At 43.4% G+C, this 126,517-nt stretch overlaps 1 protein-coding gene and 1 pseudogene across 1 annotated transcript; one reads left to right on the plus strand and one right to left on the minus strand.

The window, feature by feature from the left end:
- Nucleotides 1-34,610: 34,610 nt before the first annotated feature.
- LOC149468508 (beta-1,4-galactosyltransferase 1-like) lies at nucleotides 34,611-118,180 on the minus strand (the record flags this gene model as incomplete). The annotated part of the gene is made up of 5 exons (XM_089670131.1): nucleotides 34,611-35,354; nucleotides 40,110-40,214; nucleotides 49,365-49,487; nucleotides 56,369-56,556; nucleotides 117,929-118,180. Coding segments are annotated over 5 exons (813 nt in total), but the record flags the coding sequence as incomplete, so codon positions are not given.
- LOC149468509 (U2 spliceosomal RNA) lies at nucleotides 63,676-63,793 on the plus strand (annotated as a pseudogene).
- Nucleotides 118,181-126,517: the final 8,337 nt, after the last annotated feature.

Here is a 126,517-nt window from a genome sequence, read left to right on the forward strand (position 1 = left end):
TCAGTAGCAATATGTAATCGTAACTGTAGGGACATTCCATTGTCATTAAGGATGTATATTCTGTAGGGACATTCCATTGTCATTAAGGATGTATATTCACTCAGAGGTACTCAGACACAGAGGCATCAATTAGGCTGAAAAGCCCGATTTCCGGGATGTGACACCTTTGTGTTAATAAGGTTGTCACCTTCTGGTGAAACCAGTTTAAAGGAAGTGGCTCCAGACATTCCGGCTTCATGACAGCAGGGAGCTAAAGGTATATCCATCCATCAAAAGGGGTATGTTTAATCTCTCATAAAAGTTAAATATTAGTTGCAGAGAGATGAACATACTCCCTTCTATTTGGGCACTCTGTAGGCTACATCTGCATATAAAAACCATATTTGTGACTTAGGTAGAATGCCAGGAAAATGCAGGGAATAGTTAGGCGCTGGATTGCGACAGTCAAATGGTGTTTGGTACGGTCACGATCGGACTGATGCGCTGGTGTCGGAAATCCAATCCCTGACTTGGAGTTTCAAGCCGGTCTTAGTCCGATTGAACTTGGGCATTTTAGCAGAACATCCTGTGGGCAGGTACAGGAGCAGCCCCCCATGGTCAATTGGCTGAGGACTAATGTCCTGCCCACGTCCATATCCCCATAAAAGGAGTATCTGGGCATTGGGACATTTGTGATTCGTATGGAGCCAGTTCGATTTGACTAACGGATTGCTGACGCGCTGACTTGCTCCAGTCGCAGGATAGATCTTGGTAAAAGTTTTATTCTGTTTTATTCCCTTTTTATTTTATAGTGAATAGTCATTTGTGTGTCTTCTTGTATTTTTTGTATTTCTGTAACTTTTTTATATTTTGTACATATTTTATGCACTGCCCACTTTCGGGAAATTAAAGCTTAAAATGAATTAGTGACTTCTGTGTATTTAAGCACGTGCTCATATCTTCGGAGAGATTAGATTGGAGAGATTAGATTGGATTAAATTAGATTGTATCGTATTTTAGTGCCTATAAACGCTCGGTCAAGCTCATTGCCAATCTGTATGCAATTGCACTGTGTGTGGGCAGATTGTATGCAGATTGCAAAGGTACCAGATCTGCCAAACGGAGATCTGTGTGTGTGTGGTGTCTCAACAGACCGTTCTGCGGATAATCTGTTGGGTGGTGGCAGGCTACCTTTTGTGGTGTGTCTGGTGCGGGGGGGTGTGTGGACAGTTGAAGAGTGATTAACACCAGGGTTCAAGCTGTAAGTAGCTGGAGGGACCTTAGAAGGGTGTGTAATTACTAAGCTGGTACTCAACTCTAATCAGTGCATCAGATTGTATATAAGATTTGTATCTGCCAATGTGTGGTCGACCAGCTGGATTGGAATGGAGTCTCCATCTGGTGGTGGCCAAAGGTAGTGCGGGCTGTGAAAGGATATCATGGCTGATCTTTTATATGGTTATATATATTCAAAGTTGAGTCCCCTTTTTTCCCTCGTACCTCCAAGTTATGGCCACATGTGCGCGCCTCGGTTAGCTAGTCTCTGTGGGCGTGGCGTGTGGGTGGATCTGTGACACAGGGCATCACTGAGCTCCTGGATAGTCTGAGGTGCAACCTGGCGGCGTCGGATAGACCGAAACATAATATCCCAGAGGTGTTCTATTGGATTTAGGTCAGGCGAGTGTGGGGGCCATTCAATGGTATCAATTCCTTCTGCCTACATACTATCACCACATGAGGCTGGGCATTGTCGTGCACGAGGAGGAATCAGCATAGGGTCTCAAAATAGGTCCAAGGATTTCATCCCGATACCTAATGGCAGTCAGTCTGTGCTTCCCTTCATGGATATGCCTCCCCAGACCATCACTGACCCAGCACCAAAATGGTCATGTTGAATGATGTTACAGGCAGCACAATGTTCTTCATGGCTTCTCCAGACCCTTTCACGTCTGTCGCATGTGTTCAGGGTGAACCTGCTCTCATCTGAAAAAGCACAGGGCGGCAGTGGTGGACCTGCTAATTCTGGTGTTCAATGGCAAAAGCCAGTTGAGCGCTATGGTGCCGTGAGTGAGCACAAGGCCCACTAGAGGACATCGGGCCCTCAAGCCACCCTCATGAAGTCTGTTTCTGATTGGTCAGAGACATTCACACCAGTGGCCTGCTGGAGGTCATTTTGCAGGTCTCTGGCAGTGCTCATTCTGTTCTTCCTTGCACAAAGGAACAGATACTGGTCCTGCTGATGGGTTAAGGATCAGCTACGTCCCTGTCCAGCTCTCCTAGAGTAACTGCCTGTCTCCTGGAATCTCCTCCATGCTCTTGAGACTGTGCTGGGAGACACAGCAAACCTTCTGGCAATGGCATGTATTGATATGCCATCCTAGAGGAGTTGGACTGTTTGTGCAACTGCTGTAGGGTCCAGGTATCGCTTGATGCTACCAGTAGTGACACTGTCCCTAGCCAAATGCAAAATGAGTGAAAAACAGTCAGAAATGATGAGTAGGGAAATAAATGTCAGTTGTCTCCACCTATAAAACCATTCTTGTTTTGTTGGTTGTCTCATTGTTGCCCATCTAGTGCACCTGTTGTTAATTTCATTAACACCAAAGCAACTGAAATTGATTAACAACCGCCTCTGCTACTTAACTGACCTGATCAATATCCCAGGAGTTTAATTGACTTGATACTATACTCTGATTGAAAAGTGTTCCTTTAATTTTTTGAGCAGTGTAGAAAGTATGCTACAGATTAGTTTCACGTAGTTCTCTGTGCTCCGTGTGGATGTGTTTTTTATTGTGGCAGCCTAACAACATGCTGTTAGGTTAATGGCTGCACTGGCCCTATTGTGAATTACCAGTACTGCCATAAAAAAGGAGAGAGAGCTAAACACACAGCTAGACAATTTCTAAACTCTGTTAGGTCACATATCACTTAGGCCCAATTCAAACCTGAGCATTTTTTAGGTAAAAGCTCCAAAATGCTCAGTGGGAAAAAAGTCAATATTACTCTATGGGGATGGTTCACATCTCCACTCCAAGTTGCCTGAAGCAGAACACCTGAAGCTCAAAAAAGTTTTGTAGCTCAAATTGGGCAGATTTGCGTGTTTTCCGCACATTTTAACGTGCGTTTTGCACGATTTTCTGCTCAAATGAAAATCTTTAAAAAAAATTGTAATAATATATGAATAAATAAATGTTACATAAATACACATATAAATAAAAAATCATGATAAATAAATAATAAATTAATAAACTCCTAACCTGATGGGCACTGAGAAGGGGCACTGATGAGGCTCCACTGATAACGTGGCAATGATGGGCACTGATAGGCGGCACTGATGGGACACAGCTGATCACATGGTAAAGGACTGCCGTGATTGGCCCTTTACCTTGATCTGTGATCAGCTGTTTCTAAAGGACACAGCAATCACAGAGTGTGCCCCTAGGGCGTGCAGGGAGGCATGGTTCTGGAAGTATGTCTATAGACACCTCCCAGAATTAGATGATGGTCGGCTATGGTTCGGTCAGGAAGTGGTTAATGCCTAACTCCAGGTTTCCTTTAATTTTAACCGCTTAAAATGGAGCTCCACCCAAAAGTGAAAGTTCCATTTACCGTATTTTTCGCTCCATAAGACGCACTTTTTTTCACCCCAAAAAAGGGGGGAAAATGTCAGTGCGTCTTATGGAGCGAATATAGAGCGGCCAGTCCGGTATTTCCACCGCCGCCGTGTCAGAATACCGGGCCGGCCGCTCAGCTCTGCAGTGGGACCTTACCTGTCCCTCTATCCAGCGGCGCGCTGTCTTCCCGGCTTCTGTAGTGTGCGTGACAGCCGGGTCCCAAGTGCGCATGCGGAAGAAGCAGTGCTCTTTGTGAATGGTAAGGCGGTACCTGGGACACATGACAGATCCCAGAAGCTGCCGGACCAATCACAATGCGCAGCGCTTCTCGCGCATGCGCACTGGGCATCCGGCTGTCCAACGAGCACCCACACTACAGAAAGCCGGGAAGACAGTGCGCGGCTGGATAGAGGAACAGGTAAGATTAAAAAAAAAACTCTGCGGAAGTAAGAGCGGGTACCTGTCAAATTCATCCCCTGTGCGTAGGATCACGTATATATACGTGATTCTGCATTTCAGGGTAGGGGGCACGTGCGCCCTACCCACGCCGCCGGCCGGTGCCCAGTGATTACCAGCAATCACCGACAGGAGGAGGGCTGCATTGTTTACCAACAGCCCTCCTCCCTGTCAGTTTGGGGACATTGCTCTGGATGGCTGAGCAGAGCCATCCCAATCAGTGTACTTTACAGTGAAGCACACACTCTCCCGCCCCCTACTAAAACACTCCCATCACACAGTTAACCCTTTGATTGCCCCTCATGTTAACCCATTCCTGCCCAGTGCAATTAGTAGTGTCAGTGCATTCCTGCCCAGTGCCATTAGCACAGTGTCAGTGCTTATTTTTAACACTGATCACTGTATTAGTGTGACTGGGGATATCAGTGACACCAAGTCAGTTACCCCCAGTGTCAGAATGCCCGCCGCAGTTCCGCTATAAGTCGCTGATTGCCGCCATTATTAGTATTTAAAAAAAATTCCAGTATCTGTTCCGCCATTTGAAAACGCTATAACTGTCACGTAAACCAATTAATTTATACATATTGGGATTTTTTTTAAGACATGTAGCAGAATACATTTTACCCTAAATCTCTGAAGAATTTTGTATTTTTAAAAAAAAATTTAACTGATGTTTTATTACAGAAAGAGAAAATATTTTTTTCAAAGTTTTTTCAGTAGTGGTGCACCGGAATGAAAATTCTAGTACCGAAAATTAAAAATACACTTGGTCGAAAACCAAAACTGAAAAAAATGAATATATATTTTTGGGAAAAAAAATACACTTTGATTAAAAAAAACCCAACATACACCCCAATTATTTTATAAAATATGAAAGAATACATTTTGGCCTAAATTTATGATGAAATTTGCTTTTTACCTTTTTTTTACTGGACATGTTTTATAGCAAAAAGTCCAAAATACTGTTTTTTTTTCTCAAAATTGTCGGTCTTTTTTTTTTATAGCACATAGCTCAAAAAATAAAACCACACAGGCAATAAAATACCACCGAAAGAAAGCTCAATTCGTGGGAAAAAAAAGAACATAAATTTAATTTGGGTGCAGCGTTGCATGACGTTGCAATTGTCAGTTAAAATAACGCAGGGCCATAACGCAAACCGGTTCTTTAACCGCTTCCTGACCGCTCTATAGCAGAAATACTGCTACAGGGCAGCACAGGTGTGCAAAATCACGTATCTATACATGAGTCGCGCTCCCGTGGTTTTCACGCCCCTCCCAGATAGCGTCAGATTGCCCATCAGTACACCAGTAATCACATTAAACCCCTTGATTACCAGGAACATGTTCATACACAATGAACCTCCATTGCTAGTATAGTGTCTGAACGAATCAATATCTTTGATCAGATCAGTACTATACCAGCGTTCACATTAGTATAGTGTCCCCAAAACCACAGCATTAGTGGGATCAGCCCCGGCACCTGCCAGCACCTGTGTTTAGCCCCTATGCTTACCCCCCCTCTTCTCCCCCAGCAAGTGCAGTGTCAGTAGGTCACTGTCACTTGATACATTGCACACAAAACCGTTGTTCGTAGATTCAGGCCTGATCTCTGTTAGCACTTGCCAGTAAATGTTGATGACTCTCATATGCAGCAAAGTACCAGTACTAGTGCCGCTCTACCTTCTGGTGAACTGATGAGCACCAGTGGCCTAGTACATCCTGGTCTTTCACATACCAGTACTGCAGTATCACTTGGTGACGTGGCGAGTCCCATAAGTGCAGTACAAGCTGGTGCGGTGGCTAGCACAAGTATTGTCCCACAGCCACCAAGAATTCGCACACAGGCCCGTAGAGCCCCTAGTATCCTTCCGGATGTACAGTGAAGAAAATAAGTATTTGATCCTCTGCTGATTTTGAATGTTTTCCCACTCACAAAGAAATGATCAGTCCAAAAATCGAATGGTAGGTGTATTGTAACACTAAGAGACAGAATAGCAACATAAAATTCAACAGAAATGCATGTCTAATAAATTATGCACTGATTTGCATGTTCATGAGAGAAATAAGTATTTGATCCCCTATCAATCAGCAGGATTTCTGGCTACCAGGTGTTTTTCATACAGGTAACAAGCTGAGATTAGAAGCATTCCCTTAAAGGGAGTGCAGCTAATCTCATTGTGTTACCTGCATAAAAGACACCTGCCCACAGGAGCAATCAAACAATCAGATTCCAAACTCTCCACCATGGCAAAGAACAAAGAGCTGTTCAAGGATATCAAGGACAAAATTGTAGACCTACACAAGGCTGGACTGGGCTACCAAACTATCGCCAAGCAGCTTGGTGAGAAGGTGACAACAGTTGGTGCAATCATTCGCAAATGGAAGAAACACAAAACTGTCAGTCTCCCTAGGTCTGGTGCACCATGCATTGTGTCAATGATCATAAGAACAGTGAGGAATCATCCCAGAACTACACATGAGGATCTTGTCAATGATCTCCAGGCAGCTGAGACCACAGTCACCAAGAAAACAACTGATAACACACTACGTCGACAAGGATTGAAATCCTGCAGTACCCGCAAGGTCCCTCTGCTCAAGAAAGCACATGTCCAGGCCCATCTGAAGTTTACCACTGAACATCTGAATGATGCAGAGGAGGACTGATGGAAAGTGTTGTGGTCAGATTAGACCAAAATCAAGCTCTTTGGCACCAACTCAACTCACCGTGTTTGGAGGAGGAGGAATGTTGCCTATGACCCCAAGAACATCATCCCAACTGTCAAACATGGTGGTGGCAGGGGTGGACTGACAAATCATGGGGCCCCTGTGTCCTTACCCAAACTCAAAAAAGCCTATGAAACAGGTTTCAGGGGCATCTCATGGGGCCCCCTACTGACCCCGGGCCCTCGGGCAGTGCCCGAGTTTCCAAATGGTCAGTCCGCCCTGGGTGGTGGAAACATTCTGCTTTGGGGGTGTTTTTCTGCTAAGGGGACAGGACAACTGCACCCCATCAAAGGGTCGATGGACGTGGCAATGTACCATCAAATCTTGGGTGAGAACCTTCTTCCCTCAGTCAGGGTGTTGAAAATGGGTCGTAGATGGGTGTTCCAGCATGACAATGACTCAAAACACATGGCCAAGGCAACAAAGGAGTGGCTCAAGAAGAAGCACATTAAGGTCCTGGAGTGGCCTAACTAGTCTCCAGACCTTAATCCTATTGAAAATCTGTGGAGGGAGTTGCCAAACATCAGCCAACAAACCTTAATGACTTGGAGAAGATCTGCCAAGAGTTGTGGGCCAAAATCCCTTCTGAGATGTGTGCAAACCTGGTGGCCAATTACAGGAAACATCTGACCTCTGTGATAGCCAACAAGGAATTTGCAAGTACTAAGTCATGTTTTGTGAAGGGGATCTAATACTTATTTCCCTCATGAACATACAAAGCAGTGCATAATGTGTTAGACATGCATTTCTTTTTAATTTTTTGTTGCTATTCTGTCTCTCAGTGTTACAATACACCTACCATTTGATTTTTAGACTGATTATTTCTTTGTGAGTGGGCAAACATTCAAAATCAACAGGGGATCAAATACTTATTTCCTTCACTGTACTTGCAAATCCCGATTGGCAGCCCACAAATACTGCATCACCCGTACTTCCCCCATTCACTGCCCAACCCGGAATTCAGGTGAAAACAGCAAATTTAACTACTCCCCTTGATTTTTTGGAGCTGTTTTTCATGGAAGAGCTGTATGCATTGATTGTGGATCAAAGCAATTTATATGCACAACAATTTATGGCCGCCAACCCAAATTCAAACCTTGCCAGACCATGCACATGGAAACCCATTACTGTTTCCGAATTTAAATTTTTGGGGGCCCAACCCTCAACATGGACAATATTTAAAAAAATGAATTGCGGTTGTATTGGTCCACAGACCCGATTCATCATATGCCCGTGTTCTCTGCTGCCATGGCCAGGCATAGATATGAGAATGTAATGCGTTTTATGCATACGACAATACACTCTGTCATTCTCGGGGTGACCCTGAATTTGACCGGCTCCACAGCATTCAGCCCCTTGTAAATCATCTTAACTAAAAATTAGCAGATGTCTATATTCCCCAGCAAAAAATCTGTGTTGATGAGTCCCTTATTAATTTTTCTGGCCGCATTGCATTCAAACAATTTCTCCACTGCAAGCGTGCCAGATATGGGGTCAAGATGTACAAGACCTGTGAGAGGGCAACAGGCTATGCATATAAGTTTCGGATTTACGAGGGTAAAGATAGTCACATGGAGCCCCCTGGATACCCAGACTACATGGGGAGTAGTGGCAAGATAGTTTGGGAATTTTCCATATGGGGTACCACTTATACGTGGATAATTTTTATTCAAGCGTTCCACTATTTAGACATTTGTACAATCTTGGAATTGGTGCATGTGGCATGTGTGCCACCATTAGAAGTGGGTGGATGCAGGGCGGTATATTCTAATGGTGGGCATACCACACACTTTTTCTAGCAGAGTTCTTCTCTTTTTTTCATTCAGTCCACAGGCTGCATACAAAAAAAAAGAGAACATAGCATATGTACCCAAAAAGGACCAGTGACGTACTGGAACATCACTGGACTTTGAATGGTTATACCAGGAAGATGCCTACAGCTGCAGGCATCATCCTAGTATCATTTTTTTTTCAGCCAACGATTGGCTTTCATGTAAAAGCAATCCTAGTGACTATAAAACACAAACAAGAAAGCAAGCGCTAAAACAAAAAGCTGCTAAAGCACCAAAAAGGCAACCAAAAAACCTCCAAAATCACTGTAATATATAATAGGTGCAGCGCTATAAAGAACTTATACCACTGGTGAAATGCTGGTATTAATCAAGAAAATGTGTAATAAAGTGCAAAATATAGTGCTGATATAATAAAGTGCTGATAATAATGCAATCATCAATAAATAAAGAAATAATAGATCAATGTCCCAATAAAGTGACAAATAATGCTATCAGATAATGCAATCATTGGATTCTCAGAAGGATCCTCCGGAGTGTGAGAGAAGCCGCACTGACCACCAGTCTGATCCCATCAGCATCTTTACCAGCATCTGCACGGAGCCCATCCCCGGACAGGAGCTTACAAACCCACAGAGCCCATCAAGGAGGACGGCTGAGGTACTGCAGATGACCCAGAAGGAGGGGATTCCAGACCAGGCTGTATGCATCCTTAAAGGGACCTCACTGTAAATCTATACATGCGTATTACTATTACGCATCGGGTGAGTGCGTAATCTTACTACATACCTGGCACATCACCAAATTATTGTGTAAAGGACCGCCCGGCGGTACCACTAGCACTCCACTGAATAGGCGCCCCCAGCGCACGGAATCTAAGTCCCAGAGTGCTTGTTCACTAGGGCCCTGATGGTGGGGATGGACTTGGAGCACCCCGAGACCAGGTCGTGGCTACTGGGTACGTCCGTCAGTGGTAGTGGTATGCGCCGAGTCACACGCCAGGTCAGCAACAGCAGGTCAGATCCGATAGGGGGCATCCAGGAGAGAGGTCAGACAAAGCAAGGGTCAGGACAGGAGAATATGGCAAGGTCAGGTACAATCCGGGTCAATAACTGACAGGGCACAGGTTTGCAGATACAGGAATGCAGGTAAGACCAGAAGGCACTGAATGACAGCTCAGGGCTGTTTAAATATCGCACCCTGCGCTGCCATTGGTGCCCAGCGGGCGGCCGCGGCTTCTACTGCACATGCGCGAACTCGAACGCCACGGCCGGCCCGGACCTAGTGCCCGCGTCCCTGCACAGGGCGGCGCACTGCGCCTGCGCCGGGACCATCGCTGCGGGGATCGTGGAGATCCCTGACATATTGATTCTAGCACGTGGAACACCGATTTGAGATCATACTTACCTGGATCTCCACTTTGTCACCTTATGGACATTGAATTGTCACTTCCGTGCAATCGATAGTCGTTTATTATTGTCACTTTACTTATTAGCACTATTAATCCTATAAGAAAATGCAATCATCAATAAAATAATGTCCCAATAAAGTGACTATTTGTCACTTTATTGGGACATTGATCTATTATTTCTTTATTTATTGATGATTGCATTATTATCAGCACTTTAATATATCAGCACTATATTTTGCACTTTATTACACATTTTCTTGATTAATACCAGCATTTCACCAGTGGTTTAAGTTCTTTATAGTGCTGCACCTATTATATATTACAATCCTAGTGACTAATTAGCTGCAGGATTGCTTTTACAAGCAGTGGGAGACAATGCCCCTCCTCCCCCGCTGTCTTCCACGGCCTTCCTGGGCAGTCCCGTGCCATCAGTGGAAACTGAGAATGCAGCTGGTGTTTCTACCAGCTGACCATAGAGCTGATTGGAGACCAGAATGGTGCCAATCATCTCTATAGTCTAAGAAATCGGAAGCTACGAGCATTTCAACACTTCAGTTTCGCAGGATATAAACAGCGCCACTTGAAAATTGGGAAAGCATCTGATCACACCGATCTTGGTGAGATTAGATAATGTAAGGGCAGAGGAGATATCTAGAGTCTGATAGACCCGAGATTTCTCAAAAAAGAATACATGACAATGCCCATTGAAGTTATAGGGGATATTTACATTCCATGTGATAGCATTAAAAGTGATGAAAAAAAAATGAAAGGGACAGTGTAAAAATAATTTAAAAAAATCAAATTAACTTAAAAAAAAAAAACACCCTCGCCCGCAACCCCCCCCCCCCCACACGCGAGCATTGACCCTGTGTCAGTATGTAAACAGCAGTTGCACCATGCATGTGAGGTATCGCCACGAACATGAGATCAATGGCAGTAATTCTAGCACTAGACCTTCTCTGTAAATTTAAAATGGTAGCTTGTAAAGGATTTTAAAGCGTTACCTATGGATATTAAAGATTATTGCAGTGTGTCGCCATTGCACGGGGACATGCGCAGTTTTGAAGCCAATTGGCCAATATATTGTGGTTTTGTGCATTAAAAGTAAAAAAAGTGTATTTTTTTTTTTTAAATTTGCGTTTGAAAAATCGCTGCATGAGTAGTATGTGACATAAAAAATTGTAGTACCCACCGTTTTATTCACTAGGGTGTCTGCTTTAAAAAAAAATATAATGTTTGGGGGTTCAAAGTAATTTCCTAGCAAAAAATACTGATTTTTCTTTCATGTGAACAAAAAGTGTCAGAAAAAGCTTGGTATTCAGGTGGTTAGAAGAGTGAGTGATGTGTGGCATAAACTTGTAATGCTGGGCATAAAATGCCCCCAGCCCCCAAAACGACCCCTTTTTGGAAAGTAGACACCCCAAAATATTTGCTAAGAGGCATGTTGTTGAGGCAATAGAGGAATTTATTATTTTACCACAAGTTTTTGGAAAATGACAAAAAAAATTATTTTTTTTATTTTTTACACAAAATTGTCACTTAAATGATTTATTGCTCACACATGCCATTGGTATATGTGGAATTACTCCCCAAAATACATTCTTCTACATCTCCCGAGTATGGGGGTACCACATGAGAGACTTTTTGGCAATCTAGCCAAGTACAGGACCCAAATATCCAATAAGCACCTTCAGGCTTTTAAAGGGCTTTATTTCCTCATTACACTTCCTGACTACCTGTCACAGTTTCGGAGGCCCTGAAATGCCAGGATAGCACCAAACCCCCCCAAATGACCCCTTTTTGAAAAGTAGACACCCAAAGGAATTTGATAAGAAGAATGGTAAGTATTTTGCAGATCTTATTTGTTGTCACAAGTTTTTGGAAAATGAAGAAAGAAAACAAAAACATATTTTTTCTTTTCTTTTTTTATATTTCAAAACCTTGTGAAAAAAAATTACAGTAGATCTGCAAAATACTCACCATGCCTCTTTTTAAATTTCCTGGCGTGTCTACTTTCCAAAAATGGGTCATTTGGGGGGGTTTGGTGCTATCCTGACATTTCAGGGCCTCCGAAACTGTGATAGGTAGTGAGGAAGTGAAATGAGGAAGTTTTGCACCTTCAGGCTTTCAAAGTGGTCATTGGATTTCAGGCTCCTGTATGTAGCTAGCTCCCAAAAAGTCTCACACATGTGGTATCCTCATACTCGGTAGAAGTAGCAGAATGTATTTTGGGGTGTAATTTCACATATACCCATGGCTTGTGTGAGAATATATAATTTAAATGACAACTTTGTGTAAAAAAAAAAAATGTTTTTGTCATTTTCGAAAAACTTGTGGAAAAAAATAAATCTTCCATGGCCTCAATTTGCCTCTCAACAGATAGCTTAGGGTGCCTATTTTCCAAAAAGGGGTAATTTGGGGGTGTTTGTACTGTCCTGGTATTTTAGCATGTCAAGAAATGTGATATTTTTTTATGAGAGAAATGAGAAAATATTTTTTTTTCCAGATTGTTGTTTCCAAACATTTTTGTTTATAGCACCAAAAATAAAAAGCGCACAGATGATCAAATACCACTGAAAAAGCTCTATTTGTGTGAAAAAAAGGACGTAAATTTAATTTATGTATCGTATTGCATGACTGCGCAATTCTCAGTTAAACTAGTGCAGCTGTCAGGAGCCGCCACGATCCACGGCTCGGCGCAGGCGCACTGGGACCGTTCACGCTAGTGTATGGGCACTAGGTCCTGGCCAGCCGCGGCGAAGACAGAACCTGCGCATGCGCACTCGGAGCCGCGGGTGCGCGCCTGGCACCAATGACAGCGCAGGGCGCGATATTTAAATCGCCCTGTGCTGACAGGTGGTGCCGTTTAGTCTCCCTGTGTTCCTGATCCTGTTCCTGTGATTCCTGCTGACTCTAATTGTTCTTGACCTGGCTGTTCTCTCCTGCTCTGAACCCAGACCTCCCTTCTGGATGTCCCCTGGATCTGATCTTCTGTTGCTGACCTGGCGTGTGACCCGACCATTCTCTGCCTGCTGCTTTGTACCGCACTGCTCCCACGGCTACCAACTCGGCTTGTCTGACCATGCTCTTGCTCATCCATCTATCCACCTTTCCCTGGCATATCCGCCTCTTCACATCAGGCTCTCACCCTGTAGGAACCTCTGGCGGACTCCTCTACCACGGGTGGGTGTACTCAGGAGCCGCGACCTGGTCTCGGTTCGCTCCAAGTCCATCCCCACCATCAGGGGCCCTGGTGAACAAGCGGACCGGGACTTAGACTCCGCGCTCTGGGGAAACCTGACCAGTGGGCTGCTAGAGGTACCGCCAGGTGGTTCCTTACAGCAGCGCTGTATAGCAAAAAAAAGGGCGTAAATTGCAGTATCTATACCATAGTTTGTAGACGCTATAACTTTCACACAAAGCAATCAATATACACTTATTGGGATTTTTTTTACCAAAGACATGTAGCAGAATACATTTTGGCCTAAGTTTATGACTAACTTTGGGTTTACTATATATTTTTTTATAGCCGAAAGTAAAACATATAATTTTTTTCAAACTTTTCGGTCTTTTTTTGTTTATAGTGCAAAAAATAAAAAGCGCACAGGTGATCAAATACCACCAAAAGAAAGCTCTATTTGTGTGAAAAAAAGGACATAAATTTTGTTTGGGTACAGCATTGCATGACCACGCAATTATCAGTTGAAATAGTACAGCACCTAATACCAAAAAGAGGCCTGGTCATTAATCACTTGAGCTCCTGAGGATTTCCCCCCTTAATGACCAGGCCTCTTTTTGCTACTCGGCGCTGCACTAATTCAACTGATAATTGCGCGGTCATGTAATGCTGCACCTAAACGAAATTTACGTCCTTTTTTTCACACAAATAGAGCTTTCTTTCGGTGGTATTTGATCACCTGTGCGCTTTTTATTTTTCACGCTATAAACAAAAAAAGACCTAATATTTTGAAGAAAAACGATTTTTACTTTCAGCTATAAAAAATATATAGTAAACTCAAAGTTAGTTATAAATTTAGGCCAAAATGTATTCTGCTACATGTTTTTGGTAAAACAAATCCCAATAAGTTTATATTGATTGCTTTGTGTGAAAGTTATAGCGTCTACAAACTATGGTATAGATACTGCAATTTACGACATTTTTTTGCTATACAGCGCTGCGCTAGTTTAACGGACAATTGCGCGGTCATGCAATACGGTACATAAATGAAATTTATGTCCTTTTTTTTAACACAAATGGAGCATTCTTCTGGTGGTATTTGATCACCTGTGCACTTTTTATTTTTGGCGCTATAACCAGAAAAATTTTAGAAGAAAAAAAGGTTTTTTGAAAAAAACAATATTTTCTCATTTTTTATCTAAAAAAACAAAAATTTCATCACAAATTTAGGCCAAACTGTATTCTGCTACATGTTTTTGGTTAAAAAAATTCCAATAAGTGTATATTGATTGCTTTTTGTGAAAGTTATAGCGTCTACAAACTATGGTATAGATAATGGAATTTACATAGCTTTTACTTTCTGACTGCCCATCACATTTCTTGAGGTGCTAAAATACCAGAATAGTACAAACACCCTCAAATGATCCCTTTTCGGAAATTAGACACCCTAAGCTATCTGCTGAGAGGCATATTGAGTCCATGGAAGATTTATTTTTTTTCCACAAGTTTCTGGAAAATGACACAAACCTTTTTTTTTTTTTTTTACACAAAGTTGTCATTTAAATGATTTATTTCTCGCACAAGCCATGGGTATATATGGAATTACACCCCAAAATACATTCTGCTACTTCTACTGAGTATGGGGATACCACATGTGTGAGACTTTTTGGGAGCCTAGCCACATACAGGAGCCTGAAATCCAATGACCACTTTGAAAGCCTGAAGGTGCGTAACTTCCTCATTACACTTCCTCACTACCTATCACAGTTTCGAAGGCCCTGACATGCCAGGATAGCCCCAAACCCCCCCAAATGACCCCTTTCTGGAAAGTAGATACCCCAAGGAATTTAAAAAGAGGCATGGTGAGTATTTTGCAGATCTCATTTTTTTCTCACAAGGGTTTGAAATATAAAAAAAATAAAAAAATATGTTTTTGTTTTTTTTCTTCATTTTCCAAAAACTTGTGGCAACAAATGAGATCTGCAAAATACTTACCGTGCTTTTTATCAAATTCCTTAGGGCGTCTACTTTCCAAAAAGGGGTAATTTGGGGGGGTTAGGTGCTATCCTGGCATTTCATGGCCTCCGAAACTGTGATAGGTAGTCTGGAAGTGCAATGAGGAAATAAAGCCCTTTAAAAGCCTGAAGGTGCTTATTGGATTTTGGGGTCCTGTACTTGGTTAGACTGCCAAAAAGTCTCTCACATGTGGTACAGGGGCGGACTGACAACTCATGGGGCCCCCGGGCAATAGCGGATCATGGGGCCCCTGTGTCCTTGCCCAAACTCAAAAAAGCCTATGAAAAAGGTACCAGGGACATCTCATGGGGCCCCCTACTGACCCTGGGCCCTCGGGCAGTGCCTGAGTTTCCAAATGGTCAGTCCGCCCCTGATGTGGTACCCCCATACTCGGGAGAAGTAGCAAAATGTATTTTGAGGAGTAATTCCACATATAACCATGGGCATGTGTGAGCAGTAATTCATTAAAGTGACAATTTTGTGTAAAAAAAAAAAAAATATTTATTTTTGTCATTTTCCAAAAACTTGTAAAAAAATAAATACGTCTATTGATTCAACATTCCTCTCAGCAAATAGTTTGGGGTGACTACTTTCCAAAAAGGGGTCATTTTGGGGGGTGGGGGCATTTTATGCCCAGCATTAGAAGTTTATGCCACACATCATTCACTCTTCTAACCACCTGAAGACCAAGCCTTTTTGTTCACATGAAAAAAATCAGTATTTTTTGCTAGGAAATTAATTGAAACCCCCAAACATTATATATTTTTTTAAAGCAGACACCCTAGTGAATAAAATGGTGGTTACTACAATTTTTTATGGCACATAGTACTTGCGCAGCGATTTTTCAAAAGCAATTTTTAAAAAAAAAATACACTTTTTTTACTTTTAATGCACAAAAACACAATATATTGGCCAATTGTTTGGTAAAATATAAAAGATAATGGTATGCCGAGTAAATAGATACCAAACATGACATGCTTTAAAACTGCGCATGCCCCGTTCAATGGTGACAAACTGCAAACATTTTTAATATCCATAGGCAGCACTTTAAAAGCCTTTAAAAGCCACCATTTGAGATCTACAGAGGAGGCCTAGTGTTAGAATGACTGCCCTTGATCTGACGTTCACGGCAATACCTCACATGCATGGTGCAACCGCTGTTTACATAACGGCACAGGGTCAAGGCTTGTGCACACAGGTGTGCGCGCATGGGAGGGGCAATTTTTTTTTTTTTTTTAGTTATTTTGATTTTTTTATTATTTTTAAATTGTACCTTTCATTTTTTTTTTTTATCACTTTTAATGCTATAACAGGGAATGCAAATAACCCCTATAACTTCAATGGGCATTGTCATATATTCTTTTTTGAGAAATCTGGGGTCTATCAGACTCTAGATATCTCCTCTGCCCTTACATTATCTAATCAAACCAAAATCGGTGTGATCAGATGCTTTCCCAATTTACAAATGGCGCTGTTTATATCCTGCGAAACTGAAGTGATGAAATGCTTGTAGCTTCCGAATTCTTAGACTATAGAGATGATTGGCACCATTATGGTCTCCAATCAGCTCTATGGTCAGCTGGCAGAAACACCGTCTGCATTCTCAGGTTCCCCTGATGGCACGGGACTGTCCGAGAAGGCCGTGGAAGGCAGGGGGGGAGGGGGGACATCATCTTCCACTGCTTGCAAAAGCAATCTTGCAGCTAATTAGCCACTAGGATTGCTTTTACATGAAAGCCGATCACCTGCTGAAAAAAACGATACCAGGATGATGCCTGCAGCTGTAGGCATCATCCTGGTATAACCATTCAAATCCAGTGATGTACCAGTACATCGCTGGTCCTTGTTGGTTATATATGCTATGTTCTTTTTTTTTTGTATGCAGCCAGTGGACTGAATGAAAAAATGAGAAGAAATTTCTGCCAGAAAAAGTGTGTGGTATGCCCACCATTAGAATATACCACCCTGCATCCACCCACTTCTAATGGTGGGCACACATTAGGTCACACTTTGCCACATGTGCCAGTTCCAAGATTGAATAAATGTCTAAATAGTGGCACGCTTGAATAAAAATTGTCCATGTTAAGTGGTACCACATATGGAGAAATTATGACACCAAGTCCCAAACTATCTTGCCACTGCTTCCTATGTAGTCTGGGCATCCAGGCGGGCTCCACGTGACTATCTTTTCCCTCGTAAATCCAAAACTTATAAGTATAGCCTGTTGTCCTCTCACAGGTCTTCTACATCTTGACCCTATATCTGGCACACTTGCAGGGGAGAAATTGTTTGAATGCAAGGCGGCCAGAAAAATTTATAAGGGACTCATCAACGCAGATGTTTTGCTGGGGAGTATAGACATCTGCAAATTTTAGGTTAAGGTGATTTGCGAGGGGCTGAATTTTGTGGAGCCGGTCAAATTCAGGGTTACCCCGAGGATGACAGAGTGTACTGTCGCTGAAATGCATAAAACACATTATACTCTCATATCTATGCCTGGCCATGGCAGCAGAGAACACGGCATATGATGAATCTGGTCTGCGGACCAATACAACCGCAATTCATTTCTTTTAGTAATGCAAAAAAATGTAAATTTGAAAACCGTAATGAGTTTCCATGCGAATGGTCTGGCAAAGTTTGAATTTGGGTTGGCGGCAATAAATTGTTGTGCATATAAACTGCTTTGATCCACAATCAATGCATACAGATATTCTGTGAAAAACAGCTCCAAAAATCAAGGAGGTATGTGAAAGACCAGGATGTACTAGACCGCTGGTACTTGACAGTTCACCAAAAGGTAGAGCGGCACTAGTACTGGCACTCTGCTGCATATGAGGGTCATCAAAATTTACTGGCAAGTGCTAACAGAGATCAGGCCTGATTCTGCGAACACTGCGGTTTTGTTTGCAATGTATCAAGTGACAGTGACCTACTGACACTGCACTTGCTGGGGGAAAAGGGGGGTAAGCGTAGGGGCTAAACGCAGGTGTTGGCAGGTGCAGGGGCTGATCCCGCTAACGCTGCGTTTTTGGGGACACTATACTAATGTGAACGCTGGTATAGTGCTGACCTGATCAAAGATATTGACCCATTCAGACACTATACTAGCAATGGAGGTTTATTGTACATGAGCATGCTCCTGGCAATCAAGGGGTTAAATGTGATGACTGGTGTACTGACGGGCAATCTGATGCTATCTGGGAGGGGCGTGAAAACCACGGGAGCGCAAATCACATATATATATATTTATATATATATATATATATATATATATAATATATGTATGTGATTTTGCGTACCCATGCCGCCCTGTAGCAGTATTTCTGCTAAAGGGTGGTCAGGAAGCGGTTACAGAAGAGGTTTGCATTACGGCGCTGTGTTACTCTAACTGAAAATTGCGCGGTCATGCATCACTGCACCCAAATTAAATTTACATCCTTTTTTTCCCCACAAATTGAGCTTTCTTTTGGTGGTATTTGATCGCCTGTGTGTTTTTAATTTTTTGCGCTATAAAAAAAAAGGCTCACAGTTTTGAGAAAAAACAATATTTTGGACTTTTTGCTATAAAACATGTCCTGTAAAAAAAATTAAAAAATCAAATTTTGTCACAAATTTCATCCAAAATGCATTCTGTGACATGTCTTTGCTAAAAAATCCCAATATGTGTAAATTAATTGGTTTACATGAAAGTTATAGCGTTTCCAAATGGCGGGAAAGATACTGGGATTTTTAATTTTTATTTATACTAATAATGGCGGCGATCAGCGACATATGGCGGCGATCAGCGACATATGGCGGCGATCAGCGACTTATGGCAGGACTGCGGCGGACATTTTGACACTGGGGGGAACTGACTTGGGGTCACTGACATCCCCAGTGACATCAATACAGTGATCAGTGAAAAAAAAAAAACACTGACACTGTACTAATGGCACTGGGGAGGAAGGGGTTAACATTTTTAGGGTTTACTGTGTGAGGGGAGTGTTTTACTAGGGGGCGGGGGTGTGTGCTGGACGGGGGCAGGCTGATCGAGAGAGAGAAACACTTCTCTCCCTCTTCAGCTTGTAACGAGCTGTCAGGGAACTGACACAGAGCAGGGCTGTGTGTAAACAATGCAGCCCTGCTCTCTGTCAACGATCACCGTGAATCATCGGCCGTGACCCAGCGGCTGACATCCGTGGGACAGGTAGGGCGGCGCGCTCCCCCTGCCTGTTTTGCAAAACTACGTTTTAAAACGTGGTTTTACCCAGCCATGCCGCCCTGCAACCGTTTTAATGCGGTGGCTGGGCGGCAAGTGGTTAAGGGGGGTAAATCCTCAGGATGGCAAGTGGTTAAAGTGTTAGTTCATTGCTCACTGCTGTACATACAATCCCTTCCCCTCTCGGCGCGCCTGCATATTATCACAGCTCACTGCACCACAGCTTCAGGCTGCATTGCTGTGTGAACAGGATACATAGAAAAATTGTTTTTCTGCATGTCCTAGCGGTAACTGGCATTCTTTCAGTGCAGTAAAATGCAGGTGCACACAATATGTGTGATCAGAACCTTAGAGAAAAAATTAATGAATGACAATGGTAAATAACACATGGCTCTCTACAAACAGTAGCAATGTGCCATTTTTTTTCCTCCCTGCATAGCAGGGAGTAAAAACGGCAAATTGCTTAGAAAAACAGCACACAGTGCACACAATAAACATTGTAGTTGCACAGTTAACCTTTTGATTGCCCCTAAATGTTAACCCCTTTCCAACTAGTGTCATTAGTACAGTGACAGTGTATATTATTGGCATTGATCACTGTATTAAAGCGGAGCTCCACCCAAAAGGGGAAGTTCTGCATTAATGCATTGTCCCCTGCTCCCTGTTAAGGATTGGCACCTTTAGTGAGTGGATACCTGTCAAATTCGGGTACCCGCTCCCCGCTAAGGCGATCGGAAGCAGAAGTTGTCCCAGAAGACTACAGGACCATTCACAAAAGCGCAGCGCTACTCGTGCATGTGCATTGGGCACCTGGCTGTGAAGCCGCAAGTTGTCATAGCCGGGTGCCCACACGGAAGATGACGGCGCCAGGGAGAGAAGACGGCTGGTGAAACCAGCCTTGGTGAAGACACTGCTGGATCGTGGGACAAGTAAGTAACTGTATTTTAAAAGTCAGCAGCTACAATTTTTGTAGCTGCTGACTTTTATTTTTTTTAAATCAACTGGAACTCCGCTTTAATATCACTGGAGATGTCAGTGTCAGTTAGTCAGTTCCCCCCCAGCATCAGTCAGTGTCAGATTGCTGCATCACTATCACAGTCCCACTGTAAGTTGTTGATCACCACCATTACTAGTATAAAATAAATAAATAGAAATTCCAGTATACAGTATATCCCATGGTTTGTAAACACTATAACTTTCACTCAAACCAATTAATATCTGCTTATTGGGGGGGCGGGGTTCTACTGAAAGACATGTAGCAGACTACATTTTGGCCAAAATGTATGAAGAAATGCGATTTCTATATTTTTTTTATTGGATATGTTTTATAACAAAAAGTAAAAAAAATTGTTTTTTTCAAAAATGTTGGTCTTTTTTTTTCATTTATATCACAAAAAGTAAAAAACCCAGTGGTGATCAAATACCACAAAAGAAAGCTCTATATGTGTGAAAAAAAGGATATACATATATATATATATTTGTTTGTGTACAGTGTTGAATAACCATGCAGTTGCCAGTTACAGTAATGCGGTGCTAAATAACAAAAAATGGTCTGGTTTTTAAGAGGGTAAAACCTTCCAGAGCTCAAGTGGTTAATTAGTGAGCAATTGTGTGAATTCATCTGTGCAGGAATATGCTATCAAATACTATCCAATACTACAATGTGTTTAGGAATTTGGAGTGTGTATTTTTCAAGGAGCTGATAAGGCTTTCCATTACAGTGATGTCTTCCACACACAGTTATCTATTTTGATATTGTTCTGTGCTAGGAGCTAGGTTTCCTACAGACACCGCTGAACAATTATTTTCTATGTGCCTTAGTGATGCTGGAACTGGATGGCACCTCATATGCCTGCACAGCAGTGCAACACACCATGCTGCCGTGCAGTGGCATGACACCCTATTACACCACGGACCATTATGACATTATAACAACCTGATACACTATGACATCACGGTCTATTATGACATCACATTCCATTATGACATCCCGATCCATTCTGACATCCTGATCCATTACGACATCCCTACCTATTATGACATCACGGTTCATTATGACATTATTACATCCTGATCCATTATGACATCATTGTCCATTATGACATAATTATTATTTTATTATATAGGATTTATATAGCACCAACAGTTTGTGCAGTGCTTTAAAAATGGGGTAGGGAGTTCTATAGGATGGGAGAATCTCGGAAGAAGTTCTGGTTCTAGGAAGAAGAGGAATAGTAGCCAGATTGTGTGGATTGCGGCCGCTGTTAGAGGATAGGGGGTGCTGGGTGTGTTTGTTAAAAGAAAAAGTTAGCTGCTCAGGATTTAGGAGAAGCAGAAAGGAGAGAGAGGTAATATGAGAGTGTGACTTATATGGAGGGACAGGTCCCAGTGTCCTTCAGTTTTAGCAGGAGTTGATGAGTACAGTAATAAGGTGAAGACAGGAGTGAAGCTGATTTATATAAGCTGTGGGGTGGGGAAGAGGAGTGAGAGAGAGTTTGAAGAGGATACAACTGTGAGAAGGAGGAGTAGAGAGTGCATGTTACAGAGTAGTGAGATTAAGAAGCAGATTAGGTAAGAGCTGAAAAAAACAGGTCACTTGTAGTCTGTTTAGTATTTGCATTTGCCTGCTTTTCGATTTGTGCATTCGCTGAAGTGCAGAACCAATGTGCAATGCTCAAATTTTAATCCAAGATCAATACTTTATCCAAGGTAATAGTTGCCAATGCAACCCCTGGCTGTTCTGCCCCTATGACATTATGATATTTTGATCCATTATGACCTCCCGATCCATTATGACATAACGGTCCATTATGACACCACGGTCCATTTTGACATTGTATCAACCTGATCCATTATGACATCATGGACCATGATGACATCCTGATCCATTATGACATCCCAATCTATTATAACATCACGGTCCATTATGACATTATTATTATTATCATTATTATACAGTATTTATATACAATACAATTTGGTACAAGAGGAAACAGAGGGCCCTGCTCGTTAGAGCTTACAATCTAGGAGGAAGGGTTGAGTGATACAAAAGGTAATAGCTGTGGGGGATGAGCTGATGGAGGAAAGGCAGTTTACTAATTAGAAACAGGCTTCTTTAAAAAAAAAAGTTTTCAGGGATCATCTAAAAGTAGATAATTAGGAGATAGCCAGACAGATTGGGGTAGGGAGTTCCATAGGAAGGGGAAGCTTGGGAGAAGTCCTGATTCTAGGATGAAGATGAATAGTAACCAGATTGTGTGGATTGTGGCCGCTGTTAGAGACTAGGAGGTGTTGGGTGTTTTGGTCAAAGGAAAAAAGATGGCGGCCCAAGATTTGGGGAAATGTCTCCAGATGTTAGGAGAGGCAGAAGGGTGAGAGAGGTAATATGGGAGTATGACTTATATGGAGGGACAGGTCCCAGTGTCCTGGAGGTTTTATTAGTATGTGGGTTCAGATTTAGCAGGAGTTGATGAGTACAGTGTACAGAGTACAGTAATAAGGTGAAGACAGGAATGAGGCTGATATATATATAAGCTTTGGGGTGGGGAAGAGGAGTGAAGGAGAGAGAGAGTTTGAAGAGGATACAACTGTGAGAAGGAGGAGTAGGTTGTGCATGTTACAGAGTGGTGAGATGAAGAAGCAGACTGGGTAAGAGCTGAAAGAACTGGATGAGGAAACAGGTCACCTGTAGTCTGTTTAGTATTTGAAGTTGCCTGCTTCTTGCTTTGTGCATTTGCTTCTAAGTTTGCAATAAGATACAAGTCAGATTTTAGGCATTTGTTGCAATAGGAATTTCAATTTTGATGAGATACTCTCCAGCTGATTATAATGAACCAATCCTCCATACTCCGAATCACTTTGCAAAGGCCATGGTGAAATAAACAGCTATTTTTTCAAAGCCGCAAAAGGTAGGAATCTGCTACAAAATTTGTTAAAATCCCTGCAATGTACATTGATCACCCTGAGGGGATTGTCTTCTTAAAAAAAAGTGGAGTTACACTTTAAAGCAAATGTCATATCAGTAGGCATTTCCTATCTCCCATGAAGCCTGACCCAAAGTTTACATGACTACATCATGGCTTATTTCTAGGACACTGCAGGTGTTAGTTACATGTGAGGCTTGAAACTGCCTCATTCAATCCTCACCTACTTGGTGATTGTGTAGGCTTTCACACTGCATGTGCAGAGAGAAGTTCAAGTGTAATATATAAATAAGGCATAGGATGGTAATAATATATATTAGTCTTTTCAAAGTTTTGGTAATAGTGCTGGATGAATCCAGCACATCCCCACTGACAGGACAGAGCTCTGCCTTGTTTACATAGGCAGAGCTCTGTTCTGTCTTTCTCTTCGTTGATCAGTGGGTGTCATCATCCATTGGTCAGTGCCTGTTGATCGGCTTGTGCTTTGTCTAATCAAAGCACGTCCGGGTTGCCAGCGGCACATTCCCCCTACCTGGGAGTGCCGGATCACGTTCTAGGTACACGATCCAGCGCAGGAGTGCCACTCTGCAGCTGTATAACTAGATTATGCGGGTGGCAAGTGGTTAATTTTAAGCTTGAGGTAATTAAGATATTACATATTCAACAAGCCTTCACCCGCTACAAATCTGCCTTCCACACCTACACCTCCTCCCTCCACGCAGCCAAACAAGCCTACTTCCTGACCCTCATCAAGACCCTCTCCTCCAATCCTCGCCGACTCTTCTCCACCTTCAACTCTCTGCTCTCTCCAACCCCTCCTCCACCCAGCACCTCACTCACCGCCCTTGAGATTGCCAATCAGTTCAAAAACAAGATTGACACAATTCGCAAGGACATTGCCACAACTCACATGCCCTCTCAACCCGTCCCCTCTCACACAGCTACCCCCTCATCCCCCCTCCCCCTCGACATAACCTGCAGGGACTTTGCCACTGCTCAAACTCCCTCCAACCCCGTTCCCCCTCACTCAGCTACCCCCTCATCACCCCTCTCCCACGGCCCCACCACTGCTCTGACCTCCACTTCCACGCCACCCTACATTCTTCATACTGAAGCTCTCCCAACACTCTGCACCTTTGACCTTACTACCATCGAGGAAGTCTCCAAAATCCTCTCTGATGCCCGCCTCACCACCTGCCCCCTCGACCCTATCCCCTCACAACTCCTACGACCTCCCTCCCCCTCCATCCTATGCTCCCTCACCTACATCTTCAATCTCTCCCTCTCCTGAGGCACTTTCCCCTCCCCTCTTAAACATGCACACATCACCCCCATACTTAAAAAGCCCTCCCTGGACCCCAATGACCCGAACAACCTCAGACCCATATCCCTGCTCCCATTTACATCTAAACTCCTCGAGCATCTCGTCTACACCCGCCTATGCTCTCACCTCAACGACAACCACCTCCTCGACCCCCTACAGTCTGGCTTCCGTCCCCTACACTCCACCGAAAACCGCCTTACTCAAACTCTCCAACAACCTTCTAACCGCCAAAGCCAATGGCCACTATTCAGTGCTCCTACTTCTTGACCCTTCTGCGGCCTTCGACACAGTCGATCACCCCCTCCTCCTCAAAAAACTACACTCCCTCGGCCTCAGAGATTCTGCTCTCTCCTGGCTCTCATCCTACCTGTCACAACGCTCCTTCAGCGTTACCTATAATGCTACCACCTCCCCCTCATTCCCCCTCTCTGTTGGGGTCCCTCAAGGCTCTGTCCTTGGGCCCCTTCTCTTCTCCATCTATACCTCCTCCCTTGGCCAACTCATACACTCTCACGGCTTCAACTACCACCTCTATGCTGACGACACACAAATCTATCTCTCAACCCCCCACCTCACCCCCTCAGTCTCCGCCCGAATCACACACCTACTGAGTGACATAACAGACTGGATGTCGCTCCACTTCCGTAAACTGAACTTCTCCAAAACCGAGTTTCTTGTCTTCCCCCCAGCCCGGACACCAACCCCCATTGACTTCTCCATCACATCCAACAACACCACCATCAAACCCGCCCTGCAGGCCAGAGTACTTGGTGTCATTCTGGACTCCAACCTATCCTTCCAGCCCCAAGTCCAATCTTTAACAAATTCGTGCAGACTCCACCTGCGCAACATCGCCAAAATACGCACGTTCCTAACCCCAGAAAACACTAAACAGCTCATCCACTCCCTCATCATATCACGACTCGACTACTGCAACTCCCTCCTCACTGGCCTGCCTCGCCGCTGGCTATCCCCGCTTTAGTCAATCCTGAATACGGCTGCCAGACTCATTCACCTTTCCAACCGCTCCGTTTCCGCCACCCCCCTCTGCCAATCCCTCCACTGGCTTCCGATTGCGCAACGGATCAAATTCAAAATCCTAACGCTGACGTACAAAGCTGTCCACCATACTGCCCCGAACTACATCATTGACCTAATATCCAAGTACCACCCAGCACGTACACTCCGCTCCTCACAAGACCTCCTTATCTCTAGTTCCCTGGTCTCCTCCTCCCATGCCCGCCTCCAGGACTTCTCCAGGGTGTCACCCATTCTCTGGAACTCCCTGCCCCAACCCATCAGATTATCACCTACTCTCCTCTCCTTTAGGCGCATCGTGAAAACCCATCTCTTCAGGGAAGCCTACCCCACCCCCTGCTAACTTGCCGACCTCCTCCACTCTTCCTACCACTCCATCCCCCACAGCTATCTCCTCCCGTACCACTATCCCCTCCCTCCTAGATTGTAAACTCGAAAGAGCAGGGCCCTCAATCCCCTCATGTTTTGCATTGTATTGGTATTGTTCTGTCACATATTCTGTCCCCCTTTGTAATGTACAGCGTTGAGCGAACTATTGGAGCTTTATAAATACTGTATAATAATAATAATAATAATAATAATATTGGCAACTGCTGACAGTTCGTTCAAAAGCTATTTTTTTCATTCTTTCATCATTCATTTCATCATCATTCTTTCATCATTTGAGAGTAAAAAAAAAGGGTGCAAGAACAGTGTGCACCAAAGCTACATCACATTACTTCACTCACATTTACCACAGCCCTATAGATAGAAAAGTTAGGCATGATTAGGTCTATTATCCTTGATTTTGTTGGTGGCCAGTTTTACACTGCTGTGTCCTATGGAGTATCTTCATTCTTTTCTTTTTAATTTTGAAACTGTTTTTGCTATTACTAACAGCTACCGGTAAATGAAAATCATCAGTATGACTTCACAGAACAGGATAGAAAATGATAGAAATATTTATAAATGGTTCACATTACCTTATGCTTCTCAGTGGTGCCTAAATACACTTAGGACTAAGGTCTCATGTACGAGAACATTCTCCCATTGTCAGGAATGGACTCAGCACTGGTGGTGGGACTCACCTGCTGTATGTGCTGCAGTACCAGGGCTGACCAGCGGGTACTCTCAGCAGCCAGAAGCTCACTTCTGCAATCAGACAAACCTGGGGCTGATTGCAGAAAGGGTCATTTAAGACATGACCAGGCCTGTGATCTGGGCCTTGGTGTATGTTTTCCCATGAGCCTCTGTACCTGGTATCTTGTGTTCCTGCTTCGTTGCTGACCCGGCTTGATCCTGACCTCTGCTGACCGTCTCCTGTTGAACCCCTGGCTTGCCTGACCATCCTTCTGCCTGATCCCCTGTACCGCGCTGCCCGTGAGTTACTGAACCCGGCTTGTGACCTTGACCATTCTCTGCCTGCTCCTTTCGTACCTTGCTGCCCGCACGTTGCTGACTTGGCCCGTCTGACCACGCTACTACTCTGCCATCCATCCATCCTGCACGGATCCAGCCGTACCTGCACATACCTCTGGCGGATCCCTCTACCACTAGCAGGTGTACTCAGGGGCCGCGACCTGGTTCCTGTCTGCTCCAAGTCCATCCCCACCATCAGGGGCCCTGGTGAATAAGCAGACTGGGATTTAGACTCCGCGCCCTGGGGAATCCTGTCCTGGGGACCACTAGAGGTACCACCAAACGGTCATTACAGAACCCTACGGCCGGCCTGACCGTTCCACCTCTCCAGCCCTTACTACGCCTGTGTTCCTGCACCTACTAAGATTAGTGGAAGGTTGGTTTGTTCACTGTGCGTTTATATATATATATATATATATATATATATATATATGGGTGGCTAGTAATAAACTGTATTATTATACTATACCTGAAACCTGCGTTTCCCTGTGTCAGTCCACACCTTTCTGGTCATTCCTAGATTCCTGACACCCATACAGCTTAAAGCAGTATTAAACCCATAAGAAAATATGTATTATATTGCAGCTTACCAATTATTAGATGTGATGACTGCACTATTTATTTTTTGGCTTTCTTTCCATTTTTTTTTCTGGTAATCCTGCCATTAAGTCTGTTGTTTTTCAACAGAACAAGCTGTCCTGCAAATGTAACAGATAAAGGGATGAGACAAACCATTTGCCACTGACTTACAATGATCAGCTTTTATTTCTGTAAATTCTTTATCTCAAAAGGAAAAAAACTGTTGTTATAACTGCCTCTAGAGTATTAGCTGGAGCTTGGCTTCAATTTATTAGTGTATCTAAATCTGCTAGTACAGCTAACACTCCACTCCTGGAGTGGAGCCACTCTAATATAGGAGGTGTGTTACTGGCCAGATCATCAGGTGAAAACAGAAGGGTAAATGCCTAAAAAAAAGAAAACGAATGCAGCCATCACATATAAGGATTGGTAAGCTGCAATATATTAAATTTTTGGCTTTGAGTTAAATACCGCTGTAAACAAATGGGTGTATTTTAGTGCCCGAGAGTCCCTGGTGCTGTGTTCCAAATGCACCAAGTCTACATAAATAGTTTTTTTTTCTGCCATAAGCATCGGAATTTTTAAGCAAATTCAATTTTCATTACACTTTTAATCTTTGCTAGGCAAGGGAGTAATATGTGCTTTGATAATCAGAAAATGTTCTGCTTGGTCTCCATGCAATCATCACAACAAAGTGATATCCATAGTCTATGTGGCCATATTTGGTCAGTGATGTAACACTATCCCTGCCCTTTTGTTTACATGGCTGGAGGTTCCCCATCCCTTCCTTAGCAACCGCTGACAAATAAACTGCCATATATAGTAGCCGTAGAAATACCGCTATGATGTTTGATATTCTACTACAGCTGAACAGGCTGAAAGTCCAACATTTGGACAAATACCCGAACATCCAAAGTGTAGTCCAAAGTTGTGTTCAAACCGAACTTTCAGCTCATCCCTACTTGCACGGTCTTCTCCAGTATGCAGGTTGGGGTCCACTATCCTATCCACTGAGGGTTTGCTATCCATTTTTCTTGCCAATCTGGTTCCCTCGAATTAGAGACATTTCTCTCTCTAATTTCAACTGCAAGGTAGTATTGCATGGCACTGCACCGTTTCATACGAGTGTCTCAGATGGTGGTCTTACCTTGCAAGAAACCCTTTTTACTTTTTTCCTAGGGACAAGGTGGCATTCAGGCTTAGATCTTCCTTCTTGCCTAAGAAGAGTGTCTAGTCTGTATTGCTGTCCCTGCCTGGTAAAGCAAACACTTACATTACATATGCAAAAAAAAACAGTTTAAAAAATGTTTAAATTAAAATAATAATAATAAAAAAAAATCTGTACATACTGTTTAACTTCTTACCGACTGCTTAATGCATATATGTGGCAGCAATCAAAGGTAAGCTTTAATGCCAAACTACTGCACATGTGCGTCGACGGCAGCTGATCACTCACTGCATGCTCCCAGCACACTGTCCAGGCTGTCACCATGAGCTCTGGTCAAGGCTTCTGATCTGGAGCCAGCAGGAAGGGGTCCCAATCATGTGACTGCTGTGTGCCAATAATGAAGCTGCGCCTCCTCCTGGGCATTAAAGCACACTTAAAGGGGCAACAGGAGGTGCTGTTACGGGGGTTAAAAAAATAAAAAAAAATAAACATGCAGAGCTTATATCTTTCACTTTAGCTGCACAATTTTTTAATACCTACTGAGACCCCTTGACTGCATAGACTATTTTATTCTAAAAGTGAACTTAGCCTTTATGTTCTGCCCACAGACAGCAATAGCCATATCATTGAACCACACCATGTACTCTGCATGTATCCTCCTCTGAGAATGTGCAGTAGCAGAAATGGCCCAAAGACTGCCCAAACTCTGTAGTCACATTGTGCACTACAACAAATGCTCAAAAGGCTGCAGGATTCAGGGAGAGCTCAGAGAGAGAATTGCCACCATTGACAAACTACCCCATCATTCTGCCTTCCAGACACCAAGTGCACATCATTAAAGCACCTGCAAATAGCTCAGCGCAGTAGGAAAGAGCCTGAACCAAAGCTGTAGGAAGGGGGGGGGGAGTTATTTTGACAGCTTGCCACTGATCCCCAATACCAGGGGGGTGTTAACAATATTACCAAACTACCACTGACCACAGATGAAGGGGTCAAATACACCAGTGTTGGAGGTTATTATTGCTGTCAATGAGATCTGTGCTTGGGGGTTACTATTTCTGCCAATGACATCAACACAGTTTTAATTAAACTCTACGCTACAGGCCATACATGCTGTAGTGACAACCACTTTATTGGCCATGCCTCCAGGTCTTTATCTGCATTTATCTTTGATACTTTTAGGTCATCCTTCCTAACTATTTTCAAATGTTGGTAACTATTTAGGGGATGAAATTTTTGAGCTTCTGCACATCAGCCAGATTGATATCTAAGTTCATTACCTCTGCCTATAATTACATACGTTTGATGTAAGGCAGGGGGTGTTAAAAAAATGATCCACTTCGGGTGCCAGATATGCTAGATATGCCATTTCATATTAGCTTCATGATCAATTTTCAGGAGTCACCCCTCATAGACTTTAATGGGGTTTGGTTTTAAGGTTTCAGGTTTTAGACTTCACAATGGGTTCATGAATGCCCCATGAGCTGAACCCAGACACATTCACTCTTCCTTAGGTAATGAGATTGCTAACATATAATTTGTGCTATTAGATCCTCACATTCACACTTCTATCGGTCCTTTTATTGTCACATTACAGCAGTTGCCAGAAAGACAATGTACTGCCCCAAGTATTTGCATCATTTTGGTCTTAGTAATGCAGTTATCCTGAGCTACATTCAGCTCACATACCAAATATATTATGGTCTTTCCTTCCTATAGGTCACAAGAATTCAACATAAGCTAAAATTTCCCCAATCTTTTGGACAGGTTAGTGTTCCACATGCGCAATGAATCCAATGCATATTATTAACGTGACAGACCCAACCGGAACAGGGGCTTTTGAAGGGGACTAGGGGCTAGCCTTCTACCCTACTTACTATGGCCCTGGTGTTTGAGGGGGGCTCTATTCCTTGGGAGGTGTGTGCATAGGGGACCTTTTGGAGTAGTTTTACTTCGGATTCAAGTCTATGTCTCTCTGAAAAACACAGATTCTAAGAACTAGAGGACCAGGATACAGATTTGAGGCCTCTGTGCCCAAACCAACATGAACTGCTTCAACCACCTCCTAAACTCAGAGACTCTAAGCAAAAGATTATAATCAGCTCAAAACAGCCTGATGCTGAGGTCTCCTGCTTGTTATGTGTAATCTGTTTATTAAGGTGTTTTGTGTTTACTGTTAAGCCTCTTTCTCCCATTGTTAATTGAGTTGCTTATTGTTTCTGTCTGTTGGCTAGTGTTCCTGGAGGTTCCCACATGATAGGATTAGTCATGTGTCAACTTTACCTCGTTACCTAATTATCGTGGGATGTTAATCCCAATGTGTAATAATTGTTTTTATTGTTCATGTGGGGACTGCCCCTCTTTCTGAAGTGTATAAAAACCTGTATTTCTGTTCAATAAAGTGATTCCTTTGGTTTTTACCTCAACATCTTGTCGGTGTACGATTCTTGGGGTGAAGGGCTGGCATTAGCTCTCGGTCTGCTGGAAGAGTTTTAAGGGCTGGAGGCACTGTTTGCCGGATGCACCCAGGCGGGGTGCCAGGCGGTCCATCACAATCATATTTTAGTGCACAAAGAATGAACTGACCATATTCCTTCATAAGACATTTTTGAAAAAGTTTACCCTACAGCCATCTCATATATGGCTTTTTAACAATATTCATCATAGCTATCTGTTTTCAATAAATTATTCAATTTCTTGAAATAAATAAATTAATCTATCACCAATCTGCCTTCTTGTTTTGAAACGGTGACATCCTAGTAATTATTAAAAGAACATTCAGTAATAAACTTAAGTGGCACAAAGTCTATTGGCCGAACTTATCAGCTCATGGAACAGTTTCTTCTAAACACGCCTTTTAATAAGCAACAGCCTGTAATGTATTGCTTACACTTAAAATTTTCTTCTTTATCATTATTATTTACCAGACAACTTTCCAATTAAGACAAAGTCTATATGAGGTTACCTCTAACACAATACATATTATACTCTGATGTTTCTAAACTCTTACACTAGAAAAAGGTATAGGGCACAAATAATTTTTGCAAAGCTTCAATACAAATGCAAGTGTGTGTTAGTTTTGCTCCTTGTCTTTTTTTTTTTTTTGGGGGTTTTTTTGCATTATAATATATATTCAAGAAGGTCTCTTGTAAGCGTGACTCAGGCTTTTAGTTAATATATCAGAACTGTCTGTTTCCCACAGGGGTCAATTTGTATCAACAGATCATACCAGTACTATATTGTTCATCTGCATTTTACAAGTCATAGAGTTTTTAGTTTTGTACATACTGCACCATTTCTTTATTTACTGCAGCAAGATTACCAAGAAAGTAAACATAACTTGAGCTAGTAGCAGTCACCAAAAGGTGTCTATACATGAATTTAGGCTGGCCACAGATTAATCAAAAACCTGCCAGTTCAGCAAGGACCAGCCAAATTTTGATCCATCTATGGTTGTTCTCATTCAAGAGAAGGCAATCTAAACATCAGAGTCTCTCAAATGGGAATGCTGGAAATTTTTCATTCAATCAGTGCATGCAGCCAACCAGCTGCAGCGCTGATCAGCGTATTCTAACAGCGCAGGCGTCCCCACTATCAGAATACAATAGTACAGCAGGGAAGATTCCCCTATCCACCATGCTTGAGGGTTTTTTTTTTTTGATCTGCCAAAAAAAGATCCATTTATGGCCATCCTTAGCTTATGAAAGGAAGATCCATCCTGCTGCATCAGCACTAGAACCCAGGAAACATGCTCTATAGTTTTTGTCTCAGCTGGTGCATAAAGCAAATGAGAAAAATATTGATGCTGCAATTTCTGGTTTTCTTTGAAAATACTAGCTGCCTGCTTACTACTATGATTCCTTTGCTTCGGTACTTTTTGAGTCACCCACAAAAGACAGACATAAAATCATCTGACTTTCATTTGCTGCATGTTCCAGGTCCATACCTTGGAATGCCAGAGATAGCTATGCAACTATCACATATTTCTCATGAAGAGGGTTCTTTAAAGTGGACTATGAAGAAAAATGGCAGTTTCCCTCATTAGATCAGGGTCCCCCCTGCCACATACTTACCTGACCCTTGTGTTCCACATTGCAGAGCATGTCTCTATCCCCCCCCCTCCCATTGGCAACAAGCGCTGATTGGATGTGGGTCGTAAACTGGCTTTCCAGAATGCCATCGTGAGATGGGATTCTGTAGAACAGACAGCTGTACAAATGGGCCGAAAGTCAGACATTCCTGTTGAACCAGCTGGTTTCGGCACGGGTGTACAAGGCTTATGGTAAGTATAGCTTTTTTTATAAACACTTACATTCTGGCCCTTATAAATTGTAGCAGTTATGTGCAGGAGGAGAGACCTTGATTGAATTATTTTATTGTAATTATCACCGTCCAACATACTGCAGTGAAATGTGGAAGCCTGTCCACTTTGCATATAAATTAAACCAAAAGCTCAAATGTTGCCTCAGGCATGGTGCTGCAACATTACTTTTATAGAAAATGTTAGAATGTATCATCACATTTCTTGATTTCTTGATCAGTTCATGATTTCTCTTTGCCATGATTCTATGGCATGTTTGTTTCTATAAGATATTCGGTGCAGGTTAGGTTACTAGTTTTTACTTTTCTTTTGTTTTGTGTTTTTTTTTAACTTGACCTAGGTGCAGTAAAATGATCTATGCACATTATGAATATATAGTACAGTGGCGGAAGGTAGACATTCTTTCACCCAAGGCAAAGACTCAGTTTGGCTCCCCCCTTCCCAAAGAGGACAGTGTCAGTATGGCAGACGATGTCAGTGTGGCAGTGGAATGTGTCAGCAGTTTTTTTTTTCAACTTTATTTTTTATTTTTTTTACACTTATTTTTTACAATATTACTTTTCATAATTTTTTACAGTTTTTCAGGAGCCCTGTTGGGGGACTTTGGTGAAATATAAGGGTCTAAACAAACCCCCGATGTCTCACTTTTGAGACAGAGAACAGATTCCCCAGTCCCTTTCCATGCAGCCTCAGCTGCACTGGACAGTGAATGAACAGAAGGCTCTGTACAGAGCGGCTTCCTGTTCATTCACAAACTGAAGCATAATAAACACAGTGTAATATGCTTCAGTTATGAATGAACACAGTGAATGATCAGTACCGATCAGTCATTGTGTTCATTCACAAAAGGAAGAGAATGGTAAATTACACATTTAGTGACCCCTTTCCCTGCTCTCCATCCTGAAACATCCCCCGCAGCAGCCTGCAGGAGAAGAGGAGAGCCACAGCGCTGCAGATGGGGGGAAGGGGAGCATGGTAGCAAAGGGGAAGCTGGGCAGCAGAAGGAAGAGGAACCTACAGAGGAGGGGAGGTGGGGGTGGAATTTAGTGGAACGAATGGGCTGCATTTTATTTTTGCAGCAGGTGAATGACGGTGGGAGGGAGAATCCAGCTTCCAGCTGCTGCAAGAGAAAAATACAGTCCGTCGGTTCTACTTAATGCCACCCCCACCACCCCTCCTCTCCAGGTTCCAACGAGCAGCCAATCCCCTGATTAGGGTGTGCCCAAGCACACCCCATGCACATGCTTTCATACTGTGCAGAGGAGTTTTCCTTGGCTCTGAAATATACTGTTGAGACATGTGGCAAGTGGCAGGGTGAGATGCTGCTATGGTGTCGGTGACTGCAGCATCAGGGACCTGGGACAACCACCTGGGATTCAGGGCATAATACTGCACATATCTATTATTACAGTCATTTGGTTGCTATTGGAGATGTTGTCATTATGTGTATGAAGACATGAAAAATTGCTAAAGTGACCAATTGCACTGTGAAATTGCTTTTATATATATTTATTTAGTGGTAATATGAACATGTGGATATTTATTTGCATTGATTATTACAGTTTGTTATAAAACTATATTAATAAACCCAAATACATATCTATATGTTTATATTACCAATATGACAGGAGTCAGCAGCCACCGACTCAGTTCATGCCTTCATTCATGTAGCTCATGTCTTTTTCTGTGTGGCAGGGAAAGATGTTCTTGCCTCAGCAACTGTATAGTCCATGCAGAGCTCTCACTGCAAGCACAGAGGGAGGAGAAGGGGGGAGGAAGAGGAAAGTAGCTAGTGGCTGTTGCAGTAACCTGGGACTTGTGCATTAAGTAAGGGAGGCTCACTCTGTTCCCCAGATGGAGCTGGAGATGAAAACATCCAAGGACAAACAGGTAACAAGCGGGACTGTTGGCAACTATGCACAGCTCTCTCCTCCTCACTCCTGGTGCTGGGTTGACAGGAGTAGTGATGCAGCTGTCACTACTAATGTTAGTGCGCCCCTCTCTATGCAGCGCCCAGGGCACATGTCCCACTGCCCCCCCAGTTTCATAGTTTCAGCCCTGATTTAGTATGTACTGTAAAGATTATGTTCTTCTAGATGAGGGATTCCTCTGGCAGACCAATATCAACCGTTGTTTTAGTATAAAGTCTATGCTTTGTAATACTGATGATTGTGTAGTTCAGTGTACTCAGTCCATCTCTGTGCATTCGCATTCCAGCTAATCTTATCAGCGGTACACTGGTTGAAAAGACAAAAGAGAAGAAAATCATATAAGTAGAAGCCAAACATCCTGCCTTCTAATCTCATTTCTATACAGCAAGATTGTATCTCTTTTCTATACAACAAACTTTCTCTTGTCAGAAACATAAAAAAAGCTGAAAGTCAGTGGAAGACACCAACCAGCTACTAAATCTGTGGTATAGCTGACAACCTGCTGACACATACTGTATCAACCAATCCACCCAACACAATCAGCAATACAATCTATGACCACACAAGACTGAAGGGATGAATCAAGTGGACTGTCAGTGGGACAAGTCCTACCAGCATTAAGATCCCCGTGTGGAGTGGCTACGTTTTATAAGGTGTTTAGGTAAGGGGGGTGGAGTAATGGAGTGTTTCTTGCGTTTTTTAGACAGTGTATGAGTACTTGTCCTGTAAAGTCTATCATTTCACAAGGGAATCAATGGCATTCCTATATTTCTAATATTGTGCTTAACCAGTGCTTGGCAAATTAATCAATCAAATTAACCACTTGCACTAAAGAGGATTTACCCCCCTTCCTGACCAGGCCATTTTTTTGCGATAATGCGCTGTCATGCAACGTTGCACCCAAATGACATTTACATTTTTTTTCCCACAAATAGAGCTTTCTTTTGGTGGTATTTGATTGCCTCTGCATTTTTTATTTTTTGCGCTATAAAAAAAAAGACTGACAATTTTGAGGAAAAAAAAATATTTTTGACTTTTTGCTATTAAACATGTCCAGTAAAAAAATTTAAAAAATCAAATTTCTTCATAAATTTAGGCCAAAATGTATTTGCTAAAAAGAAAATCCCAATACGTGTAAATTAAATGGTTTACGTGAAAGTTTTAGTGTTTACAAATGGCGGTATAGATACTGGAATTAAAAAAAAATATATTTATTTTTACTAGTAATGGTGGTGATCAGTGACTTATAGCGGGACTGCAGCAGGCATTCTGACACTGACTTGGTGTCACTGACATCCCCAGTGACACCAATACTGTGATCAGTGCTAAAAAAAAAGCACTGACACTGTACTAATGACACTGGGCAGGAAGGGGTTAACATGAGGGGCGATCAAATGGTTAACTGTGTGCTGTTTCACTATAAGCTGTGTCTGTGTGCTTCACTGTAAGCACACTGCTTTGGATGGCTGTGTTGTGCACAGCGATCCAAAGCAGTATGCACGAGCTGACAGGGAGGTGAACTGTTTTGTTTACAAACAGTTCTCCTCCCCGTTGGAGATGCTTGGCAATCACCAGGCGCCAGCGAGTAGTTACCGGCCGGGACCCAGTGATTGAAAGCCGTGGTTGCGAAATGCAGCGTGGGTAGGGCGCACACGCCCCCTACCCGGAAATGCAAAATCAGGTATATACAGTTGTGTTCAAAATAATAGCAGTCAGACATCACTAACCTGATCAATCACTGTTTTTGGTAGAAATGATATTTCTACATGGCAAATAATTTACCAGCAGGTGTAGTAGAGTAATAGAAATCCAACAGACCCAACAGTCATGACATGCATGATACTGATTCTGTGTAATTGAATCACTAATTGAAAGGGGCATGTTCAAAATAATAGCAGTGTGGAGTTCTATTAGTGAGGTCATTCATTCTTTGAAAAACAGGTGGCAATTATTGCCCTTATTTAAGGAAGGAAGGCAGCAAATGTTGTACATGCTGGTTACAGTGCATTTCTCTCTGAAATTCTGAGGAAAATGGGTTGTTCCAGACATTGTTCGGAAGAACAGCGTACCTTGATTAAAAAGTTGATTGGAGAGGGGAAAACATATAAAGAAGTGCAGAAAATTATAGGCTGCTCAGCTAAAATGATCACAAATGCTTTAAAAGCATTTGGAAGAAAGCGAAAAACTACCATTTGAATGGATAGAAGAATAGCCAAAATGGCAAGGACTCAGCCAAAAATCAGCTCCAGGAAGATCAAAGAAGGTCTAAAGTTACCTGTGAGTACTGTTACAATTAGAAGACGCCTATGTGAAGCCAAGCTATCTGCAAGAAGCCCCTGCAAAGTCCCACTGTTGAAAAAAAGACATGTGCTGAAGAGGTTACAATTTGCGAAAGAGCACATTGACTGGCCTAAAGAGAAATGGCGCAACATTTTGTGGACTGATGAAAGTAAGATTGTTCTTTTTGGGTCTAGTGGCCGGAGACAGTTTGTCAGAAGACCCCCAAACACTGAATTCAAGCCACAGTACACTGTGAAGACAGTGAAGCATGGTTGCGAAAGCATCATGATATGGGGGTGTTTATCATACTACGGTGTGGGGCCTATTTATCGCATACCAGGAATCATGGATCAGTTTGAATACATCAGAATACTTGAAGAGGTCATGCTGCCTTATGCTGAAGAGGAAATGCCCTTGAAATGGGTGTTCCAACAAGACAACGCCCCCAAACACACCAGTAAACGTGCAACATCTTGGCTTCAGAGCAACAAGATTGACATTATGGAGTGGCCAGCCCAATACCCGGATCTTAATCCAATAGAAAACTTGTGGGGTGACATCAAAAATGCAGTTTCTGAGGCAAAACCAAGAAATAGAGAAGAACTGTGGAATGTAGTCCAATCATCCTGGGCTGGAATACCTGTTCACAGGTGCCAGAAGTTGGTTGACTCCATGCAACACAGATGTACAGCAGTTCTCAGAAACAGTGCTTATACAACTAAATATTAATTGATTCAAAGGAAAGCAAAATCTTCAAACATTTTTCAGTTTATATAGTGAATGTTTGAGTTTGTAAAGAAGAATAAAAACACTGTATGTTTTTGAACAGTCTAATATTCACTTTTCTTCAATTTTCTTAGAGGAACAACCCAAATTTGATATATTTTTCTTCATGTTTTGATTTTGAATAGAATGTGTAGTGTTCCCAATGCATTTGTGTGTATGGAAATAAAAGATATTAGAAGGATTTTAAGCTGTATTCACTTTTTTCAACACACTGCTATTATTTTGAACACAACTGTATATGTGTTTTTGGGCACCCGTGCTGCCCTGTAGCAGTATATCTGCTATAGGGCGGTAGGAAAGCGGTTAAAAAAAGGTTAGAAAGTTAAAATTTCTGACTGCTGCATTCACTGATATCCACACACAAATATTGTAAGACAACTGAAAAAAATTGTGTTCTGCTGCCAGGAAATATTCTAATTCTATATATAGTGTATAACAAACAATTCAAAAAATAAAGTCCTACAAACTAAATATCAAAGTCCACCAAAAATTTACAAAATCTTCATGCAGCAACTGTGCACCAACCACCATATGAATATAATGCCGCTTACCAAATCCTTAGACCCCACAACTCATGGAGGTCTAAATGGCTCCGGTTCTCTTCCTCTCATACCTCAGCAAGCCACAAGCCTCACTCTTTTATGAATGGCATGCCCCAAAAGTGGTCACTGAATTGCTTCTCATATACCGCACCCAACAGCCAAGTGGGTACTCGCAAAACAAAAAATATGACAAGCAAGTCACAAGCATGATCGTATGTCTACAGAGAGCTCTTTTATGCAAGCTGAAGACATACGATCATGCTTGTGCCACATGCTTGTCATACTATTTGTTTTGTGAGTATCCACTTGGTTTCCTAATAAATGTTTTTAAACTGTACTTCACTATGGGATTTCCTTGCTCTTTTCTTGGTATGTGCTTTTGCTGCTGAGTCCGGTATATGAGAAGCGATTCAGTGACCACTTTTGGGGCATGCTATTCATGATAGAGTGAGGCTTGAGGCTTGCTGAGGTGTGAGAGAAAGAGAGCTGGAGCCATCCATCCATCCACGTGGGATTTTTCATCTTTTAAATGCTGATTTAGACCTCTTAAGTTGTGGGGTCTAAGGATTTGGTAAGCAGCATTATAATCACTTGCTGGTTGGTGCACAGTTGCTGCATGAAGATTTTGCACACTTTTGGTGGACTTTGATATTTAGTATGGAGGACTTTATTTTTTATTTGTTTGTTAGACACTATATATTGAATTAGAAGTTTCCCTGGCAGCGCAACACTATTTTTTTCATTCCCATATTTTTCTCTGTTAACAGGTTTCATTTAAACCTACAGATGATTTGTATATTCAAAGAACATAATCCAAGTACATGGTTTGGTTTTAATGTATACTGAAAAAATATGAACATACAGCGTGTAATATAAGTTATTAAGAGATGGTCTACATTGTAGTAATAAACAAAAGTTAAAGATAATTACCAGAATTCATTACAAACAGTATTATGTATAAATAATCATATTTGGGAGCATACGAAATATAGGATTTCTTTACCTTGGAAGAATTCAATATATAGGTGGATCTGAGGTCTTTTCTAGCTATTAATATTTTTTCTTGTAATTTATTTATTTATGTTTTATTATGGTATATTTTCTTTTTTCAGGTATAGCTGTGTACAGATGTAGAAACTACCTTCTTAGACATAGCCCAAGCTACCACCCTGGAACACACTGCAGGCTCTCCGCCTTTGTTTTTTCAACCTTGGGCAGATGTCCTATCTCTTCCACACATCCAGCTCAGTGGAGAGAGCTACCTCTACACAACATTGAAGGTTAATGTGCTACTTTAGCTAGGATCAGCTTACTTTTTTACTACCATTGAACTGTTTTTTTTCCTAATGCTGAGTCTCTTTGTGTACCTGGAGCTGTTCTTAATGAATACTTTCCAACTGGCGCACAAATATAAAATATAAATGCATTTTCAGGTCATTCTCTTCTCACATACCTTTTTGGGTTGCGCTCATTGCCTGAATCTCTTTTATGAAGAATCGCTGTTGCTTTTGAAATCATTGGATCAGGACGTTCTATTTTCATTTTAGCAGCAATCACCCTTCATGAAAAAAATTGTAAAATTTCAGTTATGGCTGCAGCTTAAAGTTGACTTAGTCAACCTTATCCATCAAGCAGTGTGAGAAATGTTAGTTGTAAATTATAAAGCACTTGCAGCTGTCATGCATAAGCTGATCTTTCACCTCTTTGCCCACTTTTTCTTTCATTCCACAGTGCTGTGAGATAGCCTTTTCCTGTGAAAGAAATGTTGTATAATGAAGCAGCTCTTCCTGTTCTTAGACCCAGCACTCCAAGAATACCATCAGTGTAATACACTATTCAAGACTAGGAGTGGGTGGGATATCCATCTGATGATGTCAGATTTCTGACCTGTGAGGGTAAAAAAAAAAGGAGGGGTGCCTAGGCACTGTTGCATGGAAATGCTTTGCAGCTTCTAATCAGGATTTATAGGCAGAAAGAACATTTTTATTTACAGATTACATAATCACAATAACTTGTACTAATAACTGTTCTAATGTGAAGTGTCCACATCACTGGCAACAATGTGGGCACTTCCTATTGTCCATCAGTTCTGAAAACTAAGATTCTAGCGGCAGCATGTTGATGATAAAAGGGGTGTTGAATAGACTGATCATTGGTGGGCCTATACTGCAGTGTTGGAACATTGTTCTCCACTAGCGGAAGAGCACCTGCAAGGGACACTTGATGTCATGAGTTGGGTGAAAAAATAAAATTAAAGGGGCTCCGAAAGGTTTTTTTACTGGTGATTGGATAGGAGGGAATAAATGTAAGCTTTGATGCGGGGGGGGGGGGGATTTTCTAAGCCAGTGGTTTTTGTTCCAAGATAACAGAGATGCAGATGAAGATATCATACATCTGTAAAGGCAGAAGTTTTTTTTTTACCTTAATGCATTCTCTGCATTAGGGTATAAAGCCTTCTGTGATCAGATCCCCCGCAACCCACCATAAATACTTACCTAAGCCCAATCTCGATCCAGCGCTGCACCCAAGAGCTGCAAAACTGTTCTTTCCTCACTGGACATGGAGACAACAGTGAGAGCCATTGACTCCTGCTGCTATCAATCAAATCAAGTGGGGAAGGAGTAGGGGGCTAGGCTGAGCCACACTGTGTGTGTCAATAGATGCACACATCCAGGTCAGGATCAAGCTTGCATGAGTGCTCCATAGAAAGCGGCTTGCTATGGGGGTACTTGGAAGGGAGGAGGAGTCAGGAGCATTGGTAGGGGACCCTAGAAGAGGAGGATCTGGACTGCTCTGTGCAAAAACATAATTTTGAAATGGCAGCAACACATCTTAAAAAAGTTGGGACAGAGCAACAAAAAGCTGGCAAAGTAAACTATACTAACGTAGAAGAGCTGTTAGAATATTTTGCAATTAATTAGGTTAATTGGCAACAGGTTAGTAACATGAACATAAAATTGGGTGCAGTGCTACAATTAACATAACCACATGTGTGAAATATGCATATAAAAATATGTAAATGAGAACATCCAATAAAGTGACCAGTGATAAAGTGCTAACAGATCAATCAAATAAAGTGACTTAGTGGTATCCTATAACTCTGTCACTATGCAGTGACCAATGATGCATGAAATAAAGTGCTGAATACCAGAGTGCCTAGAGCCACTCTGTATACTCATAGATTACAGGGAGGTTTGGGAGTTCCACATGTTTCTAGATACTATTTGGCGGCTCAAATTTCCCAGTTGTCTATGCTTCATGCCACGATAGAATTACCCAACTGTGCTCTGCTTTCCTTAACTACATTGTTTTTGCTCCCACCTAATTTGCGCCCTCCGGATTTGAGCCCTATCATGCTTCACAGTTTAAGAACCTGGGATTCTGTAAAATATTCGGGTAATTTTGATTTTGTCATTTCTACCTCTTTTGCCAATTACGCATAATCCTTTATTTCCACCAGGCCTAGAACATCCCCCTTCTTTCTCTTGGTGGACCTCCCATGGCTTTGTTATTGTACATGATTTTCTGAGCGCTCGTACGTTTCCATCTTGGGAGTCTCTTCGAGAATCAAGGGGGGGTCCCGCCACGGGAATATTATCGGTATTTGCAATTGCGCCACTGGGTCCTATCCCTCCGTCGTACTTCTACATACCCTTACCGCAAAACGCCCTTTGAACAAGCTTGTCAGCATTCCCCAGGTCCCCTGGTCTCATTTCTGTAATTTATGCCTCCCTTAACAGTAGGTCTTCCTCACCACCCCTGTCTTATGTCTCTCAATGGGAGCGAGATCTGGGTGTCTCGATTGCGGCGGAGGATTGGCGTATGGCCTGGGGAATGGTGGCGAAATGTTCATTCAATACAGTCACTCTTGAGGCAGCCTACAAAGTTCTACTGCAGTGGTACTGAGTCCCGGCTCGGACTGCTCACTTTAATCCGACTGGCGGAGATAGGTGTTTCCAGAACTGTGGTCTAAGCGGGGATATCTTGCACATTTGGTGGTCGTACCTGCGATTGATAGGCTTCTGGTCTAGGGTTTTTGGTTTGCTACAAATGCTATTTCATATTACGGTCCATAGGGATGCAAAGGTGGCCCTCCTGCATTGCCCAATTTTGGTTCTGTCTAGGTCTCAGCAGAAATTGGCATCCTACCTATTCATTTCGGCCAAACGTGCTATAGCTCAAGCTTGGAGAACCCCTTCAGTAGTCTGCCAGGGGGTGAAGACCCAGATGAATGCTATGTTGTTCAATGAACAAATGTCTAGCATTCTTCATGATTCTCATCCGAGATTCCTTAAGGTTTGGGAACCTTGGATACGTTATTCCTTGCCATCCCTGCCTCCTACTAGTTATGGCCTCCTATAGTCGCTGCCTGTGATAGCCCCGGATCCATCTAGTTTCCCTTCTTTCATGTTTTCTTTATGATTCCCTTTTGTTTAATTTCTTTATTTTTTTCTAACCTTTTTTCTTTTCTCTTTTTTTCCGATATTATGTTGGACTACTGCTACTATTTGGTTCGGTTTTTTGCCGTCCCTTCTTGATGTCATTGGACATTTCATTATTTGACTAATACAAGTCAGCAGGATGGCTCTGTTTATGTGTTATTGTTCTGCTCTGCCCCTGCGAGGGCGTAATTTGAGCTTGTTATATTCTTAAAAACAAAACTTTCCTAATAAAAATATTGAAACAGAAATAAAGTGCTGAAAATCGATAATCAAAATTGTCCAAAATAAGTGCGTGGGAGATCTAAAATCTTCAATTGGTTGTGGTCTATCCGGTAAAGTGGTGATGTGACCAATGGTATAAAGACTGCGCACTCACCAGATGTGCAATCAATAAGCGCATTTAGAGATAACACTCTCAGTGGATGAACTGGAGGCCCCTTTAAAGGTGAATATGGTTTGGTCTGATGACCCTCACTGCTCACTCTGCTGTCAGCAATGGCTCTGCCACTCCTCATGTAGTTCTGTGGGTTGTTAGAAGCTCACTACAACTGCACATTTGTAAGTCATTAAAGATGCCAAGGCTTTTACTTCATCAACACTGTCATCTGTGCTGTAACCTGGACTTGCTAGTTGCCTCAGCTCCAGTCCTGCAGACTCAATTAGCCGTCCCAACTCTTCCAGTCCTGCGGGTAGGGAATTTATTCAACATGGAGTCTTGTCTCCTGAGTGGGTCACCTCTCCCGAATGGACAAAGACCTATCTCCAAAGGCCTGGATGTTTTTGGTAGCTTTTGGTGTTTCAGCAGCTTAGTTGACTTTTAGCACACACTTACCTCTCTGTGCTTTTTAGGTTAGTAACATGATTGGGTAAAGAAAAGGGCATCTTAGAGAGTGAGAGTGTCTCAGAAGTAAAGATGGGCAGAGATTGACCAATCTGTAAAAAGCTGCATCTTCAAATTGTCAAACATTTTCTGAATAATATTTCTTAACATAAAATTGCAAAGACTTTAAATATATCATCATCTACAATACATAATATCATCAAAAGATTCAGAAAATTCATAGAGATCTCTGTGTGCAAGAGACAAGGCCAAAACGTAATATTGGATGTCTGTGACCCTCGGGCCTGCAGACACCACTGCATGATGGGCTCCGGAATACTTCTAAAAATCACTGTCTGTGAACACAGTTCGCTGTGCCATCCAAAAATGCAAGGTAAAGCTCTATCATGCAAAGAAGAAGCTAGATCTGAACATGACCCTGATAGATGCCACCCTCTCTGGACCAGAGCCAATTTAAAATGGTCTACTGCAAAGTGCAAAATTATTCTGTAGTCAGACAAACTGAAACTTGAAATTCTTTTTGGCAACCATGGGCCAGCTCGTTATCAGCGCTCATTTTAAAAGCCTGTATCTCTGATGGTATGGGGATGCATTAGTGCATATGGAATGGGAGCTTGCACATCTGTAAAGGCATCATCAATGCTAAAAGATATATCCATGTTTTAGAGCAGCATATGCTCCCATCCAGACAATGTCTTTTTCAGGGAAGGCCTTGCATATTTCAGCAGGACAATGCTAAACCGTATACTGCATCTATATCAACAAAATGGCTTCATAGTAGAACAGTCCGGGTACTTAACTGGCCTGCCTGCAGTCCAGAATTTTCACAAACTAAAAATGTTTGGTGCATCTTGAAAAGAAAAATACAAGAAAGAAAATCCAAGACTGTTGAACAGTTAGAATGCTATGTCAGGCAGGAATAGGAAAACATTTCTCTTCCATAATTCCAGCAATTAATCTCAGTTTCCAGACATTTACAGACTGTTAAAAGAAGAGGGGATGCTACACTGTGGTAAACATGGCCCTATCCAGGGGCGGACTGACCATTCAGGCATTGCCCGAGGGCCCGGGGTCAGTAGGGGGCCCGTGAGAGGATCACTGTCCAGTGACAGTGTGGGGAGCGGAGGAGGAGGCAGTCTCTGATCCTGACCCTAAAGTAGCTCACCTGTCACTTCATGTGGTGGCAGAGTGAGTCGGGTGACGGGAGGGGAGGCTTCCAGCTGCGTTGATGAAATCCATGCAGGGAGATCGATGCTGTCACTGTCCCTCCACTGCACCGATCATCCCTGACTATGCATTGGAATTCCCTCCTGGGTCCCCCCTTTGTGCTCCTCATCCCCCCTCGCAGGTTTCTTATGCCTCCTCTTCTCTGACAGTGTCCAGCCCCTCCCCCCATCCTCCATGGCAAAGGAGAGAGGATCTGCTCTGCCTCCCCTGTCCAGATCAGCCGGCAGCTCTGTGATGCTTCTGAATGTACACTCTCTCTCCCCCCCTCTCTCTCTCTCTCTCTCCCTCTCACTCCCCCTCTCTCTCACTCCCTCCCCCCTCTCTCCCCCTCTCACTTCCTCCCTCCTCTCTCTTCCCCCCCCCCCTCTCTCTCTCTCCCTCTCTCTCTTCTCACCCTCCCCCCCTCTCTCTCTCTCTCTCTCTCTCCCTCCCTCTCCCCCCTCTCTCTCCCTCCCCCCTCTTTCCTCCCCCCTCCTTTCTCTCCCTCTTTCTCCCCCCCACTCTCTCTCACCCACTCTCTCTCCCCTCCTTCCCCCTCTCTCCCCCTCTTTCCCTCTCCCTCTCCACCCTGCCTCCCTCTCTCTCCCATCTCTCTCCCTCCCCCTCCCTCTCTACCTCCCCTCTCTTTCCCCCTCTCTCTCCCTCCCCCCCTCTCCCCCTCCCTCTCCTTCTCCCTCCCTCTCCTTCTCCCTCCCTCTCCCTCTTCCCCTCCCTCCCCCTCCCTCTCTCCCCCCTCTCCCTCTTCCCCTCCCTCCCCCTCCCTCTCTCCCCCCCTTTCCCGCTCCCTCTCTCTCCCCCTCCCTCCCCTCCTCCCTCTCACTCTCTCTCACTCTGTCTCTCTCCCTCCCACTCTCCCCCTCCCTCCCCTCTCCCTCCCTCTCTCTCTCTCCCATCCATTCCTTCCTTCCTCCATTTATTCCCTCCCTCCCTTTTCTTCTTTCCTCCATCCCCTCCCTTCATTCTTTCCTCCCTCCCCTCCTTTCATTCTTTCCTCCCATCCCTCATTTCCTTCCTTCCTTCCTTCTTCCCTTACTTCATTCCTTCCTCCTTCCCACCCCCTCCTTCATTCCTTCCTCCATCCATTCCTTCCCTCCCTTTCTTCCTTCCCTCCCTTCTTTCCTTCATCCATTCTCTCCCTCCCTTTTCTTCCTTTCCTCCCCTTCCTTCATTCCTTCCTTCCTTCCTCCCTCTCTTCCTTCCCTCCCCTTTCTTCCTTCCCTCCTTTACCTTCATTACTTTGTCCATCCATTTTCTTTTCTTCCTTCATTCCTTCCTCCATCCATTCCCTACCTCCCTTTTCTTTCTTCCTTCCTTCCCTTCCTTCCTCCATCCCCTCCCTTCATTCTTTCTTCCCACCCCTCCTTCCTTCCCTCTCCTTTTTTTATTCATCTGTTCCCTCCCTTTTTCCTTCCTTCCTTCCCTCCCCTGCCCTTTCTTCCTTCCCTCCATCTATTCCCTCCCTTTTCTTCCTTCCTTTCTACCTCCCTCCCTCCTTTCATTTCCTTCCTTCCTCCCCTCCTTCCTTCCCTCCCTTTCCTTCATTCTTTCCTCCATCCATTTCCTTCCTTCCTCCATCCATTCCCTCCCTCCCTTTTCTTCCTTCCCTTCCTTCCTTTTTCTATCCATTCCCTTTTCTTCCTTCCTCCCTCCCCTCCTTCTTTCCATCCCCTTCCTTCATCCCTTCCTCCATCCATTCCCTCCCTCCCTTTTCTTATCCATCCATTCCCTTTTCTTCCTTCCTCCCTCTCTCCCTCCCTCCCTCTCTCCCCCTCCCTCTCCCCCCCCCTCTTCCCCTCTCCCTCCCTCTCTCTCTCTCTCCCTCTCCCCCCTTTCCCTCTCTCCCCCCTCACTCTCTCTCCCTCTCTCCCTACCACTCTCCCCTCCCTACCCTCTCCCTCCCTCTCTTCCCCTCCCTCTCTCTCTCTCTCCCTCTCTCTCTCCCCCTCCCTCTATCTCTCGCTCCCATCCATTCCTTCCTTCCTCCATCCATTCCCTCCCTCCCTTTTCTTCCTTCCTCCATCCCCTCCCTTCATTCTTTCCTCCCTCCTTTCATTCTTTCCTTCCATCACTCCTTTCATTTCCTTCATTCCTTCCTTCCTTCCTTTTTTCCCTTCCTTCATTCCTTCCTCTTTCCCACCCCTTCCTTCATTCCTTCCTCCATCCATTCCTTCCCTCCCTTTCTTCCTTCCCTCCCTTCTTTCCTTCATCCATTCCCTCCCTCCCTTTTCTTCCTTCCCTTCCTTTCTCTATCCATTCCCTTTTCTTCCTTCCTCCCTCCCCTCCTTCATTCCTTCTTTCTGTCCCTTTCCTTCATCCCTTCCTCCATCCATTCCTTCCTCCATCCATTCCCTCCCTCCCTTTTCATATCCATCCATTCCCTTTTCTTCCTTCCTCCCTCACCTTTCTTCATTCCTTCCTTCCTCCATCCATTCCCTCCCTCCTTTCCTTTTCTTACTTCCTTCCCTTCTTTCCTTCCTTCATTCCTTCCTCCCTCCATTCCCTTCCTCCCTCCCTCCCTTTTCTTTTATTCTTTCCTTCCTTCATTCCTTCCTCCCTCCATTCCCTTCCTCCCTCCCTTTTCTTCTTTCCTTCCTTCTTTCCCTCCACTTCCTTCATTCCTTCCTCCATCCATTTCCTTTCTTCCTCCATCCATTCCCTCCCTCCCTTTCCTTCCTTCCTCCATCCCCTCCCTTCATTCTTTCCTCCCACCCTTCCTTCCTTCCCTCTCCTTCCTTCCTTCCTTCCTCCATCCATTCCCTCTCTCTCTTTTCCTTCCTTTCTTTCTCCCTCCCCTTTCTTCCTCCCTCCATCTATTCCATCCCTTTCCTTCCTTCCTCCCCTTTCTTCCTCCATCCATTCCCTCTCTTCCCTCCTTTTCCTTCATTCCTTCCTCCATCCATTTTCTTTCCTTCCTTCCTCCATCCATTCCCTCCCTCCCTCCCTTTTCTTCTTTCGTCCCACCCATCCTTCCTCTATCCATTCCCTCTCTTCCTCCCTTTTCTTTCTTTCTTCCGTCCTTCCCTCCATCCATTCCCTTCCTTCTGATATAAGGGGGTAGAGGTTCTGTTTATTCATCCTAATCTAATGAAAGCCCAACATATACTAGTGCTCCCTCTTCACTCCCTACTGACACTGTCCACAACCCCCACAAAATAATTGTGAAAAAAATACTACAGAAATAAATTGTAAAAAATAATAAAACATTAGATAATACAAATTTAAAAATTCTGACATCCACACCATTGATCTACTGACACCATCCACTGGCCACCTAAAAGCATTTTGAAAAAAAATTATATAAATAATAAAACATTAATTTGTAAAAAAAAATCATAAAATTGTAAGAAAAAAATAAAATAATACTAATAAAAATGAAGACTACTGACACCATCCTACACATACTACCCACAGCCATACACTCTGCACTCCTCTCCCTGTACATACTACCCACTGTCATACACACCACTCTGTACATTCCCTATTTAACATTACCTCATTCTGCACTATATAAGTAATCTCAGACACTATTTAACCACACCCCTTTAAAGCCATGTCCAATTTTTAGTGCTATTTAAAACACACCCCTCCTCTTTCATCCCTTCCTCTCTCTCTCTCTCACTCCTCCTCCTCTCTCTCTCTCACACACCCCTCCTCTTTTTCACCCTCTCACTCCTCTCTCTCTTTCACTTCCCCCACATGGCAGCCATCTTTAAACCTGGAAGTGCCCAGTGGCTTCTATGGCAAGAAGCCGGGAACATTCATGCAGGCTTTGCTGCAGTAAATATTTAAATGCCCCCTCTATGCAGCTGAGCTGCAATATGTAGGTAGGGTGTTGTGTAGGTGTGGCTTGAGTGTAGGCGGGGGAACAGGGGGCCCCATTATCTCTTACTGCCCGGGGCCCCATGAGTTGTTAGTCCGCCCCTGGCCCCATCCCAACTTTTTTGAGATGTAATGCTGCCATCAGTTTAAAATTCACCTTATTTTTTTCTTAAAATAGTACATTTTCTCAGTTTAAACATTTGATATGTTTTCATATTTCTATTGTGAATAACATATGGGTTTATGAGATTTGCAAACTATTGCATTCTGTTTTTATGTAGATTTTACACAGTATCCCAACTTTTTTTGGAATTGGGGTTGTATATACTGTGGATAGTAGAGAAGATACATACTACTGCAGTAATTTTATATTGCAAACCTTTCGTATAGTTCATCATCTTCTCCTCCCCAGCCCCAGAACATGTTTGAAAATCCATTTATTTTCAGGAACTGCTCCTTTGTAAACGCCACAATTCCTCCAAACAGCGTTGGATAAAGTAATCTGTAAAGAAAATATAAATTACATAAGTACATTACTATTTTACATTTGCAGCGCATTATTTACTTTTCTATAACTCACTTATTTTCTGCGCATATGACAAATGAAATCCCCAGTGACACCAATACAGTGATTAGTGCTACAAAAAAACACTGACACTGTACTAATGGCACTGGGCAGGAAGTGGTTAACATGAGGGGCGATCAAAGTGTTAACTGTGTGCTGGGTGTGTTTTACTATGGGGCCGTGTGTTTGTGCTTCACTGTAAGCACACTGCTTTGTATGGCTGTGCTGTTCACAGCCATGCAAAGCAGTGTGCACGAGCTGACAAGGAGGAGAACTGTTTTGTTTACAAACAGTTCTCCTCCCTGTTTGGAGATCCTTGGCAATCACCGGGCGCCGGCGAGCAATCACCAGCCGGGACCCGGTGATTGCGAGCCTCGTGCGTGCGCCCTACCCAGCAATGCAAAAGCATGTATGTATATGTGATTTTGTGCACCCGTGCCGCACTGTAGCAGTATTTCTGCTATAATGCGGACGGGAAGCAGTTAAAACAAACAATGTGTAAATAATAACAAAAACATAGTTCAAAAAACACTGATCACAAAAAAACAATTCAAGGAACATTCTGAAAACACATCAGATCTCAATGGGGGAAAATATCATGCTGAATTTCTATATTTATATGGACTGGGTAATGTGTTAGGAACATAAGGATGCCAAATTGTTTGATGGAAATGAGAAGTATCAACCTATAGAGCACTGAATTCAAAGACACCCTGAAAATCAAAGTGAAAAAATTATGCAGCAGGCTAGTCCATTTTGCTGAAATTTCATTGAAGCAACTCAAAATGGTACTCAGTAGTTTTCCCCCACTTGCTTGTATTCATGCCTAACAACATGATATTCCAGAGGTGTTCTATTGGATTTCAGTTAGGCAAGTGTGGGGGCCATTCATTGGTATCAACTCCTTCATTCTCCAGGAACTGCCTACATACTCTCGCCACATGAGGCCAGGCATTGTCATGCACCAGGTGGAACCCAGGACCCACTGCACCAGCATAGGGTCTGACAGTGGACCCAAGGATTTCATCCCAATATATAATGACAGTCAGGGTGTCAGTGTTTAGCCTGTAGAGGTCTGTGCGTCCCTCCGTGGATATGCCTCCCCAGACCATCACTGACCCACCACCAAAATGGTCATGCTGAGCGATGTTACAGGCAGCATAATGTTCTCCATGGCTTCTCCAGACCCTTTCACACCTGTTACATGTGCTCAGGGTGAACCTGCTCTCATCTGTGAAAAGCACAGGGCGCCAGTGGCGGACCTGCCAATTCTGGTGCTCAATGGCAAATGCCAATCAAGCTCTATGATGCCGGGCAGTGAGTACAGGGCCCACTAGAAGACATCATGCCCTCAGGCCACCCTCATGAAGTCAGTTTCTGATTGTTTGGTCAGAGACATTCACACCAGTGGCCTGCTGTAGGTCATTTTGTAGGGCTCTGGCAGAGCTCATTCTGTTTCTCCTTGCACAAAGGAGCAGATGCCGGTCCTGCTGATGGGTTAAGGACATTTTACGTCCCTGTCCAGCTCTCCTACAGTAATTGCCTGTCTCTTGGAATCTCCTCCATGCTCTTGAGACTGTGCTGGGAGACACAGCAAACCTTCTGGCAATGGCACATATTGATGTGCCATTCTGGAGGAGTTGGACTGCCTGTGCAACTGCTGTAGGGTCCAGGTATCACTTAATGCTACCAGTAGTGACACTGACCATAGCCAAATGCAAAACTAGGGAAAAACAGAAAAGATGAGTAGGAAAAAAATTGGCAGTGGCCGCCAAGTGAAACCATTCCTGTGTTGGGGGTTGTCTCATTGTTACCCATCTAGTGCACCTGTTAAGTTCATTAACACCAAAGCAGCTGAAACTGATTATCAACCCTCTCTGCTACTTAACTAACCAGATCAATAGCCCACGAGTTTAATTGACTTGATTCCTTTAATTTTTTTGAGCAGTGTATAATATAGTAGAGTGGTTCTGTCAGGGCAGGGGCCGAGGAACGGACAGGCAGGCCTAACAATGTAACGCACTGGCTGACGACAACCACCACCCACAGACCGAAGTCCCTCAGGGCGCGGAGTCTAAGTCCCAGGCTGCCCTTCACCAGGGCCCCTGATGGTGGGGATGGACTTGACGCAGCCAGGAACCAGGTCGCGGCCCCCGAGACACCTCAGCTGCGGTAATGGCCGCCGCCAATGGCATGTAGCTGGTGGAAGAGACAAAAGAGTAGTCAGACAGGCTGGGTCAACAACAACAGGACAAAACAGTACAGGACAGCAGACGAGAATCACAGTTCACGAGCCGGGTTCAGCAACAGAGGGTCAGATCAAAGGAGAATACAAAGAATAGTCGAGTCACAAGCCGAATCAGATACCAGGAGAGTCACGAGAGTCAGAACAGAGTAATAGCAACACAAAAACACAAGACACAAGTGCAAAGAGCATGTGCGGGCCACAGGCTTATATGTCATCAGCCACACCCCTCTGGGGGATGGACCGCAGAGACCTGAAGGCATAAAAGGATTCCTACCATGCACAGCAGAATCCAAGATGGACGCCAGCACATGGAGTAACATAACCTCAGGGAAAAGGTAGGACCTTGACAGGTTCACCCACACAGGGGTACTTCGATGGTAAAAAGAAAAGTACAAAAAATTTGCTTGGAGCCAAAGTACTACACTGAAGTTCAGTGAGGATCACATTCAAATCAAGGTTAGAAAACATGGCATGGGTCGTGCAACCTAACCCCTATTAATATAACTGTGGGCATATGCAGGTGGGCAGTGAGGTGACAGGAGCCCCATGAGAGTTCTGTCACACATCTCGGGTGCGGTGAGGCCTGCACAGTTTCTAGATGACAGAAGGTAAATAGTGAAAAGAGAGAGAGAAAAACACAGGGAAGGAGGGGGTTGTGGAACTTTTGTTTTGGGGGGGGGGGAGGGAATAGTGATAAGGAAGGGAATGAGGGGTCAAGGAGCGTTTGCCACAGGGGATAAGTATCCAAAAAGCATGCCCCTCTAGCACTAGGGAAAGACGATAATAGAGTGTCCAGTTAAAGATGGAGCAGCCTGGCAGTGAAGCGAGAGGCCGGCCGGTAGTCAAGCCACGGCTGCCAAGTGGAGAGGAATTTGTTTGTCCGTAAGCACCATCGTCAATTTTTCATTTTTAAAGAATCCCTGGATCCTGCACTTGACTTCTTCAAAATTCAGAGAAGGCGACTTCCACACAAACTATAGTCTGTTTTATTGCCATAAAGAAGAACAAAATAAGGGTCTATGAGAGTGGTCTATGGAGAAGGGCTTCACCTGGATTTTTCCAGATATTAAAATGTGAGATTGAATAGATCATGTTATATATTCTGGATCATAAGCAGTGAGCTACTGGGCCAGACCACCAGATATGAAACATGGTCCCTTCAGCCTTGCAGCCTCTGAAGCAAAGTGGGCTATAGCTGGGAACGTATTTCACTATGTGCGCCGGGGTGAAATACTACCTCAATAGGACCTTATATGCATTCTCTAAAGTTTATATATTCTAGGAGCATTTCAAGATTGTTTGCCAAATTGGCACCAAACCCACTTCAGTTAGAGACTCACGCAGGTCCTGTGCCCAAGCAGTACAATATGAAGATAAAGATGCAGAAGCGTGGCCTCGAATAGAGCATAAATCGAGGTTTCGGACCACAGAAGTGAGGAAATGGTGCAATTGCAGGTAGTGGAAGAGTTTGTTAAGGGTAATGTGACGGTTTTCCCTAAATTGTTGAAAACTGTGGAGGCCTTTCATAGTCAGCATAGCATGAACGTAAAACCTTTAGAGATCCACCATGAAAAAGCAGGTTTATCCATTATACCTGGGGAGAATAAGGGGCAATCAAACAGTTGTAATAATGGCAAGTGAGGGGACATTAAACCCTCAGAATATTTCCAGCTCTCCCAAACTTCCAAAGTGTGGGCTAAAACTGGGTTAAGAAGTTTGGGACGTGGAAGCCAAGGAAGAGAGGGCAAAGGGATAGGATGGGTGTCTATAATAACCATTGTAGCCCAAAGGGGCAAATCAGTGCCTGAGAAGTATTGGGTCAAAGGAGTTATTTGAGCTGCAAGATAATAAAGTTGGATATGAGGAGCCCCAAGGCCCCCTTGAATTTTAGGGCAGTACAATAAATGGCGGGCCAAGTGTGGACATGTCAAGGCCAGATGAAGTTTAAGATATCCTATTCATGCGCAGGATGTGAGGTGGTATACAAATGGGAAGGGTGCTGAAAGGGTACAGCAGTTTCGGAAAAATAGGTCATCTTGAGTGTGTGGGTTTGGCCAAACCAGAAGAGGGACATATGGCTCAATGAGGTTAACAGATGTCATAGGTTCTGAAGCAAAGGTGGAATGTTAGCTTGATGGAGCGTGTCATAGGATGGTGTGACTGAGATACCAAAGTAAGGAAGCAAGGTAAACCACTAAAATGGGAATTGAGATTGGATCTGCATCTGGGTGGTGGCCAGGAGAGTCAGATTTAGTGCAGTAGACTTGGATTGATTAACATGTAAGCCAGAAAGTGTGATGAAACATGAAAGAAGCATTGTAAGGTTTGGAAGGGAGGTGAGATGAGGTATAGCAGGATGTCATCTGCAAACAATGTTTATGGTGGATGCCAACTAGCTTTAGACCCTTAATAGATGGTTGCAAATGTGCATGGCCAGAGGTTCAAGTGCGAGTCTGAAAAGGATTGGTAAATGTGGGCAGCCTTGTCGAGTGCCCCCTCGTGTAAGAAATGGGGGGATGCGACCCCTTGATATTGTACCATCGCCGAAGGGGTGCTGTAGAGAGCAGAAACCCATTTTAAAAAGTCTTCCCTAACCCCAGGCTGAGGTACGACCAGGACAGGGTGTCGAAGGCTTTACTCATATCAAGTGAAAGCAGCATGAGCGCCTGCAAATGCTGACATGCATATGATTGAGTAAAGTAGTGCATCTAATGTTGTCCAAGGTTTGCCGATGTGGTATGAAACCCACTTGATCCTTGTGGATCAAGGTTGGTATCAGCTGGTTCAGGCGGGTAGCCAGAGTCTTTGTCAATATTTTGACATTCACATTTAGAAGAGATATGGGGCATAGTTTGACCATGTTTGGCTTTCTTTTCCAGGTTTTGGGATCATTACTATGTGTGCTTTCAGCATATCGGCTGAAAGTTGGCCTCCATTTTTAAACTGATTGAAAGTCTGTGTTAATATAGGGGCAACGATATTGGTGAAATTTTTGTAACATAATGCTGTGAAGCCGTCCTGCGCGCTTTCTAAATCTTTTACTTTGGTCTCAGTGATTTCCACTCCCAACATCATTCTCTGGCTGTCCGAGATCTATGGGAATGGGGTCTCATTCAGAAAAGTGGAGATTGCTTCTGTCAGAACTGCACGTGTTCCCACATATAGTTTGGCAAGGTTGTAGTGGAACTCATCAACAATGTGTTTGGGATCAGAGGTGCGTATGTGTTGTTGAGTTTTTAAAGTGTAGAAATATTGCCTGGGTGTGAACAGACAGAGCTTGCTGGCAAGCATAGAACCAATCTTTTTCCCATTGGAATAAAATTTCTGGTGCAACCAATTGAGCTGACATTCACCCTAGTCTGTAAGGCAGAAATTTAGATCAGTGCTGAGTTTCTTGACCCTTGGTATATTTTGAGATTAAGGTGAATGTTTAAAAAGTTGAGTGGTAGCTTCAAGTTCTTTTTCCAGAGTAGCCTTGTATTTTTGTCGTTCCCTACGGCTTCGTGAAGCCAGCTGAATAAAGTGGCCTCGGATGACCACTTTGTAGGCTTCCCACAGGGTTGTTGGAGAAGATACAGAATGGATGTTCTTGAGGAAATACTCAAAAGAATGTATTTTGATTTTCTCCATCACTTGTGAAAAAGTAAGAAGGGAATCGTTAAGACTCCATGACGGTGCTCGAAATGGGTGTAAAGGGGCATTGCAGTATGCGATTACTGGGTCATGATCTGACCAGGGCACCCTTGGGATAATCATGGTGGAAAGCTGAGGAAGAAAAAAAGGGGGCACAAAGATGTGATCAATACAAGAGTTACAAGAATGCGGATGAGAAAAATATGTATAATCTTTGGATTTGGGGTGAAACTCGTACCAGGCATCTGTTAAGTTGTGAGTCTTAAGTAATGTGGCAAATGTTAAAGAGGGTGGGGAAGAGGCAAAGGAGCCCAGTGGTGACTTTTCCAGAGGGATTAGAAACTATATTGGAATATTTCCTAATCTCACATAGTGGCAGGGCCTCACACTGTCTCAAATGAAATAATCAATCATTTTTATAGGCGTACTTTCCTTTTTACATAACTGTACTTACCTTTCCTTCACTCCACACCTTCTTCCTTAAACACTGGAAGCCAAAGCCAAAGGAAATGCCCAGTACTTCCAGCTATGGAGAAGCCATGTTACAGTGCTGGGCAAATCAGTATTGCCAGATGGAGAGTTCATAGACCTATATGCTCTAGGACTCGTTGCTTACATAAACTTTACAAACACTGTTCTTCACTCCAGGCAGCTGAACAGTATGGTGGGGTAATGAAAGGAACACAAGTATATGCTTCTGGGTAGGGTTGGACCTTCATGGCCAAGGAACAGGTTCACGTCATAATTCTTTGGAACTTCCTTATAATATCTATTTTGTGAAAAGACTGTAAATAACTGTAACTCTTTATCAATGTTTTACTTAGATTACAAGCAACCTGCTAGAAAATGCAGATTTCCAGAAAATGTGAAAAACCTAATATAAATAATTATCATTTGTCTTTTATTCAGAACAAAAGACTGAATTTAAAGTAATTACCTGAAATTAAATTTGTCCAAAGAATTTGCTAAATGTCTGGGGTTTTCAGAGCACCTGTAAAGATTCCTCTGATCCATTGGAATGATGTCAACATCACTGAAGATGAAGCAATTATAATCATATTCCATTATTGCCTCTGAAAAGCCAACATTCATCAATTTGGCTCTGTTGAATGTTGTTTTGCCATGCTGTTAACATCAATCACAAATAATCATTAACTGTCATAGTTACATAACCAGGTTGAAAAAAAGATAAAACACAAGATGCACTATAACACTTATAAAACAATACAAATGTATGAGCAGTTTACAGAAAGACTGACATATAAACTCCTAAAAAATGGATATTAGAACTGCAGGGCCTGAAACCTAAAATAAAATAAAAATTCTTCATGCAAAAATGATTCTTACCTACACCCAGTGTTCTTGACCAATTGTGTTTCACAAACAACTCTCCAGAATATCAGACCCCACTATTCCAATGGTCAATTTGACATGTGATTATCCAATCCCACACTATAATCGACAGTGCGGCAGAATAAGCAAGACTGCTTCAGGTACTGAATTACCACCATCACCACCCTATATGGATCAGGACTTATCAGAAGGATGAATCCCAATTGCCAGAGGTCAGTAATTGCTCTTGTATGATACATTCATCATACTCTACAAAGGCTCTTGAAATGACATTACAGCAGGCAATAGCATTCATTGAGTGGGCCCGTTCTTTGCCTTGTAATATATTATGGATGGTGTCTGTTTTGAGCTTGTATAGGACGCTGCTGCTGAGATGATATTGCCATCTTGTGTTTAATCAGTACATCACTGGATCTTCATCATACCTGGTGCAAAATACATCTCTGGAACATGAGTGTATTTCATATGTTTTAATTGATGAATAAAAGTTTAAAAGGATAAAGCACTATGTCGAGTTTTTTTTAATGAGGAATACGGCTGATACAAAGACGCTTATCAGGAGGGAGCTTACTTTGGAGTCTTCATTCAGCAAGTTGATCTTCTGAGTCCATATGGGACCAAAAGTGCAGTTAGACCGTAACATTGTATAAAGTGAGGTCACACTGCGTAAGGTGAGCAGATATATGGTGAAGGATGTCTTTGCATGGGAATTGATGACAATTGTGTGCTTTTTGTGTGTTTTTATATATATATATATATATATATATATTCTACATTTTTTTCTTCTATTATATATTTATTTCTTCACTTTGTTTTTTGGTTATATAATGGTTTGTGCCATTGTTTTATGTAGTGCAGCATTTTTTCACTTCACATTATGATTGTATAATTTGCCCCACAGAGACATGGGTTGTGTGCACTAGCGGCTACAGCATTTAATTGTATTTTTTTGTTTTTACTTCACCATAGTTAGCGCTTGAGTTATTCAATATATTTTAGATAACTACAGACCAGTAAGTTTAACTTCTATTCTCGGGAGAAGAGTTTGACAAAAGACCACCCAGAAGAGTTTTTGCTAGAAAACCATATTATAAGAAATAGACAGCACAGAAAAAGATTGAAGTTGTCAAAGAAATCTGCTTTCTTTTCATGAGGAAGTAAGCACAAATCTTGCAAAGGAGTAGCTGGGCATATAATATATTTGTACTTTGCATATTTCTCTATATACAGCTAATATGTAATTTAAAGTCTAAGGCCAAAGGGAACTGTACAGTCAGGCAGGTTGAGCACACAGGAACAATGTACTGCCACTCCATTCCTCATTTCCTTCTGTCTCTTGGAGTTGAGAAAACCTGTTAGAAATGACTCATGTAGACTGCAGAGGAATGAGACAGCAGAAACAAATCACGCTCAGTGCTTTAGATTGAGACAAGTGCACACTATAATGTGATGTGCTTTGTTCATATTTCAAATCTGCGGTTTACAACCACTTTAAGCCAGTGTTTAGTAATAAATAGCACATCTTCTTCTCTGATGTCTGCACTTCTCATATGACAGGCTAAGAGATTTACTGAAAGAATTAAACAACTTTTGTGAAGATTCACGTCAATTATCTAATCATATGAAAAGCATATTGAGCCACAAGTAAAGTTAGCACTGTTGGTGTACTTTAATTTGTTCCCATTAGATGTTGAATACTGTAGATCCTAAACATACTTAAGTCCTGACTGTTTTCAGATTCCAAACAGAGAAATATTAAAACAGAACATTTCATACTGGAAGAAATAAGACATCTTTTCAGCAAAACAAACTGTAAGTACAAAGTAAGAGTAATAGCAAGATACATACAAAAAAAATTAATAATCTATGTGCCATTTGCACAAAATTACACATATGGTAAATCAGACCTGCAAAAAAAGAAACATATACTCGCTATGCTAAGATGTGTCATTCCAAGTCTACAAGTCAATAATTTGCATTGACTAATAAAATCAAAATATATTAGCCTGACTTGAAACAGTGAATAAAGCATTTCACTAGAAAAGATAACCAGAGCTATAAAACAGCTACGGGTTTTTTTCTTTTTTAATGAATATAGTGGATATCATAGGCTTGCCCAAGGGGTGTGCCCAGGCACACCCTAATCACCCCAATTCACTTTGCCTAGCCCTGCTAATTCAGCAGGGGGGCTGGAGGAAGAGAGAGGAGCCTGACTCACAAATTCTGGGCTCCCCCTCCTCTTTGCAGCTACCTTTAAAGGTCCCATTGTTCAGCTATGAGTCAGGGGCAGAAAATGGACTATTTAACCACTTTAAGGTGTAGGTGGAGTGATCTACTGCACTGCAGGCCCGACAATTACATTAAAGCCTCTTCTACATCAATCCTCCGGCGCCTTAATTTAGGAATTAGAATACTCAGCTGGCACCTGGAAGTGGTTAAATAGTTCTTTCTGTCCTGGACCCCGTTGCCCAGCTCATTTTCAGGAGGAAAGGACAATACTAAACCTCAGCTTGGGAGGATCCTTCAGAAGAAGCATTGTACCCAGTCCCTAGCCCCAGGTGCTCAGGAGACAGCGGGTTGCCACCGATCTGGGACTTCACCCCATGATGGCTCCCCACAGCACCTCCAGCTTCCCTCCTCTCCTCTCCCACCAGATACTGCAGGGGAGGGGGAGTGGAGCATTTCAGGATGGAGAGCAGGGAAGGGGCCAATAAATATGTAATTTACTGGCCCTTTCTTTTTCTGAAAGAACAGAGTGAGCAAATGGTACCTTCACTCACTCTGTTCATTCATAGCTGAAGCATAGTAAACTGTATTTCTTATACTTCAGTTATGCATTGACAGGAGCCTCTGTTTTCTTTTCATTTATCTTCAGTGGAGCTGAGGCTACAAAGAAAGGGACTGGGGAATGTGTTTCCTCAGTCCCTTTCTCTGTCTCAAAAGTAAGACTTCAGTGGTATGTTTAGACCCTGATAGTTCACCAAAGTCCCCCCAATGGGGCTCCAAAAACAATGTAAAGAAAATGATATTGTAAAAAAAATAATAAAATCAAAAAGTGTAAAAAATAATAAAAAAAAATAAAATAAAAATGAAAAAAACTACTGGCACTGTCCACTGCCCTACTGACACCATCCTCTGCCCTACTGACAAAGTCAACTACCCTACTGACCGCAACCACTGCTCTACTGGCTGACACTATCCACTGTCCTATTTACACCATCCTTGTTTTAATACATTTTAAAATGCTTGCTTTTATATATACAGTTGCAAGAAAAAGTATGTGAACCCCTTGGGATTACGTGGAGTTTTGCATGAATTGGGCATAAAATGTGCTCTGAACGTCATCTAAGTCACAACAATAGAAGAACACAGTCTGCTGAACATAATACTACACAAACATTAGATGTTGCCATGGTTTAATTGCACATAACATGTAAACATTCACAGTGCAGGGAGGAAAAAGTATGTGAACCTTTGGACTTAATAACTGGTTGACCCTCCTTTGGCAGCAATAACCTCAACCAAACGTTTCCTGTAGTTGCAGATCAGACCTGCACAACGATCTGGAGTCATTTTGGACCACTCCTCTTCACAAAACTGTTTCACTGTAGCAATATTCTTGGGATGTCTGGTGTGAATCGCTCTCTTAAGGTCATGCCACAGCATTTCAATCGGGTTGAGGTCAGGACTCTGACTGGGCCACTCCAGAAGGCGTATTCTGTGCTGTTGCAGCCATTGTTTTGTTGAATTACTTGTATGCTTTGGGTCATTGTCCTGTTGCATCACCCATCCTCTGTGGAGCTTCAGTTGGCGGACAGATGGTCGTACGTTTTCCTGCAAAATGTCTTGATAAACTCTGGAATTCATTTTCCCATCAATGACAACAGTCCATCCAGGACCAGAGGCAGCAAAGCAGCCCCAAACCATGATGCTCCCTCCGCCATGTTTTACAGTGGGGATGAGGTTTTGATGTTGGTGTGCTGTGCCTTTTTTTCTCCACACATAGTGTTGTGTGTTCTTCCCAAACAACTCAATCTTGGTTTCATCTGTCCACAGTATATTTTGCCAGTAGTGCTGTGGAACATCCAGGTGCTCTTTTGCAAACTTCAAACATGCTGCAATATTCTTTTTGGACAGCAATGGCTTCCTCCGTGGTGTCCTCCCATGTACTCCATTCTTGTTTAATGTTTTCCTTATTGTAGATGTGTCAACAAAAATGTTAGCATGTGCCAGAGATTTCTGTAGGTCTTTAGCTGACACTCTGGGATTCTTATTTACCTCATGCAGCATTCTGCGCTGTGCTCTTGCAGTCATTGTTACGGGATGACTGCTCCTAGGGAGAGTAGCAACAGTGCTAAACTTTCTCCATTTGTAGACAGTCTGTCTTACCGTGGGCACATGAACATCAAGGCTTTTGGAGATACTTTTGTAACCCTTTCCAGCTTCATGCAAGTCAACAATTCTTGATCGTAGGTCTTCTGAGAGCTCTTTTCTGCGAGGCATGGTTCACATCAGACAGTGCTTCTTGAAACCAGCAAACCCAAAACAGGTGTGTGTTTTTGAAGGGCAGGACATCTGTCAGCAACACATCCAATATCATCACACTGATTGGAGTCAAGGTTGCCTCACTGCTGGCTCCAATTAGCTCTGGGAGAAGTCATTAAGCTAGGGCCTCACATACTTTTTCCTCCCTGCACTGTGAATGTTTACATGTTATGTGCAATTAAACTATGGCAACATCTAATGTTTGTGTAGTATTATGTTCAGCAGACTGTGTTCTTCTATTGTTGTGCCTTAGATGACGTTCAGAGCACATTTTATGCCCAATTCATGCAAAACTCCACGTAATCCCAAAGGGTTCACATACTTTTTCTTGCAACTGTATATATATATATATATATATATATATATACACACACACACTGTATATATACATACACACACACACACACACACACATGCATGTGTGTTTGAGATCTGGGGCGCACACCTGAGGAGTAATTCTAACATATATGTCCAATCAACCCTCTTGAAGGCCATTTCGGCATCCATCTACAATAATACATAGGGTGTTTGTGCAGGACCATGTTTAGCCCACTGTAAAATATATAAGGCTCTAATAGTATTATCCCTAGCCTCACGGCCCACTATGAAGCCAGGCTGATCCGGATGAGCATGGCCTTAACGTGGTCCTGAAGTCGAACAGCTAACAATTTTGTTAGAATCTTAGTATCTGAATTTAATAAATAGGGGCGTATAGTTGGGACAGTAATAACATTCCTTCCTTGGCTTTGGTAAAACTGTGACATGGGCTAGGAGTGCCTCAGAAGGTAAAGGGTTGGTGGCAGTGGTAGCATTGAAATAGTGGCAGAATGGCTCAGCCTTGGTGCTTTCCCAAAAGGAGACCAGAAATAACAGCACCCAGTTCCTCAAAAGTTATAGGGCACTCCAGTTGTTCAAATATCTTAGAGGAAAAACAGGGGAAAAAAGATTCTCTCAAGTAGGCCTGCACCTTCTCAACATGAGGAGGATGATGTGGACAGGATGTTGTAAAGTGAGTCATGAAATTGCTGGAATTCCCACGCAATGAACAAAGTGTCAACAACTTGCTTACCCTGAACCGAGAGACTATGAACATGGCTCAAGGCCTGTTGCTTCTCCATAATCTTTTTGTTTTTCTCTTTTGACCAAAGAACCGAGAGGTATCAGCTCTGCCCTAATCATGGCTTTGTGCCCTTCCCAGATCGCTTGTGTGGACACATCCCCAGATGAATTTGTTTCAAAGTAAAACTGTAAAGAGTGTGGAATGGTTTCTAATAGTGAGGTCCTCCAAAAAGGTTTCATTAAGCCTCCAAACCCTCTCTTTTTGATTGGCATTAGGAGGGTAAAGAATAGTGTCCCTGGGGAGTGATCAGAAATTGTGATGGATTCTATAGAGGAGGAAATGACATTACTCAGGAAAAATTGATCTAATAGGATAAGGTCAAGAAGGGAGTAAGTATCAAACATCTTGGAATAATAGCTAAAGTCTTTGACCTCCGTGTGCATCACTCTCCAGCTATACATCAGGCATGGCAGGAAAGGGGAGTTTTACCTAAGGCAGTGTCCAGACTAGGATCAAGGGTGATGTTAAAATCTCCCCCCAGTAGCACCATGCTCTCTCTGAATTCTGCCAATTGCTTAAGGGCAGCAGAAAAAGAAAATTATTGGTCCGTGAGTTTGGAGCACATGGCTAAAGTTTTTCAGACCAGTTCCTGTCAAAGCCAACCCTTCTTCTGCAGGGAACAAAGCCCCCTAAAATTAAAAGACAGTATTTTTAATTCAGAGGCCATCGCGAGAAGCGTTTAATAACAAGCAGCCTACACGGTCATCAATCAACCCAGTGAGAGGATATAAAGGAGGGTAGCAAAAATAGGCAAGTCCTAGAGGACCAACATAAATAGCCCTACTATCCCCGGTAAAAAGCAAAACATACCAGCAAACACAAAAGAAAAAACAAGAAACAGAAGACATTATACAGATCTGGAAAGCACACAATAAAAAGGAGGACAGCGTCAGAATGAGGAGGAAAGGCCTCATCTAAGAGTGTTGTCCCTACTGCAAATATGCCGAGTACAAATCCTCCAATGGAGGACAGACCTAATTGGGAGGAAGTGACTGAGCGCAATAAAGCAGATCAACTCTGTGTACCCTGGGGAAATATAACATATAGTCAACTCAAAAGAGATGCAATTTTAAAGCAACATTAAAGCAAGAGATTTTCTCAAATATATGAACACCATGAGGTGCAATAAACTGTAGGGACAGGAGGCAGCAGCCCTTAGGTAGAAACTGAGGAATGAAGCTATAGCACCCTGAATGAGAGTCCAGCAGGTATAGTATAAGTAACAATCAGGTTCTCGGCCTTTTGGCTAAGATCAAGTGTAGTATCTGTTCTTATTAGTGTCCAGCAGGGGTGCTCCACGGTCATTCTAGCTTTGAGGGGATGACTGGTTGTATAGTACCCCTGCTGGTATGATGGGGGTCCTGATGGCTAGTACAGGCTGGAACAGAAACCGAGGCGCCCACCGGCTGTTGGGGCCTGGGAGTAATTCCCCCTGGAAAACAGGAGGGGCCCAGTTCCTCCTGATTTGAGTGGATCTACCTTGTCTGGCCAGGGAACGGGGAGGCAGAAAGTCCGCGAACCAGTGCCCCCTGAGTGGTCGCCTCAGGGGTGCTCTTAGTAACACTTGGGTGTGGGACCCCAGCGTGTGAAAAGGCACATGGTCACTGTGTTCAAACACTTTTCTTGCACTGCGCTTTTTAGGACCGGGCCTTTTGGCTAAGTCCTGGGCAATTTTTGCTACGGGCCTCAGGGCCTGGTCAGTGCACAATCTGCACGACCACTTATTTATTTATTTATTTTCTCCCACATTTGTCACTTTTCACTTTTGTGTGTGTTTTATTTCTCACAGGATGGAGGGTGTGGGTCCGCGGGCCTACCCTGAAGTCTAGGGGGAGGATGTGTGGCCTTTTGGTTCCTTCTTCCCCTGTCCCTAGGGGGTTTTCTCTTCAGGAGAGCCCCCTGACCAAGTACTGAGTGGCTGCCTTTGGCTGGCCACAAGGAACGGTGGTCCGCCAGGCCTTTTGGCTAGGTGGACCAAATGGGAACCTTGTCCCTGTCAGGAGCTTCGTGCCCCGGGGGATCAGGGTAGAGGTCCATCCCCTTCGGGGGAAGGACAAAGCACACCCTAATGCAGGCCATAGATGGGGAGAAAAACGGCAGATTTTTCTTTTAAAAAACGAAAATTCAGTCGTTCAAGCGGCCGACGTTACCATCAATGGTAAAAAAAAAAATCGGCCGATTTTCATCCCTTCTACAGCCGGCAAAAAGTGTCCCTGCAGAGAGCTCCGCTATTTCTGACAGTTCCTTCACATTTACAGCGGTTGAAACATTGTATCTATTTGTTTCTATTTAGGATACAGATGTTTTTATTCGGAAACAAATAGATACAATGTTTCAACCGCTGTAAATGTGAAGGAACTGTCAGAGAACTGTCAGAAATAGCGGAGCTCTCTGCAGAGACACTTTTTGCTGGACTGGAATTCTTCTTATTTTCATCCTACTTCTTCTTCTTCTTCTTCATCCTCATCCTCTTCTTCATCCTCATCCTCTTCTTCATCCTCCTCCTCTTCTTCATCCTCCTCCTCTTCTTCTTCATCCTCCTCTTCTTCTTCATCATCCTCATCCTCATCCTCTTCATCCTCTTCTTCTTCATCACCCTCATCCTCTTCTTCTTCATCACCCTCATCCTCTTCTTCTTCCTCATCCTCTTCTTCTTCTTCTTCCTCATCCTCTTCCTCTTCTTCTTCATCCTCATCCTCTTCCTCTTCTTCTTCATCCTCATCCTCTTCCTCTTCTTCTTCATCCTCTTCCTCTTCTTCTTCATCCTCTTCCTCTTCTTCTTCATCCTCTTCCTCTTCTTCTTCATCCTCTTCCTCATCCTCTTCTTCTTCATCCTCATCCTCTTCCTCGTCTTCTTCATCCTCATCCTCTTCCTCGTCTTCTTCATCCTCATCCTCTTCCTCTTCTTCTTCATCCTCATCCTCTTCCTCTTCTTCTTCATCCTCTTCCTCTTCCTCTTCCTCTTCTTCTTCATCCTCATCCTCTTCCTCTTCTTCTTCATCCTCATCCTCTTCCTCTTCTTCTTCATCCTCATCCTCTTCCTCTTCTTCTTCATCCTCATCCTCTTCCTCTTCTTCTTCATCCTCATCCTCTTCCTCTTCTTCTTCATCCTCATCCTCTTCCTCTTCTTCTTCATCCTCTTCTTCTTCATCCTCATCCTCTTCCTCTTCTTCTTCATCCTCATCCTCTTCCTCTTCTTCTTCATCCTCATCCTCTTCCTCTTCTTCTTCATCCTCTTCCTCTTCCTCTTCTTCATCCTCTTCCTCTTCCTCTTCTTCATCCTCTTCCTCTTCCTCTTCTTCATCCTCTTCCTCTTCCTCTTCTTCATCCTCTTCCTCTTCCTCTTCTTCATCCTCTTCCTCTTCCTCTTCTTCATCCTCTTCCTCTTCCTCTTCTTCATCCTCTTCCTCTTCCTCTTCTTCATCCTCTTCCTCTTCCTCTTCTTCATCCTCTTCCTCTTCTTCATCCTCATCCTCTTCCTCTTCTTCATCCTCATCCTCCTCTTCTTCTTCTTCTTCTTCTTCTTCTTCATCCTCATCCTCTTCTTCATCCTCATCCTCTTCTTCATCCTCATCCTCTTCTTCTTCTTCTTCTTCTTCTTCTTCTTCTTCTTCTTCCTCATCCTCTTCTTCTTCATCCTCATCCTCTTCTTCTTCATCATCCTCATCCTCATCCTCTTCATCCTCTTCTTCCTCATCCTCTTCTTCTTCATCCTCTTCCTCATCCTCTTCTTCCTCATCCTCTTCCTCATCCTCTTCTTCCTCATCTTCATCCTCTTCTTCTTCTTCCTCATCTTCATCCTCTTCTTCTTCTTCCTCATCCTCTTCTTCCTCTTCTTCATCATCATCCTCATCCTCTTCTTCATCCTCATCCTCTTCTTCATCTTCATCCTCCTCCTCTTCTTCTTCTTCATCATCCCCATCCTCTTCTTCATCACCCTCATCCTCTTCTTCATCCTCATCCTCTTCCTCTTCTTCATCCTCATCCTCTTCTTCTTCCTCATCTTCCTCATCCTCTTCTTCTTCTTCCTCTTCCTCATCCTCTTCTTCTTCTTCCTCTTCCTCATCCTCTTCTTCCTCTTCCTCATCCTCTTCTTCCTCTTCCTCTTCTTCTTCATCCTCTTCCTCTTCTTCTTCATCCTCATCCTCTTCCTCTTCTTCTTCATCATCATCCTCCTCTTCCTCTTCTTCATCATCATCCTCCTCTTCCTCTTCTTCATCCTCATCCTCCTCTTCATCCTCCTCCTCTTCTTCTTCTTCATCATCCCCATCCTCTTCTTCATCACCCTCATCCTCTTCTTCATCATCCTCTTCTTCTTCATCCTCATCCTCTTCCTCTTCTTCTTCCTCATCCTCTTCTTCTTCATCCTCATCCTCTTCTTCATCATCCTCATCCTCATCCTCTTCTTCCTCATCCTCTTCTTCCTCATCCTCTTCTTCATCTTCATCCTCTTCTTCTTCCTCATCATCCTCATCCTCTTCTTCATCCTCATCCTCTTCTTCATCTTCATCATCCCCATCCTCTTCTTCATCCTCATCCTCTTCCTCTTCTTCATCCTCATCCTCTTCTTCATCCTCATCCTCTTCCTCTTCTTCATCTTCTTCTTCCTCTTCTTCTTCATCCTCTTCCTCTTCCTCATCCTCTTCTTCATCCTCATCCTCTTCTTCTTCATCCTCATCCTCCTCATCCTCTTCTTCATCCTCATCCTCTTCTTCATCCTCCTCCTCTTCTTCATCACCCTCATCCTCTTCTTCATCATCCTCATCCTCTTCCTCTTCTTCATCCTCATCCTTCTCTTCTTCTTCATCATCCTCCTCTTCTTCTTCATCATCCTCCTCTTCTTCATCCTCGTCCTCCTCTTCTTCATCCTCGTCCTCATCTTCTTCATCCTCGTCCTCATCTTCTTCATCCTCGTCCTCATCTTCTTCATCCTCATCCTCATCTTCCTCTTCTTCTTCTTCATCATCCTCATCCTCTTCTTCATCCTCCTCTTCTTCTTCATCACCCTCATCCTCTTCTTCTTCATCCTCATCCTCTTCCTCTTCTTCATCCTCATCCTTCTCTTCTTCTTCTTCCTCATCCTCTTCTTCTTCATCATCCTCCTCTTCTTCATCCTCATCCTCCTCTTCTTCTTCATCCTCTTCTTCTTCTTCTTCTTCTTCATCCTCATCCTCTTCTTCTTCATCCTCTTCTTCTTCATCCTCTTCATCCTCTTCTTCTTCTTCTTCATCCTCATCCTCTTCTTCATCCTCATCCTCTTCTTCATCCTCATCCTCTTCTTCTTCTTCTTCATCCTCCTCCTCATCCTCTTCATCATCATCATCCTCATCCTCCTCTTCATCATCCTCATCCTCCTCTTCATCATCATCATCCTCATCCTCCTCTTCATCATCATCATCCTCATCCTCCTCTTCATCATCATCATCCTCATCCTCCTCTTCATCCTCCTCTTCTTCATCACCCTCATCCTCTTCTTCTTCATCCTCTTCCTCTTCTTCATCCTCATCCTTCTCTTCTTCTTCTTCTTCTTCATCCTCTTCTTCTTCTTCCTCATCCTCATCCTCTTCTTCATCATCATCATCCTCATCCTCTTCTCTTCATCATCATCATCCTCATCCTCCTCTTCATCCTCCTCCTTCTCTTCTTCTTCATCATCCTCTTCTTCATCACCCTCATCCTCTTCTTCTTCATCCTCTTCCTCTTCTTCATCCTCATCCTTCTCTTCTTCTTCTTCTTCTTCTTCATCCTCATCCTCTTCTTCTTCTTCTTCATCCTCATCCTCTTCTTCTTCATCCTCATCCTCTTCTTCTTCTTCTTCTTCATCATCCTCATCCTCTTCTTCTTCTTCTTCATCCTCCTCATCTTCATCTTCTTCTTCATCATCATCCTCCTCTTCATCATCATCATCCTCATCCTCCTCTTCATCATCATCATCCTCATCCTCCTCTTCTTCTTCATCATCCTCATCCTCCTCTTCTTCATCATCATCCTCATCCTCCTCTTCTTCTTCATCATCCTCATCCTCCTCTTCTTCTTCATCATCCTCATCCTCCTCTTCTTCATCCTCATCCTCTTCTTATTCATCATCTTCATCCTCATCCTCTTCTTCTTCATCATCATCCTCTTCTTCCTCATCCTCATCTTCTTCCTCATCCTCATCTTCTTCCTCATCCTCATCTTCTTCATCCTCATCCTCTTCTTCTTCTTCTTCATCCTCATCCTCTTCTTCATCCTCATCCTCTTCTTCATCCTCTTCTTCATCCTCTTCCTCTTCTTCATCCTCTTCCTCTTCTTCTTTTTCTTCTTTTTGTCTTCCTCTTGCAGGTCACTGCTCATGTGCAGATTTTTTATCGGTAAAAAATCGGCCGATTTGCCCACTAATTGCCGCGAAAATCGGCCGATCGGCAAAATCGGCCGATTTTTTTCCAACTTTACCGAAAAAAAAACCGGCCAAAATACCGAGAAACGGCCGACCAAATCGCCCACTAACGATCCGAAAATCGGCCGATTTTATTTTCTGCCGAAAAATCGGCCGATTTTCGACCCATCTATGGCCTGCATTAGTGCACTTTTTTGTGTGGGGTTTTGCACTTGCATGTTTTTTGTGAACACTTACGGGTTTTTCGTTTTTCGCACGTTCGCGGACTTAAAAAAAAAAAAAAAAGTAACAATCAGGAATGTGGTACATCCACCCTAGACTGAGAAGCCATAAGTGCAGCACAGTAAGAGAGACTCGAAAATCAAATTTCAGAAGATGCTATATTAGTTTTGTTTTATTCTATTTTTTTCCATATTCTTTTCTATTCCTTTTTCTATTATATAATATTGTATTCTATTATTTTCTATTTTATTCTATTCTATTAAGCAGCTTAAGTGGAATCATCATCTTACTTCACTTGTATACCATACTGTATTTATTGCAATATGTTTCCATTTAGAATTCAAATTCATTTTCAAATCCGAATAATTTCAAATTGATTTGAAAATAACGTATATAGGAACAAATCCAAATATTCAAAACAAATTCCAAAAATGAATCATTCTAACATAACGAGTATGTCATATTATTAAGGTCATATTATTAACTTAACAAACGAATCCCATACAAGTAAAACAAATTTTTAGTTGTGCACATCTCTACCAGACACAGGATCATATGTAAACATCTGGTGGTCCTGCGCAGTGGCATAAATGTTTTGGATCCTGGTTTATGATATTTTACATGAATTATTGCAAAAGTCAATTCCCTTGCTTCCACAAGAAGCCCTTTTTAATCTACATCCTGCAGGGATTACTCTGCAACAGCACGCTTTGATGACCATGACTTGATAGCTGTGAACTAGACGATAGCATTAGCATATTTGTCTGATACTTTACTGATATCCAAAATTAAATCTTGCATACAATGGGCCTCAGTTATTGAAAAACGTATGGCTAAATTGCAAGGAACCATGGCAAAATTCCACAGAGTGGCCTTCTTGAACTCTAAATTTTGTAACAACTTTGGTCAAGGCCTCTGCACTGGGCTGGGGTAGCCTCCAGATCACCGCTTTCCCCCCTTCCTTTTCCCTGCCTTTTGCCCTGCCTTGCTCCTTTTCTACTCCCTTTCTAATTTCCTTCTATCTCTACAACACATAGTGCTCATTGGCATAATTATTACAGGGGCCATGTCCCTATCCAGTACATGTAATAGCACTGGCAATATGGGCTGTTACCATTTTGAACTTACTTGTCTGTTTTTGCTTTTTATACGGATGTTTACAAGGTTGATAAGCCTTTTTTTGCACTATATTATCAGTTATTGAACACTTATTGAATAAAATCAATGAAATCATTGAACAAGAAAAAATTACTTTATTACAACACTGAGCATAAATATCTCCAGGAGCACCTAAAAATACAGTGAAAACATATATAAAAGTAGTTAAAACAATTAAAACTGGTTCAAAACAATGCTAACCACCAATGACTAAAGACAATATTATACCAGCTGCTTAGGGATTTTGAAAAAGATCTGCACTGGTGGAGTAAATTCTGCTGCTTCATCAGGTTAAATAACATTGCCATCAGCCACTGAAACTCAGTGAGACTCAGTGAGTTGTTATGTTACACTACTTAGTAAACATTGTAAATTTCAACTTTGAATGAACATAACTTTATTTTGAAATCCATGCAAAAAAGGTCCAGGAATAAACAAGCTAAATTCAATATAGAACACTGTATATCATGAGAAAACAAGAACAGATATTTTAATCACAGTTTGTTATCGGAATGCCTAGAATCAGTTAAGATACTAAAGCAGATAACTCTCAAATTAGACCACTTGAAAACCAATCAGAACTGAAAAGAGTTTTAGGAATGGCAAATTATTTGCCATTAGTTGGGTGAATGTATGTTAGGATGCGTATATTATCTTGCGTGTGAAGTGCTGTTTTGGGTTTTACTGGTAAGAAGAGGTTTAAGAGAACTAAAGAAAGTTTTTATGCCATGAACAACCATCATGTACTCTGTTGCTATAAAAGAGATGGCCTACAAAGAGGTGCAGGCTAGCCCACCTAAGAACCGGAGAATCCTTGACTGGGTCCAGGTGCAGCAAAAAAAAATGTTTACAAGCAGCTAGGGAGGATCTGCCATCAATTATTTATTTATGCCTACTATTGTACTTGTCAATGCCATGCCTGACTGTCTCTGACACTCCCAGGGTCCCCAGTCACATCATTCCTGTCAATTTTCACTGTGCACTGCAATGTCTGCTAGTCACAACATGATTGACAGCTGCCACCTGCATCATTCCATTGGTGAGAGAGCGTTCCTGTGATCACTCCCCCCTCCGACACAGTCGCCTGGTTGGCTGCTCCACTATCTTCAGTCCGCAGCGCTGTCAATTACATCACTTCTGGGTTCTGGATACCACCTAGAGTGGCCATCTTATTGGTGTCTCCCTGGTTTGTTGTACATTGGACCACAACGAAGCACTTCTATGGGCTCTCAGCAGCCCTTACTGGCTGGTATGTGTTTATAGACTATCTTCACCACCAGTGTTGGTATACCTTTAGAGTACAGAGGCTAGATGTGACTTTTGGTTTACACAAAACTGTGCTTTTATGTTGGGTATGCTATTAAACGGTTTAATATAGACTTTCTTTGGAAGCAAGATCTATTTATTCTTTTTCTACATACCTTGTTAGTCATGGACACTCTCCGTTCACCAGTATGCAGCATACAGTTTTTAGTTTTGAACAATTCCATTTCTCCAGTGCACTGCTAGCAGCACGGAAGTGTGGAACAATTGACTACATTATATTATATACAGTGAAGTAAATAAGTATTTGATCCCCTGCTGATTTTTAATGTTTGCCCACTCACAAAGAAATGATCAGTCTAAAAATCAAATGGTAGGTGCATTGTAACACTGGAAAACAGAATAGCAACAAAAAAATCAAAAGAAATGCATGTCTAACAAATTATGCACTGATTTGCATGTTCATGAGGGAAATAAGTATTTGATCCCCTATAATTCAGCAGGATTTCTGGCTACCAGGTGTCTTCCATACAGGTAACAAGCTGAGATTAGAAGCAGTCTCTTAAAGGGAGTGCTGCTAGTCTCATTTTGTTACCTGTATAAAAGACACCTGTCCACAGGAGCAATCAAACAATCCGATTCCAAACTCTCCATCATGGCAAAGAGCTTTGCAAGGATGTCAGGGACAAGATTGTAGACCTACACAAGGCTGGACTGGGCTACCACAGTATCGCCAAGCAGCTTGGTGAGAAGGTGACAACAGTTGCTGCAATCATCACAAATGGAAGAAACACAAAAAAAACTGTCAGTCTCCCTAGGTCTGGTGCACCATGCAAGATCTCACTTTGTGGAGTGTCAATGATCATGAGAACAGTGAGGAATCATCCCAAAACTACATGTGAGGATCTTGTCAATGATCTCCAGGCAGCTGGGACCACAGTCACCAAGAAAACAATTGGTAACACACTACGCTGACAAGGATTGAAATCTTGCAGTGCCCACAAGGTCCCACTGCTCAAGAAAGCACATGTCCACATGAAGTTTGCCACTGAACATCTGAATGATGCAGAGGACTGGTTGAAAGTGTTGTGGTCAGATGAGACCAAAATTGAGCTCTTTGGCATCAACTCAACTCGCCGTGTTTATAGGAGGAGGACTGCTGTCTATGACCCCAAGAACACCATCCCAACTGTCAAACATGGTGGTGGATACATTCTGCTTTGGGGTGTTTTTCTGCTAAGGGGACAGGACAACTGCACCGCATCAAAGGAATGATGGACGGGGCAATGTACCGTCAAATCTTGAGTGAGAACCTTCTTCCCTCAGCCAGGGCATTGAAAATGGGTCGTGGATGGGTGTTCCAGCATGACAATGACCCAAAACACACGGCTAAGACAACAAAGGAATGGCTCAAGAAGAAGCACATTAAGGTCCTGGAGTGGCCTAACCAGTCTCCAGACCTTAATCCTATTGAAAATCTGTGGAGGGAGCTGAAAGTGCGAGTTGCCAAACGTCAGCCAACAAACCTTAATGACTTTGAGAGGATCTGCCAAGAGGAGTCGGCCAAAATCCCTCCTGAGATGTGTGCAAACCTGGTGGCCAACTACAGGAAACATCTGACCTCTGTGATTTCCAAGGGATTTGCCATCAAGTACTAAGTCATGTTTTGTGAAGAGGATCAAATACTTAATTCCCTCATGAACATGCAAATCAGTGCTTAATTTGTTAGACATGCATTTCTTTTGAACTTTTTTGTTGCTATACTGTCTCTCAGTGTTACAATACACCTACCATTCAAATTTTAGACTGATCATTTCTTTGTGAGTGGGCAAACATTCAAAATCAGCACAGGGGATCAAATACTTATTTCCTTCACACACCCCCCCCCCCCGTTCTTTTTTTTGTTTTTTAAGAAATTAACTAGCCAGGCCTAACTAAGTTGTAAGGAAAACATATAATAAAAATTAAAAAAAAGGAAAAATATAATAAATGATAAAAGCAAATTTCACTGTAAAAAGATAAACTTAGCCTGCCTTAAAAGTGGACAATGCTAGTCAGTAGGGCAGTGGGTGGTGTCACTAGTTTTTTTTATTTTTGTTATTTTATTTTTTTTACCATTTCATTTTTTACAATTTTTTTAGGAGCTGCATTGGAGGGCTTTGGTGAAATATCAGGGATCTACACAGACCCCTGAAGTCTCACTTTTGAGACAGCCCTATTTCAGCTGTGTAGAACAAATGAACAGCAATAGCTCTTTATAGATCTTCCCATTCATTCACAAACTGAAGCATAGTAAACACAGGCTACTGCGTTTCACTTATGAATGTACACAAGAAATACTGGTACTGATCACTCACTGTGTTCAGAAAAGGAAGGGGCTGGTAAATTACATATTTACTGGCCCCTTCCCCACTCTCCGTCCTGGAACATCCCTCTCTATGCCAGCAGCAGCTGGTGGGAGAGGAGAGAGGGGAATCTGGCAGTGCTGTGGGGGGTGACAAAGGAGCATACAGGGAGTCAAGGTAGCAGAAATAAGAGTAACCTGGACAGGAGGGGTGGAAGGAGGGGCAGTGTATAGTGAAACCGATCACCTCCATTTTCCTCCTGCAGCCACTGAATGTCTCCAGGAGGGACAGTTGAAGCAGGCTTTCAGCAGCTGCAGGAAGAAAACAGAGGGGGTAATTTTTTCAATACACCACCCCTGCCACCCTCCTATCCACATGTATAATTGAATGCAACAGGGAGGCTGCAAAGGCCCTGGAGCATGTGTGGGGTTGCTATTGCCACCCCTGATGCTGCGCCAGTGTTGGGTTCCCTTCATGTCACACAGGGGTCCCCCTACTGCCTTCACACTACAAGTTCCAGCATGTCCAGGACTTACCCTTCCCCATGCTGGCACCTCTCACTCCCCTTTACATGGGATGTCCCCAGTGCAGGGGAGTCCAGGGAAGTCTTAGTTTCCTCAATGTATAGAAGTCCCCCAGCCCTGTGCCCCGGACTGTAGAATGTTCACATCTCCCTCCCCTTCCTACATGGTCCCCTCTCACCATGTTACAGCTTGAGGAACTTGCTCTACTTGGAACAGCTCCACCTAGTAACAGAAGTGGGAGAGATCTGTGGGGACTGACAAGGAGGCAGAGGTTAGGAGACAAGAGGGGCAGGACCCTCTCACAGAAGGACAGTGACTGGGAGGACACAGGGCTGGGAGGCAGTGGAGAGAAGTTGGGATGAGACAGACTGAGCACGGAGGAGGGAGGAAAGTTCCCTGACCAAGGCTGCACTGCTCTCTAATCAATTGCCCTCTGTATGCGACCTGCTTCTTCCACTCAGCAGCCCCGTCCTGCCTAGCACCTGTGCAGAGGGAGGGGAGTGATCTGTCTTAGCACATCCATGTTATGCCTTTCACACCTTCAGAGTCTGTAATTTCATGCTGTTGTAGCGCTACCCCCTAAGGAGCAGCTTGATAGTTTTCCACAGGCTCCCCTTAATTCACCTCATAGCCTGGCATGTGTATTTCTGTAGCCAACTACACTCACACACACATTCATTGTCTTCAATTTCCAGTCTAGGGGATGTTTTGTTTTGGAGTTTTATTGTAGAACTGGGGATATGGATGGGGAATTGTAGTAGAATACTTAAAAATTAGAACTATTCACACTGAGGACATCTAGTTGATCTCTTAGTTGAACACTTTTGAAGTCTTGACTGAAGCAGATAGCAGACTTTCCTTTACTTTGAAGCAACAAGTAGTTTAGGAGTGAACACTAGCCAGTGTTCCCTTTTTCCAGCCCCACACTGACTATCAAGTACCAGAGGGATAGCACAAGAGTCCCCAAGATCTCTCAGTGTCTGTACTAAGGATGGTTGCCTCCTTCCAATCTTCCAAGCGACTCTCTCCAGTTATACCAGACAGATCTTTGACAGACAGCTCCACTCAGTCAGCTTACTGAAGAACCCTGGGCACTCTCTCTAACTTCAGGCCCTCAGGTCGACCCACCTTAGGCCACATGGCAGCAGTGCCAGGCGAGGAAGCCTGGCTCCAGCCTGGCTTGGTGCAATCCACTCGCGGAAAAGACACTGAACTCATGTGCTCTTAGAATATAAATATTACTCCCAGTATGCAATGGGACTGCCTTCCCCTGCAATTGGCCAGGGCTGTATCCATATTCATGCTGTTCATTTGCCTAGCCCCTACCCATGTTCTGGAAGGCTTTCATAGCTTCCTGAAGGTGGGCAGAACTCAGACCAGCTCAAACAGCATCAGAACATCATGAGCAGACCTGACTAATCAATCACAGCACTCTATTAAGCAGAATAACACACTGAATTTACTTGACAGCTTCTCTGGTAAGCAGAGTAACACAGCTACGCTTAACCACCATAACTCCACCCTATAGTATGATTACTGCTACAGGGTGGACTGTCTGTGCAAAATCACATGTATATATACATGATTCATGCTCTCACCATTATCGCGGGCCGGGGGCACACCTAGCGGTGTCTTGATTCGGTGCCTGACTGATCAATCAGCAGATTCAGGCCAATGATGTTCAGCCTGGATCTGCTGATTGATCCCTGCCCTATCACAGATCTTCCTGTACCTGTGTTTACATTTACACAGGTACAGGAAATGATGCAATCTTCTCTCCCTGGGCACATTCCGTGCCAGAGAGAGAAGAAAGCAGATCTATGTGAGTAAAAACAGCACACTTTTACAGTAAAAGCACAGCTAGATCACATTTAACCCCCTGATCGCCCCCCAGTTAACCCTTTCACTGCCCTGTCACCCGTGTCATTAGCACAGTGTACAGATTTTTTGACAGTATTCGTGTCTCTGGCAACTTCAGATAGCGTTAACGTCAGTTAGCATGCGTCCCAGATAGCATTAGATTGCCTGCCACTACATCAGTCATCACATTTAATGCTTTGATTGCCATGAACACGTTCACATACGTAATAAACCTCCATTGGTAGTACAGTGTTAGCAGAATCAGGCCTAAATTTTTTGTAGGGGTTCAAGCAGCTCCTTGCACTAGGTATCTATACATTTAGTGGCCAAAATGTCCAACGAAAGGTGCTCTAGTGAATAGGCCTACAGGATTCTGACCATGTCAGGTGAGAATGAAGGGGAAGCCTCACTGACAAAATCAGGCCCGATTAGGTTAGAAGAGGTCCATGCTAAGCTCAGGCGTACCAGTTCCCGTTCCCAGGTTGCTGAGGTAGTGCAATTACATGATGATTCTCATATGCAGCAGAGTGCCAGTACTAGTGCCGCTCTACCTTTTGGTGAACTGGTGAGCACCAGCGGCCTAGTACATCCTGGTCTTAAACATACCAGCACTGCAGTATCACTTGGTGATGTGTCAAGTCCCATCAGTGCAGTACAAGCTGATGAGGTGGCTAGCACAAATAGTGTCTCGTAGCCACCAAGAATTCACACACAGGCCTGTAGAGCCCCTAGTGTCCTTCCGGATGTGCTTGCAAATCCTGATTGGCAGCCCACAAATTCCGCAGCACCTGTACTTCCCCCATTCACTGCCCAAACTGAAATTCAGGTGGAAACACCAAATTTAACTACTCCCCTTTTTCACGGAAGATCTGTATGCATTGATTGTGGATCAAAGCAATTTATATGCACAACAATTTATCAACGCCAACCCAAGTTCAAACCTTGCCAAACCATTTGAATGAAAACATATTACAGTTTCCGAATTTTAAGCACTTTTTGGCTTAACCCTCAATATGGGCATTACTGAAAAAATGAATTGTGGTTGTATTGGTCCACAGACCCGATTCGTCATATGCCCGTGTTCTCTGCTGCCATGGCCAGGCATATATATGAGAACATGATGCTATGTATGCTTTTCCATGACAATACACTCTGTCACCTTCGGGGTGACCCTGAATTTGACCGGCTCTACAAAATTTGGCCCCAATTAAATCACCTTAAGCAGAAATTTGCAGATGTCTATACTCTCCAGCAAAACGTGTTGATGAGTCCCTCATTAGTTTTTCTGGGCGCCTTGTATTCAAACAATTTCTCCCCATCAAGCGTACCAGATCAAAGGTCAAAATGTATAAGACAGTGTTTTTCAACCTTTTTTGTGCGAAGGCACACTTTTTTCATGAAAAAAATCACGAGGCACACCACCATTAGAAAATGTTAAAAAAATTTATTGAAAAACTTTTTGATTTGAGGGCCGCAATGGGTTCATATATTGGACCCGGGGGCCGGGCCAAGAGTAGATGAATGATGTGTATGTGTCATCCATAGTAAGTATAGTAATATTCCCCCATAGTAAGCATAGTAATTAATCCCCCATATAGTAATTCATCCCCCATAGTAATTCATCCCCCATAGTAATTCATCCCCCATATAGTAATTCATCCCCCATAGTAATTCATCCCCCATAGTAATTAATCCCCCATATAGTAATTCATCCCCCATAGTAATTCATCCCCCATATAGTAATTCATCCCCCATAGTAATTCATCCCCCATATAGTAATTCATCCCCCATAGTAATTCATCCCCCATATAGTAATTCATCCCCCATAGTAATTCATCCCCCATAGTAATTAATCCCCCATAGTAATTAATCCCCCATATAGTAATTCATCCCCCATAGTAATTCATCCCCCATATAGTAATTCATCCCCCATAGTAATTCATCCCCCATATAGTAATTCATCCCCCATATAGTAATTCATCCCCCATAGTAATTCATCCCCCATAGTAATTCATCCCCCATATAGTAATTAATCCCCCATAGTAATTCATCCCCCATATAGTAATTCATCCCCCATAGTAATTCATCCCCCATAGTAATTCACCCCCAATATAGTAATTCATCCCCCCTATAGTAATTCATCCCCCATATAGTAATTCATCCCCCATATAGAAATTCATCCCCCATAGTAATTCATCCCCCCTATAGTAATTAATCCCCCATAGTAATTCATCCCCCATAGTAATTCATCCCCCATATTAATTCATCCCCCATATTAATTCATCCCCCATATTAAGTCCCCAAGCCCCCCCTGTGTCAATTCACTTACCTTTGCTCCGAGCGTTCCTCTCGCCGTTCCGGTGTAGCATGAAAATCTGTCTCCTATGAGGATCTGTCCCCCTCGACGTATCTGCGCATGTGCCAGTTTCAGGCATTAGCAGCCGATCGGCGATCTCCGGCACATGCGCAGATACGTCGAGGGGGACAGATCATCCTGACAGTATCACGCTCCGCGGGCCGGATTAAAAGGTCCGCCGGGCCGTATACGGCCCGCGGGCCGTAGTTTGCCCATTGCTGTTCTAATGATTGGTCTATTTGTGAGCCGAGGCCACATGTTACGGATGAAATTGCAATTTTTCCCACGGCACACCAGACAATATCTCACGGCACACTAGTGTGCCGCGGCACAGTGGTTGAAAAACGCTGGTATAAGACCTTTGAGAGGGCAGCAGGCTATACATGTAAGTTTTGGATGCCCAGACTACATGGGAAGCAGTGGCAAGATTGGGACTTTCCCCAACGGCTTGTAAATACCAGTCTTAGAAAGGGGGAAAAAGCCTGTCTGAAAAATGATGAATTGCTCGCAGTGTAGTGAAAGGACAAAATGGGATGTTTTCATCCTGTCTTCCATTCACGCAGACACGACCATCCAAATTTCCACGGCAGCTGGTGTTGTTTAGAAGTCCCTCTGTGTCCATGACTTTAACCTTAACATGGTAGGGGTGGACCTCAACAACCAGATGATGAAGCCGTACTTAGTTTCCTGAAAAGCCAGACGCTGGTACACAAAAGTGTTTATTTATTTCAATTGGCTCTATATAATGCTTTTGTGCTTTACAAAGCAACTGGACATAGTGGATCCTTCTTAAAATTCCAGGAAGAGATCATCATAAAAAAGTAAAAAAAAAATAATAGTAAAAAAAAATAAAAATGAAAAAATTAAAATTAGTTGTCGTTTTATTGTTGTTGAGTTACTGTTTTACTGTTACTGTTTTATTGTTAACCATTGCTGTTTTCTTTGCAGGAATGCCATTCAGCTGAAGCACTAACCTGTTTATTTTGACAGCAACAGGGTCTTGCTCTCAGAATATACATAAGTGTGTGCAGCGCTGTTGGATGAGATTTTTCATCCTCAGTTAAAAAAGAGCATATATGCCCAAGCATTAAAAGTGGGTGGATGCAGGGTGGAATATTCTAATGGTGGGCATACCACACACTTTTTCTGGCAGAGATTTCTTCTCTTTTTTTTCATTCAACCCACAGGCTGCATACAAAAAAACAGCATATATACCCAACAAGGACCAGCAACGTACTGGTACATCCTTGGACTTTGAGTGGTTATACCAGGATGATGCTTGCTGCTGCAGGCATCATCCTGGTATCGTTTTTTTCCACCAGCAATCGGCTTTCATGTAAAAGCAAACTTAGTGGCTAATTAGCTGCAGGATTGCTTTTACAAGCATCGGGAGAAGATGACCCCCCCACCTTCCACAGCTTTCTCGGGCAGTCCCATGCCATCGGGGGGAACCTGAGAAAGCAGCCAGTGTTTCTGCCAGATGACCATAGAGCTGATTGGAGACTGCAATTTTCTCTATAGTCTAAGAAATCAGAAGCTACGAGTATCACACAGATCTTGGTGAGATCAGATGATGTAAGGGCAGAGGAGATATATAGAGTCTAATAGGCCCCAGATTTCTCAGAAAAGAATACCTGTCAATGCCTATTGCAATCACAGGGGATATTTACATTCCCTATGATAACAATAAAAGTGATAAAAAAAAAAAAATGAAAGGGACAGTGTAAAAATAATTGAAAAAATCTAAATAAAAAAAACAAAGCAACTGCGTTCACAAGCGTTGACCCCGTGTCGGTATGTAAACAGTGGTTGCACCATGCAAGTGAGGTATCGGCACGAATATCAGATCGTGGGCAGTAATTATAGCACTAGACTTCCTGTGTAAATCTAAAATTGTAACCTATAAAGGCTTTTAAAGTGTTGCCTATGAATATTAAAATTGTATGCAGTTTGTCGCAATTGCACGAGGCGTGCACAGTTTTAAAGCATGTCATGTTTGGTATCTACTCGACAAAAAAAAAAAAAATACTCTCCAAAATACATTCTGCTAATTTCCTGAGTATGGGGATACCACATGTGAGAGATTTTTGGCAGTCTAGCTGCGTATAGGACCCTCTGTCTGGACAGTGCTGATTGGCCCTGGGCTGATTACATGCAATCTCCCAAGAAAAAAAAAACCTCTTTAGCAATACACACCAAACTAAGCATGTGCATGTGACTACAGGTTCAGTCTGTCTTATCAGGTGGACATTTGAACAAGAGAAGGGGCAGAGAAAACAGGACCAAACAGTCTTTTTACACAATGCAGAGGATTAACCCCTTAGGTTCCACAGTGAGTATAACAAGCATGCTTTACTGCATATAAAGACTGATTTTACTGTTGTGGGTTTAGTAACACTTTAACATGTGGAGCAATCAAAGGGTTAACTGTGTGCTCCTTTACACTGTGTGGCTGTATTTGTGCTTCACTGTAAGCACGCTGCTTTGTATTTTGCATGCAAAGCAGTGAGCAGGAGCTAACATGGGAGAAAACGGTTTTGTTTACAAACAGTTCTCCCCCCCTGTTGGAGATGCTGGGATATCACCAGGTGCCAGCGAATAATCAATCGGCTGGCACACCTCGCACATCCCCTACCCGGAAGTGCAAAATCACGAATATATACATGATTTTACACACCCGTGCTGCCCCGTAGCAGTACTTCTGCTATAGGGTGGACAGGAAGCGGTTAACCCCTTCCTGCCCAGTGCCATTAGTACAGTGTCAGTACTTTTTATTAGCACTGATCACTGTATAGGTGTCACTGAGGATGTCAGTGACACCAAGTCAGTTCCTCCCAGTGTCAGAATGCCCACCTCAGTCTCGCTATAAGTCGCTGATCGCTGCCATTACTAGTAAAAAAAAAATGTCCCAGTATATAGTATACACAACGCCATTTGTAAATGCTATAAATTTCATGTAAACCAAATAATTTACACATATTGGGATTTTTTTTTTTAGCAAAGACATGCAGCAGAATACATTGCTTGCCCGAGAGCTCGGGGTCAGTAGGGGACCCATGAGAGGTCCGGTGACAGTGTGGGGAACGGAGGAGGAGGCAGTCTCCCCTTTGAGTGAGTCAGGGTCCCGGGCAGTGGTAGTGTCTTGCTACATGCTGCTAGTGATGGAGGCGGTGGGCAGTGAGAAGTTGAGAGGCATATCATCCATGGGTGCAGGAGGTTCACCACACACATCCTGCGCCTATGGATGACATGTATCCCAGGAGCAAAGTCGGAGATGATTGGTGCAGTGGAGGGACAGTGCCAAGCACTGATCTCCCTTTTAGTGAAGCAGGTAGAAGCTGCTTCTCCTCCTCTCCCTCCCACGGCTTCCAGCTGCTTCACTAAAAGGGAGATTGGTGCTTCTCACTGTCCCTCTGCTGCACCGATCATCTCTGGCTGTGGATTGGATTTCCCTTCTGGGCACTCCCTGTGAGCTCCTCAGCCATCTCCCCAGGTCTCTGATGCCTCGTCTTCTCTGACAGTGTCCAGCTCCTCCCCCCATCTTCCACACCAATGGCAAAGCAGAGGAGAGAGCACAGATCTGCCTCCTCTGTCCTCGGCCACACTCCCCACCTTTCTCTGTCCCCGGACACACTCCAGTCCAAAAAGGATGTGTAGAGAAATTGTGTCCAGATCAGCTTGCAGCTCTGTGATTCTGTCTCTCTCCTTCCTTCCTTCCTTCCTTCCTTCCTTCCCTTCCTCCTGGTATAAGGGGTACAGGTTCTGTTTATTCATCCCAATCTAATGACAGGCCAGCATATACTCTGCACTTCTCTCTCCGCCATACACTCCCTATTTAACATTAACACATTCTGCACTATGTAAGTCATCTCGGACACTATTTAACCGCACCCCTTTAAAGCCACACCCAATGTTTAGCACAATTTAAAACACACCCCTCTCTCTCACCCCCTCCTCTGCCCAACGCAAAGACCTGGTAGCAGCCACCGACCCAACAGCAGCACAGGAGAAGGTCTCAGTGAGTACACCTACACCCCCTGGGTCAGAAAGGGCAGAAAGCATTTGGGTGGGAAACATAACTCGCTCTACAGCTGGGACTATTGCCCTTGTAGTAGTTACTACTGGATCCCCTGTCCAGGGATTCCTCCACACAGCTGGATTGAAGAGCATCTGGGGTTGGAGAGGTACATTGGGAGATGCTGGCTAGCTCTTCAGAAGAGGATTTCTGTGTAAAGACTTGAAATATAGTTCAGGAGGTTTGTCCTCAGTTGCCATTCCCTTGGGCATCCCATATACCTGTTACCCCATCCAAGTTCTAAATCCCTAATAAAACTTTAAAACAAAGCTCAAGGACTGGTTTCTTTCTCCTGGTGCAAGTCTGAATGAAAATGCGTGTTGCCTGGCTGTGCAGGACTATAGGGGCACCCACATTTTTAAGGACTCCTAAGCGGGTAGTGCTATATCTTAATCATAAAAAGGGCAGGTCTGAGCATGTAGACCATTTACAAGATAATTTAGAGTTGGTGATTGTGAACAAAGAGAAGGCAATTTTATTAAATACCTTAAACTCTGTGTAAACAAAGGATAACAGGGGAGCTTAAGTTCATAATGAGGGTAGCATGGACATAGTCTCAAAAGAAGTCCAAAGACTTAATTACTTCCTACATTTACTGTGGGTGCGCGGCACAAGCAGGGTAGATTACATACATAAAGGTTAAAAAAAATATACAAATTGTAGCGCTTAATCTCTCATAATTGACATAAATAATACAGATAAAGAAAAAGATAAAAAAGAAAAAAGTCCTTAAGGCAGTGGTAAAGTCCTTCATATATCACATATCCACCAAAAGATAACTCCTCAGTCAATAACATAAGGTTATACTTCATTGGACCAACTTAGGGTGTTAAGGTGCATGTAGAAGAGAAACAAAGGCTCCTCATGGCATATTATTAGGAAAAAGCAATGTTTAATAGAAGAAATAAACATACAAACCAATAGTAGTAAAAGCATATGGGTTTGCTTATTGTTTCCAACCAACAAAATGGCCGCAGTACGTGGCTTGATGATGTCAGAGGACATAGCTCCACCCTGCGCATTTCGTAATAAACAGCATCATCAGGAGCATGGCCTACGACGTCCATCACGCCTTAAACAGTGCCAGAGAGGAAATGATCCACTCTCAGCTGTGTTCCACAGACCGGAACTGCAAGCTGAGGTTACCAGACCAGGAAGCAACCAAAGCCACCCAGAAAGACAGTATAGCTTGTGCTCCAATTACAGAGCCAGGAGGACAACAAAAGCAAAACGGCAAAAAACAAAAAATTTGCAGTGTCATGACTCAAATCATAGCAATGACACAGACTATCATGAATTGCAGCTTGCATTGCATACACCAAAAAAAAAGAAAACAAAATTCAAAAGCAGGGTCAAAAAATTACACAGTCAAAGAACAAATAACTAATTATAAATAATAATCAATAATATAAAAAAAACTGAATACAGTATATATAGTTGCGTTCAAAATAATAGCAGTCAGACATCACTAACCTGATCAATCACTGTTTTTGGTAGAAATGATATTTCTCCATGGCAAATAATTTACTAGCAGGTGTAGTAGAGTAATAGAAATCCAACAGACCCAACAGTCATGACATGCATGCTGCTGATTCTGTGTAATTGAATCACTAATTGAAAGGGGCATGTTCAAAATAATAGCAGTATGGAGTTCTATTAGTGAGGTCATTCATTCTTTGAAAAACAGGTGGCAATTATTGCCCTTATTTAGGGAAGGAAGGCAGCAAATGTTGTACATGCTGGTTACAGTGCATTTCCCTCTGAAATTCTGAGGAAAATGGGTCGTTCCAGACATTGTTCAGAAGAACAGCGTACCTTGATTAAAAAGTTGATTGGAGAGGGGAAAACATATAAAGAAGTGCAGAAAATGATAGGCTGCTCAGATAAAATGATCGCAAATGCTTTAAAATGGCAACCAAACCTGAAAGACATGGAAGAAAGCAAAAAACTACCATTCGAATGGATAGAAGAATAACCAAAATGGCAAGGACTGAGCCAACAATCAGCTCCAGGAAGATCAAAGAAGGTCTAAAGTTACCTGTGAGTACTGTTACAATTAGAAGATGCCTATGTGAAGCCAAGCTATCTGCAAGAAGCCCCCGCAAAGTCCCACTGTTGAAAAAAACGACATGTGCTGAAGAGGTTACAATTTGCCAAAGAGCACATTGACTGGCCTAAAGAGAAATGGCGCAACATTTTGTGGAGTGATGAAAGTAAGATTGTTCTTTTTGGGTCTAGTGGCCGGAGACAGTTTGTCAGACGACCCCCAAACACTGAATTCAAGCCACAGTACACTGTGAAGACAGTGAAGCATGGTTGCACAAGCATCATGATATGGGGATGTTTCTGTGTTTCTGATACTACGGTGTTGGGCCTATTTATTGCATACCAAGGATCATGGATCAGTTTGAATACATCAGAATACTTGAAGAGGTCATGCTGAAGAGGAAATGCCCTTGAAATGGGTGTTCCAACAAGACAACGACCCCAAATACACCAGTAAACGTGCAACATCTTGGTTCCAGACCAACAAGATTGACATTATGGAGTGGCCAGCCCAATCCCCGGATCTTAATCCAATAGAAAACTTGTGGGGTGACATCAAAAATGCAGTTTCTGAGGCAAAACCAAGAAATAGAGAAGAACTGTGGAATGTAGTCCAATCATCCTGGGCTGGAATACTTGTTCACAAGTGCCAGATGTTGGTTGACTCCATGCAACACAGATGTACAGCAGTTCTCAGAAACAGTGCTTATACAACTAAATATTAATTAAGTGATTCAAAGGAAAGCAAAATCTTCAAACATTTTTCAGTTTATATACTGAATGTTTGAGTTTGTAAAGAAGAATACAAACACTGCTATTTTTTGAACAGTCTAATATTCACTTTTCTTAAATTTTTTTAGAGGAACACAAATTTGATATATTTTTCTTAATGTTTTGATTTGGAATAGAATGTGTAGTGTTCCCAATGCATTTGTGTGTATGGAAATAAAAGCTATTAGAAGGATTTTGAGCTTTATTCACTTTTTTCAACACACTGCTATTATTTTGAACACAACTGTATATGGTGTGGCTCTGTAATTATTAAACATATATACTGTATACATAATCCACAGATCATATAAGTAATAACGGTTGGAAACCACATTGATGCAGCGACATCTTGTGGTCAGAAAACAATACGCATACATGAAAAACAAAAAATAAAATAAATAGATAAAAATAACAATGGTAGCAAAAAGCTAAAACATATATGAACAAGTATTAAAATCCAAAACGTCCAAAAAAGAAAAATGTATATAAACAAATAAAAGAATACAGGGTTTACTAATTGAATGGGAAAAATTAGCTACTATTAATAAATGCATTAACGTCCCATACGATATTTAGACTAACAGGGGTATAAGATTTTAACAGATAGATCCACCAGGTCTCCAATCTAGAGATCTCCCCCCTAATATAACTGCCATGCCAATTGGGGATAAACTTGTTAATGCCTACAAAAAGTGTGCCATTAGGGTTTTTGTCATGATGTAGCACGTAATGCTTACAGTTGTGTCCAAAATTATTCAACCCCCACTGAAATTGAGTGTTTTGGCCAGTTTGACATTGCTTTTGATCATTCAGTCATCTTGCTTACATTTACATTAAAGAGGCACTTGTAGGTCAGACAAATATAACATAACAGTTATAATGAAATAACCACAAATGTCTTTTCTGTGCTCACAGCATTATCAGTTTTATTCAACCCCCAAGTGACATTCAATCTTAGTACTTAGTACAGCATCCTTTTACAGTTATAACAGCTTTTAAACGTGAAGCATAGCTTGACACAAGTGTCTTGCAGCGATCTACGGGTATCTTCGCCCATTCTTCATGGGCAAAGGCCTCCAGTTCAGTCACATTCTTAGGCTTGCGCACTGCAACTGCTTTCTTTAAGTCCCACCAGAGGTTCTCAATCGGATTTAAGTCTGGTGACTGCGATGGCCACTCCAAAATGTTCCAGCCTTTCCTCTGCAACCATGCTCTAGTGGACTTGGAGGTATGCTTGGGATCATTGTCCTGTTGAAAGGTCCAACGTCTCCCAAGCCTCAGGTGTGTGACGGACTGCATCACGTTTCCATCCAATATCTCCTGGTACTGAAGAGAATTCATGGTACCTTGCACACGCTGAAGCTTCCCTGTACCTGCAGAAGCAAAACAGCCCCAAAGCATGATTGACCCTCCACCATGCTTCACAGTAGGCAAGGTGTTCTTTTCATCATAGGCCTTGTTCTTCCTCCTCCAAACATAGCGTTGATCCATGGGCCCAAACAGTTCTAATTTTGTTTCATCAGTCCACAGAACACTATCCCACAACTTTTGTGGTTTGTCCACATGGCTTTTGGCATACTGCAGTCGACTCTTCTTATTCTTTGGAGACAGCAAGGGGGTACGCCTGGGAGTTCTGGCACGGAGGCCTTCATTACGCAGTGTGCGTCTTATTGTCTGGGCTGAAACTTCTGTACCCACATCTGACAAATCTTTTCTCAGTTCCTCAGCAGTCACACGGGGACTTCTCTCCACTCTACGCTTCAGGTAGCGCACAGCAGTCGAAGTCAGCATCTTCTTTCTGCCACGACCAGGTAGCGTTTCAACAGTGCCCTTTGCCTTGAATTTGCGAATGATGCTTCCTAAGGTGTCTCTTGGTATGTTTAACATCTTTGCAATCTTCTTATAGCCATTGCCCTTCCTGTGAAGAGAAATCACCTCTTCTCTTGTCTTCCTGGACCATTCTCTTGCCTTCACCATGTTTGTAACCACACCAGTAAATGTCTAGAAGGAGCTGAGTATCACAGTCATTTTAAAGCTGCCTAATTGGTGCTTATTATGCTTGATTGCTGCTCGGTGACATCCACAGGTGTTTTCAATACCTGATGGAAAGCACCTGTATGAACCTCTGTTCTTCAGAGTGGTAGTCTTTAAGGGGTTGAATAATTGTGGCAATGAAGAAACCACATAAGAACCATTTACTACTGTATTACATAAACAATTGATGTCATTTTAGTTGCATTTGGGTAGTTACAACGTCCTTGTAGGATTTGATTCTGAATACAATTCCAAATGTACACTATAGTCCCTAAACCCCTTTACAGCATTGGGGGTTGAATAATTTTGGACACAACTGTAGATACGCTATGGTTCAGAAAACCTTTACATATGTTAGCTATGTGCTCTTTAATCCTGGTTTTCATTTTATGAACAGTAAGGACTACATATTGCAGCCCGCATGGGCAACAAATAAGGTGGTCTTGCCTTCTGGTAAGAGGCTGTGTATGGTGTTGGTTGGTGGAGGATCTTTTCTTTTTGTGACAACTCATCACCTTTTTCCCAATGTGACATATGAAGGACTTTACCACTGCCTTAAGGACTTTTTTCCTTTTAATATTTTTCTTTATCTGTATTATTTATGTCAATTATGAGAGATTAAATGCTTTATTTTGTATAGTTTTTTTTTTTACTTTTATTGTTACCAGCAATTTTATGTCAGCTGCTTTATTCTCTCTGAATATTCGACATTTAGCGCAGAATTATTTTTGTTATATAGATCACATACAGGTACGTTCTCCAGCATGTTCTGAGTTAGGGACGCACATACACGCACCCACTGCTAACCCCCGCTGTCACTGGCTACAGCGGGATTTTGTCAGCAGGTCCCGGCCAATGATTTATGCCTGAGACTTGCTGATTGGCTGTAGCCAAGCACAGCACAAAGCCCTGTGTTTACAAACTGTCATGTACCTGGTCGAGGCCAAGCTGCCAAGAGGTCTGCCCTTACATCTTTTGTCCTGTTTTCCCTGGGAATGAAGACAGGGGACAAAGTGGCATGGGTGCCTGTAGGAGATCCAGTTCTGAATATCTTGGAAGCAGATGCAGAGCTGGAGCAGGCCAACTGACAGTAGGAAGGTACTGAATCTCAGATATGTGGTCAAACTGGCATAGGTCAGCAATAACGGGGCAGCGGGAGTGCAAAGTCAGGAACCAGGAGCAGAGTCAGAGCCAGGCCAAGGTCAGCATCAAGCAAACAGAAGATGTACCAGAACAGCGGGCAGGAAGCAAGGTCGGGTCACAAGCCAAAGTCAGCAACAGTGGTTCAGGAACAAGCAGGATGAACAAGCCAGGTCAGGATCCAGATGAGCACAGGATCAGGTCACATACAAAAGGAGCTGATGACCACTCAGCAATGAACTCAAGTCCTGTGAGGTTTTAAATAGGCCACTAGGCACAAAAGTCCATCAAACAAGCAAGCTGAAGTACCTGAGCACATGCACAATACTAATGCTCATGCACACATGCTCGCACAGTTTCCTGTATAGATGCACACAAGGTTCTAATGCTGTGCACCACTCTATGACCTGTTCTGCACGCATGCAAATTTCTTTGAGCATGGGCATTTCTTTGAACATGATTTTCCTGACACAAACACATAGGGCTCTGTACACAAATCAGTGATCTTGCTGTTTATTCTCCCTGAAAAGCAGGAAGTAAAAACAGCCAGATCTGTAAGTAAAAGCAGCACATATTACTCACATTACACTTGTTAGGTGCACAGTTAACCCTTTGATTGCCCTAATGTTAATCCCCCCCCAGCCACTGTCATTAGTGCAGCATTAGCGCTAATCACTGTATTAGTGTTACTATTGATGTTACTATCAGATAGTGTACCTCCCAGCCAACATCAGCTAGCACAAGATTGCCCACCACACTATCACATTCCCACTATAAGTCCCTGTTCACCGCCATTATCAGTATAGCATCATAGCTGTGTAAATTCCAGTAGTACATACCATCGGTTGTAGACATACTTAACCAATTAATATACACTAAATGAGGATTGTTTTGTCTTACTATAGACATGTAGCAGTATATATTTTGTCCTCAATTTATGAAGACATTTTATTTTTTATTTTTTTTATTAGATATATTTTGTAACAGAAAGTAGAAAATATGTTTTTTGCCAAAATGTTTTGTCTTTTTTGTTTATATAATAACAAATAAAAAACCAGTGGTGATCAAATACCACTAAAAGAAAGCTCCATTTGTCTGAAAAGTATATAAATTTAATTTTCTTTCAGTGTCGTATGACCGACCAATTGTTAGTTAAAGTAGCATAGTGCTGAAAAGCAAAAATGCCCTGGTCATAAGGGGGGGGGGGGGGTAGGTATTTGAAAGTTTAATAAAGACCATATAGAAGTTTTTCTTATAAATCAATATTATAGGCAATATGGGCACAGATTCATATAAGACCAAAGTTGTCAAACAAATCTGATTTCTTTTTAAGAGGCATTGTATACCTGAACTTTGCGAAAGCGTTTGACACAGTTCCCCATACAGCTAATAGGTAAGTGTATAAGCTTAGACAATTCAGCTTCAGCAGTAAAAGAAGAAAAAAACTGCTAAGAGATTAAGTTCAGAGAGTAGTGATTAATGATCCATGCTCTGAATGGTCTAAGGCTATTAGTGGTGTACCCCAAGAATCAGTGTTTGAACGACTACTTTTTAACATATATATAAATTACATATATATATATATATATAAATTACATAGAGTTTGGGATTAAAAGTACCATTCTGTGTTTGCAGATAACACCAAGCCATGTAATGGAATAAAGTCCTTACAGGATGCCTCCAATTTACAAGTAGACCTTAATGTACTACTTAATTGGGCCACTACTGTATGTGGCAAATGAAATTTATTGATAAATGAAATGTTATGTACTTGGGAGCTAGGAACATGTAGGCATCATACATTCATGGAGGGGGAACAACTGTGGGAGTCAGTGGGTATTCTGGCAGATCCTAGAGTTAATAATAGCATGCAATGCCACTTTCTAAAGCAAACAAAATACTTTCCTGTATTAAAAGTGGTATAGAAAAAGGTTACATTTGGAGACACTATTGAGACCTTTCTTCACCACTACATTCGGAGTTACCACTGTCAACATAAAACTTATCAGTCAACAGATAGAGAAACTACTCAGAGATCATATACTACAGTCAAAGCAATTCTATACTATGTTAGGCTGAGTATTTGGATTTTGTATACTATCGCTGTTTGTGTAAAAAAGTGTGACGTGGGACACACTTCTTTATGTAAGTAGACTTTGTATTATAGTTATGTGCAAATATAGAGTTAATCATACCATAGGACTTTGTGTTTATGATCTCCTGGTGGGAAGAGTCCATGCCAAAACTCTGGTGAACAAGGGAGGAGCTATGGAGCTTGTGTTACATAGTGACAGAGGACTAATACTAGCACAGCTAATGTTAATGCTAATACTACAGCTAATGCTCATTCTCGCGCAGCTAATGCTCATGCACATGTATCAGCACACAAACGAGCTCGGTCTAATATTCAGCATGCACTGACACGTAAGCGGATCTCATCAGCGCACACTTCCACACACATTGGTGCCAAGCTTCCTATTAAAGGAGATCCTGGTGTATGCTAATCCCTGGATGTTCTTCAGCATCCCCATGACCTGTGTTCTTGTGTTACTGCTTTTGCTGACTGATCTCCTGTTGCTGACCCGGCTAGTACCTGACCTTGCTCTGTGGATCTGGATACCGACCTTGGCTTGCCTCTGAATATTCTCTGCCTGTTTACCTGGTTCTGACCTCGGCCTGCTACTGGACCTCGCTCTGCCTGCTTCTCTGGTATTCACCCCAGCCTGCTAGCTGACCACATTTCTGTCTCACCGTGTATGACCCTGACTCATCCTGAATAATGCAAGCCATACATGGGTTGAATTCCAAACTAATTTTATTTAGAAGATCTTTTTATTTAGAAGTGCTTTTTGTAATCCGATGATGCCACCATTGATTTTGAAGTTTAACCAACCAAGCCTTCAATTTCACCTCATGTTGCTACAGAAAAGAATTTTCTTGGCCAAGAATTTTCTTTTCTTTCCAGGTCACAGCTCATGCTCATTTCTTTTTTGTTTATATTTCGTGCATGATTCTCCCATCATTTATTCGAAATTAGTGGATTTTTCCAAAAATTTCCAACATGTCCGATCACTCAAATTCGATAATCACATGAAAATCGTCCGTTTCTGTGACCCACTAATGGTGTGAAATTCGAACGAAAATTCTAAGAAAAGATTTTCTAAAGAAAATTTCTTTTTGAATTCGACCCATGTATGGCTGGCTTAGGTCTCTGACCCTGGCAGTTACCTGCTACCAAGCTACTGGCTATGAACAAACACTCAATAAAAGGGTTATAAAAACTAGTAAACCCAGTTCACCTAAATTAGGGGCTGTCTTCGTAACCCATAAAGCCTACAACAAAAACTTATCATAGAGGGGACATGTTGGTTACTTTTGAAGACAAAATGTAAGGACTGGTATAGAAAATTTATATAGTTTAGGTGTAAATCCTTAATCAAAAATTTTACATATCACTTGCGAAAAACCTATTTAAAAATTACCAGTGTGAATTACAAGCATTGGCTAGCTTAAGACACATATGACGACATCTGGACGCCTTGTATAACCATACAATGGGAAACACTGTGGCTAAAGCCACGTGCGACTATGAATAAAAAGGTAAGTAGTACCAATTATATGGGTATCGGGGGTGTATAGTAGCCTTAATTCCAATAATACATAAATAATGAATATTCCTGATTGGTGGTAAGGACCCAGATAGGTTCAGGAGGGGTGGATGATTAAAGCACAGATTATATATTTATATTGCAATCCTATCCGTCCATAGGTAGCCTCCTTGTCAAAACAAGATATATGGAATATACAGTCCACAGTAAGTGGAATATAAGGCCAGAATAGGATAAATGGCATCCAGTCCTCATCCTCAATACTAATGAAGCAGCAGTTGAAGACAGAGCAGGAATAAATTGAGGACATATAGCGCAACAGTTTGAAGAGCAAATCAATTATAGCATAGCGGTACCGGTCAAAGCAGAGAGCAAGATTGTAGCAATCAAAGCTGTAAAGTAGCTTAGTGGAATAGGGAACTACATAAATGTAGAACTTCCATGACTGAGTGCAAGTCCAGCTTACTCATCCGCCATACCAGTGTGTATTTTCATTCTTCTCCAGCTGGCACTCAATTAAGGACATGCAGCGCAATAGCTAGGAATGCAAAGCAGTTCATGCATAGCGGTAGCGGTCAGAGCAGAGAGCAAGATATGTACAGAAAGGGCTGCCTTAAAGTGGAGTTCCAGTCAGTTAAAAACTGTAGCTATTTTTTTTTTTTTTTTTTGCCTCTTATCCCCCCTTCTCCCTCTCCCCCTACTCTCCCCCCCCCCCCCCTTTTTCTTTTTTTTTTCTTTTTCCTCTTTCTCTACTATGACTCCCATTCTTTTCCTTTTACTGTCCTTTTCTTTTTTTTCTTCTTTCTATTCCCTTTTTTTTTTCTTCCTTTCTCTACAAGCTCTTAGTCTTTGATCAGGCTTAGTCTTCGTTTCATTCAGGATTACTTGGTATATGGTTAGCTTACCTCTTCTAGGATAGTCAATGGTACTCACGACATCTTCTCTTATACTGCGATGCTCACTTAGCCTCATGATAGCGTACTGCTTTTGGTTTAGGCTCCGAAGGTTCATTTCCTCCATGCATAGGCCAGTACGCCAATAATCAATTGGTGGAAGTAAGCTGTTATTACCTTCTATATTGTATATTTGTGAAACTTGAGTACTACAGGCCTATCTCTGCCGTAACTTGACATGCTTATGTTGTCCACAGTGTCGCACTCTACCATGTTGTTTCTTCCTGTTTTTTGGTTTAAGCTGTGTCTATGACCTGTGTGACACTGTGGTGATCAGTCACCCAGGATACTCAACAAGGCAGGTTGAGGGGCTCCAGGGTAAATGTTTGATATGGAGGAAAGTGGCTTTTCACTCTCCTTTGTTTGTAAGGTCTGTTTTGGGATCTGGAGCTTGGAGATTTCAAAGAGATCTGGGAGGGATGAAATCTCCAATCCTGGGACCAGGTTTTGGGAATGGCCAGGAGACTGATTGCACAGGTGTGTGCAGGCCTTTAGATAGAGTCAGGACCAGGGTTCTGGGCTCCACCCTGGCAGATAGGAGTCAGGAGGGCTCCACTTGGAAGACAGGAGGTCACTGCCTGGAAGTCAGGTGGGCTTCACCTAGGAGAGGTGGAAGCCAAAAGCAGCAAGGGGCTGCTAGAGACTAGCTGTGTGCTAGAGGCCAGCGGTGTGCAAGAGCCATATTTTGGGAAGAAGTCTGCAGGAGACAGACAGCAAGCTGAGTATAAGCCAGGAGGCTGAACTGTTGTTTTGTGGATGATCGATACCCCTGTGTGGGAAACTTCTGTTTGAACTTTCATTTAAATAAAAGTGGGCTAAAAAGGCCCTGAAAAAGAAAGCGAGTAGCTGTGTGCGTTTAAAAGCTCTACCACTTTGAAGCGAGTTCCCACATATGGTGGAGGATGCAGTGGGCAGAATTGGAGATCCCGGCGATGAAGTAAGTTCGTTATATGAACTGTTTGGTGCATATGTCTGCACTAGCTGTGTGTGCAGGTGAGGAGAACCTGCTAAAGAAAAGGACTTTGCCTTAAAGAGACAGTGTTCCATGGTGTTGCTGAACTGTGTAACACACTGCTGTGTGCATGACTGCAAACATGGGGCGGTCAAAACAGAAAAAGGAGGCAATGTTTGCTGAAGCGAGAGATAGAGCCCTGTGGCTAGGGGGTTATATACCGCATGCCCCAGCCAAGCCGGGAAATTTAGATGTGGGTGAGTCTGCTGTGGACTGGTGCAAGCGGCACCTGGCAGCATTGAAACAACCTAAAGAGGAAAGCAAGCCAACCTTCAGTGCAAGGAGAGAGCTGCAGGATGTCTGTACCTGGGAGAGGGGTGTTGTCACCCATGGCAACGCTGCTGCAGTTAAACCAGTAGCTGTTGTGAAAAATGTGAATGTGTCATGGCTTGAGAGTTGGTCCAGCAGAGAGAAGCCCATGCTATGTGCAAGGAGAGGAGCTGACCAGAGGCCAGGACCAAGAGTGAAGGCCCATAGCAACACAGAGGAGGCCAGTCGGGCTGTCTGTGTACGGGGGGCCATGTCATACAAGGATCATGGCAAGTGGTATCAAGAGGAGCCAATACAGCGTGTTGGAAAGAGCCAGCAAAGTTCTGCTTGGAGAGTGCAATCTCCCATGGCGACCGGAGAAAAAGTAGTGCCTGGAAGGAGGAGCTGCATTGAAGATGTGGCTCAGTATCCCAACAAAGATAAGAGTGGAAATGTACCATGCCTGGAATGTGGTCAGTGGGGGCATGGGATCTTTTCCTGTCCCAGACTCTGGAATACCGCTGATACTGGGCAAATGTCTACAACATCAAGCCCAGATTCTTGTTTGAAAATGTTGGCAGCCGCCTCTGGCAACAGGGAGGAAGTTCCTGTTGGGCCTGCAGGGGGTGCCAGAGAGTCCATGGAGCCTATGAGGGCGTCTGTTACTTCACCTTGGGGCAAGGGAAAAGTTGCCAAGGAAAGTGCAGTTGAGGATGCGTTTATGAGACAACGCACTCAAATGAAGATGGCGACACCTACTACTGTGGTGGGTAAGACTGTGTGTGATAAAACCATGGCTGGGACTGTCATGTTGAGAAGGACTGGTTATGAGACTGTCCATTCTGATGTAGGAGTGACCCCAGTTAGCTGGGCCACTGAATGTGCTTTTGAGAGTGACTTTTCCCTGTGCAGTGCCTTGTACAGTGGGGAGTTAGGGGTTAAAGTAAAACCTGTGCATGGTTCTCAAAAAGCAAGTGATGTCAATGTGTGCCAGTTGCAGGTTGGTAGTAGACTAGTACAGCCCACAAGAGCTACAAAGGCTGATTTTGTTGGTGATGAGAAATGTACTGCTGTTGGGAAAACCCTGAGCTCTTGCAGTGCAAAAGCTGTAATTAAAGATGGGTCATTTCCCATAGCAACTGGTGGTAAGACAGCACAGGTGTCCTTGGACATCTCCAGGGGTCTCCGTGTATTGGAGCCGGAGGTTGCCCGGGACAACTGCGATGTCACTCTGGTGGAGCAGAGTGGAACTGCACCTTGTAATAGGAGTGTGTTGGTGCAGTCTAACAATATTGAAAGTGTTCAGGTGAACAGCGGGTTAATGCAGCCTGGCAAAAATGCAAATGTGTGGGTAATGCAGGAAGCACCACCAGAGCAAAGTGGTGGATGTGAGGTATTGCAACCTGCAGTGGGAAAACAGGTGTTACCCAAGTCAGACGTGATACAGAGTGATTTGTGCAATGGATCTGCAACTAAGCCCGTCTATTCTTATGTGTCTCCTTGGGCGGATGGATCAGTGCTGAGGAGCACTGGTGAATTGAGCACATATACAATGGATTGGGATAGTTGGGGTAAAAGGCTAATCTCATTGATAGATGAGGCTTTTATGCAAAAAAATAAGGTGGACACTGTTTCTGCTGTGCCAGCAGGAGGATCTATAGAACGGCCTATAGATAAGGGTGTGTATACAGCAGAGACTTTGTCAGTGACCCACAAAAGTGATGTTGGCATGGAGTGTCAAAATGATGTTGTCACTGGGAATGATCAGGGGCAGCTTGTGGATGCTGAGTCTGAGATGTTGAGAGTGAGCCCAGCACATGGCAGCACTCTGGTGGAGCACCAGGCTGTGGTTATCTCCAGCTTGGAGGAGGTCCTTTTAAAAATTTCAACTTCTCAAGTCTCAGCAGGTGAGTCTCTCAGGGTTCCCAGTGCCCTAAATATGGCCAGGAAGGTCTTGGGTATAGAGTCAAGTGGTTGGGTTGTAACCAAAGTATTAAAGGAGATGCTTGAACTTTGGAATGTACAACCCATGTATATTGAGGTGTCTCCTCCACAGTCGGATGGTCTGGTACTGCGGAGTACCACTACGTGGAGCACCAAATGGCTGGCTGTACAGATCAAAGGGAAACAAGAAAGTTGTTTGTTTCAGAATTTGTTGATGGTGTTAAAAGTGGTATCAGGGTATGCTGCTGGACTACCTGAAAATGTGATATATGAGAAATGTCTTGGAGAAATGAAAAATGAGTCAAAGCTTTCACCTCCTAACAGCCAGGTGGAAAGCATTTCTGCTGCTATGGTCCAGGATGGTGCTGATCAGTTGTCAGTGAAGGGCGTGTTGACTGCACCATTGGACAAACCACATGAGTTGGAAGGGCCGAGCATGGACCTGAGAACAGCAGAGATCCTGACCAGGGCTCAAATGGATGTGCAGAAAGAAATCGGGGTCATTGGGCCAAAAAGAGGTTTGTGTAGCAGTTCTGATAAGACACCTGAAATACAGGGAGAAATGGTATGTGAAAACTGGCAAAATAGAACAAAAGAATGCTCATCTGTACAGGATTTGGATACAGATCCAAGTGGTGTAGAAAAAGGTAAAATGGTGGGACAGCTGCCTGCAGAGTGCATGACACCAGGTGAAGTGGCATTTTGTGAGGTTCACGTGAGTGATGGCTGCTCTATGGTGTGTGTGCCCTCTGCAGACACTGTCCTAACAAATGCTGTAAAAGATATTGAAAGGTGTAATATTGACTGGAATATAACTGTTCATGGTAAACTGAATGCTGTGGTAATGAGTCATGCAGGTTGGATAGCTAAAGGTACAAGAAATCAGGGGGGTGGTCCTGGTACAAATACAGTAGAAATAGTTCCCCTACAGCCTTGGGACAGTAATACTGAGAGCGGTATTAGGAAACCTTGGAACCTGAAGCAAAGGGGCAGAAAGGTCAATAGAAAGGCCAGGGGGACCCCGTTAAGATCTCAGGAGAGAAAGTGGTTATGGAAATGCACCCGGAAAAAGAATAGGGAAGGTCTGAGTAGAGCCCATAGCAGAGTGACAATGGGGCTTGGGGAGAGACACCAAAGGAGTCATTGGGTAGAGTTCCCCTTTAGGAAAGGTATGGTTAGACCAGATTGGACCCCTGTAAGTGAGAGCTGGCACAGAGGTGCCAGAAGATATAAGTGGTGTGTTCTGCCCCCTACGGGATCAAAACAAAGGGGGGGGATATGTGACCGTGTGGTGATCAGTCACCCAGGATTCTCAACAAGGCAGGTTGAGGGGCTCCAGGGTAAATGTTTGATATGGAGGAAAGTGGCTTTTCACTCTCCTTTGTTTGTAAGGTCTGTTTTGGGATCTGGAGCTTGGAGATTTCAAAGAGATCTGGGAGGGATGAAATCTCCAATCCTGGGACCAGGTTTTGGGAATGGCCAGGAGACTGATTGCACAGGTGTGTGCAGGCCTTTAGATAGAGTCAGGACCAGGGTTCTGGGCTCCACCCTGGCAGATAGGAGTCAGGAGGGCTCCACTTGGAAGACAGGAGGTCACTGCCTGGAAGTCAGGTGGGCTTCACCTAGGAGAGGTGGAAGCCAAAAGCAGCAAGGGGCTGCTAGAGACTAGCTGTGTGCTAGAGGCCAGCGGTGTGCAAGAGCCATATTTTGGGAAGAAGTCTGCAGGAGACAGACAGCAAGCTGAGTATAAGCCAGGAGGCTGAACTGTTTTGTGGATGATCGATACCCCTGTGTGGGAAACTTCTGTTTGAACTTTCATTTAAATAAAAGTGGGCTAAAAAGGCCCTGAAAAAGAAAGCGAGTAGCTGTGTGCGTTTAAGAGCTCTACCACTTTGAAGCGAGTTCCCACACCTGATTGAGGCTGTATGTGCATTTCTGTATATTTTACTGTAATATGTTGTCACTTCTAAATAAACTTTTATGGAAAAAAAAAAAACAAGAAACTTTAGCTATTGACTTTTAATAAACACACACTTACCTGTCCCAGGATCCAGCGATGTGCCATCCCTTCTCTGCCTCTTCTCTGCTCGGCGCCAGCATCACAACTGTGGTCACAAGGCTTCACAGCCGGGTGCCCACTCTGCATTCGCAAGTTGCGCTGTGCATTCTGATCAGTCCGGCAGTCTTCTGGGACCTGTGAAAGTTCCCAGGAGACTGCGGGAGGAAGGAGGGGGCCGAACTTCCAGCTCACTTCACCACGGCAAACTGAGCCAGAAGTGGGAGCGGGTACTTGTCAAAACCAAGTACCCGCTCCTCCCGAAAAGATGCCAAATATGGCAGGGGAGTGGAGGAGGAAAATAAGCGGAGCTTCCACTTTTGTGTGGAACTCCACTTTGAGTGGTTAAGTGGAATGGGAAACGTGATATGTATAAAGCTTCCACCATTTCTGAACACAGTTCCATATATCTCCAGGTTGTGTATACAGTTGCTCCACTAGAACTGCTCTTCAGTGCTCTACCATCCATATCATATAGTTTGCAGCATGTCCTTCTGTCCTTCGGTGTGTCAGAAAGCCACCGCTTATCCAACATGGAGTACCCCTGTGGCAAACGCTGCGTCCCGTGACATAGTGTATGACATCAATGCGTTTCACTAGAAGGTAGCGTAGCTTCGTCTGGATGTCAGACAGGGCATAGGTGATCCCTTAAAAGTCTAAAGTCATTACCATGACCCTCGGTTACTCTTCTTAAAGGGACTAAGTCAAGTGTGTTTAACTTTGCTACAGTAACTGACATTGCTTAAGTATTTGTTTTAGAAATTGTAAAAAAAATGGTATAATTGGTACTACTTACCTTTTTATTCATAGTCACATGTGGCTTTAGCCATGGTGTATCCCATTGTATGGTTATACAAGGCGTCCAGATGTCATTATTTTGTATTTCTGTTTATGTTTTGACTTGTTTGTTTGCCTGCATTATATGTATGTCCATATGTGTCTTAAGCTTGCCAATGCTTGTTATTCATACTGGTATTTTTTAAAGAGGTTTTTCACAAGTGATATGTAAGATTTTAAGGATTTACACCTAATAACACTGTTCAAAAAATTTTTATTTTTTGCCAGTTTTGGAAACAAAAGGATCCATTTCTTAATGAATTTCACATTCTGAGTTCAAATAACAATGAAATTTGTCAATTGGCTCTAGTTTTCTGTAAACGGAAAGTTTTCTACTATAGGCGTAATGACTACATAATGCACAATAATTATATAGATAGATGTCTTTCCACAAATATAAAGCAAGTGATATTGACTACATAACAAAGCCTAAATGGCATAATATATTGCATAGGATTACCAAGAAAAATTATAGCCATAAGCTAAGTTGAATCATTTGAATACTTATGATTCTCACTAGTTTTGTCTTCAGTTTGTGTCGGTTTTGCTTCTCTTGGCTTTTCTCTTGTATTCGAGGAAAGGGCTATCTCTTACAACTGCACGTGACTACACGCTTCAGGTTCTTCCTCACTTGACTCAACCACAAAGGATTCTGGTGCTTTAGGAATTGGTAGCCCCTCTCCATGAGGAACTGGACGTATTGCCGATGGAATATTTGGATAGTGCACAGATAACTTTTTCTTCTTATTTAGCCCTTTTACAATTGGAGGCACCATACAAAAGTAACAATTACTAACATGATCTGTTGACTCTCTCCAAATCATTGGCACAGCGAAAGGCATAGATGCCTTTTTTCCATTCAACCATTGCTCCAGTGCCGTCCCACAAGAATTGCAGCATATATGTGGTGCCCAGCTCTTGTCCTGGTCTCCTATCTTGCAGCCAAAATACAAGTTGTAGGCTTTCTTAATCATTCCTGTTATCCTCCTTTTTTGTGAGATAAAAGTTATTTCACCGCAGATATAGCAGAAATTATCTGCTTTATTCACACAAGTTCGAGGCATTACTGAGTAGCCTATATAAGCATAAAACGAAATGTAAAGACGCTGTCGAACTACAATCAGCTACAGATACTGCAGCTTTTATGCAGTGAAGTGATGCAATTAAAGGCTAATATTGCATCATCTCAGTATACATGGAATTTTCTATTGGTCACCAGTATCAATTGCGCAATATGCAGCTGAAGTTGCATCATAATTTTGAATGGCCTACGTCATTAGATGGGTGAATATATCATGGAAACTAGAGCCAATCAACATTTTTTTTAGGGTCATTTTCGGTTTCAGCACCCCAAAATTATGTAAGATTAGCTAATTTTATGCCCAAAACTTTTTACCTGTTGAACAGTGTAATCTATATACATTTTCTATACCAGTCCTTCTGTTTTGTACCAAGCTACTGGCACCTGTGCTTCTTTGAGTCTTGTACGTCTGCCACCACCTTCAGGGGTGCTCTGACCAGAGCCGCAAGGAAAGCCCTCTCGTCAGTTTGGCCTCCAATCAAGGTACATGACACACAGCTGCAACTGTCTTAGTGCGAGCTTCTGAACTGTGAGTCATACGATCTCTTACAGATATAAGGGGGGGATTTAGTAAAACTGCAATGTGCAAAATCTGGTGCATTTTTGCATACTGTATGTAAAGGATGTATAAAAATAGATACCCTCAAAAGCAATGTTCATAATATATATTTTCTATGATATGTACTGAAGCAGCCAGGAACCAAAATCCTGCTCTGAAAAGGAGACACATTTCCTAGAACACTGCCTGCACAGTAGGGGAAAAAGAAAAAACAGTAACACGTTTCTGCTGGGAACTTTTATTCAGTCGCACCCTGTTCTTCCAGGCTAATGTATGTCCCACGTGTCTTGCAGGTAAGAAATATCAAATCCAGGGCCATAATTAGCACTAAAATCATTTAGTGTATATTCTTGTGACAAGTAAATGCTGCCACAGTGTAATGTCAGAATCAGCTGTATGCTTGTTAGTATAGTTTTGCAGATAAAATGTTTCTAGTCTGCAGCACATGTGCTTTTTTGCACTTCATTACTGAACAATCTTTGCAAAAACATCAGCCCAGTAGGTCATAGTTACGGGGCATGACACAAACATGTTAAAAAAGATCCTTGGGTGTACACGCCAATGGGAACAAATAGGGTCCCGGTCAGGGTATATTTTAAGAAGTCTCAGAGGGGTGTAATAGACTGGAGAAATTTGACCTGAATCAATTTATTACTGGAGGAAACAACAATTTTAGGACCCCGTTCCACACTATCTTTCCAGTCCTCTTTGTTTAAGGACAGAATATCTTCCGCTGCTCCCACATTTGCTCATGTTTAGGGGAATTAACATTTAGAAGAGCTCCACACAGGATCGAGAGGGGTTTCGCCAAGTCTCCTGGAAGCAATTGTTCCTAAACTGGGTCAGCCTGGAGAATTGGCAACTGGGCAAATTGGGCTCTCACAGCATGCCACAGTTGAAGGTACCTGAAGAACATACTAGCTGGCAGTCGAAAGTTGACGGAGAGTTAGGGAAAAGGCAAGAGGGTTCCTTGGGGTTTAATATCAGCCAGGTTTTTATTACTATACCATGCCCAGACTTGGGGGTCCGGGAGGATACAAAACTAAGGAAGAGAAGGGTTGCCCCAGAGCGGTTGGGCTGGAGACCACTGATCTGGAATTAAAAAACGGCGGTGGGCAGTCACCCACACCCTCCACATGGTATGCGTTGGTTCAGGTACCGCCTCATACACTCTCAGCCCTCTGTATATAAAATTACACAAATCTGACAAAGAGCCCAGGAAGATCGCTCTCTAAGCACACCGCAGCAAACTGAGACCAGCACCGCTGCCCACAAATATACTTGAAAATTGGGTAATTCCAGGAGGAAGCCAAGGGGTAGTCTTCACCAATAGGGGAAGAGAACCATGCCAAATGAAGGAACTCACACATTTATCAAAATCATTAAAAAAGAAAGAAGGGACCCAAACAGGACAGTGTTGAAAAATATGAATAAATTTAGGGAGGTACAGTACATCATTTTGGTTGATGCGGCCCAAGATATTCAATGGGAGGTCCATTCAAGCAGAGCACTGTGCTTTTAGGGACAAGAGCAAATCATTCAATGTTTATGCCAACAATTTTAATAAAAAAATAAAAAGGTCCAATTTTATGTTAATAGTTTGGTGGGCAAAGATAGCTAATGCTCCCAATCAATGATACAAGCCTAACATAGGAAAATTAAAGCTGAAGTCTGTACCAGACCCTTATCAGTGTATGCAGCCTATCAGACCAGGAAGAGGGGAGAGGGGGAGGGGTAACCTGACAGGGGGGACCCCCTGGTAAAGCACTTTGTTGATGGTAGACAAGGACCTCTTCCCCACAACCCTGTGCATTCAAGAGTGGCGGGATGTTAGGGAGTGCTGTGATAGACTGGTGATGGGGGCTTTGGAGATGATCTGAAACACCAATAAGCATGGGCTATAAATTATGAAGCAAAGCAAAGCAGAGCAAACTCAACAGTTTATATAGCACTGTAAGGTTCCCATTTTATTTTGTGATAGATGCTTTGATTGGCATTCAGAGTGCTTTAAAAATGCAGATATAATGCCATATTTTGAAGCAAGTGTAAACGAGGCCTAAGGGGTATATACTGTAACCATCTAAAAAAAATTAAACCATACATTAATTACATCACAATTCTTAACAAATTCTTTATTTTTGTTCAATAACAACATCTGTTGTCAATCACGTTGTCCAACGACGTAGACCCAAGTCATCCATCATGATGATGGATACCTGCCAACCCACAGAAAGAAAAATATGCTAACACTGTCACGATCGCGGCGTCAGACCCCAGACCTTCTCACCAAACTCGTGACCGAAGGACTAGCCGATCTAAAACCGCACGTGCATAACAATGCCACACCCAGCTGCGCCCTGCACAATGATTTTCCAGCTAATTGGACCACAATCGATGTACCGGCAGCCTGAGCGATTGTTACTGGGTCAGGTTAATTATGCAATTGACTCTTCACACTGCCACCACCTCCTTTTTGTACAGAGAAAGAGGAAACTCGGCAATATCAGTTATAACAGTATAATGGTTGAGGTAATCATCTGTATAACATGGTTATATAGAGGGTTAAATAAACACAGTAGCGTTCTCTTTAGAGGCAGGAATTCATAAATTGCAATAAAGCGCTATAGAAACAGTTCAACACTTTCAGAAAGAAAGATTTATTACTAAAAGGTCAAACGGGTGCAATAAAAATATTTACAGAAAAGATGTAATTAAGATATATATATATATATATAAACATACAGAGACCAACAGCACAGCAAAGAGATATCAGAGAGAGGTGAAAGGGTTAAGGTACTTGCCAAAGTCCTGGGTAAGCAGATCCAAGTTTCAGAGCAAAAGGGCATGGGTCTCCCCAGGTGGTATTGATGTAAATATGGGAGACGTCTTCAACTTACACTCTTAGGCCTGACAGCCTATTTTGTAGTCCCCAGCAGGGGGTGTCTCTGAAGTCAAGGACCAATACTCCGTTTAGGGCATGTAGATATGGGCGGATACCTCAACTAGAGCCAAAATCTCCCATAACTCATATTTTGGCCCATAATTTTTCCTATGCACAAGTGATATTCCACCCGCGGGTAGATTATTAGGCAGACACGTCTGAGGATTGATTATATATGAATTATGAAATTATACACTGTTCGGTTCACGAGATCTATTTTTCGGCTTTCCTATGTATTCGAGCCAATGCGAGTGACCTACCAAACGGTTTGCCTTCTCGTGGCCAATCTGACGATAGGTCCGGTTTTTATGTAAGTCTCTCATATTCCAAGATATGAGACATAGGGGAGAAATGGATTTTAACAAAGGTTATCTGATTCTGTCACCTACGCTGAGTTAGGTTTATTAGGTTGGAATCTCTTTCAACTCCTGGGAAAGCTTGGCTTATCTTTTCTGAGGTGTTACAATTTGCAGGTTCTTTAGACAGGGAGGCTTTATAGCTGCTATGACCCTCCTGTGACATTCCTAACTCAGACACATACTGGCCAAATGTCGCTGGGCCTCTCAGAGAGGGAGGGGGGGAACAATGAGGGAGAAATATGTTTGTCAGGATGGTTAACCCCTTTGCCAAGATGGAGGTTGAAGCCAAAATGGTTGAACCACATCCATCTCTGGGTATACGCTGTTACAAACACAATCCGATCCTGTTGCTCACTCTCATCAAATGACATCTCCTGGTCCCCACTGCTAAATTTAAATCACTGTAATTGCAAAAAATATGGCCTTGTAGCCATATTTGATCAGTGATGTCAGTACTATCTCTGCCCCTATGATACATACGAGGGAATTCTGGGCCAGTAACTGAATGGGTTCAGTGATGTCACTGACTGCAAAGTGCAAAAACACATGCTGCTTCCTTAAAGTGGAACTTTAGGTTAAAAATTAGAAGGGGGCAAACAGGTATGATTTTTAATGCCAAAGAGACATGTTTCTGCATTAAAGTTACCTATCCGCATGGTCACTGCTCACTGTAAAAAATTGGCAATGCCGAAGCTGACTGAACTCTCACAAGTGACATCATTCTCACCCAGCCCATGACAGCGGCCAGCATTTGGGACCCAGAAGCCGGCCACCCAAAGATGTTAGCGGCTGGGTGGGGAGCTCTGGGACGGTGAATTGCTGGATTAGAGGTGAGTATAATTCCGCTTTAAAGCCATATCAGGCTCTGTTTGATCTGCAGTTGTATGGTGCTGCACATGTGACAGCTTGACAGTTCAGATCAGAGCTAACATAAGCAGACTAGTAACGATTATCTTTCAAGGTATGCTTAAATGTAACTGTTTTGGGAAACAGTTATATCAGTGTGTCTAGTTCCACTCTTAACATCCACTGACAGGAAGGAAGCAGTCATACAGTATAGTGTTAGAAACACCACTACTATATAAGACATTTGGCTCCCACCAAACGAGCAAAAGGTCTGATGTTCGAACAAATACCTAAACAGACAAAGTTTGGTTCAAACTTGTGTTCGGGTCACACCTTTAGCTCATGCCTACACACAACCTATGGAAGGGCTCCCTGCTTCTATTATTTTTTTCATGTATCACACCCCTGCCTTACACTATACAATGTATAATTAAGTGTTCTTGCATGGTAAGACCACTTACTGTTATCTCACATACCGTATTTTCTGGCGTATAAGGCGACTAGTTGTATAAGACGACCCCCTAATTTTCCAGTTAAAACATAGGTTTCGGGCTATACTCACCGTTAGAGATGAGCGAAGTATTCAAAAATTCGATTCGGCTGATTCGGCGAATTCGAGGAATAAATTCGATTCGAGGCGAATATATTCGCTGCGAATTTAACTTATAAAAAGGGTGTTTCTAGGCTTCAGAGAGCCTTTATATTAGTGCAGAACACTGTACCTTTAATTTAAATGCCCTTGGAGTCTGCTGGGGAAGAGAAATAATACTGTCAGTCAGTATGACATGCAAATGAGTGCCGTCGATCTTAGAATCACCGCACACTTCACTCATTTGGGCAGTCACGGGGCCAAAACCAGAGTGTGGAGCCACAGTGTGGCGGTGGAGGCAGCAGCAATGGGAGGCCATACAGGGACCCATGACACACTCTGGACCTGGCAGCAGCATGAGGAGGCGGTACAGGGGCCCATGACAGATTACGGGCCTGGCAGCAGCATGAGGAGTCGGTACGGGGGCCCATGGCAGATTACGGGCCTGGCAGCAGCAATGGGAGGCCATACAGCACCCTATGACAAAATGGAACCCACCAGCAGTGTGAGGAGACCTGAAAGTGGCACATGGCAGAGTGTGGCGATGGAGACAGCAGCAATGGGAGGCCGTACAGAGACCCACTCTGGACCTGGCAGCAGCATGAGGAGGCGGTACAGGGGCCCATGACAGATTACGGGCCTGGCAGCAGCATGAGGAGTCGGTACGGGGGCCCATGGCAGATTACGGGCCTGGCAGCAGCAATGGGAGGCCGTACAGGGACCCATGACACACTCTGGACCTGGCAGCAGCATGAGGAGGCGGTACAGGGGCCCATGACAGATTATGGGCCTGGCAGCAGCATGAGGAGTCGGTACGGGGGCCCATGGCAGATTACGGGCCTGGCAGCAGCAATGGGAGGCCCGTAATCTGCCAGCACCCTATGACAAAATGGAACCCACCAGCAGTGTGAGGAGACCTGAAAGTGGCACATGGCAGAGTGTGGCGATGGAGACAGCAGCAATGGGAGGCCGTACAGGGACCCATGAGACACTCTGGACCTGGCAGCAGCATGAGGAGGTGGTACGGGGGCCCATGGCAGATTACGGGCCTGGTAGCAGCAATGGGAGGCCCGTAATCTGCCAGCACCCTATGACAAAATGGAACACACCAGCAGTGTGAGGAGACCTGAAAGTGGCACATGGCAGAGTGTGGCGATGGAGACAGCAGCAATGGGAGGCCGTACAGGGACCCATGAGACACTCTAGACCTGGCAGCAGCATGAGGAGGCGGTACGGGGGCCCATGGCAGATTACGGGCCTGGCAGCAGCAATGGGAGGCCCGTAATCTGCCAGCACCCTATGACAAAATGGAACCCACCAGCAGTGTGAGGAGACCTGAAAGTGGCACATGGCAGAGTGTGGCGATGGAGACAGCAGCAATGGGAGGCTGTACAGGGACCCATGACACACTCTGGACCTGGCAGCAGCATGAGGAGGCGGTACAGGGGCCCATGGCAGATTACGGGCCTGGCAGCAGCAATGGGAGGCCCGTAATCTGCCAGCACCCTATGACAAAATGGAACCCACCAGCAGTGTGAGGAGACCTGAAAGTGGCACATGGCAGAGTGTGGCGATGGAGACAGCAGCAATGGGAGGCCGTACAGGGACCCATGACACACTCTGGACCTGGCAGCAGCAAGAGGAGGCGGTACAGGGGCCCATGGCAGAGTGGCGAAGCGTAAGCAGCTTAAAGAGGGCGATTGACGTCGGGTGACGGAGCAAGTAACGGAGCGGGTGATGGAGCGGGGGCTGGGGCAGGCAGAACCGCCGTATCTTTATCACGGTTTTCCCAGGCCACCGAATGGCGACGCTGTATATGCTGACGCAACGCTGTAGTCCCAACATGGGCCCCCTGGCCACGCTTGACTTTCTGGCCACATAGTCGACATACGGCTACGTTTACTTCCTCGGGCGGCTTGACGAAAAATTGCCACACCGCCGAGTAGGAAACTTTGCCCCCGCTACTCCTCACTGGCTGACTGCTACTTCCTCCGTGCACACCTGCACCACTACTGGCCGTGGTGGTAGGCTGCAGTGGAGCTGGTGCTCTACTCCGTGGCCGTTTGCCTCCACTGACACTGCTGCGACCCTGCTGCCTCCTGGGCAACCCACCGACTGTTTTGCTCGCTGCCAAGCTGGCACCCTCTTCTCCTGATGATGCGGAAGCAATAGCCTGATGACGACGAGGCTGCCAAGTGCGATCAGCCTCATCATCATCAATTAGGGTCTCCGCCTCACTACTAGCCCCCTCGGCTGCGTGTGGATCAGGAGACAGACCTGTCTCTAGACCGGCTACCGAGCCACTCTCCTCGCCAGTACTTCTTCGCCTGGCTGCTGAAGAGGCGGATGTCTCCCCCCGTTCCTGACCGCCCTCTGTTAGCTCTTCCTCACTGTACAGTGAGGCTGAGCCCACAGCATGCGATACTTCGCTTGGTGAGGGAACACCAAAGGACAGGGGCAGGTAGAGGACACGTGATTTCAGTGGGCTTGCTCCCGGGCCATGCCAACTAACGGTTGTGTCTGACGTACCCACCGACCGTTGGCTGTAGGTGTCAGAGGTGACCTGGGAAGAGGAAGACGACCGAGCCAACCAATCGATGACGGCAGGGTTGTCGGTGGAGACACGACCGCTGGATGACACCGGGAGCACTGGCCTCTGGCTGCGACTAGTGCTGCCTCGACCCCTTCCTCTGCTGCCACGTCTGCTCGCTCCTGAAACATTGCCTCCTCTGCCACTCCTCTGCGTGTTGTCTGACATACTCTTTAATTCAACGATTCTGTGTCCCTGAGTAACAATTCTGTGTCCCTGAGTAACAATTCTGTGTCTGTCCCTGAGTAACAATTCTGTGTCCCTCAGTAAAAATTCTGTGTCCCTCAGTAAAGATTCTGTGTCCCTGAGTAACGATTCTGTGTCCCTGAGTAACGATTCTGTGTCAGTCCCTGAGTAATGATTCTGTGTCCCTGAGTAACGATTCTGTGTCCCTCAGTAACAATTCTGTGTCCCTGAGTAACAATTCTGTGTCCCTGAGTAACAATTCTGTGTCTGTCCCTGAGTAACAATTCTGTGTCCCTGAGTAACAATTCTGTGTCCCTGAGTAACAATTCTGTGTCTGTCCCTGAGTAACAATTCTGTGTCCCTGAGTAACAATTCTGTGTCCCTGAGTAACAATTCTGTGTCCCTGAGTAACAATTCTGTGTCTGTCCCTGAGTAACAATTCTGTGTCCCTGAGTAACAATTCTGTGTCCCTGAGTAACAATTCTGTGTCCCTGAGTAACAATTCTGTGTCTGTCCCTCAGTAACAATTCTGTGTCCCTCAGTAACAATTCTGTGTCCCTGAGTAACAATTCTGTGTCTGTCCCTGAGTAACAATTCTGTGTCCCTGAGTAACAATTCTGTGTCTGTCCCTGAGTAACAATTCTGTGTCCCTCAGTAACAATTCTGTGTCCCTGAGTAACAATTCTGTGTCCCTGAGTAACAATTCTGTGTCCCTCAGTAACAATTCTGTGTCCCTCAGTAACAATTCTGTGTCCCTGAGTAACAATTCTGTGTCCCTGAGTAACAATTCTGTGTCTGTCCCTGAGTAACAATTCTGTGTCTGTCCCTGAGTAACAATTCTGTGTCTCTCCCTGAGTAACAATTCTGTGTCCCTCAGTAACAATTCTGTGTCCCTGAGTAACAATTCTGTGTCCCTCAGTAACAATTCTGTGTCCCTCAGTAACAATTCTGTGTCCCTCAGTAACAATTCTGTGTCCCTCAGTAACAATTCTGTGTCTGTCCCTGAGTAACAATTCTGTGTCCCTCAGTAACAATTCTGTGTCTGTCCCTGAGTAACAATTCTGTGTCCCTCAGTAACAATTCTGTGTCCCTGAGTAACAATTCTGTGTCCCTGAGTAACAATTCTGTGTCTGTCCCTGAGTAACAATTCTGTGTCTGTCCCTGAGTAACAATTCTGTGTCTGTCCCTGAGTAACAATTCTGTGTCCCTCAGTAACAATTCTGTGTCCCTGAGTAACAATTCTGTATCCCTGAGTAACAATTCTGTGTCTGTCCCTCAGTAACAATTCTGTGTCCCTCAGTAACAATTCTGTGTCCCTCAGTAACAATTCTGTGTCCCTGAGTAACAATTCTGTGTCTGTCCCTGAGTAACAATTCTGTGTCTGTCCCTGAGTAACAATTCTGTGTCTGTCCCTGAGTAACAATTCTGTGTCTGTCCCTGAGTAACAATTCTGTGTCCCTCCCTGAGTAACAATTCTGTGTCCCTCAGTAACAATTCTGTGTCCCTCAGTAACAATTCTGTGTCTGTCCCTGAGTAACAATTCTGTGTCTGTCCCTGAGTAACAATTCTGTGTCTGTCCCTGAGTAACAATTCTGTGTCTGTCCCTGAGTAACAATTCTGTGTCCCTCCCTGAGTAACAATTCTGTGTCCCTCAGTAACAATTCTGTGTCCCTCAGTAACAATTCTGTGTCTGTCCCTGAGTAACAATTCTGTGTCCCTCAGTAACAATTCTGTGTCCCTCAGTAACAATTCTGTGTCTGTCCCTGAGTAACAATTCTGTGTCCCTCAGTAACAATTCAGTGTCCCTCAGTAACAATTCAGTGTCCCTCAGTAACAATTCAGTGTCCCTCAGTAACAATTCTGTGTCTGTCCCTCAGTAACAATTCTGTGTCTGTCCCTCAGTAACAATTCTGTGTCCCTGAGTAACAATTCAGTGTCCCTGAGTAACAATTCAGTGTCCCTCAGTAACAATTCAGTGTCCCTCAGTAACAATTCAGTGTCCCTCAGTAACAATTCAGTGTCCCTCAGTAACAATTCTGTGTCTGTCCCTCAGTAACAATTCTGTGTCTGTCCCTCAGTAACAATTCTGTGTCCCTGAGTAACAATTCAGTGTCCCTGAGTAACAATTCAGTGTCCCTGAGTAACAATTCAGTGTCCCTGAGTAACAATTCAGTGTCCCTCAGTAACAATTCAGTGTCCCTCAGTAACAATTCAGTGTCCCTCAGTAACAATTCTGTGTCCCTCAGTAACAATTCTGTATCCCTGAGTAACATTTCTGTGTCCCTCAGTAACAATTCTGTGTCCCTCAGTAACAATTCTGTGTCTGTCCCTGAGTAACAATTCTGTGTCCCTCAGTAAAAATTCTGTGTCCCTCAGTAAAAATTCTGTGTCCCTCAGTAAAAATTCTGTGTCCCTCAGTAACGATTCTGTGTCCCTCAGTAACGATTCTGTGTCCCTCAGTAACAATTCTGTGTCCCTGAGTAACAATTCTGTGTCCCTGAGTAACAATTCTGTGTCTGTCCCTGAGTAACAATTCTGTGTCCCTGAGTAACAATTCTGTGTCCCTGAGTAACAATTCTGTGTCTGTCCCTGAGTAACAATTCTGTGTCCCTCAGTAACAATTCTGTGTCCCTCAGTAACAATTCTGTATCCCTGAGTAACAATTCTGTGTCTGTCCCTCAGTAACAATTCTGTGTCCCTGAGTAACAATTCTGTGTCCCTGAGTAACAATTCTGTGTCTGTCCCTGAGTAACAATTCTGTGTCTGTCCCTGAGTAACAATTCTGTGTCTGTCCCTGAGTAACGATTCTGTGTCAGTCCCTGAGTAACGATTCTGTGTCCCTCAGTAACGATTTTGTGTCCCTGAGTAACAATTCTGTGTCCCTGAGTAACAATTCTGTGTCTGTCCCTGAGTAACAATTCTGTGTCCCTCAGTAACAATTCTGTGTCCCTGAGTAACAATTCTGTGTCCCTGAGTAACAATTCTGTGTCCCTGAGTAACAATTCTGTGTCTCTCCCTGAGTAACAATTCTGTGTCCCTCAGTAACAATTCTGTGTCCCTGAGTAACAATTCTGTGTCCCTGAGTAACAATTCTGTGTCCCTGAGTAACAATTCTGTGTCTGTCCCTCAGTAACAATTCTGTGTCCCTCAGTAACAATTCTGTGTCCCTCAGTAACAATTCTGTGTCTGTCCCTGAGTAACAATTCTGTGTCCCTCAGTAACAATTCTGTGTCCCTCAGTAACAATTCTGTGTCCCTCAGTAACAATTCTGTGTCTGTCCCTGAGTAACAATTCTGTGTCTGTCCCTGAGTAACAATTCTGTGTCCCTGAGTAACAATTCTGTGTCCCTCAGTAACAATTCAGTGTCCCTCAGTAACAATTCTGTGTCCCTGAGTAACAATTCTGTGTCTGTCCCTGAGTAACAATTCTGTGTCCCTGAGTAACAATTCTGTGTCTGTCCCTGAGTAACAATTCTGTATCCCTCAGTAACAATTCTGTGTCCCTCAGTAACAATTCTGTGTCCCTCAGTAACAATTCTGTGTCCCTCAGTAACAATTCTGTGTCTGTCCCTCAGAATTGTTACTGAGGGACAGACACAGAATTGTTACTGAGGGACAGACACAGAATTGTTACTGAGGGACAGACACAGAATTGTTACTGAGGGACAGACACAGAATTGTTACTGAGGGACAGACACAGAATTGTTACTGAGGGACACAGAATTGTTACTCAGGGACACAGAATTGTTACTCAGGGACAGACACAGAATTGTTACTGTGTCCCTGAGTAACAATTCTGTGTCCCTGAGTAACAATTCTGTGTCCCTCAGTAACAATTCTGTGTCCCTCAGTAACAATTCTGTGTCTGTCCCTCAGTAACAATTCTGTGTCTGTCCCTGAGTAACAATTCTGTGTCCCTGAGTAACAATTCTGTGTCCCTGAGTAACAATTCTGTGTCCCTGAGTAACAATTCTGTGTCCCTAAAGTCTCTGTGGCCCTAACTCTGTCCCTAATACAGAGAGGTCTGTCTCTCTTGAATGACCGGAGGCTAATGGAGAATTCTAAGATGGCCGCGATTTATAGCTCCACCATTACACAGTGCTGGCTGGCTGGCTGCTGATTGGCTAATGCGATCACATGTCATGAATGAATGCATTATGGGTCAGCGCGCCTTGTCTGCGCGCCTTCCCAGAGATCCCCGCTCCGTCGCCACACATGTCGCCGCCATTTTTGGGAAAATTCGATTCGTGCATCCGAAGTTGGCTAATATTCGGATTCGTCGCAAATCGAATATTTCCTAATCTTCGAAACGAATTCCACTTCGTCATGTTCGATTCGCTCATCTCTACTCACCGTATAAGACTACCCCCCTTCCGAGGCAACACCATTTAAAAACATCAGATTTTTTAGTTTAAATGGTTATGACTTACCGGTACTTAAAATCCTTCAAAATCCTCATGTTCATCCTCTGACATCATAAGTTAATCAATGACATCTTCTGATACATTTGTAAGACAGTCATCATATGGATCAAATTCCAAATCAGATTGTTACCGCTGGATGTGTGGTAATACGGTAGCTTCGGCTACATACAGCATATATACAGCCCGCTGGATGTGCAGTAATGTACATACAGTATACCGCGCTGAGCCAAGCTGGCTCAAAACAAATGTCCCTATGACAGATTAATTTGTCAGCACGCTGGATGTGTGGTATATACAGTATACTGAGTATATACCACTGTGTACGTCCCTACGGTAATCAGACCGCTGGATGTGTGTATGTACAGTAGCTAAGGCTACATACAGTATACGCTGGACCAATCACGGCGAGCGATGTATTCTACTAATGAATACAAAGCCTGCTCGGATTGGCTGAGGTTGTGACATCATCAGCCCACCTCTCTGACTCAGCCAATCCGAGCAGGCTTTGTATTCATTAGTAGAATACATCGCTCGCAGTGATTGGCCCAGTGTATACTGTATGTAGCCGCAGCTACCGTACATACACGCATCCAGCGGACTGATTACAGTAGGGACGTACCGGTACGTTTTGAAACCGCTTGGCTCAGCGCAGTATACTGTATATACCGCACATCCAGCGGGCTGGCAGATTAATCTGTCATAGGGACATTTGTTTTGAGCCAGCTTGGCTCAGCACGGTATACTGTATGTACATTACTGCACATCCAGCCAGCGTAACCCAAACAAACTCAAGGTTCACATTTTATACCCCGCGTATAAGACGACCCCCAATTTTTGGGGTATATTTTTAAGTATAAAAAGTAGTCTTATACGCCAGAAAATACTCTTATATTCTTATAGCCAAATTTACCACCCTAACTCCTCCCACAGTTTTTACACTACATAGACAGTAATATACCGAAACGTGCGGATTGTTCCCTATTGGTGTGCTATTACTTTGTGGAACGTTTCGCCGAATGGTTCATGAAATATCGGCATTTTTGTGGTGAAATTGGTCCCATAGGAATAAATGGCGGAATGTTCAAAACTAGAGTGGGAGCTGACAAAAGCTAGAGTGTGAGCTGAAAAATCAGGACATGATTTCTAAACTGCCATCACTCCCTCATTTTCAAGCCCACCTACACAAATCGTATATCAAAACGTTCAGCTATCCCAGCTGCCACTAAAAATGTTCACGGCTAAGCCATAGTCCTGATAGTTTTCACAATATGACCATTTGTTTGCAAATCACGCTGCCCAGCTCAAGCCACTCCACCCAGTTACTCCGCCCACTCCAGTTGTAGACTACTGGTGGAGGCAAGAACACTTCACACAATTTCCCCAGAAATTGTAGCTTTTCTAGTTATACATGATAAGCCTTTCAAATATGACATCCTGCTAACCTCACAAATGTCTTAATATGCAGCTGCATTCAAATGCAAAACAGACCGTTTGACAAGAAAAGGCTGTGTTTTGCCTGAAGTTCAAATGCACCTTCGATCACACCATTCCTTAACCATGCAGTGAGCATGGTAAAGCACACATGTAGGTGTGACTGGGCAATAATAGTTTCCTTTTCTTTTCCACACTAAACTGCAGTGCATAGATGTGAAATAGATCCTAGAAATGAATGGGGCTGGGGTTTCTACCCATTTTCAGTGGCAAAATGCATGTGTTTTGCTGCAATCAAAAACAGACTAGTGTGAATAGGCACTAACAGGACACATGTATCGCTCATTTAAAGTAATACTAACATACTTACATTTTTTTTTAATTACAAGCATGTTATACTTACATGCTTTGTATAGTGGTTTTGCACAGAGCAGCCTGGATCCTCCTCTTCTTGGGTTCCCTGCTGGCGCTCTTAGCCCTTCCCTCCTGTCGGGTGCCCCCACAACAAGCAGCTTGTTATGAGGGCACCCCAGCAGGTGTGTTCCCAAGCCCCCGCTCAGTGTGTCCATTCACACATGGAGCCATGACTTGGACCCGCCTCCTCTCTCCTTCTCATTGGCTCACTGGATGTGATTGACAGCAGCAAGAGCCAATGGCTCCCACTCAGGGGTGGACTGACAACTCATGGGGTCCCCAGGCAATAATAAATAATGAGGTCCCCTGTGTCCCCGCCTACACTCAAGCCACATCCACACAACACCTCACCTACATATTGCATCTGAGCTGAAAAGAAGGGGCATTTAATTTTTACTGCATTAAAGACTGCATGACTGTTCCCGGCTTCTTCCCATAGAAGCCACTGGGAACTTCTATGTTTAAAGGAAGGAAAGGTGGGGAGGGAGAAAAGAAGGAAGGGAGGGGAGAGAAGAAGGAAGGAAAAAAATGGAGGGAAGGGAGGGAGGGAAGCAAGGGAGGGAGGGAGGGAAGGAATGAAGGGAGGGAGGGAAGGAAGGAAAGGAGGGAGGGAATGGATGGAGGAATGAAGAAAGGAAAGAGGGAAGGAGGGATGAAAAGGAGGGAAGGACTCACGTGGATGTTGTTTGCCTACTGGCACATTCAGAAGCACCACAGAGCTGCCTGCTGATCTGGACACAATTTCCCCACACATCCTCTTCTCAGAAGCTGCACGGAGGACTGTAGTGTGGGCGGAGACAGGGGGAGTGTGGGCAGGGACAGGGGAGGCAGAGCATATCCAGGCTCTCTTCTCTGCTCTGCCATTGGTGTGGAGGATGGGGGGAGGGGCTAGGCACTGTCAGAGATGAGGCATCAGAGACCTGGGGGGGGGGAATGTGGAGCACACGGGGGGGGCCAAAAGGGAAATCCAATGCACAGACAGGGGCAGGGCCGCTGTTAGAAATCATGGGGCCAGAAACCGCACCTACCTGCTGAGAGCCACAGGAGGAACATCCGCTACAATTTTAACCGGTCCTAAATGCTGGTGTATTGTAGCCAATGTAGAATGCATTTCACTGTCCTTCTATTATCACCATCATGATAATCACATAATTCAGGTGCTGTGGCTCAAAAGCCCCTGTACTGTGTGGTGATGATGATAAAATTTGGCTGCTGACTGTACAATTCATCATAGGCAACAGCAGGGCATGGCATGGGGGAAAGGTGTGTGCACATGTTCATCTCACTGTACCTTTTGTGAGAATTCTCTGCAGATGATCCCTCTGTTGACTGCGAGGCTGCAGACATAATACAGGAGACAGTCAGAGACTGCAGAAATACTACAGGAGATGGTTAGTGACTGCAGACATAATACAGGAGATGATTAGAGACAGCAGACATAATACAGGGGACAGTTAGAGACTGCAGACATAATACAGGAAATGGTTAGAGACTGCAGACATGGCACAGGGGACGGTCAGATACTGCAGACATGGTACAGGAGATGGTCAGAGACTGAAGAGATGGCACAGGAGACATTCAGAGACTGCAGAGATGGAACAGGAGATGGTCAGAAACAGCAGACATACTAGAGGAGAGGGTCAGAGACTGCAGACATACTACAGGAGAGGGTCAGAGACTGCAGACATACTACAGGAGACTGTCAGAGACTGCAGACATACTACCGGGGACTGCAGATATTATTACTATTATTATTATACAGGATTTATACTGGATTTATATAGCACAAACAGTTTCAATTTGTGCAGCGCTTTACAATATAAAGGGAGACAATACTGCAACAATACAGATCAATACAAGAGTGTTAGGAAGGCCCTGCTCTTTGGAGCTTACAATCTAAGAGTACAGGACACTGTCAGAGACTGAAGATGTAGTACAGGAGACTGCCAGAGACTACATTTGTGCAATGATGCCTGAACCCAGTGTAAATGTGTATAATATTGCCAAAAACATGTAGCAGAATACATTTTGGCCTAAATTTATAACCAACTTTGAGTTTACTATATATTTTTTATAGCTGAAAGTAAAAAATATTGTTTTTCTTCAAAACTTTTTGGTCTTTTTTTGTTTATAGCGTGAAAAATAAAAAGCGCACAGGTGATCAAATACCACCGAAAGAAAGCTCTATTTGTGTGAAAAAAAAGGACGTAAATTTCATTTGGGTGCAGCATTGCATGACCGAGCAATTATCAGTTGAATTAGTGCAGCGCCGAGTAGCAAAAAGAGGTCTGGTCATTAAGGGGATAAATCCTCAGGAGGGCAAGTGGTTAAACCAGCTCTGCAAAATCAAGTCATAAAGCTTTATTACAAAGTACAAGTGACTGAAGGCAGCAGAACTTCCAATCTTCCAGTTTTATAAAACAGAGAACTGGTCAAGAGTAAACAGATAATGCATCTGTGAAGCTGCCAGCCCTAACCAGCAGTAAATCCTCCAAAGCCAACATCAAACAATCTATCCAACAATGCGTTACAATTGGTAATGCTGCGGATCACAGCACAGAATAAAGTTTTTTACCTTCATGCATAGAATGTGTGAAAGTAAAAGACTGTGAGCCTTTACAAACACTTTAAAGTCAACAGGATTTTGCTGACTATTTCAAAGGCAGGAAAGCAACATCTGTTGACATGAACCCTTATTATTGCTCTCTGATCATTACACCAACATAATTACAATTATACAAATTTCCCTAAATAAAATACCACAGTTGAATATGAGCTCCCTTGCCATGGCATTTTATACAGAGAAGAAGAATGAGACATTAGAGGTAATTTTCTAGAAAGCATTAAAGATGAGTTCATTTATATTTTACACTAAGGTATGTTGCTGGAATTAGGCCACATGCACAGTAGGCGCTTAGCCTGTGTGTGTCTAATCCCAGCATTTTAATACACATAGGAGGTACAGATGCAGTGTCCAGCCAAGGAAGTTGACACACTGCAGACAACAGGACTGGAAACTGCACCTGTGCCTCCCTGGCACACTAAAGAGCTGGGAGTGGATGCACTCAGACTAAACATGTAGTGTGCAGGTGTCCTTACTTTTATTTGTATATATATATATATATATATATATATATATATATATATATATATATATATAGTGATTATTTGTGCTACAATAGCTGTTTTGCTAGACTGTTTTAACAATGAAAGGGATTTTGTTTTTACCTGTTCCACCACATAAATAGCATAGTCTGCTTGCTGTTTCTGGAGAAAAGGATGCATGTTGTACAACCAGGTGTTAAGATGTGGTTCTCTGTTTCGAAAAGGAATCACTATTGCAATTTTTTGAAGTGCTGTGCAGTTCTCTGGGCTGCTGTGACCACCAAGTGGTAAATTTGCATTTTCAATAATTCTGCTTTCAAGAGACGCATTCAATTCAATGTGGTAAGGGCCTAATGATGAAGACAAAGGTGCACACAATGATCATGCATTTAAGGCCTTAAAAATATTAGAATCACTTCTATCAAAATATTTTTCTTACACTGTTCAGCATCTTGAGTCTGTGTTCTGGTGCTCCATGCACTGTTACTATTGCATGCCAGAGCAACAATGTGGCTTGTATATACTGTAAGTAACTTTACTCAAAGGGAGAAAACCGTAACTTTAAGATGTATACTATACAAGGCTATGGTAACAGTTAAAGAACAAAAATCACACACATACACATAGATTGATCTGGATGGACCTGTGTTTTTTTTTTTTTTTAAGTATAAACTATGTAACTAACCAGGGGGAGTTTGCACCAGATAACAAATTTATGCTTGAAGGCCTGTAATAAAGGCAGGAATTCATGTTCTAAATCCAATTTGGATGTGCATTCCAGAATTGGGTGTGAGACTGGATCCAAGCACCACCTTGTTCCAATTAATAGTGAACCATGAATATTTGTTGAATTTGTTTACAAGGAATATAACAGATATTAAGAAGTGGGGAATATCCTCCAAATAAAGCCACTTGTCATTGGCATATAATGATATCTTGTCTTCCACCATTGCCCTCCGAAAACCAACTATCTCACTTGATTCTGTAAAAAGGTCTAATAATTGTTAATGATGCACTAAAATGAAGATGACCTTGGCCAGACGTTTAGCTAAAATTCACACCATAGGCTTTTACTTCAGCTGTTATTAATGAGATGGGTCATTACATATCTTGTAGTTATCTCCCAGGCATAGGTATCACAAGAATAATAGCCTTCTTCAAAGTTAAAAGATAGAAGTGACCCCATCACTGTTGCTTCCGTAGCCTCCCTAGCGGTCTGATTATGTCAGTATTTCTGTACTCAAAGCAGTACATTGTTTTGCATGGAAATATGTAGTTTTTTTATTGTAGGCCTGTAATTTTTAGGGATAACTCGCTGAAATCTGTCCGAACAAGATTCTAGTAAACATCCTGGGTATGTTAAAATTTGAAACACAAAATCATAAATTATAATTTAATAAATAATCATAAAAATAATAATATAATAATAATACATTTAATGCAATAATATAATCAAACCAAAAACACTGAAATTTGAAATATAGCGCCAAGTTCGCACATCACTGAGCAAAGTCGCAAAATCGTTTTTTAGTGTCTGATGACAAATTTCCCCACAAATCATTATCACTCAATTCTTCAAGTAGTTCTAATTTACTATCGCTGTTTTCTAGCTGGTTTTGACCTAAAGGGATGCTTTTTGGATGCCATGGACATTTCTCAGTTTCCAGGCAGAAAGAACAGTAAAAATGCAGGCAGGGCACAGGACAAAGCACTAGGGACAACATGTATGTGAAATGGTTTGATACAGTAATGTTTTACTTTGTGATTTTAGTGTATTTAGTGAATGTCACTTTTTCAAATTTTTAAATTTCCTGCCGTTCCGTCCCCACACATCCTGACATCACAGGGAATGGAACCCAGAAGACAGATGCCGGCATCGGCCGGACGACATTGCCGGGGACACTGCAGGAGGGACATCACGGGAGCGAAGAACAAGGTAAGTGAAGAAGAGATCCCGGAGCAACGCTGCAAGGTATACCCGAGTGTAGCTCGGGGTTACCGCTTGTGGTGCTGAAACTTTACCCCGAGCTACACTCGGGAATACCTCCAGGGAGGTTAAAGACACTCAACAACTAAAAAAGTAATACTTGGTATGACCTATTTAAGGACTATGGTAAGCCTGTAAGAATCTATCCTTGGTGACGGCTTACTTCACTGGTGTGGGATGCACTAATTTATCTTTCAGTGGAATATTGGTATTGACGAGTGGACTTTGAATTATAAGTGGATGTTTTTTCTTTATTTTAAATTTTTTTAAGTTAATACCTCACTATTTAATGTATGCACAATAAGCACCTTACTTTGTTGAAGTGCAGAACATTATCTATAGAGTTTTGTGGCTAAGGTAGATACCGCCTAGCGTGCTTGCAGCCTTTTGTCTTATTTTTTGTCTGTAAGACCGCTAGCGTGGTTCACTGTTTTTCTGTTTCAATCTTTTAATTAAGATTTCAAATAGTGATAGGACAGTACAGAATAACAAAATCATGTGCCATTTTGAACATAGTCAGAATATATAAAATGGCGACAATAACAAAAAAAAGAAGAATAAAGAGGAGTCGTTCAGCTGAGAACCCATAAAGAGTCTATATGTAGGTATGAGGAACTGCATCAAAGTGAGCAATTATAAAGAGTCCCATGTAACACACTATGAGCAGCTATGTTCCAAGAAGAACTCTGTGATGAGAGTCACTTTGGGAGGGGGGCCCATGGAACCCAGCTCACTTTGGAGAGGTGGGGAGACCCCTGTCTCAGCTCCCCATATCCCTCTTATGTGTAAATCACCCTGTGCCTGTTAGGGGTATAGGGTGATCTGTCCTAATATTGTGTGGGCTTTGTCTCAGACTGTGTAGACATGTTTAGGAGATAAGTGGGGTGGGGGTTGTTGATTGTTTAATGTTATGTGGCTGCATCCCATTGTTCTATTGTCTGTCTGACTTGGGAGCAAACTAATATGGGCTGTATGTGTTTATGTGTATTAGCTTAGTGGGAAGGGGGGGGGAATGTCTCCAGCAGCCCTCCCTCCTGATGGGACTGTGTACTGATGTGAAGTTTGAATACCTGTGTGTCTCTTGTTACTAAATGTGGATTGCCCCACCCTGTGTCATTATGTAGAGAGTAAGGATTGTCCCCTGAGTGTATATATCTTGTATCTGTGTTCAAATAAATTAGTCTACCTCCTGGTTTACTTCAAGACTGGTGTCGTCTAGTCTTGTATGGTCGGCTGTGGTGTCTGTTGTCGGTGTTCGGACGGGGAAGCGGTATTCTAATGGAAGTACTCAAGCGCAGTCTGTGTCAGTTCCGTTACATTGGTGGCAGCAGTGGGATTGTGCTTCCTGGCTGTGAACACCTCCAAACCTCCACCGGGATTCAAGGTTCGAATAGCAGGAGAGGAGAGACAAATACCAACTGCAGCTATGGAAACGGAGGTCTTATGGCGGATGCAGCAAGTGCTGGCTTACCTAGATGATCCTGTTTCTGCACGGGATGAGCTTGGATGGAGGAATGCATCTGTCCAACAGCTGGATGAGGGTATGGAAGATGGAGAAGTCGGCTCATTTCTCCAATTACAGATCCCAGAATGTATGGATCTAATGGATTTTTCACTGGAGAATGTTATGGGTGATGAGTCACCTGCCAAAGTGCTGGCACTGGGCCCAAGGGCCACCAGCCTGTGCCCTGGACATTTAGCCATTCCAGAGACTGGGGATTTGATAGACTTCTCTGCTGAGGAAAAACAACCTGGTGAGCTTCCAGCAAAAGAGCAGGCAACAGAGCCAAACATTGCTGAGCTCTACCCAGCACCAACAGCAGCTTCAGTCTCCCTGTGAGAAGAGGCAGCCAGCCTTTCTCTTACAACACTGACAGGGACATGGGATTTCCTGCCAGCAGCATATTTGGAGGTAAAAGAAACTTCTCCAGCTGAAGTGCTAACAACCGGACAGAGGGTGCAGGACCTCTGCCCCACACCTGCGGTAGTTTCAGAGGCCCAGGGGGAGAAGGGAGAAAAGGTTGTTGTCCTCCCTCACAGTCAGCAAGAGTGGAGGAAACGGTCTTCCCTCCCAAGCTAGGATCTGTGCAGCAGGGGGACAGTGACAGGGGAATGTCATCCCAGCAGCCGGCATCCCTCCCCCATGGTTAGCCGGAGCAGATGTGGGGTCTGAAGCAGAAGTGCTGGCAACAGGACAGAGCGCTGCTGGCCTCTGCCTAGCAACTACAGTGTCTCCACAGCATCAGGTAGCTGGGGCGCTTGGCCGCTCTCCCCAGCAGCAGACTGAGCTCCAGAATGTTCAAAACCATACAGCCAAAGCGCTGGCAGCTGGACAGAGAGTCAATGCCCTCTGCCACACCCCCACTGAAAACAACTACCCCTTGCAGTCGAGAATGGAAATCAGGTTGACCATCTATGTGATCTCTCTCTGCCCTCAACTAACCAAAGTGGATGAGACTACAATCACCACCTGGATACCCCAGGGATGCTGGGCAGTCGGCCCACCCCAACAGCATGTTGGAGCCGACCTAGCCACCCTGTCTTCTCTCCAGCAGATGAGAGGACTTTAGGGAGAAGGACCAGTCTGTACTTCTCCCCAGTGGCGGGTATGTTCTACGAGAGAGGCAGAGGTTGGTTGGATGAGTAATGCTTTGTGTGGGACAATTTGCTTGGGGTACTGTGTGGCTGCTGGCATTGGGGTACTGGAAGTACAGACTAACTTTGGAGTCAACCCATTTGAGGTCTCCTCCTGTGTTAGTCCCCTGCCGAAAGGGGAGATATGTGATGGGAGTCACTCTGGGTGGGGGGCCCATGGAACCCAGCTCACTTTGGAGAGGTGGGTAGACCCCTGTCTCAGTCCCCATATCCCTCTTATGTGTAAATCACCCTGTGCCTGTTAGGGGTATAGGGTGATCTGTCCTAAAATTGTGTGGGCTTTGTCTCAGACTGTGTAGACATGTTTAGGAGATAGGTGGGGTGGGGGTTGTTGATTGTATAATGTTATGTGGCTGCATCCCATTGTTCTATTGTCTGTCTGGCTTGGGAGCAAATTATTATGGGATGTATGTGTTTATGTATTTTAGCTTAGTGGGGGGGTGTCTCCAGCAGCCCTCCCTCCTGATGGGACTGTGTGCTGGTGTAAAGTTTGAATACCTGTGTGTCTCTTGTTATTAAATGTAGATTGCCCCGCCCTGTGTCATTATGCAGGGAGGGGGGATTGTCCCCTGAGTGTATATATCTTGTATCTGTGTTAAAATAAAGTAGTCTACTACCTGGTTTACTTCAAGTCTTGTCATCTAGTCTTGTATGGTCGGCTGTGGTGTTTGTTGTCGGTGTTCGGATGGGGAAGTAGAATTCTAACGGAAGTATTCAAGCGCAGTCTGGGTCGGTTCCATTACAAACTCTAACCACGGAGGGACCTTGATTTAGGTCAACACTATTTGCTCAACAGAGGGGTCGAGCAGGACTACACGTGGTTCACTATTTTTATGTTGGTTTTGATTGTAGTACCACCACCTTTGAGGAGTCAAAGGAGTGTGTTTCACCTTTAGTCACTATGCGTAGTTTAGCAGAATATAACATGGTATAGGGAATGTTAAGGATTCAAAGACGTTTCCCAATATCCCTATATTTAGCTCACCGTTTTTGCAGTTTTTCTGGAAAGGCAGGAAATATGGGATGTTTTAGAGCTATTTTTTTTTCAGTAGCGCATAAATATATAAGTGAAAAAATAGCGAACAGAAAAATTGAAAGCTGAGTGTGTAGTCCAAAGAAAGTCCAAAAGCTGCCCTCACCCACCAAGAGACTCCCCCAAATCCTCAAACCAAATCATGAGGCGAAGACAGAAAATGCTGCTCCACCCACCGGGCACACATCCACCAGCAAACACTGCCTCCCACTCCCATGGCCGGCCAAAGAGGCCCAACCAACACCTGCCGAATAGCTGACGGACCAGCCAGCGCCAACACCAACCATCTCCCCCAAACCCCACAATCGCCCATCCCCAAAAGGTCGGCAACGACCCGCAAACAATGGGAATCCAAAAATAGTGGCACCCAGAGCAACAGATAAGCCTCCCTCTCCTTCAAACATTCCACACTCGGACCAAATGACCCTCCTCTGCCACCACCCCCACCAACGTCTCCTCTCCACCCCCCACCACTACTTCCCACTAGGTATGTTTTAGAGCTATTTATCTCCATGTGCTCTTTGGTTATGGCTTTGTTGAGCATCACATCTCTTTCATAGTAATTTAGCAATTTAAAAGAAAAGAGGGTTTCCCCTCTGTGATTTCTGGGATATCTATGGCCCAAACATTATTTTTTCTTAGTCTGTCCTTTATATTTTTAATGCATGCAGCATGCCAGCTTACTAGGGTTTGAGTGTCCCTGATGACGTTGGTAATGACTAATCATATTGGGTGGAGCTTTTTGTTCTAAGGAAGAGGCATTGCTGTGACTGTGTGGAGTGACCTGCGCTTTAAATGTATCTCATCCATTCCATTTACAACAAGTGCGGTACCACAAAGTATTGTACATACAAGTGATAGTTCTGCTTTTCTAATGTGAGTTTTATTTCATTTATTTTATTGAATAAAATGTATGCAATGAACACTATGGGCATTTCTGTTTTACCTTTTAAGCTGATATATGGAATCTATTCCCTTGGGTGGGACTGGCTGTGTGATCCTTGAGCCTGACATTGATTGATCTGAGCTGAAGCTCTGCATGGTTTGGAAGACTTTTGATACTTATTATTATACAGGCCTTATATAGTGCCATCCGTTTGTGCACCACTTTACAATATACTTATCTGAATTCTGATGTTTTTGAACATGCATATTTGATCTTTGTTGAGAATGTCTATATTGAAGGTGAGCAGACACCTTTGGGAGTCCGGTAGAGGCTTTCTGTTTTGGGAGCACAGTCTTTCACATATGTTGGAAGATTTGCTGGATTGAGTGAACTGAACACTATTTTTCACCACAGGGTGATGCACACATTGATTTTTTTTTCAAGAAACAGTGACACAAATTAAACTTTATTCACTAGTAGATGCATTGATTTATCACTTCGATGCAGGTTATGTCATGTTTCATAGTCATTAAGTTATTACGCACAGCACATTTATTATACTATTATAGCTGCAAACAGCTGGAAAACAGTAACTGCTGTGTGGATTTTTGTTTATATTTAACTTTGGGGTTATACTGCCAGCTACATGAGAACTGAATTGCACTCCAGGATAACTGATCCTACTAAGAGCATTCAGCTTTTTGCACAAGAATCCTGGGTCTGATGTTAGCCTCATTTGAGGCAGTGCCAATTGCCCAGTTTCACTCCAGACCCCTAAAACATAACATTGGAATGCAGGCCACACGTTATCCTTCTTCCCTGAAATAACTATACTTAAATAATTTAAATTTAAATAATGACACACACACAATATTTCTTCTTTTCGCATAACATTTTGGCCGCGGTACTTTTATTGGTAATTACACATAACATAAATTAAATTTGCAATATAATTTATTCAAACCTCTTACACTTTAATTATCAACCATGAATAAACTTGCTCAGTCTTTAAGGACTCGAGCTATCTGAAATAATTCTATCAATAAGTCCCCATTTTCTATAGAAAAGGTGATACAAACCACATAAATGGTGCCTTGCAACAAGGGTGGGAGGGTGGGGAGCCCGTTGGCCAACTCTGACCAACTGTGAGAAATCTGTCACGGAGTGCCCTTTATATAATGAGCCCCTAAAATTCCAGAATGTTCCAGGTCAGTTGATTTTTCCAAGGTCTCGTGGTTATTCTCTTCCCACTTTTTTCCCTGTCAGATCTCTTAAAGGGGCTCTAACCTAATTCCTACCTATTCCTGAGAAGAAATGTATTTATTTATTTTAATTAATAAGAGATGGCGTCCACATGCCCATGCTTTCGGGCTCTTATGTTAGAGCCCTCATGTTTCATTCTGTCATCACTGAGCACGTCAGTCTCTGGACAGAACAAGTTTTCATTAAGGGCCAGGTTGTTCCTAGCTTGGTGGCTCAAGAATCTGGGTCTGGATTTGGGGAAGCCCTGGTAGATGCTCTGTGGGCTCTTCTAGATCATTTGAACCTTCAACACTAAAACACCCCATAGCACAATCCTCAGACTTAATGATTGGTAATGTAATTTCTATAAACAACCCCCTCAGTGGCTAGAAAAGATGGTTGCATCTGCAGTTCATCCACTCTTGGTGGGGGGGATCTAAGATCTCTACCATCACAAGTGTCCAATCCTGTTATATGTGGCAGTATAACTGGATGAAAACAATCTTCCTGTGTCCCTTAGGCCCTGATTTACTATTTCGTGGGTGAACGTCTACTTTTTACTAGCGACTGTCTACTTTTACCCCGCTAAGAGATTTACTAAAGGGAAGCGTCAACAAGTAGACACCAAATCGAATTTACTAACGAGACACATACCAGAAATCAGACTCAAAGCAGACTTGCTAAGAGGCACGTCTAACACCATGAAACATCACTGCAGAGACATGTTCACATTGAAATTTGCTTTGCCAAATATCAGGACTTCACTTTAAACAATATCTGCCATTTCCAAAAAAATGTAAAATGTGTTAAGTTTTATTTTAAGCAAGTCGACACAGTGAAGAACTAGATGCTTGTGCAGCGTATTTGGCCTATATAAATGCGCATGTGCAGAACACATTTTAGACTTCC

The sequence above is a fragment of the Staurois parvus genome, unplaced genomic scaffold, assembly GCF_062004578.1.
Source record: "Staurois parvus isolate SC_StPar_1 unplaced genomic scaffold, SC_StPar_1.0 ptg000086l, whole genome shotgun sequence".
NCBI lineage: Eukaryota > Metazoa > Chordata > Amphibia > Anura > Ranidae > Staurois > Staurois parvus.